The following is a 140227-nucleotide window of genomic DNA, read 5'->3' on the forward strand; positions in this document are numbered from 1 at the left end:
TGTTCCATTAATTTTGTTCTCATATAGATATTTTTTTTTATATTAGGAATCGACTTCGTTTGCTCACTCAGTTCCTAGAGCATCTTGTGAGCGAGGGAAGCCAAGATGTTCATGTTCACAATGCTCTGGGGAAAATTATCATTGATAGCAACAACAATCCAGAGCACTTCCTTACCACCAACCCCTATTATGATTCCCGTGTTGTGGGTAAATATTGTGAGAAACGTGATCCTACCCTGGCTGTTGTGGCATACCGGCGAGGACAATGTGATGAAGAGCTTATCAACGTCACAAATAAAAATTCTTTGTTCAAACTGCAAGCAAGGTTTGTGTTTTTTCTTTTTTTTTTGTCTTACTAGGTGCAGTTGGTGCTTTAAGGCTTATTGACTCATACTTTGGTTGCAGATATGTGGTTGAAAGGATGGATGCTGATCTTTGGGAGAAAGTTCTTAACCCTGAAAATGTCTATAGAAGACAGCTCATTGATCAAGTTGTATCTACTGCTTTGCCCGAAAGCAAGAGCCCTGAACAAGTTTCTGCAGCTGTTAAGGCTTTCATGACAGCTGATCTGCCTCACGAATTAATTGAGCTCCTTGAAAAGATTGTGCTTCAGAACTCCGCATTCAGTGGGAATTTTAATCTGCAAAACCTGCTCATTTTGACAGCCATCAAAGCAGATCCATCTAGAGTTATGGATTACATTAATAGACTTGATAACTTTGATGGACCTGCAGTTGGGGAAGTGGCTGTGGAAGCCCAGCTGTACGAGGAAGCATTTGCAATTTTCAAGAAGTTTAATTTGAATGTTCAGGCGGTCAATGTCTTATTGGATAATATCCAAAACATTGAACGGGCTGTGGAGTTTGCATTCCGTGTTGAAGAAGATGCTGTTTGGAGCCAGGTAGCCAAGGCTCAACTCAGGGAGGGCCTGGTGAGCGATGCCATTGAGTCTTTCATTAGAGCAGATGATATGACTCAATTCTTGGATGTAATTCGTGCTGCTGAGGATGCAAATGTTTACCATGACTTGGTGAGATACCTTCTGATGGTTAGGCAGAAGGCAAAAGAGCCCAAGGTGGACAGTGAGCTCATCTATGCATATGCAAAGATCGATAGGCTGAGTGAAATTGAGGAATTCATTCTCATGCCTAACGTAGCTAATCTCCAAAATGTCGGTGATCGCTTATATGATGAAGCCCTGTATGAGGCTGCCAAAATTATATTTGCTTTTATATCTAACTGGGCCAAGTTGGCTAGCACTCTTGTGAAACTGAGACAGTTCCAAGGTGCCGTTGATGCAGCAAGGAAAGCTAACAGCTCAAAAACATGGAAGGAAGTTTGCTTTGCTTGTGTTGATGCAGAGGAATTCCGCTTAGCTCAAATATGTGGTCTCAACATTATTATACAGGTTATTGTTGCATTCTATATACTTCCTATGAAATTTGAAGGTCTAATTTTAATGCGCTTCAGTTGTAAGTCTGAAATTTGGGCCCTTGCTGGGTACAAAGATAACATTTGCTTTAGTGCTCGGCAAGATGCTATATACACCCACACATTTATATATCAAGCAAATCAGCATGTTCTATATTGATAACTTATATATTTTTTCAACTCTCAACTCTATTTGCTGCTTAATAGGTGGATGACTTGGAAGAGGTCAGCGAGTATTACCAGAATAGGGGATGCTTTAATGAGCTAATCTCCCTTATGGAGAGCGGTTTAGGTTTAGAACGAGCACATATGGGCATCTTCACTGAGTTGGGAGTTCTGTATGCTAGATACCGTCCTGAGAAGCTTATGGAGCATATTAAGTTGTTCTCAACCCGTCTCAATATTCCAAAGCTTATACGAGCCTGTGATGAACAACAGCATTGGCAGGAACTAACCTATCTGTATATCCAATATGATGAGTTTGATAACGCTGCAACCACTATAATGAATCATTCCCCAGAGGCATGGGATCACATGCAGTTCAAGGATGTTGCAGTTAAAGTTGCTAATGTGGAGCTATACTATAAGGCTGTGCACTTCTACTTGCAAGAACATCCAGACCTTATTAATGATCTTCTCAATGTGCTTGCACTTCGTGTGGACCATACACGTGTTGTTGACATTATGCGAAAGGTATTACTTCTTGAGGTTTATGATCTTGTTGGAGTCTAAGTTATGACTCTCTTTGCTTGGCTCTAACTCTCGAGTTCTTTTTTTCATGTTATATCAGGCGGGTCACCTGCATCTTGTGAAGCCATACATGATTGCAGTTCAGAGTAACAATGTGGCTGCCGTGAATGAAGCTTTGAACGGGATATATGTTGAGGAGGAAGACTACGAGAGATTGCGTGAATCAATTGATTTGCATGATAACTTTGATCAAATTGGCCTTGCGCAGAAGGTGAGATGCAATGATTTTCCCTTGATGTTCTCTGTTAACTAGTCCAATTTTGCAGGTCTCATTGTTATGTGTTTGAGCAGATTGAGAAACACGAGCTTCTTGAAATGAGACGTGTTGCTGCATATATATACAAGAAAGCAGGCAGGTGGAAGCAGTCCATTGCATTGTCAAAGAAAGACAACCTTTACAAAGATGCCATGGAGACAGCTTCACAATCTGGTGACCGTGAACTTGCGGAAGAGTTGCTTGTTTACTTCATTGAAAAGGTACATAGCTTGTTCTAAAACATGTTTTCTCTTTTACTGTTTGCAATTTAGATTGTTTTTTTGGTTGGGTACACAACCTTTACAAAGATGGCATGGAGACAGCCAATTTCATGAGAACATTCTTACTCATAGTCGGGTCTGTTTGCAATGTTAGTTGTTGGGTTGGGATGTCTGTTACAGCTCCTGCACAGGTAGTCCTGGAGGATATATTTATGTTTCCATGTGAAGGATGCCAAACAATCCTTTTACTTGTGAAAAAAAAAAGATGTCAAACAATCAACTTCCCTGATTTGGAAAATGGCTCTCTCTCTCTCTCTCTCAAAATTTCAGCTTTTACTTGTAGCATTTGGGCATGTTATTTTTTACAGCTATTGAGTGAGTTTGTGGATAATCTATGTTTTTTTATGATTTTATCTTTTATATGGATGTGCTTGTGCAGGGAAAGAAGGAATGCTTTGCTTCATGCCTGTTTGTTTGTTACGATTTGATCCGACCAGACATTGCTCTTGAACTTGCCTGGATGAACAATATGATCGACTTTGCTTTCCCCTATCTGCTGCAGGTGATTTACAATATCATATATACTCCCTATTCCATTCTCTTTTACCGGTGTAAGCTTAGGTTTAGGTGCATAGCATGTCATGCCAAATATTAGTTTGAGCTCGTGCTTGGCATATGGATCTCTGATTTGATTTTGATCATTTTTATGCTGCCAGCTACCTTGCTTGTGAGATTTTTTAGTGTTATATGGTGTACATAATTGTGTTCAATATTTAGGTAGAAAGAGGGTCAAGGTTTGGGAAGAGGGGCGCTCAGGAAGTGGACTGGGGGGTGAAGTTTGGAAAATTATTGTGCTTGCAAGATGCCCTTTTCTGTTTGATGTTTATTTTTTTGGGGGGTGGGGTTGGTTGTAGAAACATGGCCCTCCTATTTGGAATATTTCTTACAAATAATCACACTTTTTCTTTGGTTTTGTAGTTCATTCGAGAATACACAGGCAAAGTTGATGAACTTGTTAAGGACAAAATTGAGGCTCAAAATGAGGTCAAGGCTAAAGAGAGGGAAGAGAAGGATGTAATTGCGCAGCAGGTAATCATTTCAAGACTGCTAGTCTGTTGATTTTTCAAAATTATGGTTCTCGTCTAGGGCTTTCTGAGAGTATTTTTATCCTCACTGCCTGTGTGGACTTCTTACATTTTCTGGGTCTATATATCTTAGTCATATATTTCCCCAATCAAAATTTTAACCACCGTGTTGTTAGTTTTCCATTAATTTTGTTTTCTGTTCTTTTCTTTTTGGTTTATGAATAATTTAAGCATTGATTAATGTGATGCAGAACATGTATGCTCAGTTGCTGCCTCTAGCTTTGCCTGCACCTCCAATGCCAGGTATGGGAAGTGCACCAGGAATGGGAGGTTTTGTTCCACCACCACATATGGGTGGAATGGGGATGCCTCCTATGCCACCCTTTGGCATGCCTCCAATGAGCAGCTTCTGATATGCGGGCAATCTAGACCATCGGGGCGAGGACAATCTAGCGATATGCTTGTGCTATTCTGTGGAGTTTTGGTATCTCATTTTTTTTCTCCGTTTCAGTGGAGGTGTAGTTGAAATAATATATTTTTTCCGGTGTATAAGGTTTGTGAATATTTGTGTAATATTCTTTTGGTAGCAGAGGCATTTTCTGTATTTTACTGCATAGTCTGCTGTCTTTCATTGGGATTATCGCAAGTTTGGTTGCGATGAAGGATGGATTTGGGGAATTGGTATCTGAAATGGAATTGAAATGATGACACTCCCTGTGTGGGAAGTTGAATTAAGAATCGAAACAGCTAATATGCGAGCACTCGATGTTGCTGTGTCTACCCCACTGATCTTATCGACGACACTCGTAAAGCCTTTACGTTCATCATGGCTCGGTACATTTCTGATATATACATGACTTGAAACCACAACTTCGGGTTTTACGAATTTCGTAAATTCATAATTTATTTGGATAATATTGAATTTGGTAACGATTTTTTTTTCAAAAAAAAAAAAATTGTTTGCATGTTCAACTATGGTTAAATATCGATTGATGTTGTATTATCTGTAATTGTTAATAAGAAATGATTTGTACAAGTTTCAAATAGACAAGTTTCATGCAAGCATTTGTAAAAAAATAAACCCTCCATTAAAAAAGTGAACAAAACTATTAGTGGGACTCATTGTGCAGTTTCTCCGCCAATTTGGCTTATCTCATTATTTGGTAGATTGGTTCTCTCCAAGAACTTGTCCAAACATATTATATAGATCGATAACTCCCGTTTCATATTTTGAGTTACCAACCAGTTGCCGCGCAAGCTAGAAATTAAGCAGCATCTTTTTAACACGCCTGTGCTAGAATTGCCCCCATTAAAAGAGTTATACATTCTTATAGCTTGTATGTTGGTTGTTGTCCAACTTGTCCTCCATTTGGCATTGAAACTGACTTAGCTGGTTGTCGTATATCCAACCGTCTGGCTATGGACCCATAATGTTTAAACCATTGGAGCCATAAATTAGTTGCAAGATTAAGGCTTGTTCACATATAATGTGTATAATATCATCTCCATCAATATTGTACAAAGTATTACAATAATCTCTAATCAAATTGAAAAGGTTCCAATAACTATATTGCTATTGTAATAGTATGAAATAAGAGTCATATACTTGATGTCATCTGTAGCTAGATTCACGTGTTCTCGTGACAGGCATACAGAAATTTTGTAATGTTAGATTTTATTACTTAAATAAAATATATTTGGGTATTTTAAATAAATATACTTATTTCCTTATATATATATATATATAATATTGTGCATGGGAGAACGTCAAATAAAGTGTAACCAAATAGTTTATATTGGATCCTCCTCTTTTGAATGAGAAGATTTGCCCCCGCGTGGGCAATGGCCACTATGAGGCTTACAATGAGTATATGCACTTCTTAATTAAAAGTGACAAAAGAAATATGGTCTTGAAGACCAAAAGCCAATGACTTATATATGCCTGTTCTTGCACACAAACAACGACATATGCAAACGCAGGCAATTGTTCTTGCGATAGGGGCTGCGGCAAAACTGTGCTTTCATTGCCAAGTGGTCACTAGAGAAGGTCCAAAACCGAAAGAATTATAATTTCGTCCCATAAAAAGAAAGCAACGATTCTGTCTGTGTCGGACAAGCGAGTCACTCTCGGCCTGTCTGAATTTAGTGATAAGTTGAGATAGTTTATGAATAGTAAAATAAAATATTATTATTATTTTGAAATTTAAAAATATTAAATTATTTATTATATTTTATGTAAAAATTTAAAAAAATTATAACGATGAGATGAGATGAATTGATCGAGTTTCTACTTTCCTAAGCCGAAATATAAGTTGGGTGGATCCATTTTATCCCGGACCCGGAACCGACCCGGCATCTATAAAACCAATGCAAGAAAAGCAATGCCTCTCGTCTCTAGGCTGGCACATCTTAACACGTCTCTTCCTTTCTGACGCTGATTTTTTTTTTTTTACTTGTTTTAAATTTTGTTATTTCATCTCTCACATGCTTTCCTAGTGGCTTGTTTATGCCATCTCCGCTCCTCTTTACACTGTTGCAGTCACCTTCACCTTCCACTCGTTAATCCGAAATTCGCAGCTTGGATTTCTCCCGTCTCGCTGTAGATCTCTCCCTCTCCTTCCTACGGAGGGTTACAGGGTTTTGTCGCTGCTTCAGATCTTGCAGCGATTCGAATCCACTGTGAGCTTGGATCTGCTTATCCATCGGTGATCTGATTACATCCACAGCTGAGCCACCATGGCGGCCGCCAACGCTCCGATCACCATGAAAGAGGCCTTAACTGTCAGTTCTCTCCCTCTCTTTTTCACTACAGTTGCAATGATTGCTCTTATAGCTTTGCGAAGAGTTTGAAACGATAGCTGTCTTTTGAGCTGAAACAGCATTGATGGCATAATTACGGTGGTTTAGACGTTTAGTTATTATTATTTTTTGTTCAATTTCGATTCTACGTCAAATACTGTGCTATGACTTCCGCGATTCACTAATCTCACAGTGCTTTTAATGTCTGGTTTGCATCATATTTTCGATGGATTTGAAATTTCTGATTTCTACTCAGATCTGTAATTATTCCATCACTTTCTCGAAGTTGATTCATAATTTGTCTCATAGGACAACTTATTAAAAAAAAAAAATTGTCTCATCGGATATAATTTCACTATCTATTTTCTGACTGCATTTTTTTTGTGACAAGTTAAGTTCGTTATAATCAAGCATACATGGAGTATACATCAGATTTATTTAATTAGATAAATTAGATGAAGAAAATCGTGCAAGGTAAAACTAGAATAACATAAGTGAGCTTCCATCCAATGGTAGAGTGAATTGAAAACGAAATCCTTGAGGCCTCTCTAATGCGTTGTGCTGTCTTCAAAGCTTCGGTCATTTTTTCTTCTCCTTAATACACAGCATCATACAGATCGGGATCATTTTCAATAAGGCCTCACTATGATGACTAACAAACTGTCCTTGCCGGAGCATTAACCAATCTGCTACCCTTCTAGCACCATCCATTCTGGCTCAAAAAAATACAAAACAACTTGTCATAAAGTGCTAGCAACATCACAATGGAGTAAAGATGATCTGCAAATTCCCAATTCCTCTTACACTTACAACACCATTCTATCACCAGAACATGTCTCTTCCTTAAAGTATCTATGGCAAAGATATGATGTGATCTGATTTGTATATATCCATTCATTAAGTTGGAATTAATCTATAAACTGAGTTACCAAGCGTGGACTTGTGAGATATGACATGGTTGCAGTTACCTAGATCTGTGTGATGTTATCTGATTAGTATATATGTGATCTAATCTGATATGATTTCATGAGCAGTAAATACAACCAGAGTTCTGAACTGTTATGATTTGATGTGATTGCAGTTACCCAGCATTGGGATTAATCCGCAATTCATTACATTTACTCATGTTACTATGGAGTCCGATAAGTATATATGTGTGCGGGAAACAGCGCCACAGAATAGTGTTGTTATTATTGATATGAGTATGCCGATGCAGCCTTTGAGGAGGCCTATCACTGCAGACTCAGCCCTTATGAATCCTAATTCTAGAATCCTTGCTTTGAAAGGTAGGATTTGGTTATCAGTTAGCTATTCGCTTTATGGATATAGAATTGTGTGTGGAATTGGTACTATGATTGGACTACTATTTGTTGCTTCTTATGTCATGCAATCTTAGATCTTGGGAAATTTTGTCATTTATTGTTATATACTTTCTCCTTAACATGCAACTAGTTTAACGTCAAGCATGAGAGCTCAAGGATCTATTTTGACCTAAACATTGTGGTTGAATATGTTTATGTATGCAACTAGTTAAACCAGTGTGTTCATGCCTAGTTTTTTTTTTTTTATTGGCACCGGATGTCCAGGAACAGTGTCCCAACTAATCCCGGGGTGCACAGACTCTCGGCAAGGAGTTTCCTGCAAGTGCACCTCGGGTAATTCAAGGGGAAAATCCCCAGTCTGATGGCCCCTAGAGATTGTTCACATCCAAGGGGATTTGAACCTTAGACCTGTGGGAAGCATACCCCCAATCCCAAGGCCTTTACAACTTGAGCCATCCCCTAGGGGCTTGTTCATGTCCAGTGTTACTACTTGTTTTTCTATCTTTCCTCAACTGCACAAGTATCTTAGCATTCGAGGTTAAGCAAGAATTTAACTTTTGGCATGCACATTGTGGCATGTCCTAATTTAGCTGCATTTTATCTGTTACTTTAAAAACTAATATATGCATATTTATATTTTAGGTTTATGCACACTCCTATTATTCTCTGCACTCACATTGTTTTATCTGTGATATTTCTGTTAAGCCCAACTCCAAGGAACCAATCAGGATCATTTGCAAATATTTAACATTGAGATGAAAGCAAAAATGAAATCTTTTCAAATGCCTGAGCAGGTGAGAATTTTAATACGGTAGCTTCTCTGCTATAGTTTATGAGATATCTTTTTTATTTTTTTTTGTTCTGCGGGTTTATTTTGATACTTGAGATTGAAATCATTCCTGAATCAAGTCCCCATGCTTCCTGTATAGATCGTGTTTTGGAAGTGGATTACAGTAAAGATGCTGGGCCTGGTGACTCAGACCTCAGTGTATCATTGGTCCATTGAAGGTAAAATCCTTTTATTTAACCTATTTCAGTATACTTATCAGAAAACCTATTTCAGTGTCATGCTGCAATAATCTCAGGTTCTAAAGTTCTTGTTTCGGGGATATCTTCATATTTACCTTCTTGTTTTGTTCTAATTGTTCACTGTTATATGTTCCTCACTGCATATCTGATGTAGGTGATTCTGAGCCAGTAAAGATGTTTGATCGAACAGCTAATATGGCAAACAACCAGATAATAAACTATCGATGTGACTCTTCTGAAAAGTGGTTGGTTTTGATTGGAATTGCTCCTGGTTCTCCCGAGGTATGTTTCTGTTTTTCTGTTCATGCCCATTCAAAGTTCCTCGCCTCGTATCAATGAGATCTAGCTAAGATGACACTTCCTTGAACATGGTGTAGGTTGAGATTGTGGGTTTAAAATTCACTAAATGAATGTCTAATTTTGCAATAAAAAATTACTCAAGATTAGGATGTGCCCCTTCCGCTCGTAATAAAATTTTGATATCTTTACTCGGTAAAAAAAACTTGCCAATAAAAAGAGTTGGCTACATCAATGCTCTTTTGTATAAAGTACCTGATACCATCCAACATTGAATGAAGTATAGAGTGCTGATGTTTACGAGTAAAAACTCGTTATGGTGAAAGTGAGAATATGCGTGGTAGAACTACATTTAATGGAATTCAATAAGCTCCAAGCTCACTGCATCGATCTAGCTAAGTTTGCCTGAATGATATCCTAAATTTGGTTGGATGCTTTGCAGTCCATGATTAAACTGCCTGCCTGAATTTATGGTATTTTTTTCCGTGATAAGTTTTATCAACTGTCTTGGTATTCTTGTTTTGACTTCCTCATCTGATTTTGATTATAGAGGCCACAATTGGTTAAAGGGAATATGCAACTTTTCTCCGTTGATCAGCAGCGCAGTCAAGCTCTTGAAGCACATGCTGCATCATTTGCGCAATTTAAGGTGTGAGGGTTTCCCTTTCCTAATCCTATTTTCACATTTTCACATTTTTTTAAGGTAACAAAATTCATTAAATGAGTGCAAAAGATAGACAGTTTTATTGATGTCGATAAACTTATATGTTTTTACAGCTCCCAGGAAATGAGAATCCTTCTATTCTTATTTCCTTTGCCACAAAGACCCTCAATGCTGGACAGATTACATCAAAGTTGCATGTTATTGAGCTCGGTGCCCAGCCAGGTGAACTTGCTATTTCTATAACTGAATTTTATGAATAAAAACCACATCTTCCAAATAGAACCAAAATTCTACGAATATATTATCTTTGATTACCTATCAAAAAAAAAAAAAAAACTGAATTTTTATATGGGATGTAGTTAGTTTTAACTTCCTCATTCCAAACTCCATATCCATACCTAAGGCTTTCCCATTCCAGAAAATCTCTCGTTCTTTTAATATAAATATACATTCAGTTATGGATTAGGTGTTCTGGAATGGTAGCTGGAAGGAGGTATCTTGGTTGTAAAATTTATTGTAAATTGCCTAATTTACTTATAAAAAAAATTGTCTAACTTCTGATGGATTGGGTCTATACATGTTTTTTTTTTATAAGTAATAATCTTTATTGATGTGAATGAAATTAGGCAATGCCCAAGTACACAGGAAATATACTAAGAGAGGCACCTAATTACATGTTGCCTAGATGAAAAGATCAATTGTAAATTTTTCCCAGACAAATTTTTCTTTTGATAAGTAATTTTGCCCAAAAAACTTATAAAAAAAGAAACAAAAAAGTCCAGGACAGGTGTGGGTGTGTTGCAAATTGCCGAGAGCATTGGCATTGGACTAGCCAAATGCCAATGCATCTTCATACTTTGGCTAGGCATGAGTAAAATCCTCTACATTGGACTAGCCAAACCAGTGAAACAACTGAAGTTCAATATATGAGCTACAGTAAATTAAGCTCCCTAGTCATCTTTGGCTAGACACTATTCACTCACCAAAGTAATATTTTAATCATTTCCAACAACCATTATATTTTAATCTTATATCAGGTGCACAGGTTTTGAAGTTTTTGACCCATCATACATTATATACATAAGTGTTACCTTGCATGCCCTTTCTGTTTTGTAACATCTTACATCCATTTCAAAAATATATATGTTATTTTAATGTCTATATTATCTAATTATTTTAAATTCTATATTATCCATTTCAATTTTGATAAATAGTCTGTTATTTTCTACCTTATTCTATTTCATTTTTCAACAGTATGTAATATATTTTGCTTGGCTTTTGTGGCATCTGGTGGTTGAATCCAGTTTGAAGAAATATATGAAGTGTATTTGCAAAATATTACAAATAAATTTTTTTTGTAAAATATTATATTATTATTTTGACTTTACTAGTCCAATGTGGATTCACCTAGCCAAAGGTTAATGCTATAGTCAAAACTTGAAGTTCTAGCCAAAATTTAGACTTGGCAATGGCTAGGCCATTAATGGAGATGAGGAGAAAAATTATGGAAAATCACACTGGTTTAACATGGTTGTACTTTCAAACTATTGTTTGGATGCTTTGTATAAGTTGGGCTTGCTGTATGTAGTTCAATTTTTTTATTCTATGTTTGGGCTTGTCAAGATTGTATTGGAATTTATAAGAAGGAACTTGAGATTTATAAACATATCTGGTATCAAGTGGGAATCCTGGAGGCAAACTGTATTAATTTATAGAAATTTTAGGGATCCTTGAAGGCAGACTATTAGTTCACAGAAGTTGTAGCTATCATTGATATATTATCACATGTTTATATAGGTAAAAAGATTATCACATTTTCTACATCTGCAATTTTTTTTCATCCTTAATAACTATATAAATTTGCATTTTTTATGGTAGGGAAGCCTTCTTTTACAAAGAAACAAGCAGATCTCTTCTTCCCCCCAGATTTTGCCGATGACTTTCCAGTTGCAATGCAGGTATCAAAGTCACTACTTTTTGGTACTTGTTCCAGTAAACTGCTGCAAAATTAATGGTCATGAATTTTTTAATTCACAGATATCCCACAAATACAGTTTGATCTATGTGATCACCAAGCTTGGGCTATTATTTGTTTATGACTTGGAGACTGCTACTGCGGTTTATAGAAATAGAATTAGTCCAGATCCAATATTTTTAACAGCTGAAGCTTCGTCGGTGGGAGGTTTTTATGCTATCAATAGGCGTGGACAGGTGTTGTTGGCTACTGTAAATGATCAAACAATTGTGCCATTTGTTAGTGGCCAGGTATATTCACTGGCTTGCATTTTTGTTTGTTTTATTTATGGATAATTATTATTGTGTCTGCAAATGATATCAGTTTACATTTGCAGTTGAACAATTTGGAGCTTGCTGTCAATCTTGCCAAAAGAGGGAATCTTCCTGGAGCTGAGCAGCTTGTAAGCTGATTCTTTTTCCATCTTATAAGCTGATTCTTTTTCCATCTTATAATACTGATTCTGTTAGTTCAGAAAATTTGGGCAGATAACAATTAGAATCGATGTCAAAACTTAATAGTTATTTAAGGTAGTGATGCTAGCAAACATGCTGCAGTTTGTGATTTGCTAATGCTTTGAAATATTGGCTTTTTTAATGATCAAGGCACCCTCTTTATGCATGTTTCTCATAAAAGACTCTTTTAGTGAGAATTATGGAACAGTTTCAAGTACTTTGTAGATTTTGTAAGCATACTAGAGCTGCCTAGCCTAATAGTGGAGATAGTTGTGATTCATTTATGATGTTGGCCCCCCATTCTGTTAAAATTAACAGTGTGGCATGATTACTTCCCAAGAATAAAAAAAAAAAAAATGGGGTTTTGGGCTGTGGGAGTTGAGTTTAGCGAACCCCCATGCTCGGGAATTGTGTACCCCTCTCTTATTCACTGTGGAAATGGGAATATGGACATTTATTATTGCTGTTGCAGTTTAGACCCTGGGGTCTCCCAATGATAGATAAATGATGTTTTTGTTGCATATATGGATTGGTAAATATGTTTTTTTAATTAAATGTTTTTATTCTTTAATTTTTTTTTTATATGTAAAAATTTTATTCATCAAATGCAATAGGCGAAGCCCATGTACACAGGATGTATACAAAAGAAACACCTAAATACATTCTAATACTAGGAAAACGAGGACAAAAACTCATGGACAGCCCCTCCATTAAGTACTTTTATTTATGCAACAAAAACATTGTGGGCTTAGCATTTGAATTGCTGATTATCTGAATATATGCTTAGCGTTTGAATTATTTATTACTGTGTGCCTTTTTGTGATACCAAAAATCCGGGGGTGCTTCGTTTTGGGTCTCAGGTTGTCCAACGTTTCCAAGAACTATTTGCCCAAACGAAGTACAAAGAGGCTGCAGAACTTGCCGCTGAGTCTCCACAAGGAATCCTTCGTACGCCTGACACAGTTGCCAAATTCCAGGTTTTACATTTTGATTTTCCAATCAAACACATTTCATTTGTTGCTAATATTTCATAGCTTAAGAGCTTTGTTTTATGTTTCCTTCCTGAATGGAACATTTCCTGAAAGAGCCTTGGCATGTAAAGTTGGCATCTTGCTCTGTTTCAGAGTGTTCCTGTCCAAGCTGGGCAAACGCCACCTTTGTTGCAGTATTTTGGGACACTTTTGACAAAAGGAAAGCTCAATGCTTTTGAGTCGTTGGAATTATCACGCCTTGTTGTGAACCAGAACAAAAAGAATCTTTTGGAGAATTGGTTGGCGGAGGATAAGCTGGAATGCAGTGAGGAGCTAGGGGATCTTGTGAAGGTTTGATGTGCAATTTTAGATTCAAATATAGAAACACACTTCTGAAAAGAAATTACTGGTTACTGGTTTACCTTATCCCTATGCTGCCATGTTAGAAATTATGTTTTTTTTTTTTTTCCTGGTTGTGTTCATACTATTTATTCTGTTTCATTGTAGACTGTGGATAATGATCTTGCACTGAAAATATATATTAAAGCTAGAGCAACTCCAAAAGTCGTTGCTGCTTTTGCTGAACGGAGGGAGTTTGACAAAATTTTGATATACTCAAAACAGGTGAAGACATTCTTTTTTTTAAGTAATTGTTGCTATTGCTAATGATTGCATTATTATTATCTTCTTCGTTTTTTGTCAACTTATTTTGTGGTATGATTATATCATTGTTTCTTTTTTGCTTTAGGTTGGGTACAGTCCAGATTATCTATTTCTTCTGCAGACAATTCTTCGTTCAGATCCTCAGGTATTGCACTATTTCTCTCTGTGTTTGTATGTTTTGTTGTTTTAGTACTTGAAGGTTGAAGCTTTAGCAAATCAGAAATCCTATTGGAGCAAAAACTTTTCCTTCTTACCTATGTTTTCCATTCACCTTTTTCTGAATAACTTTGTGTTGGAAGTATAAAATCTTAAAACCATTTTTAATCAACATAATTTTAGCCCAGGACGGAGTTTATTTTCTGGAACTATAGAGCTAATACTTACTTTTGACATGTAGGGAGCTGTTAGTTTTGCATTAAGTCCAGGACGGAGTTTTTCTTTCTGGAACTATAGAGCTAATACTTACTTTTGGAATGTAGGGAGCTGTTAATTTTGCGTTAATGATGTCTCAAATGGAGGGAGGTTGTCCAGTTGATTACAATACCATTACAGATCTATTTCTTCAGGTTTGTTGGCTCTAATGGTGCTTGAGTAGATATATTGATTTGATAATAAGGATGTGTGATATTCCATTGTTATTGCTTTAATGTTGTTTTTAATCACTGACAGGCTTCATATGTGTAAATTAATTTTCATTTTTGCTTTCAATTCTGTGGTTTTAACAGAGGAACCTGATTCGTGAGGCAACGGCTTTCCTATTAGATGTTTTGAAGCCAAATCTTCCTGAACATAGTTTCCTTCAAACAAAGGTTCTCTTGATTCGCAACATTGTTTTTAAAGCTATCTTACTTTGGTTTGGATAACTGCTGCTGTTTTTTTTTTTGTATATGTCCTGTATACTTGGGCTCTTTTTGTCTCCCTTTTGATCAATAAAATTTGTTTACCGATCAAAAAAAAACTGCTGCTGTTTTCAGCCTGTAACACTATCTTTTATATAGGTCCTGGAAATCAATCTGGTAACTTTTCCAAATGTTGCTGACGCTATATTAGCTAATGGAATGTTCAGCCATTATGACCGTCCTCGAATTGCCCAACTTTGTGAAAAAGCTGGTCTTTATGTTCGAGCTCTGCAAGTAATCTCCTCTTGCAGTTCTTCTTGTTCATTAATTTCTCTTTTTTTTTCTGTACATTCATTACTCACATTATTCCATGTTAAACATTTCACTTGTGATGCAGCATTACACAGAATTGCCAGATATTAAGCGTGTCATTGTGAACACACATGCAATTGAGCCACAGGTTCCTGTACTCCAATGCTTTTATCTTTAGGATATGATGGAGTTTTTAAACTTCCTACTAACCATGCTGTTCTTTACAGTCACTTGTGGAGTTTTTTGGCACTCTGTCCCGTGAATGGGCTTTGGAGTGTATGAAGGACCTTTTGTTGGTCAATCTAAGAGGAAATCTTCAGATAATTGTGCAGGTAAACATCAATGTAGTGTGTTATGTGAAACTTATCTGAATGAGCTATTAAATGAAGCTTACTTATGCACTTATTAAAAAATGAAACTCCTGTATACTCGCCTGTGCAGGTTGCCAAGGAATATTGTGAACAGTTGGGTGTTGATGCATGCATAAAGATTTTTGAGCAATTTAAGTCATATGAAGGATTGTACTTTTTCCTTGGCTCATATTTGAGCTCTAGGTAAGCTACTTAATTGACAAAAAAAATTAATTTTTGTTTGGTGGGTCATGGAACATCCATTTTACTATTTTCTGATTCCTTCCAACGTATGGAACAGTGAGGACCCTGACATTCACTTCAAGTACATTGAAGCAGCTGCTAAAACTGGACAAATCAAAGAGGTTGAGCGTGTGACCAGAGAGTCGAATTTCTACGACCCTGAGAAAACAAAGAACTTTTTAATGGAAGCAAAGCTTCCAGATGCGCGGCCCCTAATTAATGTCTGTGACCGTTTTGGATTTGTTCCAGATCTCACACACTATCTGTACTCCAACAACATGCTTCGTTACATCGAAGGTTATGTTCAAAAGGTATGAGGTTTTTCAAGTGTTTTTTTATTTTATTTTATAGGTAATCAAGAAGTTTTATTCATAAGGAGAGAAGGCATAGCCCAATTTCAATGTTATTTTAGCACTTTGAACATTTGCAAATGTCTTTTCTGTTGTACGAATTTTACTCATTTCTTGTACTTGCGACATTCTGTGTTCCTTTGGAAAGGTGAACCCAGGGAATGCTCCTTTAGTAGTGGGGCAGCTGCTAGATGATGAGTGTCCTGAAGATTTTATCAAAGGCTTGATTCTTTCTGTCCGTTCTTTGCTTCCGGTGGAGCCCCTTGTGGAGGAATGTGAGAAGAGGTGAAGTCCCAACTCTATTTTCATCTCTTTGTGTTCCTTTTTCCACCATTAATTTTGTTCTCATATAGATATATATTTTTATATTAGGAATCGACTTCGTTTGCTCACTCAGTTCCTAGAGCATCTTGTGAGCGAGGGAAGCCAAGATGTTCATGTTCACAATGCTCTGGGGAAAATTATCATTGATAGCAACAACAATCCAGAGCACTTCCTTACCACCAACCCCTATTATGATTCCCGTGTTGTGGGTAAATATTGTGAGAAACGTGATCCTACCCTGGCTGTTGTGGCATACCGGCGAGGACAATGTGATGAAGAGCTTATCAATGTCACAAATAAAAATTCTTTGTTCAAACTGCAAGCAAGGTTTGTGTATTTTTTTTTTTTTTGTCTTACTAGGTGCAGTTGGTGCTTGAAGGCTTATTGACTCATACTTTGGTTGCAGATATGTGGTTGAAAGGATGGATGCTGATCTTTGGGAGAAAGTTCTTAACCCTGAAAATGTCTATAGAAGACAGCTCATTGATCAAGTTGTATCTACTGCTTTGCCCGAAAGCAAGAGCCCTGAACAAGTTTCTGCAGCTGTTAAGGCTTTCATGACAGCCGATCTGCCTCATGAATTAATTGAGCTCCTTGAAAAGATTGTGCTTCAGAACTCCGCATTCAGTGGGAACTTTAATCTGCAAAACCTGCTCATTTTGACAGCCATCAAAGCAGATCCATCTAGAGTTATGGATTACATTAATAGACTGGATAACTTTGATGGACCTGCAGTTGGGGAAGTGGCTGTGGAAGCCCAGCTTTACGAGGAAGCATTTGCAATTTTCAAGAAGTTTAATTTGAATGTTCAGGCAGTCAATGTCTTATTGGATAATATCCAAAACATTGAACGGGCAGTCGAGTTTGCATTCCGCGTAGAAGAAGATGCTGTTTGGAGCCAGGTAGCCAAGGCTCAACTCAGGGAGGGCCTGGTGAGCGATGCCATTGAGTCTTTCATTCGAGCAGATGATATGACTCAATTCTTGGATGTAATTCGAGCTGCGGAGGATGCAAATGTTTACCATGACTTGGTGAGATACCTTCTGATGGTTAGGCAGAAGGCAAAAGAGCCCAAGGTGGACAGTGAGCTCATCTATGCATATGCAAAGATCGATAGGCTGAGTGAAATTGAGGAATTCATTCTCATGCCTAACGTAGCTAATCTCCAAAATGTCGGTGATCGCTTATATGATGAAGCCCTGTATGAGGCTGCCAAAATTATATTTGCTTTTATATCTAACTGGGCCAAGTTGGCTAGCACTCTTGTGAAACTTAGACAGTTCCAAGGTGCCGTTGATGCGGCAAGGAAGGCTAACAGCTCAAAAACATGGAAGGAAGTTTGCTTTGCTTGTGTTGATGCGGAGGAATTCCGCTTAGCTCAAATATGTGGTCTCAACATTATTATACAGGTGATTGTTGCATTCTATATACTTCCTATGAAATTTGAAGGTCTAATTTTAATGAGCTTCAGTTATAAGTCTGAAATTCGGGCCCTTGCAGGGTTCAAGGATAACATTTGCTTTAGTGCTCGACAAAATGCTATATACACCCACACATTTATATATCAAGCAAATCTGCATGTTATGTATTGATAAAATACATATTTTTTCAACTCTCAACTCTATTTGCTGCGTGATGAATCTTAATAGGTGGATGACTTGGAAGAGGTCAGCGAGTATTACCAGAATAGAGGATGCTTTAATGAGCTAATCTCCCTTATGGAGAGCGGTTTAGGTTTAGAACGAGCACATATGGGCATCTTCACTGAGTTGGGAGTTCTGTATGCTAGATACCGTCCTGAGAAGCTTATGGAGCATATTAAGTTGTTCTCAACCCGTCTCAATATTCCAAAGCTTATACGAGCCTGTGATGAACAACAGCATTGGCAGGAACTTACCTATCTGTATATCCAATATGATGAGTTTGATAACGCTGCAACCACTATAATGAATCATTCCCCAGAGGCATGGGATCACATGCAGTTCAAGGATGTTGCAGTTAAAGTTGCTAATGTGGAGCTATACTATAAGGCTGTGCACTTCTACTTGCAAGAACATCCAGACCTTATTAATGATCTTCTCAATGTGCTTGCACTTCGTGTGGACCATACACGCGTTGTTGACATTATGCGAAAGGTATTACTTGAGGTTTATGCTCTTGTTGGAATCTAAATTATGACTCTTTGCTTGGCTCTAACTCTTGAGTTCTTTTTTTCATGTTATATCAGGCGGGTCAGCTGCATCTTGTGAAGCCATACATGATTGCAGTTCAGAGTAACAATGTGGCTGCCGTGAATGAGGCTTTGAACGGGATATATGTTGAGGAGGAAGACTACGAGAGATTGCGTGAATCAATTGATTTGCACGATAACTTTGATCAAATTGGCCTTGCGCAGAAGGTGAGATGCAATGATTTTACCTTGATGTTTTTTTTTTTTTTTTTGATAAGTAATAACTTTATTAAGCACAATGTAATAGGCAAAGCCCGAGTACACAGGAAGTATACACAAGAAACACCTAATACATTCTAGAACTTAGAAAAACGAAGACAAGAACGCGTTTACAGCCCCACCCTTCAGCCCCACCCTTGATGTTCTCTGTTAACTAGTCCAATTTCACTGGTCTCATTGTTATGTGTTTGAGCAGATTGAGAAACACGAGCTTCTTGAAATGAGACGTGTTGCTGCATATATATACAAGAAAGCAGGCAGGTGGAAGCAGTCCATTGCATTGTCAAAGAAAGACAACCTTTACAAAGATGCCATGGAGACAGCCTCACAATCTGGTGACCGTGAACTTGCGGAAGAGTTGCTTGTTTACTTCATTGAAAAGGTACACAGCTAGATCCAAACAATTTAGATAGTTTTTTTGGTTGGGTACACACTTCTATAGACACTAATTATATCATGAGAACATTCTCGCTCATAGTCAGGTTAGTTTGCAATGTTAGTTGGGTTGGGATGTCTGTTCTTCCTCCTCCTTCGGTAGTCCTGGAGTATATATGTCTGCTTCTATGAACAATCTACTTCCCTGATTTGGAAAAACGCTCTCTCTGTTCCCCTCTCTCTGTCAAATTTATTGCTTTTACCTGTAGTCTTCAAGCTTGCTATTTTTGACACCTAGTGAGCGAGGGTGTTGATATTCTTTTTTATAAGGGCGTAGATAATGTGTTTTTAATTTTATATTTTTATATCAATGTGCTTGTGCAGGGAAAGAAAGAATGCTTTGCTTCATGCCTCTTTGTTTGTTATGATTTGATCCGGCCAGACATTGCTCTTGAACTTGCCTGGATGAATAAGATGATCGACTTTGCTTTCCCCTATCTGTTGCAGGTGATTTACTTACTCCTATTCCATTATCTTTTTCCTGTGTAAGTTTAGGTCTAGGAGCTTAGCATGTTGTGCCAAATATTACTTTTGAGCTCTTCTTGCCACGTGGATCTAGGATTGGTTTTTCTGGATTCCCACATGTCACAGGTTCGATTTCCCCTGGGGTCAAACTGCGATTTAAGTGGAGGCCATGGCAGTGGGTTGTTGTGGTAGTCTCCCCAGGGATTTAGGTTCCATGGGTGAGTCAATCCTAAGGGCTTTGCCGTGGGGCTGTTCCCCCATCATAAAAGGAAAAAAAAAATGTTTCTTAACCAGATCATGCTTCTGTTGATTGAATCTTTTGATTATTTTTATGGTGCCAGCTACCTTGCTAGTAAAAGATTTTGTGTTATATGAGTACATAATTGTGTTCAATATGCAGGGAGTAAGAACGGAAAGTTTTGAAAAGCCCCGCCCTGGGAAGTGTGTGTGTGGGGGGGGTTGGCGCAGGGTGTTGTAGAAACATTTCCCTCCTATTTGGAATCTTTTTTACAAATAATCTCACATTTTTCTTTGCCTTTGTAGTTTATTCGAGAATACACGGGCAAAGTTGATGAACTTGTGAAGGACAAAATTGAGGCTCAGAATGAGGTTAAGGCTAAAGAGAAGGAAGATAAGGATGTAATTGCGCAGCAGGTAATCATTTTAAGACTGCTAGTCTGTTGATTTTTGAAAATTTTGGTCATCGTCTAGGGCTTTCTGAGAGTATTTTTATCCTCATTGCCTGTGTGATGGGACTTTTTATATTCTCTGGGTTTATATATCTTAGTCACATATTTCCCCAATCAAAATTTTAACCACTGTGTTGTTAGTTTTCCATTCATTTTTTTCTGTTCTTTTATTTGCAACTGATGAATAATTTAAGCATTGATTAATGGGATGCAGAACATGTATGCTCAGTTGCTGCCTCTAGCTTTGCCTGCACCTCCAATGCCAGGTATGGGAAGTGCACCAGGAATGGGAGGTTTTGCTCCACCACCACCTATGGGTGGAATGGGGATGCCTCCTATGCCACCCTTTGGCATGCCTCCAATGAGCAGCTTCTGATATGCAGGCAACAAGTTCAAGCAGCTGATGTTGAGAACATAGGGGCGAGGACAATCTAGCAACATGCCTGTGCTATTCTGTGGAGTTTTGGTAACTCCTTTTTTTTTCTGTTGCAGTGGAGGTGTAGTTCGAATAATTTTTTTTTTTTCGGTGTATAAGGTTTGTGGATATCTGTGTAATATTCTTTTTGTAGTAGAGGCATTTTTTGGCTGCTGATAGAGGGCAAGCCGCTGATATTCTGTATTTTACTATTTTTGTTATGGTCTAGGAATCGTTCATTTATAATACGATAAAAACCCTATTGGTCATCAGCTATTATTTAGATATATATTATGGCGTGCTTTGATTTTTTTTAAACGGATGTATATTCGATTTGGTGTCCTTAATTTCTTTCTTCAAGCATCTGTATTCTTGGCGGCTGTAATATCTTCTCTGGGCAGTCTGTTGCGTGGGTATCATTATTCAGCCACTCACCTTTGTCACGCACCAACGTGACTGACTAGTGAAGATGGCAGTATCTCTGTATCCAGTCATTTGTCTTCAACTCAACGGTAAATCTGTCCTACTGATTTCTCTCGTTTAAAAGGCGAACTTCTTTTTTCTTCTTTTTTGGTTTTCTACGCTTTTCTGAATTAACTTCATTTTATCTGTTCAGTTGCCGACATCGATTGCATTTTTTAAGCTTATTAACTAGGTATGTATGTTTTAAAATAATCTCAGTTGTGAATCGAAGTGGGTATTGGATGGTGGAAGAAGACAATGGTTGGTACTTGCTTTATTCTTGAGTTATTTCAGCCTAAATCAGAACCCTCAAGGCGAATTTGTAAGTTTCTTTAAAGCAAGCCCAGATTACAAATCTTTGATTTTATGATTCTTGAGTCGCAGAAGGGTTAGCTCGGTTTGGATTGACAGGATTTTCAACTTATTTCATCTCATCATTATAATTTTTATAAAATATAATAAATAATTATCTTTTTTAAATTTTAAAATAATAATAATATTAAAAAATATATTTTATTTGACTTTTATCTCAATTTACTATCCAAACCTAACTTAAAAGTTTTTGTTTTCTCTTTTATTAATGAAAGAATTGGGTCCTAGATTCAATTTCGGTTACTTTTATAGAAGTGAAACCAAATGTGTTAGATCGTTGTCGGTGGTCAACATTTCCTGCTTTGCGTGCTGTTCTAACTTCAGAAAAGTTAAGTCGCCAAATAAAAGTTGAGAGTATCCTAAACTCACTGCTTGGAATTCTTATTTCAAGTGGTCCGGCATGCATATCCATGATAGAAGAGAAACTTATAGCTTGCTCTTGTAATGGTCTCCATAAAATGACTTTAGCTTACATTTTCATCGTGGTGGATCCATATCTCAGTGCCAATCTGTGCGCTAAAATGCCACCTTACCTCGACGGATTGATTTTCCATGGGATGTTTCAATGCCCTTAATTAACTCATGGGGATATGATACCATGCTATGCCACACTTTGGTGATGCCAAAATCAGCTCTTTGCTTAGGTTTGTTTAAACATATATCAACTAATAATATTCCATGATCTCAGCTTGTTTATTGTGTGGTTTCTACAAGGACCCTTCGTAATGTTCATGTCTTTTTGGTTCTTCTACATTGCCAACTTGTCCAACGTCAGTCATTCTAATGTTGCAGTTGAATTCATCATGCACACCTTTTGTTTTCTCTTTTTTCTTTTAGCAACTCGTTGCACGCATAGATTTGACACATTTTAATCGTGGATTTTATGTCCATACAAATCTTTCCACTTTGCTAACGCAATGATGGGACTCAAAAAGCGTGCACTCAAATATTCTCGATATTTAAAAGTATAAAAAAAAAAAAGATATAAAATCAAAGACGTCGCACAATTTTATAAGATAAAAATTTAAAATGATATATACAAATTTTAAATGCATAAATTTTATGCAAATTTTTTATAAAAAAGTGAATCTCATTGTAAAAAAATATGAAAAATTGATCACTCTTTCTTGATGGAATCCATATTTTTATAAAAAATTTATACAAAATTTATATATTTGAAACTTGTATCTAGTATTACTTTAACAAAATGGTCAGTAGTTGAAAACATATTGTAATAAACTTGTCATCTTTCTAGTGAGTTACAATGTATTGAAGCCCTACGTCTTGACGCGAGGGGAGTTGGAGTTGAGTTTCTTATATTAGAATTGAACCTGATCTTTAGACAAACCAAATTGCTATCCTGGACAAATCAAATTGCTCAACCTGTATCGATCGTAGCTTGAGTTAGTATCGTGTTTTATGTAATTTTTTATATTAATTATTTCAGTAAAAATAAAAATTTATTTGAAATGTATCGATAAAATTCAAAATAAAGAATGATATTTTTCTATATATATACATGGAAAATATAAATCGATAATGGGAAAAGGAGGGGAAAAAAAAAAAAAGTACCGGATACAAAATTGAAGGACATGCATGTTCCACCAACCGAAACAGCTGGGAATTGTAGTGTGCGATAGTGCTAAAGTAAATCCTGGTGGGTTACAAAATTGATGGTCCTTCACAACTGCCACTGCTGGCAGGTCAATCAATGGATCCGCATATTTTGATAGGCTTCATGCATCTATACTAGTTCCGTGCTACCACTGCATTTTTCTTCTAATTTCAGCAAAGCATGGGTGTTATTACTTTTGTCGGCCGGGTGGGTGTTGATACTGAGTTAACTCTGATCAACTACTGTTTGTAAGATTTATCACAAAAGTTTTCCTATTGAAATGACACGAAAAAAAAACCAATCATGTTTTCATTTGACCAACTCATATTTTAAATTAAAGGGTACTACAGATCTACTACTGGGATCAGAAAATAATTAAATACTCAAGGGGCCGGGACTGAATCGACTCACACCAATCACAATCAAGTAAGAAGAGATATCGCACATTATTGGCGCAAGAAACAGTAGCTATAGAATGTCATAAAAAGCAGGCCTGGAGGTCGAGTTGAAGACATCATCAGATAAATGAGGCTAAATTTGTTTGTTGGCCATGGAGAATTGCTGTTATTCTGATGGGGCAAACTGGGTTCAGTGTCATTATGCTGCTCTAAACGGCGAGTACTTTCCCTATCCAGTTCCATGGCCACTGGCCGTACCAGTACCACCTCGTGAGGTCATGTCAACCTCTACCAGATCATTCCAATTCCATGGGTTTCCTCCCCTTGAAGGTGTTGCAGAAGATGGAGGAGGTACTGCCACTGCCACTGCTTCCAAGAGCCACAGCCAAGCAGAGAAGCGGCGCAGGGACAGGATAAATGCGCAACTCTCAATTCTCAGGAAACTAATTCCCAAGTCTGATAAGGTAAAAAAAGAGACAACTCGCTCTCAATCACTCACTCTCGCTGAAATTTTATTATATTACTAGTAATTAGTGAACTTTCGAATTGAGGCATGGATATTTACAACATAGTATATACTCTTCCTCAACTTCTTGAACAATGATCAATGAGCCAAACAAATCATAGATTTATTCGATCGCTGAAATAGTACGTCTGCAATTAATAATTGCAGCATGTCATGACACGTTGATCAGATAATTTATAAGCTTAATGATAGTAAGGTTAAATATGAATATGTTAATTTGTTTCTTTTAGTACTTATAAAATGTTAATTAATTGGTGACTTAGTATCTTAACGTACGGTCGATGGCACTTCTCCATCGATCATCTGATCTGAGGCCAGAGAGGCGCCATATAAGTAGTCGACGTAGGCGTACTGATCAGTTTTACGGAGATTCATGGGATTATCTATCATAAAAGATATTTTACCATTTGCGAAGAAAAATATTTAATAATTTGGTGATTCTATAAATACATAAACCCTATATATGCATAATTGGCAATTGCAAGCAAATTTTCAGAATCTGAAGTAAACCAATATACACATATCTGTATGATATGCAGATGGACAAGGCAGCTCTATTGGGAAGTGTGATTGACCACGTGAAGGATCTTAAGCGAAGAGCAATGGAAGTCAGCAAAGCCTGCTCACTTCCTACAGAAGTAGACGAGGTAATCATTGACTATGATCATGGTCAAGATGTAAACATGATCAGCAACGTTGACAAACGTGAGGAAAATATCCTCATAAGGGTTTCTTTTTGTTGCGATGATCGACCGGAGCTGTTTTCTGAGCTCATCCAAGTCCTTAAAGGTTTAAGACTGACGGTAGTTAAAGCTGATATAGCCAGTGTGGGTGGCAGAATTAAAAGCGTTTTGGTGCTTTGCACCAAGGCGCTGGAAAGTGATCAAGTGGGTGTTTGCCTCATGAGCACTTTGAAACAGTCCCTTAAATTAGTTCTAAGTAAAATTGCTTCATCATCATCTATGGCAACAAATTGTCGCATTAGAAGCAAAAGGCAGAGGTTCTTCTTGCCTTCACCTTATTCACAATAATCTTGCTGAACGAGCATTAACTTTTTGGGTCATCTTAGAGATCATGCACTACTCTATCTACTGGTATATATCTTTTTTCAACCTTTTTCCTCATCGAGACATTCATAATTTGTCTACCCACTGTCAGAGAACAGTACGTACACTTGAAATGTTGATGGCACGCTCAAAAGGCTCATGCACGAACTATATATATATATATATATATGATCATGTGGTTTGCCTACCATATACAGAAGTGGAGTTCATTGTAAGACCACTCTCTCTCTCTCTCTCTCTCAAAAAAAAAAAAAAAGAAAAGAAAAGGAAAAAGAGCCTCGCTCTATGTTGGCCGATCACATCTGTCGTACGTAGGAATTAAGCAGCAGCACGATGATCTGAGTCTTGAAGCCACTACAGCACTGCTCATGACTAGTTTCCTTTTTTTCTTCTTTTTTTTTTCTTTCCTTTAAGCTACTAATTATATATAAGAAGTTTTATCTGCTATAAGAGTGGCGGCATTATTCGTTTGATAACATAAACGATTATTATCTGATAATTATTGTGCAATATGTCCTATGAGAGAGAGAGAGAGAGAGAGATCCAAATGCCGGGCCAAATTTCCTTTGTATAGGGCCTAAAACACATTGTACGATCTTAATTGGGCATTTCATTATCAAAGTCGAAGCCACCGTTGGGCCGAGTGAACTGATCAACTGTGCGATTGTGACCCTCATGTGTCGGTGCGATTCAGCCGACAATTTCCGAAACTCAACGGCAACATTCGATCGTAGAAAGCGTACAAAAATCGACATACATCCATATATATATATATATATATATAAATGCGTGGTGTGTTTTTTTAACAGCTTTTCATATATAGGAGTCTCTCCACAGATCAGTAACATTATGTTATTTGCGATTGTGACCTAGACACTCAAAGAGTATCAATGCCTGCTTATTTTCGCACCATTAAATTAAAAGAAGAAACAACAAAACTCGGAATGCACCCTATCCATGATCTCCAAGGATACGGCATACCCGTTACAACGACACTGTTACAGTATCTCGTTGTGATTATATCTTCTCTCCCACTAAAAATCCTGTGTCTCTCTGAATGCCTAATTGAAACGGATAGCCGTTACACGTTATGTCGCCTCCTTAATTCCTCGAACCCAATTTGCAACCCTCTTTATATTTAACTTATTTAAAAAAAAAAAATTAAAATATATATAAATAAATATATTAAACAAAACCTAGCTATAACTAGAAGCAGATCTAGTTTGGGAGCTGTACTCCGAATCGTTGAATTCATGTAAACCCAAGGCTTTTATAATTCTTGAGATAGTCCGTTATTCCATTCAGTTAGAAAAAGGGGAAGTTATAACTCCCACCATATACTCTCATTGATTCGACCACTTCAATAAAAAGAAAGAAAAACTCTAACAGGACGACCTCATGTTTTCGAATCCAAGAAATAACAGAATCCGAACTCGCATGCAACTGCAACCAGAGTTTAAGTTGTTATGTCAAGTGGCGGTTTTACGGTTCACACCAACAACCCCTCTAAGCTATCACCAAAAGTACCATTTAATAACAATTGGAACCCCACGCGAAATCCTCCCCAACCCAAACTTTATTTACAGATTCTGAATATCATGAAAATGACGAGTCTGCAGAAGATCGGTGGTGACCACCGACTAAAGGGTTCTTGGAGTCCACAAGAGGACGCCACTCTCATCAGCCTGGTTGAGAATCACGGCCCTCGCAACTGGTCCCTCATAAGCCAGGGCATTCCGGGTCGCTCCGGCAAGTCTTGCAGGTTAAGGTGGTGCAATCAGCTCAGCCCCGAGGTGCAGCACCGCCCTTTTACGCCGGCTGAAGACGCCATCATATACACGGCCCACTCCATCCACGGTAACAGGTGGGCTACCATAGCCCGCCTTTTGCCAGGACGGACGGACAACGCGATCAAGAACCACTGGAACTCCACGCTGCGACGTCGTCGTGACTCTTCGTCCGAATCGAACTCGGGGGCGAAACGCCTCGGAGGCCCGGATGCAGCGATCTCTCCAACTGCTTCCGTGGAGTGGGACTCGGGCGTTAGTAAGCGACAGTGCTTGAGTGCACCGCCGGAACATACTGGTCCCGATGAGGAAGAGGATTTGGCGGGGCTCGAAGATACTTCCCTGACGTTGTCGCTATCGTTAACGGCAGGTAAGAAGATGAAGGAGAAAGAGGAGGAAGTGGTGAAGGTCGAAGAGGTGGCACGTATTGTAAGGAACGAGGAGGAGGAAGAGGGGACGTGTTTGGTGACGATCATGCAGAGGATGGTAGCGGCGGAGGTAAGGAGTTACATAGATCATTTACGGGCTGAGAATGGGCTTGGACCTCCGTGTCTTCCGGCCCAAAAGGACCCATACGAAATTAGCAAATCCTAGTTTTCGAGTGTAGTCTAGTTCTTCTATTTAGTCATGAAAAATCATATTCCATTTTAGTCATGAAAATTGCTTGATGTGGTACATCATAATTAAGCTGTTGTTAGATCTACATTATAAATCAAATTAAGTTATTTTCTATTCTTTATTTTATAATTCTTTTGTAGACCTTACTTCTCCTTAGTTTAGATAAGTCTTTGAAACATAAAAGTAGGAAACGACAAGTTAAACGTGAAATCGATCAGAATGAATCGTTGATTAGACTTCCGCTAAATATTTCTCCATTGTTTGGTTGAGTTCTGACGAAATTGTTTCATTTGACGGTTGGGCAATTTTTGCTGGTTTTGATTTCTTTTAAACAGCTTAGCGGTCAAGTGCTCGACGTAATTGCTTCAAGCAGTTCTTTTGGCTGCTTGTGACATCCTCATGAAACGCATACTACATTTAGATAAACATAACTTCTAAAACCAGCAAAAATTGAATTCCTGGGATTAAATTGATCACTCCCACTATATTTCAGAGGAAGAAATATATCCGCTCGATTTTGAAAGATCTAGAAAATATCACTGGTCTACTCCGTTTGATAGATGATGAGATGAGTTGAAAAAATTTATGAATAGTAATGAAATTTATGAGCTGAAATTTGTGAAGAAAAAATTTATGAATAGTAATGAAATTTATGAGCTGAAATTTGTGAACAGTAACGAGATGAATCAAAACCGGCTGTAAAAGTTCGCACAACAGAAAGGCTACGTCAGAAAGAAAACCCCGTCAAGTATCATGACAAGAAGTTCAGGTTGCAATTACAGTTCTTATGAGTAAAACCAAAAAACTAAACGAATTGTTTTCTTTTTTCCTGTTCTACACCTTTGCATCAGAGATTCTAAAACCCAAAATAACATAGATCTGAGAATAAAGAGGCCCGGCTGTTGATCCATAGAAAACATTTAAATAGTAGCACATCACACCGCACTAAAACAACGCCATCTACATTCTTCAAAGTCTATTATTATATCCCCACCCCACCCTGTATGACCCCCCGCGACCTCGGTAAACCTTTTGGGTGGGAAGCAAAACACAAACACAAACTCGAAACTCAACCCGATGGAAACCCAATATTGGTATCAGTCGCAAAACGAATGGGGAAGATGGTGACTCATCAGCAATGGGCACTATTAGTACAAGAAACCTCATAATGACATGCATCAAGTTCTCAGAACCACAAGTAATCAAACCTTATAAAGGAATAGCTTCAAAATGGCGTAAAACAGGATTCGTGGCCCATATTCTCAGCTAATGTTTGCTCTAACTCCTTAAATAAACTCGGAACTAATGGAACACTAAAATCAAAACAGCTACCGTGCACTTTCAAACTTTGTTTAGTCCTAAGATTACCACCGACAAAGCACACTCAGTTATAAGCATTCCCATTTGCTAAAAAATAACGAACAAATCAAATCCAACACTACTTACCGTAACCATAGCATTAAGAAGAAACCAAAATCCCATTCAACAGCACAAAACTCCAACCTTTCAGATATTAAATCCAAACGTAAAAATGGAAAACACTACGACTCTCTAATCAGAAACCGATTAGACACAAAACAACGTCGATTTATTGGTAAGAGAACTACTTGGATCTCTGCCTCATCTTTCGGCGCTTCCTCTTCAACCTCCTCATGCGCTTCTTCTTCCACTGTAAAACAAAAGAGCAAACCCCAGTACGAGATTAGGAAAATTAAAAAACGTCCATTTCTAAGTTTTTAGATCGAGCAAATAGTAGGGTCCAACAAATATCGTATGGCAATAAGACTGCGATCAAATCTTACCTTGGCCCTCATGGTGATTCCGTGTCTAAGTTCCTTCTCACCCTCGCTTTCGAAACCCTAGTAGTCCGGAGTAGGCTGCGCAGAGAACGATTTGGAGGCTTTGCGAGAATTTATAGCAATTGAAGAAGAAACCCTAATGTATACATTGTATAGTCAGTGAGATTCAGGTTGATAACATTGGGTTGAGTAGGCCCATAGGTTTCCTGAACTATTGGGCTTCATAATCGACAATATATACTATGGCCCAATATTGAGCTAGCACTTTGAGACTGTTTGGGTTCGGAACTCGAGATACTCTTCTTGCTGTAAGAGCATTCCCATCCGGATGCCTAAAACACTATTATTCTTAAATTATAAGAAAAATTATAGGAAAAAGTTCAAAAACTTCCTCCCATCCCATTCCCTATTTTAGGATTTTGATTTAGGAAATGAACAGTAGTTCCCTATTCATCCCCTAAATCATTTTTTATTAATATTTTATTCAAATAAATAAAATAAATTCTTTTTTCAATCAACTACATTTTCTCTTATACTCATATTTATTATACTTTTAAATAATATTTTTAAAAATAATTTAAATAATTACTAAAATATAAAAATAATAATTTTAAAAATATTATTAAACCCTTAAAAAAATAATTTAAATTTTTATTTAAAATATTCATTATAATAATAGTTCAAAACATAAGAAAAAATATTAAGTAGTGAAGTTTGAAAATGGAAGTGAGAGAAAAAAGTAATAAAAAAATAATAGAAGAATATTATTTTAATAGAATAGAGAAAGGATAGGGAATGGAATGTAGAAGGTTTTTTAAAAATGAGTAAAATTTAGAATAAAATTATAGGGAGTATCCTTTTTAACTAAAATTTAGAAAAAAATTTAAGAAATCGGATGGGAATACTCTAAGAAAAGTGCGGCATAGACCTCTATGATTCGGTAAAGAAAAATATTAATAACGCAAAAGAGTCTCACAAAAATATTTCACGAAGGATAATACTATTCTTCTTATTTAATTCTATCGCTCCATTCTACTGTTTTAAGTTTTTAATTTTTTTATTTAATAATTAAGAAATTATTTTTAAATAATATTATGATTTTTTATTTTTTAAAAAAATATTAAAAAATATTAAAAAATAAAGGTATAAAAAAGCAAAAAATAAAATAAAATCTCCCAGCCACCGCTGGGAGCAGTGACTCTAGCGGGATCCTTTCACGAACTAACGTATAAGTGCCAGTGCCAGTGTCAGGTGGGATTTTTTTTAATGTTTTATTTCACTTTCCCGGCTCCAGAATACCCCCACTTACCTGTATTTATTTTTATTTTTATTTTTTATTTCACTTCGTGGCCCCAGTTCCCCCTCTCCCAACTTTCATTCTTCCATTCTTTTTCTTACTCTCCCCTCACGCCCAATCTCCCTCCCCCCACTTCACCATCCCAGAGCGAGCCCACAAGACAGAAACCCATTCGCCAGTTCCTCCGCGCCTCATTCCCGTCGAGTTACCAACAACCCTCTACCACCAAGTAAGAGGCGGCCTTGCCCCCAACCCTTGCATGGGGAGAGAGTTAGGCCTCGGGTCTGCCTCCTGTGGGCGAGGTGTCCTCGTCTAAATGTTGAGGGCCAGATTGGCCCCCAAGGTCATTTGCCCACCACCCACGATGACATTAGTGAGTTGTAAGAGAGAGAGCTTTTAAAGAGAGAGAGAAGAATAGAGAAAGACTACGAGGGAGTCGGGACTAATGTTTTGAATACCATACTGGATGGCATACCAGTCAAGGTACTGGAACGAAATATTTCTATACCGGTACCGTTTCGTATACCATTTCGAAATAGTCGATATATAAATAAATTATATATATAATTATATTTTAAAATAATAGTTTCTATATGAATAAATTATATATAAATACATACATATATATAAATTATAAATAGTCTAGTCTAAATTAAGGGTCAAAAAATAAATTTGTAGTTTAAAAAAATGAAAAAAAAAAAAATGAAGGTCGAAATATCAGCCGGTACAGGCCGAAACGGCCGGTACCAGCCGGTATGGTCGGTATTTAAGCCGGTATGAAATACAAGTAGTATCTGTACCGACCCAGTGGCCAGTACGGTAAATATCGACCGTACCGATCGATACGAAACGATTTTTAAAACTTTAGTCGGGACATCGTTGTATTTAAAACAAAACATTTGATAAAACGATGAGACGACATTATTTTATTAAAAAATATTTTTAATATAGATATATATATATATATATATATATTTATTTCGGTTGGGTGGACCGGAGATTTCATAAGCGGGCTTGGGCCCGACCCAACCGAGCCCATCCCCCGGCTACCAAAACCGTGTGGGGCTCTGCCTGCACTTGGTGGAGGCGAGACTAGGGGCGGACGGGCACTTGCCTGTGGCCCACCCCTAATTAGTAGCATGTTCTTGAAGCATTCTTGCCAATATCAATTTAAGGAAACCCATCTTTATATATCCGAATGGTTGTCAGCTACTTAACGTAATCATTTATTACCTTGTGCGAGCTAGTCATGGGTCTTTGATTTTCTCAGGCTGACTACGTACACAAACCGCACGAGATCCGCACTATCTATTTCGGGGACACTTGGATCAGAAGGATATATGACAGATGTTTGACCATATATAAATATTATTAATAGAAAGAATAATATTAGAGAGAAATTACTATATTAATATATATTTTATATTTATTGTAAGATTGTTTCTAATTAATTATTTTTAATAATTATTTAAAAAAATATATTATCTAAATAATACCAAATCATATATATATATATATAAAAGAATATTTTTAATAGTATCTTCAATCAATATTTATTCTAATAGAAGATGTCCTGCTGTACTATGTACCGAAAGCCTGAACTACTCCGAATAGTCTCTGCCGCTAGTCGGCTTCGTGTTCAGCGATATTCCCGAAGGCGTCATTCTTAAAAAGATTCGAAAAGTCGAATATTATCGACTTTAATGATTTCACTTCCACGAGAATAATATCGTCAATCCCATAAAATAAAATAAAAAAAGAATAATATCGTAGTGGGATTCTTTTTCTTTTTTCTAATATGTTTAATTATTCCTTCTAAATTCTTAGGATTATTCTCATCTCATGTAAATCGCTCCGATTAGTAATAATCGCCATAAGAACTACTCTTCCTGGAAATAACAAAAATATATATATATCGTCCATAAGAAGAAGTTAAGAACCTCTCTTCAAGCCTGAATTATTCTCTATATACAAAGCTTAATTAAGAAACCGGACTTCATATTACTAAATCCTACTCGTCACAAAATTATTTGAGGAAATGGATCGAACAGATGGCAGTCAAAAACCAACAAATTCATCTTTCGCAGTAGCTCCCGAAACAGGCTGTGCCTCGTTTTACTGCCAAATTATGACATATCAGCTGACCCGAAGACCGTCTTCCTGCTTTCTTTTACCGCTTCCTTCTTTCTTAAAACTGTAGTCCACAGATTTTCGAAAAAGAAAAAAAAAAAAACAACAACAACAACAACGGTAGTCCACAGGAAAGTTGAAAAACCAGACAAAGTGCAACAAAGAAAGATTTTGAGATGAAAAATACAATGATACAATGAACAAAAAAACACACCAATCCTTGACAACGTTTTGCTAGCTCTGACTTCGAATAATAATACCACAGAGCAAATACTCCTTTTTAAGCGCTAGTTTTAAAGGCTACTTTGTTCATGGGAGGTAATTCGTTTGTGGAACGGCCGATTCAAGCTGAGCGTCCACTCCAAGAGAAGCTCTACACAGTGGGCAACTCGAATGACCACTCAACCACCTATCGACGCACTCTGAATGATAACAATGTCGGCAAGGTGGCAAAACCTTAACCTTCTCGCCATCTTCGAACACACCGAGGCATATACAACACTCGGCTTGTACCATCGACTTCTGATCTTCCAATGACCGGAGCGGGATTATGGGCAAGCTTTTAATGGTGGACGGGTCGAGCCCCCGAGGCGCCGGCTGCGGTACAGGAGGGTTGGGAAGGGGGAGGTGGCGGTACAGGTAGACCCAGCGGGCGTAGAGGAAAAGGAGAGTGAAGAGGAGTAGAACGGAGAAGAGGATGACGATGAGGAAGAGGGTGCGGCCGCGGACTTCGAAGCCGCGGTCGTCGAACTCGTTGAAGTGCCATTGGAACATTGGCTGAGAGTCCTGCGATACCGAAGCCATTGCGAACCGCGGAAAGCCGAAACGGGCATGGGTTAGAAGTAGTGGAGGCGATCAAGACGTGGCGGATGAGGAAAGGCACAACTGATTCAGTGGCCGCGGTTGCATCGTGAAGAGCTGCATGGACTGGTTGTTGGCGTGTGGGGATGGCAGATTCACTTGATGAATAGTCAAGAGCTTTGTACGGTTGTGGATGTAGATTGTTTTTTTAAAGACACCGTAACCTGCCAACCAGGTTACCAGTGTACGACACCTTACAGAGCGTGTGGTCTCAAACCCAACTCCCAAGGCATTTCAGCGCAATCTCGACTAATGTGTCATGTCGTGTTCCTTTAATTTTAAGGAGAAAAGAAAATTGCGGTTATAATTATGTCATTCTCATTTATATCTTAAAAATATCTTTAAAATGAAAATATCGATAAAATATTTTAATTGAATTAGATTTTTATATAATTTCCTAAACTTTGAATTTTGATAATGATCCTTCCGAGCTATCAAATAATTAAAATACACTTAACTTTCCTCCTTAAAATAAATTAGAGTTACATGAAAAATACTAGTCTTCTGGCTGGGCTCTCGTTTGGCTTTTTTTAAAAAAATTTATTATTTAAAAATATATTTTTTAATGATATTATAAATATTTAAAAATATATATATATAAAAAAATTATATAAAATACTAACAGCTTCCAGCGGTGGTTGTTAGTATATAGTAGCCACCCTACTTATATATAGTAGCAGAACGAAGCCATAAAGATAGCCTGCTGATACGGTTGCTGTCAACAAAGCAAAACAAGATCAGATTTCTGACCAAATGTAACTAGCATTAATATTTCGACGTCCTGGGCTTCTATAATTGGTGCAGCTTGCGTCTGTCTCTTTGTTCTGCAGGTAACAGTTTATAAGAAATATAATAAGTTATTCGTTTCTTATTTTTCTTCTATACTACCCGTTTCAATTAATTATTTAAGAAACTTATGTTCAGACAATTACATAAATTCTTTGACTTATGCTATTTATAAAATTAATTTGTGATCAGACAATAATAATTTGTGCAAACGAAAATTGATACTCAAGAGAGTATATATATATATATAAATATATAGGCATTTCTTAATTAATAAGTACTAAAAAATAAACAGAAACCGAGTAAAAGAAAATAAATTGCATGTCGACAGACGCCATCAATTGTGTAAATTCATCAATTATGCAGAATTACCAATAATTTTAAGGAATTTTAAATATACATCAATAGAGAGTTACCAAAAAGATAAAACGAAAGGAAAATTAAAAAAAAAAAAAACTACTGCAAATAATATGCCTCTAATGCCATTTTCCCGACAAAATTGAAATCTTCGACTTTCAGTTAACCTGTTACCTGTGAAGTAAATTAGGCAAAGAACCCTGGTCTTGCAGTACTCCTTGCTTTGTTGTGTTAGCTTAAAAACGTGGCTGATTCTGCGCTTGCATGCAAATCCCACGTAAGATCAACAACCTTTTGGCCATTATTTCTTTTGAGTGGCCGGCCTAGCACCTAGTAATGATCTTGATCTTACCAACCCCTTCAATCAAGAGTAGTACTAGACATCAGTCCCTCTTCATTATACATGAGCTAGGACGAAGCACAGGGAGGGAAAGAATGAAGGGGGAGCAGCTGATTCGAATTTCAGATGGGAGGGGGGAGCACAGAAGAAATTAGGGGAAAGGGGGAAATTGTGATTTATGGCTTGGGGGGGGGGGGGGTCGGTCAAGACTCAAATACCTAGTATTGATGTATACAGTGAATTAATAATTTCGCAAATAAAATAAAAACCCTAGCTAGCTCAATTTAATTCGCAATTGCTTGCCGTGTTATACAACCAAACACAATAAACTTTGGAAATTAATTACCAAACAAAATCCCTTAGAAAGATCACAACTTAATTAGACCCAATAAAATTACTGAGCATGCAAATGGTGTGGAAATTAGCTTTTCATGATATGCAATGCATCATTGGATAGTGGTTCTGAAAGGCATATGTAATATGCTCATCACCACCCTAAGAAAAATCTACGAAAGGATACATATATAACTGAAACTACAACATATTTCATTTATTATGATAGGCAAAATTATTACAAAAAATAAAAATACCGTCACAAAAACTTTTTGGTGACAAAGGCATCACATAAAGTATTTTGTGATGGTTTATTGTACAACCATCACTAAATTTTTTTTTCTTGAATGTTGGAAATTTGCCATGAGATGTAACGTTTGAATGTGAAGAGATTTTGTGACAGTCGAGTTCCGTTGCAGAAAATATATTCAAACGTATCAAATAACGTTCGAACGTTTATCCGACCGATTAACATTCAAACGATAAATACTTAACGTTCGATACTTTTCATTCGCACGTTTGACTTTGACTTTTAGGTTCGAGTGTACACATGTTCGAACATTTGTGATGTGACGTTTAAATTTTTTATGCCAGATAAGAATAGAAAATTATTCTGAATGCTAGTTAAATAACGGAAGCTAGAGATTGAGATTGAGAAAATTCGCAAGTAATGATAAAATCAAAAATTAAGGTTTTACTATAAAAAAGATAATCCCTTCTGAAGCCCACAAACCTGGCTTAAGTAGCTAACGGAAAATGGCAAATATGTAATTAATGCCAAACAAAAGAATACGGAATAAGATAATTATGACTAAGATCTAGTTTAAGAATCTAGAATTAAATCGTTATTAAAGATAAACATCACCACAAAAGGGAATTAATAAAAAAATGAAAGAATTAACTAAAATTGACACTTCGGAGGTAAAAATGCCTGATTTTGGAGTAAAAAATGAGCCCATCAGGCGAAGCATGGTGATCACGAGATGCGAGCCAAAAGGAGCTTTCCGTATTGGGATCATGTGCGCGATTTTGACACATGTGACCAAAGTTATAGTTAAAATATATAAGTTTTTTCAAGAAACAACTAACAAGGCTGGTGGTACATCATAAATACAACAATGTAATCATGGCTACCAACATCTAGGCTGGTGTAGATCATCATCTTGGTTTAAGAGATGCAATTGCAAAGGTTGCGCTTGTAATGGAGGTGGAGGAACAGTTGAGGGAATAGAAAAATAATCTAGCGCATGTGTTCAAACTTGACTTTATTACTTCTATAGCCAAGATACCAAGGACAAAGATAGGAGCATTTTATGGGTTTTGTACATATACAAAAGAAAAGAACAACAAATGGATAAGAAATTAAAATACTAAAAACATAAGTCCAAAATCCAAGCAAAAACAGAGTACTATCCACTCAAAATCCCAGGAAAAACATAGCACTATCCAACCCAATTAAAATCAATTCACTAGTCATACAAATTGCACCAAGTTATTCTATCTTCAACCAACTTTGGAATCTCTTCGAATAGTAAAAATAGAATGTGGTGAGTTCATTATGTGATAGAAGCTCAATACCATCACCAATTCTAAGTGAATAGAAATTTTTTTATGCTCCATAGAAGCTCAATACACATTAACTCAGTAACAACAAATGGATAAGAAAGTGTTTATCATTGCAAACATAAGCCCAAAATCCAAGCAAAAACGGAGCACTATCCACCCAACTAAAATCAATTGAATAATGCTAGCCTTTTAGTTCAAACTTTTATTATAGAAATATAAAAGAGAAAAGAACATGAAGTAGGAATAAAGTCTTTTATAAGTGCACTCAATAGTGACAGTTTGCAATGCAAATAGCAGGCCATAACAATTATCAAGAAATGGCAGGTTCGTGCTTCAAAGCTAGCAGGCCCTAACAATCTCTTCAGACATCGTCCCCATCCCTTTCAAAGTGGTTCACTTAAAAGATACAATCAAACAAGTTAGTGTACAAAGAAACTATAGAGATTTAAACCCTAAAATAAAAATAAACAAAGAAAAAGTTTTAATATGGTAGCAGCATCACCAAGATCACCATAAGCCCAAAATAAAAGCAAGAACAGAGCATTAAAAACCCAAAATCCAAGCAAACATACCATTATCCACCCAATACACATCAACTTAGTAACAACAAATGAATAAGAAATTTAATAACTGCAAACATAAGCTCAATACATATGTCACTAAAGCAAAAATAAGAAAAAATATTATGTATTGGCAATTTGTATGACTAAAAATATGTCACTAAAGCAACAAATATGAAGTCGGTGAGTCCAGGTAATAGAAGTCCAATACACAGAGATAACTACCTAGAAACTGTCGGTGAGTCCAGCCAAGCTCAATACATAGAGACATGGTCACGGCTACCTACTAGAGATGAAGATTTTTTTTTTTCAAAAGCCCCTATAACTTTTAACTTTTGCTTCCGGCGGGGAGTGACTCTTGAGGGTGGGACGGAGCGATATGGAGGCTTCAAATTGCCTCAAATCGTGGTGAGGATGAAATATTGTGTGGAGTCAAAAATGGTGGTTTGAAAATATTGAGGATGAAAAACTCGTCGGAGATACAGCCGATAATGGTGGTCGGTGCCGTGAGGTAGGGGAGTAGCTGGCTGCGTGATGTAGGGTTCAGATACACTTGCAGAACTAAGTTGAACACAAGAATTGTGTTTTCTTTTATTTTTTGTCTAAACGTGACAACGTGGCATGGGCACGCCAAGCGGTCAATTAGAGCAGATATCTTCAGGCGATAGCATTATTCTAAAATCATTTGAAGTTATCATATACTGGGCGTGCGTGTGGTGGCCAGCTAGCCAGTCAACCAGTGCCTTGGAACTCACAAAGGTAGCCAGGCATTAAGTACAGGTTGGAGCGAATTTGCTAAGGAGTAATGTTATCGTCACAATCATTCTCTTACTATCTTTTTATATGATATTAGATGATTAAAAATTATTTATTATATTTTAATTATAAATTTATTATTTAATATTACATCATGAAATAATAAAAAAATAATAAAAAAATAGATGATAAATAGATTTACTCTTTACCAAGAACTGATCGGATGATATATGATTTGATTCTTTAAATTTAAAACTTGCATATGAAATCTTAATTCTTTGTATTAAAAAAAAAAGAAATTGGAGAGAATTTTTGATACATGCATCGATGCTCCCTCATGCAGTATTAGGTGAGTTTTTGTTGTTTTTATTTGTCATCCATTTTATAATGAGTAATGCTACATACAGTCGTAGAGTGCGCAAGCGTTATACAGTCGTTTTAAAAAAAAGTATGGTCTATTATTAAAAAATTAATTTTCTTTTCATATTGATCCCATATTTATTCATTTTTTTAAAAATAATTATGCGATACTTGCATATTCATGATTATAACTATCATTTCTCTTTTATAATATTACACGCAATTAATATTGGTAGGGATTGTAAGGTTGGAGGCGGAGCTAGCTGTTCCAGTTAATTAGTTTGTTAATTAATTGATCCCCTATGTCCAAATCATTGAACAATTGTAATTTAGGATTAATCACGATCCTGAATCAGCAATATTATCAAAACATTAATATATGCTAATTAAGATATATATATATCATATGATCATGATCAGCCATTAGGTAATTGCTATGAATCACGAACCAAGATCGATCTGTGATTCTGTCATGCATATAAAAGGTAAAAACCAACTCAAAATAACGATCGAGGAAGAAAAAGATCCATAATTAAGTACTTAATTGTGTCGCCCAAAGAAAGAAAAAACTAAAACAGATGGTCATTCATATACATTGTGGGCACAGCAAGCTTGCTGTGACCCGACCACATATATATAGCACATGATTTCCATATCTATAGCTAGCACATTGAATTAACCAAAAAGAGAGAGAGGCCTGGCCCTGTTTTAATGATCACATCAAGTCAGAGTACAACAAGTTCACCATGCCTGGCATGCCATTTCTATTAATATAGTTTTATTTTCTTTGATACTTGCACTTATCTAGCCTTGGCTAGCTGTAATTAGTTTGGATTTTTCTTACTTTTATCAGTGTCTGGTAATAGAAAGAGTTAAAAAAAAAAGATAACGTGCTTCGTTGTTCCATGTATAAAGATATGATGGCTTGTGATTCAATGAATGCGTACTGGCTCAGAACTATAGATCTTTGTGGTTCGATCCAATAGTAATGGGCCGTAAAATAGATCAGCACATAATAAATAATGTGTGGATTTATTCAGCTCGATATGGGCTCTGCCGATGGGCCCCAACAAAAAAAAAAAACTGTCCCCCTGTCTTGCAAGTATATTGTACATATATTCAGGACCTTAGGCATATATGGGCCATGATTACCCAGATCAGTGTTGTTCCCACTTCCCAGGCAGCCCGTAGCACACACTACTCATCTAACATTATCTTCTCGAGATAAAAAAAATATGGAAAAAATTACATGTATGCAATGCAATGGAACTGGTACTTCAAAGAGTCGACCAGACTTGGGAATCAGTTATTTATTTATTTATTTATTAGTCAAAGTAATCCCAAAAGTCAATGCATAAAATAACAATCCAGTAGTCCTCACGAGTATGGACTCCTGACCAAATCAATGTACTTGTCGACGGCACTCGTGGGGACTGCTACCATCACCTTCACAAGGTCCCTCTGATCAACGACAGGCAAAATCAGGCAATACCTATCACAGCAAATGGGTCCTACGTGATTTGGCCTTCCCATCCCAAAGTCAACCTTGTCTAACCCTAGCCTTGACCATTGTGACACAATGAGTACGCCTACCGAGTCAGGACTTGCCATAGACTCAGTCACCGATTCCGCCACACTTCTTACGTACTCGGTGTCCACTCGATCTTTGGCGTTTTTAACCAACGCTGAGGCGTAGCCTAAACCCTTTTCAACCAGATCTTTAACGCTGGTTTGCGCACAACCTAGCACAAACGCGTTGCCGTAGTATCCACTGGGTAGACTCGGCTTGACTCTATCACGAAAGTTGACGCTGAACAGGATCTTCAAAATTTGGTTTGAAGGTAAGTTCAGTGCTCTCGCCCAGCTCCTCCAGACGTGCGCTGAAAGAACCTCGAATGAAGTGTAGGATGACTCCATGGGTCGACTCGAGGAAGTTATAGCGAGATTCTTGAGCTCGTTGAGAGACCTTTTATTGAAAGTGATTGAAGTGGGTGCAAGCCTTTCGTTGGAGAAGCGAGTCAGGAACCCACAGAGGTCAGGGGCACGGTTGAACTCGTGGTGAGTCATCGAGTTATCGCATGGAGGCCTTACGAGTAGTGGGTCGAGAAGGTGGCGTTCCCAGACAGGCATAGGTTTTAGTTCGGCAAGTCCGCGTTTCCCAGAAGCCAACTCAGCGAGCGAGTTGAGAAACTCGGCACTTCCAATTCCATCGCAGAGACAATGGTTGATTCCAACACCCAACGCCGCTGCTCCGTCCCTCAGCCACGTCAGCTGGACAACAAGAGGTGGAGCCCCTTTGAGAACATCCGCTACATGGAGGGACAATAGCTTCCTCTGCTGGTTGACATACTTAGGAGCTCTTTCAAAGTCGATAATTGTGTGACTATCAGAGATGGCCTCAATGAATAACGCACCCTGGGCTCGGCACACCACCTCGAGGCTCGAACCATCGCGCTTAGCCCTGACTCTTCCGGCTAAAGGATAGTATGGCACCAAGGCTTTTGCTAGCGCAGCCTTAAGACGAGCCGTGGTCACAACATGGTCCAAACCAGGGCCAGCCCTGTAGACCAATAGATACTCGATGGTGAAGCGAAGGAAGAGCTGGGAATCAATAGATGAGAGCGTTAGGACACAAGCTGGAGTTGGCTCACACGGGGTAACGATGGCGGCCTCTTTGACATGCACAGAGCTGCTTCCCATTTGGTGGTTTATAAGTTTGATGCTGAAACTCTGCGGGTTTGTTTCGAGCCTTCTCCGAAGTGAGCTAATATTTGTGTACGTGTGTGTGTGCGTGGATGGATTTGGGGTCTCTTATTAAGGCAAGCATTTTCTTCCCAAGCAAACATGTACAGGACAATAAAAAAAGGGGAAGTCGCACAATCAACCAAATATAATTGTGAAAGACGGAAGACCCCATGTTTATCTTTTCTTTGTCTAAATGTGAAAGATTTGAGCCAAGATTCTCCGAGCATTGCTTTATGGAAACAATGAATATCAAAACAAAATATTAACAGCTTGGCAATGCTTTCTGTCTGTTCTGGGGAGTGATAGACATCACTTTCTCTCTCTAAAATTTCTCTCTCTCTCAATCTCTCTAACAAGTGTCTATCTTTAACTTCCAATTTGCGTGGTGCTCTTCGTGCGTAATATTTTTTTAAGAAGTTCATGGACGTGCTCGCTGATGCCTGTCTACTTCATGATGATCTGTTCATGGCCGTGGTATCTTTTGCAAAAAGAGTGATAAATGAAACACTGGTGATGAGAACAAGCATTTTGGTGAGGGGTTAGTGACTCGGAGGCAATTAATTCTGGATTATTTTATGCAATTTCTTGATTTTTATTTTGGTTTATTTTCTTTGGAACCAATTTTAGTAACATACACACGAGCTTGGTGTATATATGGATGATACCGTGTGATGATTAGGCTGTACTTAACCGGGTGCCTGATCATCAAAGTTCCAGGCCTTGTTTAAGGGTGGACGACCCATATCTGCCTAGCCTACCTAATAAATAGTTTCCTATAATAATTGGAACTATTTAAATTAGAAAAAAAAATGGGGCTGATCTTGATCAAATGGATTTCTTTTAATCTTTTGATAAACTGTGTTTTGCAAGCTAAATGGCGTGGCATGCAGTAGTTTCTTAATTTGTCGTATTCACAATATATCTTTTGGCCCAACCTCCGTCCATCCTTAAAGTTCAATACACGTCTACACGATTTCCTTAATTATATATGAGTATCAAGGCATGATACAGAGCTCAGAGTATATAATTGGGACTCACTCATGTCAAGTCTTACATATATATATATCATCATCGAATATCATGCATATCCATATATATCGGCCTTATATTATACTTCATATTGAAGAAGGGCAGGCATCAACCATATAGATAGCTAGCTAGAGAGTGCCAGTTTCATGTCCGGACCGACGGTGGACCCGCCCGCCCGGCCATTTTGTATCAATTTAACGGTGACTAATTAGGTCGCATTAAAGCATCCCCACCACAAAATTAAAAGCTTTATTAGCTTTGCCTCATACGTGGATTGCACTTAATTCTGAGATTCGGCATTCGATCTAAAGCTAGCGCTTACAAACTGTCCATTGGTTTCAAGAATTAGACTACAATTAACAATTTATTTTTTCTGGTTTTTTTTTTTACCCCCACTTTTATTAGTTTCTCTAACGTAAGGGCAAGAATGTCATTTTGAATTAGCTATGGTTTTATTCCCTGTTCATCAACGAGACTACAAGAATATGCATGCATACCATTCGATATAAAGCAAATCCAAAGATACTGGCTACTAATTATTTTAAACGGATACCTTTCTAGTCCATAGATAAATACTCTTTTGTTTAATTGAGGTGACGTATATAAGAATACCATCCAGACATGTTGACTTGGTATAAATTTATTATATCTCGTTAATTATGTTGATCAGTACTGTCACTTCCAAACCCTTCTATTAATTTATTATTATTTTTTCCCCAGTTTCTCCTTTAATTCTAATTAATCGAATGCATGCATGCATTTGCTTGCAAGTCGACGGACTATATTAAATATGTTTAATTTCTTTCGTTATTATATATGGGGTAAAAAAAGATAATTGTTACAGACACAAAAAAGTTATATAAAAATAAACATACAAATTGACGTGCATTCTCGTGATCTGTTAGACTTACTTTACATTAAAAATAATTTTACAATTTGACATATTATATCAACCCACCTTAATTTGTGAATTTTCTTTTGTATAATTTCTTTGTGACTAAAATATTTTTCTAAAAAAAAAATCGATTTAAAGAAGCCACAACGCTTAGAATACCGTAGGTATATATGGTTTTGGATTTTGCTACTAAATGATTTAAGTATGTTCCAAGGATGTATGACTTCATGTTACTTTTGTCGTTTTTCGAGGATCGTATTGTTGTGAAGGTCATATTATAAAATCGTATCTTAATTTATATATTAATTTGGCAGGCACAGGGTTTTTTAATGCGGAGGGAGTTTGAAATGCTAACCTAAAGGATGGCACCGTCAAGCATCGAGTTGCCCTTTATTCCTCATGCAGATATGGATCGTTTCCTCTTTCACAAAAAGGGTTCGTGAAATCGTATGATTCGGGCCATATAGTATTTAATGATGGGACTTCATTTTTTGTGTGGAATATGCTTGAATTTATTCTTAGGATCTGCTTTATACCGATGGACTTGATGATCTAGATCGATGGTTGGAAGTTTTTTCCCCTCTTTAATGATCAATTTCTCATTAAATTAATATAGAAACTCAAAGGGGTTTGAATCTCTATCAAAACCGGCCGGTTACAATGAAATACAGGCCGTAAAAATATTTAAAAAAAAAAAATTGACAACGGAATAAAAAGTTTTGTTTTGAATGATATTCTTTTCATGTCAATTAGATGAGTAAAGAACCATCATAAAAGATAAATTTTTATGCAGTTCTTTTCTATTGCTCAAAAGTTCGTGGGCTCCTTATCTTTTTTTCCCTATTTTTTTTTTTTTTGTACTGAAAAAAACAGAAATTGTGATACTGTGATTGAGAATCACATCCAACAGTGTCAAAATACATAGAAAAAAAACTATAAAGAAAGATATAAAAAGAAGAAGAAGATAAAGAGCCGACAAGGTTATGAGCAATAAGGAAATAAAACAGCGGGGCACGTACAAGACGAGTGGAGTAAAAACGGTGCCTAAGACTAGAGGCGCATGATAGTAGAGGGAGAGAGAGTTGTGGGGGTGGGGGACTTTGTCATCCTTGGAGCACCGACAAACGGTGGTGAGAGAACCTAACACGGAAGTTAGGGAACCGAACAAGTTGGTGGAGGAGAAAAAAGCAAGTTGGAAGATGTGCAATCTTTTGTTATCTCCCTTGATCCTCCCCTCCTTTTATAGATCTCTTTTATTTTTTAGACAAGCAGCCATTGTGAAGGAACCCATCACGTCTTTTCACAAAAAGCAAAAAAAAAAAAATATATAAAAAAAAAAAAATCTCAGACAGGATATATGTATTTACAAGGACTCAGATTTTGAGTATCTTATGAGGACGTAATTTGTGACACGGAATATTAGTTCTGACCAACTTTGAGGATAAGGGTAAAGGGGCACAGTACCATGTTTGTGTACATACATTTATAAGACTGATCAAAAAGTGGCTTTTATCATATATCTATTTATATATATATATGGTCATGATAGAGTTCAACATTTACTCTTTTAACTTCACCGAAAACGGGTGGGTGTATGGGCCATAGCCATACCGTCCCGATTGAGTATCTATCATATCCATGATTCCCCACGCCCTTGGTTTTGAGGTTCATCTGTTTCCGCTACAACCCCAGTTCAAAGTAGTGGGGCCTCCTGATTTCCCAAAATTTTTCTTTCAGGGTTATTTATGTCCATGCTGTCGTATTTCTTTTACAACTTGGGTCTGAGTTTCACTTTCAAAAGCGGCTCTCTCTATCATGAAAGAAACCGAGGCCCATTCACATTGCGAAGTCTATTTCCATGATTTTCATTAAGCGTGTGGCTCCTTGGAAGTCTATTTCCATGATGCTAGCTGGCTCTACGAAATTCTCTCTCAAATTTGAGTTGGCCCTCCTGACATGTATACATATATATAGCCGATGAAAAAAGCAATGGGCTCGTTTTGCACTGGCCAGCCCTTTTAGTACAAGTTGTTGAGATCCTTTCTATAAGAATTTTTCGACAATGTGCAGCATATGCCATGCCTAATGGGCTTGATCCAAAACAGCCCAATCCGCAGAAAGAAGCTATTTCTTCCTTGCTTAAACCCTCCTTTGTCCTTTCACTCTTGTATTCTCCGTCCCAAGACTCCCAACCCGCTGTAAACCCTAAGGATTAATGTCGCTTTTCCATAAGCTTCCACACAAACCTCATAATCTCCTTTCTATCATTCTCCTCGGCACCCGGTCTTTTACTACTCAAAACCCTAATGCTAACTCATTCCCCCTTGAGCCGACCTCTGCCTACTATGACGAACTGGTCCTCGCCGCAGGCCGTTCCAGAGACTTCGAAGAGCTCCGCCACCTCCTCAACAAGCGCATAAGGGACGGTTGCTTCAACACCTCCAAAACGTTCAAGTTCATCTCCAATAACGACGCCTCCCTGTCCATACTCGACGACCTTTCTCAGACCCTGGCTCGCCTCGACAAAGGGTTACCCCGGCAAAGTGCGCACAATTCGCTCATCTTGCGACTATGCAAATTGGGTCGAGTCGAAGAGTCCCTGCGCCTGGTCGACACGATGGCGCGCGGGGAATACGGTTTAAATGCGTCTAGTTTTCACCCCATCCTGAACGTGCTCACGAGGAAAAAAGAAATGGAGGCCGCATGGGGCGTGATGAGCCTGATGAGAAAGTATCAGATCCCGCCGGATCTGACGAGCTATAATTACTTTCTGATGGCGTACTGTTTCTCCGGAGATTTGACTGCGGCGGCCGAAGTGCTAACAAAAATGGTGGGGGAGGGGTTGAGAGCGGATACGCGTACGTACGACGCGCTATTGTTAGGCGCGTGTAAGGTGGGGAAGGTGGAAGGTGCTCTGGCGTTGCTGCGGAGGATGGTTGACGACGGAGTACCGATGCTATTGTCGACGCACATGTACGTTATAAATGCGCTGTTGCGGATGGGCTATTACGAGCAAGCGATAGAGTATGCGAGGTGTTTTGCTGGGAAGGACACGTGGCTGGACGACCACATGTTCGGGTGTTTGGCTAACAAGCTCATAGAGTCGAGTAGGTTCGATGAAGCGAAGTTGATACTGGAGGAAATGAACAAAAGGGGCTTGAAGATGGGCGATAAACTGAGGGACTTTTACCGTCTCAATGTTAAAGATAAAGAAGATACATAATTTCGAGCCGTCTGACGTCTGAGGCCGTGGATTGATTTTACAAAAGATGATGATTAGAACCATTTTGTGCCGAAGAAATGTATAAAGAAAGCCAATGCTGAAACAGAATTGTCTATCAATATACTATTTTTTTACCTTTTGCATATTCTATTTGAAATTTGATCTCATATTGACTTGTCCATCTATTTATCTATAACGAACTGTGCTACCACGAAATGGTACACTCTTCCTGCACTACTGAGAAGCCCATCGTCCAAAAGAAGGTGAACGAAAGGAAACAAAGAAAAACAGATGGAAAAAAAAAATTAGTAAATTAGAATCTAATTTTCTTCTTTAAGAGGAAAAAAAAAAAAAGGAAACAAAGAAAAATTTTAGTATCCCCACCATAATTTAACAAAAATAATAATAAAACATGTGTAGATGTAAAATTTGATATATTCACCTCCAAAATAAATATCTGCATCTTGAGGACCAGTCGCCAAGGTAGAACAAAAGGTCTTATTTAATAAATTCAAATAGCTCTGAATCATGCTGTAGCATGTCTCACTTGCAGAAATGTATTTGGAAGCAATTTTCTTGGAGCCTCAGTCAAATCTCTCCCTGACAAATTTTTTACAGAAAGTCCAAGAATTTCCATCAATTGCGGGAAGAAACTTTCAAACACTATTGCAGGAAGCAATGGAACTGCTTGCAGAAAGAAAGGAATCTATCACATGCTCTCTGTCGAGGAGAAAGAAAGGAAGGAACAAAAAGGAGGGTGATCTCTGGCGGAGAAACAAAGGAAAGCAAAGGATTCAATTTAACTGAAAGTAAAATCACAAACCAAATTCATTCCCGGTTAGCTTAAATGTAGCATGCAACCATAACAAACCAAGCCAGCTGCTGGTATACATAACACAAATGCTCCCAAACCAATAGCATAGGTTGCTAACAAATCATTAGTACAGTTAATGTATCATGCGGCCTTAACAACAAATGTTCCAACGTCAATATCTGTAGAGATTTGAGGTAGGCGATGGTTCGGGATGCAACATTTTCCAACTGTTTCTGAGGATGTGCAGAGGGATACCAGCGACGGAGGAGGTGGCTTTGCGTGAGGAGAAATCGATGGAAGAATTGGTTTTTTGGTTGAGACGATGGCTAGGATGCAAAGAGATGGACACCCAACCGTGAGAATGGTGGAAAGGATGGAGAGAGAAACAAAAGAGAAAATATATGAAGTTCTAAGTATTGAATGGGAGGAAGAAAAGTCTTGAGAAAAATTTGAACTTTCGGGGTGTATAAAAAAAATAATATTAAGAAAAAAGAATGCCCAACCACTGTATCATTACATATTTACTGAGTCACTGTTCTTAAGAGCCAAAAATCAAAGATATGTCTACTTCAATGCAGGCTGATTTTGATCGACATTAGGCAGATTTTGATTTTACAGTACTTTTGCCTACACCACTGTACATATAGCTGAGGACTGGCTACAATTTTAATACTGATTTTGAAGATATATAGATATCGACTGGTGAACTCAAATATTTACATACTTTTTGTCTTCCCTTATGGATTTTGGACAATGTTCAAATTACTATATGAACGACAGATTGGTCATGATTCACACCCATCCATCCGGCGTCCGTGCCGGCCACGAATCTGAAATTTATTTGAGTGTCGGAAGAAAGAAACTTTTGGAGTGGGGTCTTTTTGGTGGTACATGTGCAAAACAGAGGAGAAAAAAAAAAAAAAACTATTTTCGCATATATAATAAAGTCGTTCCGTCCAACTGCAATACGGGAGCTGACGTCAGCGCCGGTCACAATGCACGGCCAATTTCACTTTGCCTCCAAATCCGAAGCTTCACATCCTTCCATTCCCTCCCAACCCACCAATACCTCCGGCGTACTTAGCACCGAGTCCACGACCTTCTTTAATCCTGTTTCCACGCCGGCCCGACCACATATATGGACCGCCCGAGTCCGCATCCCCCCACTATCCGAACCCACATCGGTTCTGGCGGCGGTGGCGGACGGGAGGACTGTTGGAGCGAAGGCGCTACCGAGACACTAATCGAGGCCTGGGGAGACCGTTATGTCCAGCTCAACCGCGGTAATCTCCGTCAGAAGGACTGGAAGGAAGTCGCCGACTCTGTCAACGGGCGTCAAAACGGCTTAAAGCCCCGCAAGACGGACATCCAGTGCAAGAACCGGATCGACACATTGAAGAAGAAGTACAAGCTGGAGAAAGCTAAACCCTCTCCGTCCAAATGGCCCTTCTTTTACCGCCTCGAGTCGCTTATAGGCACTAACGCCGTCACCAAGAAGCCCACCACCGTTGGTTTCACAGCCAAGTCCTCCAAACCTAAACCCAACCCTAACCCTAGCCCCGTGGTTTTCTCTGGTGTTGTGTCCTCGGACAGTTCGCTTGGCGATGGTGATGATGACGACCACGAGGATGAAGACGACGAAGATGATGTAGGGTTTGATGGAAGAGTGGCGAGGAAGCATCGGATGGAGAGCGTAGACTTATCCGATGGGGCGGCGTGCAGGGAATTGGCGAGAGCTATATTGAAGTTTGGGGAGATCTACGAGAGGATTGAGAGCTCGAAGCACAAGCAGATGATGGAGCTGGAGAGGCAGAGGATGGAGTTTACTAAGGACCTTGAGTTTCAGAGGATGAATATGTTCATGGATGCCCAGTTGGAGATTGAAAAAATGAAGCGCCCTAAGTACGCGCAGGGTTCAGGTGACATTCTCAAAGATCTAAATTTTCTATCTTTATTGTTTGATGATTCAAATTTTCTTGGTGTTTAATTTGGAAAATAATTAGTTGAATTGATTGTATTTTGATTATATTTTTGTGGGCAAATTGTAATATGGAAATCCGCAGTTCAAATTGGAACAGGTCATCGCAAGTTCACATATTGTGGGTAATTTTATATTCTGATCGTATTTCGTAGGGATATTGGAATTTGAAATGCCAATTTTCTTATATGATATTGTTTTTAGCCATTTTTTGGTTTTGTTAGTGGGAATTATGAAGCGAAGTAATTAAAAAGGATAGTATGAGCAGGAACGGCTTTCGATTGTCCCTGTACTAATTTCAGAGTATGGTGGTGTTAAATTGTTAATCTCATTGATTTAATGTTATTATGCTCAAAAGCTATAAGTAGTTTAGGTTGCACGACTTAATTTCGTTAAGATGGTTGAATGGTTTTGTACCATTGATCGTAAGAAGCTCTCAGGCCATGACAAGCATTTTCTTGCTTGTTCTGCATCAGCGTTTTTGGGAGCAAGCTACTGTCCGCTAATGTTCCATATCAGGTGGATGCTCATTTGCAAAAAGATACTTACTATTTTTTTAACAAGATCAAAGGATTTTCCTTTTAATTTTTCTTGTTTGATGAGTTCCTTTTTTCTTAAATTTATGGGTTTGCATCATCAAGAAAGGGGTAAATATGCAGAAGTTGGATTTATGGGTTTGATTTCATTCATCTCTCAAGAGTCGGGAGGGGCTGTTGTTCTCATGACCAGTAACTTCTGGGCCAATTAGTTTAATCTCCATTGTGGAATCATGCAAAGTTATCATGAATAGACTGTTGTTTTTATGTTATGTTATTCTAGAACGTCTCCACTTTACAGTGATGGATCATCTGTTTTTGATATTTCCATCCATTAGTTTGTGACGTGTGTGATTGACTGATTTTTTTTTTTTAATAGGTTTTTCAAAAATGATTACTGAGTTTATTTTGAGTATGACGGCATTATCCTTATTAAAGTCTAGTACTAAGATTCGCACTTGGCCTTGAATATAGTTAAGCTGCTCAAATTTGATCAGGCTGGACTGCGCAACCAAATCTAATGTTGTCCTTGTTAGGGTTATATTGTTAGTTGCAGGTGGTATGCCAGGGCTCAGGTTGGCAGTTAAGCCCATTGACCTGGATAGCTGCTCTAGTAATTAGAAGCCATAAGCACATAGGGGTGTGAAGATGGATGGATGGATGTATGCTTTATATTTGTACTGTTTGTGGTTCCATGATTTAGAAATTTGTTATGCTGGGTGCTCTTTATATTATTAATATATATATATATATAAGCACAATTTTAGACAGTTGATTGATATGTAAGAACAGGGAACTCCAATTAATTACAATTTACTGCATGTTATTTGGCTCTAATTGTTTAAATTTGCATGTGCAGCTTAAGGCCATGCCTTTAATGTCTTTCGAAGTGCACGAGGCTTGTAAAATTGGGATTGTCTCCCTATGAGTCTAACCAGGTTCTTTTGTTAATTTGCATGCCTTTTAACAGGGAAGAAGCTATAAACTGAGATTGCAGGAGTGCTTTTTCACTTTGCACAGGGAACTGCAGCTCGGTGATTTCTTTTGAAATCCACTTTTGAACTCTTCTGTTTACAGTATGCGTTGTCATATCACTGCGTCGTCATATCACTTGCAGTTTCAACTTCAAAGCACATGAAGACGGTGTGGCATTGTTGTCATCGCTGTGATCATTGTACATGAGTTGTAGTGTTGTCTTAAATTTTTTGTGCTTATGATGTATTTTGTAATCCCTGCATGTTTATGACCTGGTTTTATTCATGGATCTGAAAGTTTTTTATGGTGAACTGACTAGTTTGTGATGCTTGTTTCTCACATGAAGGAAATTGATGTCGCTTCAACTTGCACGGGTCTTAAAATTATGTTGTCGGACTTTTGCACATTATTGAGTAAAAGGATGAACAAGACAATACCTTACGAGTCACTACTCATTTGGCCTTTTGTTTCCTTGAAGTTCTAGGATAATTATATATTTAAAATCTCTAAAAAAAAAAAAACAACGGAAAATCCAAAATGAGTTTCGATAGATTTTATGAACCAACAGGAGGGATGTTGAAATAGAAACCAAGAAAGCTGTAATTTGGTGAACTATGAACGGGTGAACAATCGATTACCAATCAGATGTTGAGAACGATTCTGAGCTTGTTAAAATATTTTTTTTGATGATGTATCCTGTATTCACTTTCATGCCTGAAGATGGAAACAGGGTTATCATTTTTGTTTTTCTTTTTTCTCGTTGATGTAAAGGAGAGGAATCGATTTCTATTACGTTTTTCTAACTTTTGTAACCATTACCATATTTGAGATGCATGTAGTGTACAGAGTCACTTTGGATTCGCATTGCAACGAATAATGCCAATGGCACGTTGTGGGGTTAGTGAAATCATAACACTGCTCTCTGTTGCATGGAAACAGTGGGCACCGACTCTCACAGATTCCTACTTTTTGCTGCGTGCGAGTGCAACCGTGCAAGGCTAAAATATTCTTGACTTTTATTGAATTTGTTCTTTGGGATATATTGCTCGCGGACCGGTAGTTGAGATTGCTCAAGCTACTCTGCGTTCCATTAATTGCACTCTGGTCGGCGGATCGGATGATTTGGATTGTGATTCAGATTGCCTTGTTTATAAAGGATCGAAAAGGTAACAAAGTTAGTACAGATACTAATCCATTTCAAAGAAAATCAAGCAATGCTTTGCAGCAGCTGAATTGCACGAGATCACTCTGGCTAATCAAGATTTGTATCAATTTCTGCTTCCATATGCTCGGAGTTTCTTTAATTGGCATAGGATATTTACTTGATCTTCCCGTTAAGAACATATATGTGAAGGCAAGATTTCCATGAGAGAGAGAGAGAGATCAAAGATCATAATACATAAGGGCTGTGGCTAAAATCATTGACCGGTCCATATTGGGTCAAATCAGAGGAATTCTGGCTGAAACTATAATTCGGGTCATTGCAAGCAGGAACATCAGGGTAAGGAGGCATGATAACGTGATCATCCCAGACAAGAGAAGAAGAACAAGATGAGGCTGATGATGATGAAGAAGCAGCATAGCGAGCAAGACAGGCTCTAGCAATGGCGAGGTCATGCTGGAGCTCAACCATCTTTCTTTGCAACAAAGTTATGGCACCAATGCAACCATAAACCGGGTCCCGAAGCCTTGCCTCGGCCTCATACGCCAGTGAATTCACGGTGTCCTCGCGTTGCTCCTCCGGCACTTCGGTGAGGATCTTGCTCACATTGCTTGCTCCAAATACCTTGTGAACATTGGCAAATTTGGAAGGCTCATCGGAGCAAAAGTAGGGTGCAAATATACATTTGGGAGTGCATCTTCTTTTCAACAATTTGCAAGCTGCACAAGAAGAAGATGAACGGGGCTCGTGACCCTTCATGCTTTCCCCCACATCTACTTCTTGTGCCCAATGTCCAATTCTCCTCTCAACTAACTCGTATTTATAGCCTCGTGCTTACCATAATTGTCTGTGTTTTCATGTTTTAATTAAAGTAGCTCGGTTGCTAACAGCAGCAACTAAGTCGCGCGTTCATCCAAACCAGGCCTACATCTACATGGCCCATTTTCTGTGAAGTTGATAAAAGAGCAATAAAATAATATTTGAACTTTGGGAGTGGAAAGGGCTCAAATAATTGAACATGGGGACAGCCTAATATGTATTGAGTAAGCTGTGGTAGACATGATAGTTCATCAGGAAAGATGAGATGCTTCATTTGACTGAATAAAGGAGAAATTTCACAAAAAAAGAGTGTACTACTCCTCAAGAAAGTTTGATTTATCCACAACATGGCAAAATACAAGTGCAAGTTAGGAATCTACAATAGATAGTGGAGCCAAAGAGAAAAAAAAGCTAATAGGCCATGCGTGTTTGTGCTTTTTCTATGATTTATTTTCCCTTTTTTTTTGGTGGTAGCAAAGTGAAAACATCACATTTTTTTTTTTTTTTTTGTAATATTGCATGCTCATGTGATTGATTGTATATATATTTTCTTCGGTTCACAATTTTAAGTTTCTTACAAGATTTTTTTTTATTTATTTAAAAAAAAAATGAATTGAAGAGGATCAACAGACGTACGAGGTGTCGGTCTCTATATAAGAATTTAATCTGTAATTTTGTTTATTTGTTTCTTAATCTTAAGATATATATATATATAAGTATGTAATTTTTTTTAAGATTTTGCATATTATCTACGTTGGCATGGCATAACTAGAGGCTAGAGCCCGATACAAATCGACCAACAAAAGAATACGAAAACATATATATATATATATATATATGATTAATTTGGTCAAGTTGTAAAAAGTTCAATTTCGAAGTGGATGGATACATTATACAGTGGGCAAATGAAAAAGAAGTATTTTTAATATTTAAAGATTTATAAAAGTAGGATGACGTCATGTTCGTTTGATAAGTTAAATCAGAAGGAAAAAAAAAAAAAAGTTTTAGGTGCTATTTTACTCAAATTATGAGGGAAATTTGATAAAGTGACTTTAGAGGGTGAGTCGTTAGTGGCAGCTGCTTCAACCATCATGAACCCACCCCTCCCGCATTTGACACAAGTTTGGCGCATTTAAGTTCTAATTTGGATAGTGAGGTATATTTTGAGAATAATTTATTATTATTTATTATTTAATATTCTATCATTATTTTTTTATTACTATTCACATCATATCTCACTATTCAAACACAACCTAACACCCATGCATTCTCAAGACACTTTTTCTCGTACATCGTTTTCAAACACAACATTTGATTCCAAATTTCATCGCATTTTATTACCATTGCCAACCATATATAAGCTAGCGCTAAGAGAAAAGGCATATATATATATATATATATATACACACAGAGATCAGGGGAAAAGGCCATAATTCAGTTTTATTTTTTTTTGTTTTTGTTTTTATTTTTTCACTGGTCGGGAAAAAAAAGGAAGGAAATTGTCACTTCAAACAATTTGTGGTAGAGAGTGGAAAAAGGGAGAAAGATGAGATAATGGTCCTCCATAGTCCATCCAAGAATCAGCCCACTTGTTAAATGCCCATCGTTTTCCCAAAAGACACTTTCTCAAAAATGGAAGTCTCCGATTTTAATTCACTCACGCGCCATTCATTGCAAGACCAAACTCAAACCTCCCGATGGAATTAGATCAACGGATGCTGTGTCATACGCGGGGGTACCATAGCTTGATCTGTATTTAATTAATTATATATATGATCATGTGTTTGATAATTTTGTCTGGGGAGGGGGAGGGGGAGGGGGAGGGGTGGCGTTAGAATGATGTGGTGTTAGTAACTGTAGCTTGACTTTGGCGGTGGGTGCTTATGCGTTGCTTCCACAACACCCACTAGGCACTAACTACCATTTATTTCTTTGCCACTTCTTGTCTCGATGATAAAGCTATGTATGTAACACATTTGAGAGAGAGAGAGAGAGAGAGAGAGAGAGAGATGGCATGGCAGGCCGAATGAAATGGGTCTGCTTCATCATATGTTTTAACCATTTTCCATTTATCCATAGGGTAGGGTTTATTAAAGATAGAGGATTCTGCATTCCGTGGAGAAACGACGTCCTTTATTTAATCACAAGTTTCATTGAATGAACACTGAACACAGAGAGAGAGATAGATAGAGAGAGAGAGAGAAGTGAATTTGCAGAAACGTCTTCAAAGTTCAGTTGTCACTAACTTTGGAACTCGCCACACGAAGGGTCAGAGATTAAACAAAAAAAGGGGGGGCATTAAAAAGAGAGAGAGAACATGTGTTTGCTGGAAAGGGGTGAGGCAGGTAATATGAAAAAGAAAGGAGTTATGTTTGGTTCATGAAACGTGGTTTTCAACATGTTGTACTTGTACTAGTTTTCAGGAGTAAAGAGACACTGATGTAAAACAATGCATGTGGAAAAGGTCCTCTTACCCTAACCCCTCTTCTCGACTTGTCTTTTTCATCCATAAAACATATATCATTTCTGTGGTCGAGCCCCCCCCTCCTTCAGTCCTCGTCTTCCCTTCCCCCCCACTAAATAAAAAAAAAAGTGTATCTGGGACTGTAGCGTAACTCCATTTTTGCATATACTACCAACTTTTTCTGATCTGATTTACTTTGCCTTTAAGTATCTTCCTACCCCTCCCCCGGCCCCCCACGGCCACCCAACCCCTTTAGGTGAATCGAGCTTTGTAAGTCAGGGTGGTTGGACATGGATCAAACCGCATAAAAAGTCTATTTGTGGCCCATGTCTAGCCCCCAATAGTTGGGCTGGTATCACTCAAATCCACAATGAATTAAGCGGAGCCCCTTGATTGTGTACCCATTCAGCCTATGAGATATGGGTTTTATCACCTTCCGATCTTAACCCATATTATTATTATTTTATCTTTCAATCGTTATACTTTCTTTCTTAAACTCTCCGATATCTTCACATATCCTTTTTAGTAGATCTCTAAAAGACTAAAATAAAAACAATGAAACTACAATAATAATAAGAAAATTTGAGCTGACTTCAAAATTGTCGTCTTATTCCGCATAAGTCAAACAGCCAGTTCCAATTCAGATTTCAGCAGGTTGCCCAGTCGCATATGGGGTGCTTCTCTTATATATGTAAATTTAAGAGAAAATGAGTAACGTTTTATTAGGTTTTGTTCTGCTCTTAAAAAATTACAACGGAAGAGAAAAGAGAGAGAGAGAGAGAGAGAGAGAGAGAGAGAGAGAGAAATTAAATATGACTTGCAAGTCTTAACCCTTACGCAATACAACCCAATTATCAAATGTCCAGCATCAAAGTTTATTTTATACAATAAATTATCAAATGTATGTCAAAAATACTGCTATTTCTAACTATTTTTATCGTCGCAAAAAGTGTGAAATTTCATCACAAAAGTTAAAAAGTGATGTAATACGATACCATCTTTTAAATTATTCGTATCTTCTGATATTTATTTTCTTAGCATTCCAACCTCGGGGCTCCAAGCTCACCGATCAAATGTGTTGTAATATATAAGGTTTAATGTAGCAAACATTCCAAGTTGCAGGTCAAAAATTCCATACTTGAGGTCCCATTGTCCCAAGTAATTATAATTTCATCCCTCCCTAATAAAACAAATGCAATAAACTACAGAACAGAACACCCAACCTTCAAGTTTGACAAGGTCAAAATATAAATTCGGCGGGGAATAAAACTAACCCAACGAGGCCGGACAGTCCTCCAACTGGCAGCAACCCAGAAGCCCTCCCCTATTCCTATTATTAATGTTTCAAATGTTAAACATGGGTACAAATAGAAAACGTCAAGAGTTCGTGCAACTAATTTAATATTTCTTTCGAAACTACGTAGTAATTTAATAGATTATTTCTCGGGAGGTTGCCCTAAGGTAAGCTAAATACAAACAGAAACTAACGTTGATGATAACAATGAACAGAAATCTAGCACCACAGTAGGGAGATACCATGGATGCAGATCTTTCTCCACTAATGGCACCCTCAGGCCTCTTGCCTGCTGTGTCTTTGCTAGAATCATTGCTCCACATATGCAATGAAGTTACTTGCATGGAAAAGCTTCCTTCTGTACAGATTAGGAACGCTTCGACCATGATTCGAAGGATAACGATTCTTTCTTCTTTGTTTGAAGAGATTCTTGAAATAAATAGACCACTTCCACCATCTGCAATCCTTTGTCTCGCCGAGATTTTCTCTGTGTTTCGAAGGGTGAAGTTTTTGATCCTAGGATGCAAGGATGGCAGCTGTCTGTGGGGCCTTATACAGACTCAGTTCGTTTCAAATCAATTTCATGTTCTGGTGAAGGAGATGGGGAGGGCACTCGACATTCTACCTCTAAGCTTACTTAATATCACGGCGGACACTAGAGAGCAAGTTGAGCTGCTTCACAAGCAGGCAAAGCGGGTAGATTTATTCATTGACCCTCGAGAACTTCAAAGAAGACAAGAGCTTCTGCAAATAATGGCCAATGAAAAGAAGAACAACAACAATCGTTTCGTTGACTTTGGAAAAGTCAAAGAGACTTTGAGCTGTCTTGGTTTGAGAAATCCATTCGAATATGAAGAAGAAATTTTAAAGCTAGAGGTTGAAGCCCAGAAGCAGGCAGGAACGGGTGGACTAATAGCCAGATCCAACATAGACAATCTCATATCCCTTGTTTCATATTCGAAGTCGAACATTTTCGATGACGAAGAAAGTGAGAAAGCCAAACAACACCATACATCCATTGGTAGGAATTATGATACTTGTTCGTCTTCTCAATCTGTTGTTCCTAATATTCCTGATGAATTTCGTTGCCCGATATCACTAGACTTGATGAGAGACCCAGTGATTATAGCATCTGGGCATACTTATGACCGAAATTCAATTGCCCAGTGGATCAATTCGGGGCATTATACCTGCCCAAAAAGCGGGCAGAGGCTACTGCACATGGCCCTCGTACCTAATTATGCACTGAAGAGTCTAATGTATCAATGGTGCCAGGAGAACAATGTCCCATCAGATGAAGATAAGGCATCATCTTTCTTAGACTCGGACAGTAAGAACAGCAAAGGAAAACTGTGTGATAATGCTGTCGATCACCTTTCTGCTGCAAAAGCGGGTGTGGATGCTGTCAAAATAACGGCCGAGTTTCTAGTGGGGAAACTAGCAACTGGTTCGGTAGAAATCCAGAGGCAGGCAGCGTATGAGCTGCGTTTACTTGCAAAAACAGGCATGAATAATCGCGGTATAATTGCTGAGGCAGGAGCCATTCCATTTCTGGTGACATTACTAAGTTCCTATGATCCTAGAATCCAAGAAAATGCCGTCACTGCCCTACTTAACCTTTCCATCTACGATAACAATAAGATACTAATAATGGCAGCTGGAGCAATCGACAGCATAATAGGTGTTTTAGAGTCGGGGAAAACAATGGAGGCAAGAGAAAATGCCGCGGCATCTATCTTCAGCCTGTCGATGATAGATGATTTCAAGGGGACGATTGGTGCCCGTCCTAGAGCCATTCCGGCCTTAGTCGGGCTCTTGAAAGAGGGCAGTACAGCCGGGAAAAAAGACGCTGCAACAGCACTCTTTAACCTCGCAGTCTATAATCCTAACAAGGCCAGTGTTGTGGTTGCTGGCGCGGTTCCTGTGCTCGTTGACTTGCTGATGGATGACAAGGCAGGCGTAACTGATGATGCCTTATCAGTGCTCTCTCTCCTTTTGGGTTGCTCTGAAGGGTTGGAGGAGATCAGGAAGAGTAGAGTTCTGGTGCCTCTCCTTATTGAACTTCTCCGATTTGGGTCTCCAAAAGGAAAGGAGAATTCAATAGCTCTTCTACTGGGCCTATGCAAAGATGGAGGAGAGGAGGTTGGAAGGCGTCTTCTACTTAACCCACGAAGCATTCCTTCCCTTCAGAGTTTGGCTGCTGATGGGTCCCTGAGAACTCGAAGAAAGGCCGATGCACTGCTTAGATTACTCAATAGGTGTTGCTCTCAGTCTCCCAATTCAGTTTAATAACAAAGTGTAAAGATATTACCGACAGGGTCATGTACATTTGTGGGTATCATAGAAAGTGTGTGTTTTATTTGGTAAGGTTTTCACTTTGATACTGTAATTGAATCTCAACGACTACATCTCATAGATGTTTTCGTCTTTTTTTTTTAAAACGTATCAGGCTGAATTGCTCTAGAACAAACCAAGTTACAGTTTTTACGTCCAAACCAAAAATTCATGACCAAAAGTGCCCGCACCTGTTCCGCAGAGTTCTAAATTGGTACTCAAGAGGATTCGACTTTGGGAATTTAATTTTATCTTCGGGGGAGCAGCCTCTCCGGGGGCAAGGATGCCCCCCGACCACCTTTTTTGTGAATGTGATTTCCTCCTCAAAAAGTACGGAACGCGTCCTCGAGAGCAACCGTATAGGACTCCATCCACAAATGCGGACCAATCGCTTAAGTTGAGAGACAGAAGAAAGGAGAAACAGAATAACAAAGGAAGGAGGTTTCTCAAGAAGCAGAGAGAAAGTTGTTTTATCTGGAAGATTCTATTTTCATTCATCTGAAATTTGTATACATCAATCAAGCTCTTTTGCACTCGAGCTAAAGACCAAAGTCATTTACTAACCATCTGGCAGTTCGCACAACAGTTCTTGTAACTGAAGTAACTAACTTCTTTCTTTTAAAGCAAATCGTTCTTTTCTTTCTTACAGATACCAAGCTCATATTGGCTAGTACTCCCACCAAGCAATTTCCAAGTTTATGTATGAAGTACACAAGGCTGGTTTCATCACTATAGCTGATCTCGTGACAGTGGTCAATCGTTTTGAACCCTTGAAGAAAAATATCTGCATCCCACCTCTCCACTAATTTGGATTCTAAAACAAAACTAATTGCAATTGGTTAAATTTAATGATCTGAATCAAAAGGATAATTTCGGAGTACATATTCCAGAACTACGTGGATGAAGACACAAATATAACTTCCATTGCTTGAACTCATGTTTTTTACATTACTGACATGAGTAGCTCCAACAAGAAAAATTAATTAATTTTTTGTTTCCTTTTACAGAGTTACGAGAGCAGCAGCCGGAAAACTACGGATTTCTTAGGACTCTAATGCTATACCACTACAAGAAATATGACAGTGGGGATAATGGCTTAACTTCTGTTCAGCCAATCAAATCCGAACTGGTTGATATTATGAGGGTGCAATCTAAGACCATCTGTGAATCAAGATTCACCTGATGTTGGTAATTAAAGTACCGGTTAGTAATTTATAACTCTACCAATTCCAGCTTAATGTGCGAGCCTTTTATCTTGTAGTTCCAGAACCAACTTCCACTATCCATAATGCTCGGTTCAATAGGGTCCAGCTGGACAGATAAACCTGAGTGTCAAGGAAAACCAGAAATGAATTGATAATGTGTTAATCAGCATCTCAACGAAAGGATTTGTGTATCTATATTTGGGATTTCAGATCTATGTTCTTCAGATATTCACATTCCCTATTAGAGGGGTTGAGGCTGACAGTGAAAAGGAATATAATTTGTAAGAAGCTCTGGTTGGACACAAAAATCTTGAAATTAAAATACAAAGGGCTTGTGCTACAGCAAGTTTAAGAAATCTACAAACCTGGTCTTCCTGGTTCAATCTTCATTTTGTAGCCATTTGGAACTTCAAATACATGATTTCCCTGCATCCAAAGCAAAAGCAAAGAATCTTCCAATGTAATTAATCTTAGTGATTTGACGTAGAACCAGTTACTAGCTTCAGAAATGGGTGCAACTAGAAAAACTTCAACTGAACACAAATCATCTAAGAAAATAATTAGCAATGTCCTGTTCAACCGAATTATTAACTTTCTTGCCACAATATTATGTTCAAGACCTGGTCCTTGTAGTGTAAAACATTGGTATTTTGTATGGTGCGAGATGTCGTCCATAATATTTGAAGAATTTATATATCCTACCATGAAGATCTCTACAAATCACACATAAAGCTAACCTCTAAGACAACATCAGTCGCCTCAAATTCAGCATTTCCATACAGTATGACCTTAAATGTCTCGAGCCGCTGCACATCATGCTTCCAGTATTCATTGTTTCCCGAATTCCAGTCGATCCCCTTATTTAGTACCTTTACATTCTGTAATTTACATCTTCCACACCTAGCCATTGAACATGCTCATAATTGGGTAGCTATTATTCTTTTGAAAATAAATGGATAAATAAAAGAATGCAGACATCATGCTACCTCTGCCCATACTGTAGGATAGGTTCATCACTTTCATCAATCCTCATTGAGCCCATAACATGTTCAGCCACAATGATCAGACTTCCGTCAAGCTGAGGTAGAGAAACTAAGGTCAGCTCAAAAAATGATAATCCAGAATTATTCAATTTATTATTTAGTTGAATATAAGAACCTGAACATTTCTCCACAAAAACTCTGCAACCTCTATTTGTAGCTCAGAGCCCTTGGATATGGAACCTCCATGAAACTGAGACAGTGAAGAGTTCGAAATCATATTTAATCATCTTTGTTGCTCCAGCTGTTGGTGCTTTATTCATACTTAGTTACCAATAGAATGCAGAATAAGCTCTCAATTATTACAGCATGCACAGAAAAGAAGCATATTTCACATAGATGGTGAACTTTATATTTACTACAAGAAATGAATGAATGCCACAAACAACCAGCCACGAAGTTTCTACTGGGTTCATATTGCCATACACATTCTAGTTAACATTTTACACATATTTTCAGTTTCTTCGCAAAGAATGGGGCGGAGAGAGAGAGAGAGAGAGAGAGAGAGAGAGAGAGAGATCTGATCCATCAACACAACAGCGAGTGTCATAAGCTTACTTTTTGTCTTGTGACCTCCCAAAGTGGCCCAAGAGCAGGGTGCAGGAGGAGGAGAAAGGGTGGTCCAGAATCAACATATACATCATTACCTTTAATCTGCAACATGGTAAAAAAGAAAACAGACAATTTTAACGGACCAATAAAATGAAATTCACCAACAAGATCAAGGTAGTGAATATGAAGCAAATAATTCATAGTGGCAGAGTTGATGCAATGACACTCCACTCAAAAAAATAGACAAAAAAGCTTCACTTATTGATCCAGAAGATTCATGAGAATTTACCTCAGGAAGCCTAATATCACAGTTGGAAAGAAGGTTGCAGGCATTTCGTAGTATATCCAAAAGTGAACCATCTGGAGTCTGCATGCAAATTAAATGTTTTTCTTTTTGTAAGTGCAAAATTAGAATAAACACATTCAACACTGCAACAACTCCTCAGGTTCAATTACTAGTCTATGCCATCAATGGCAAGGATTAAGCTTTGGTTTTGGTAAAAAAACATCTAAAGAACTTTTAAAGTATGGGTGGAAGTTCACCATACTGTGAAAACATGGCAATTTTTCATGATAAGAAAAGTATGACCTGGTGTAAAGACTTGTCTGCATGTTTTCTTTTCCTCTTAGCAGATGATGTAACCCGTCTTCGTTCATTATACACAATAAACGTATCCAGATTATCTGCCGATAATGTAGTCAAGATGGTAATTTATAGGCACATAGGATATTAAAAATAGAAAGGAAATGATAAGTCACAAATTTCAAACATGAAATTAACAATGATTTACCTTCCAATCTGTCATAACAACGGGATGAACTTGTACTGAAAAAGCTGTCAGCAATATTTTGCATTGTGCATTCCAGCCTGCCACCAGAGACACTACCACATCAAAAGTAAAATGGGGTTAGCCCCCGGTGTAATCTCTTTCATTTTAATAAGTGCACTTAGTGTAATATCAGTCATAACAAACACAATGGGCCATATTATAATTGCATAGAAAGCAAAATATTCTGGAAAGATGTCACAGACGATAATAGCTGACTCTTCAACGAGATATATGGTAAGAAATATTGAAAACTGACAAGTTTATCGACATCAACTGACAAGTAATGCAGAAGATAAAAGCATGAGATCAAGGTATAATACAACGCCAAATACAGCATAAACCAGTTAATTTTCTCCAATTACAAACCTTGAACCAAGAATGTACTTCTCCAATCCTAACCAGCCCACGATTTTGCTTCTTTTCACTTCATGTTAGCATTTTGAACATGATTCCAGATTCCCTTCATCCTTCGAATTTCAGAATATGCAAGTTTACGTTTCAAAATATGCATTGTTTTACTATGCTATCCAAGACCAATGTTTAGACACCTATAGTACTTCACTTCCAAATATGACAGCCATCATACATGGCTGCCACAGACTTGGATTTGAACATCAATCTGCATTGAGATTCATATCTACCGAAAGTAGGTGTTAAGCATAAGATATAGAGAGGCATTTACACAAAGATGGCATAGCTTTATAAACACTAAAAGTTCTCCATCTTCACAAAACTGTCTATATGATGGTTATCATACCATGGTATTAAACGGTAATGTAAAGGTAATTTCCCTCAACCATAATTTGGACATTTGCCATTTGGCTAGATATATTCCAGGATGCACATTTAAGAAATATGCCGAACACCAGTACTCAGAGATATATAAACAATAACAAGATTTTAGACCAAAAGTATACCTCTGCTGTTTTCCAAAATGATCGACATATACAACTGGCTTTTTTATATTCAGCACCATGCCTGGTAAACTATTTTCATTTTCACTCGATCCGACCAACTCCGCAGAATGTAAATCCACGTATAAGATGTTTGTATTGGCAGGAAATCTTGCCTGCAAACTTGAATATGGAGAACATGGTTGATATTAAATACACGGCGAGAGTCCTTTGCTAAAACATATGCTACCATACCCACCCTCCCCCCCAAAAACAAGAAGTGGTGGAAGAGTTGAATGGCCAAAGAATCTATAATTTCATGATTCAAACTGATAAACAACTCCAAAATAAATGTATCTTAATTGATGCCAAATAAAATAAGATGCCTGACAAGATCGGGCAAGTCCAAATCAGCATCAACATATTAGTAAGAATGTGCACTTTCATGACAGCTTATTTCCCCTCAATTGAACAGCACATTAGATTTTTTAGAAAGGAAGGAACAGACAGTGTCATTTGATGGATAAGTATAAAGTATAAGCTGATATGGAAAAAATTATATAAACAACATACAAAGTATCTTGAGCCATAATGTTCAATTAGAGCAAAGTACACCAAAGACAATGAATTCTAAACCCTCAAAAATAAATAAATGTTTACCTTTCAGGAGAAAGAGGTCCATTTGTTATTCCAAATTTGTCAAACTCTGTGTACTCGATGCATGACAAACCATAGGTCCACCTCCCATCAAGATTTTTCTTCTCAATTAGGACATTAATTCCTTCTGTAGCTCCCAATTGCCGCTCACATGAAGCGAACCCCAGTTTCTGTAACAATGTTATGAATATAAGCAAAAGCACGAGAAGGCTTGGTCTGCATTCATTTTACCAATGCAGTGGTCTCCACAAAATCAACAAAACACGTCCATATGAAGAGGGAAATACACAACATCATAGTTTATTATTGTATTCTAAAAATACAAGTTTCTGAACATAAAAATTTAGGACTGTTTAGTTACTTTCCTCTCTTCAGTCCCTAACACAATGCGATGCTAAACAATATGGCATGGTCACATGCAATTATGCCAGACATGTTCTAGAATATCATTCAACTGAACGATTTTTAATCGATTTTTTTTTTTTATAAGTGAAGTATTATTAAAAAAAATGCAGAAAAATTATAACATACATGAAAAAAAATGAACAAAAAAGAAAGTATTACATGCAATTATGCCAGACATGTTCTAGAGTATTACTCAACTGAACCATTTTTAATCGAAAATGCAAAAAAATTATAACATACATGAAAAATCATGAACAAAACAGAAATTATTTAGATTAACTACAGGCGTAAACAAATGGGCATATGCAAAATTTGGTTCATTCAGGGTAAATGCTGATTGCAAGACTTGAGTCAATATTTGTCCATAAAAATGTGTCAGAATGTGTACGGCATGAGTAAGCAATTGTTTCAACTGAATTAAAAAAGTTGTAAGTGGACTTATCACATAAACTAAGTGAATTTGACATGCAAGATAAGCCCCACAGCCTCACACTACTGAGAAGACCAAAAGGTTGCACCTAGCTATCATTTAGTTAAGAGGCACCAAAGAGAATGATATGATTGTCTGAAAAAATAGAAGCCTACCTTTCCATGGTGCAAACCAATTCCCGCCAATGCCAAAAGTGTCAAATCTGTAGCAGCGACCACGTTACTGCAAGGTCACCAGAAGATATGTAACGTCCAGAGTCTGGCTTTCCCAATTTTAAAAGTTTGCAACTGTGAATAATACTGGACTTTAATATATTAATCATAGTATTTATGGTTGACCTGACTTGTCGGACAGTAGCAGCTTTTCTTCCATGTTCATAAAACCACTTGAAGATGCCTTTGTCATAAGCAAGCTTCCATAATACACCATGACCACCAGGTTTGCACACAGGAGTGAATGGTTTGGCAACCAACCATTGCCCATCCTCCGCACCAACAGTAGGAACAAGTGGCTGGCAATTCACATTATATATTTGAATGAACAATAGTATTCATCATTCAAACAGCAGAATATATTGGAGAAGCACATGGAAGAAGATATCATCATGGTTTCAAACATAAAACCTGTTCAAAAAGTTTAAAGCTTGATCGGCCTCTTCCAAACCATCCAAGTCTTTCACAAAGAGAAGTTATGCGTTCATGGTTGTTCTTGGCAGAACTTGTCATCATTGCAACTGGGGTGATGCATTGTTTTCCATACAACTTGAAGTATAAGAACTCTCTAGCCTTGCATTTGAAACAAACAAAAATAAGGTGTACATAATTTCTTCATCCAAAATTAATAATTTCAGTAATAGCTCATTCCTCTCTTCTTCTTCGTCTTTTTTTTGGGTCAAGAATCATATGCATAAACAAATGTTTTGAGGCTTGGCAAACAGAGATCTTATACCTGAAGATCTCTTATAAGACCTTCCAATAAAGTCCTCCCACAATAAGGAAGCATTGCAGCAGGAAGACATTCACCTGTGTCAGGATCAACCAAGCCAAGCCTGTCTGCAGAGCCTCCCAAGGGATAAATTTCACCTAGGTCTGACAAACCCTAAAAAGGATAAGATCTTATAGTTCAAGACAATCTGAGACACATCTCTTGTATTAAGTAAGCAATGCTCTTTGAATGGAAAGTACTAACCTCAATTCCCCATATAGCTGCTTGCGATGCATATTCCGTACTCTGAGAAAGGTCAAGTCCACTAGGAGCATAAATTTCCAAGAATTGGCAATCCTTTGACTCAGTTCTGGTCTGGGACCAGTTTGTAGCCTGCCTTTTACATGATCGGGCTAGAAGTTCCAGCACTGTGATCTGATATCTGCGGCACGTGCTCAATTGATCAATTGAAAAAAAGTTATCAAAATATTGACTATTTTATTTACTTAAATTAAAGGGGCAAAAATTGGCATTTCTTCTGTTACTAGTTGTCTTTGAGTAATTTCCTGAAATGCAGGGTTATGGTGTCAAAGACATCTAGTTAAATCAGAAATTCGGACCCTTTTCATGCGACTTCAATCATTATTCATGGAAAGAAACAGGGCATCAAATCGGAAACTGCAGAAAAGTTATTCATTCGCTCTAAACACAATCATCTTAGAAAGCTTAAAGTTTGCCCAACACACACATATCCATTTGTATATTCGCCGTAAAACAGTACAGCTGGCCCAACTCCGCATTCACAAAAACACAACAAATTCTTAAACCAGTAGTAATATTATCAACAACAGCCATTGCTTTCCCTTGCTTCTGTATGACTTACCAATTACCTAAAAACTAAGTACGTTCAATTCCAAAACTCAAAACACACACAAGAAGGGACGAGGCAAAAAAGTTCTAGGAAAAAGTAAACAAATGACAAATGAAAAAAAAAAAGAGGAAGAATAAGAGAACTCACCCAATAATTCCTCCAATGCAATCATAGAACTGTTCAATCTCCCCGAGAGTCTTCAGGAGCTTCTTAATTCCTTCAATTTCTTCATAATTCAAAGCGAAACTAATATTTTTGCCCACACCGCCATTACCACCAACCCTGTCCACGTCTACTTTTTCAATCATCTCCACAAGCGCATAAAGCGCGCTCTTCAACGAGCTCCGTGCCAACTCCGACTCGCTCTGGACCGGTTGAGACTCGAAACTGAGGACGTGCTCCTGCCCTGCCGCGACCAAGCACTTCACCAGAAACAACTCGTAAGAGTCCAAATTCAGTGACGCCAAAACAGTAGAGAACCCGTCGTTCTGGTTCGTACCGAAGAATTGTTTGACTGTGGCGTCTTTGTCAACCACCGAGTGCTTGTCGTTGAGGTTCGTCGAGTCGGAGAGCCTGGACCGGAGGATATTTAGGCGAGTGATTTCATGGGAGAAATCGAAGTCGGGAGCTGGAGGCGCGTACTCAACCGGGGCGGTGGTGACACGCGGGATATGACAGGGCCATGACGACGGTGAAGACGGCAAAGAAGAAAAAGGGAAGAGGGGTTTAGGGAGGTGGAGGGAGTGGTAATAGTTGGAGTTGAAGGAAAGGCGAGAATTAGGAGAAGATTTGGAGTTGAAGGAGAAGAGGAAGAGCTGGTTGCGCAGCGTAATGGGAGTTAAGTTCAGCGCCATTCTTCATTCACGAGAGAGAGAGAGAGAGAGGGAGGAATTTCGAGAGATGAAGTGAGTGCACCGAGTGTGATAAGACGGAGATACCGGAAGGCGGAAGCATATACTCCGCTATATCCCTCACACGCGCACAGGGACGAGAGAGGGAGAGGGAGAGAGAGAGGGAGAGGATCTATAAATTGTCTGGTTGTGTGTCCATCAATCCTAAAAAAAGATAAAACCCGATCATCTCGGACTCTCCGCCCTGGAGATTGGTGGGTTTTTATGTCGCAATATTTTCTTTATTTATACAAAACGTGTGGTTAAGGTTTTCGAAATAACCCGTCTACTGGGATGGGCTGGGCTGATTTTAGGTTTCCGATTGCGGGTCTAACTTTTTTTCATAATCCGGACCCAGCTAGCCCTTTTCCGGCAGTAATTTTGGGGTACAGAATATCAATAATTTGTTGTCTTCTTTTTGTAATCAGTCTGGCCATGGAAATTGATCGTTTTTGCGAAGATGAAAAGGAGATTGGTAACCTCTACCTGTTCGTTTGATAGGATTATGAAATTCGTGAAAATCTAGTTACAAAGCTTTTAATTTGTATTAATTTGAGATGGTTAATTCATATTAATGTTGTTTTACTACATGAATCTCTTCTTCTTTTTTACTATATTAATCTCATAACAATAAGTTAGAAATTAATTTATAATGAAGTATGGCAGCTTATAGAATGATTTCGCAATTGAAGAATTTAATGCTTTGAAATAAAAAAAGCTATGATGAGAATTCTAGAATTTCACACGGTTTGAAATTCTTCAACATCACCTTATTCTCATCCAATATCTTTGGTAGTAAAGAGTAATCATTAATGTAAAGTTCCAAGTTCGGTTCAAAAAGCAAATTCTAATTTTTTTTCCCTATAATCAGTTGATTTATTTTGAGCTCAAACATTTTTTTTATATAAATAAATTTATTGATACGAATGAAATAGGCATAGCCTATGTATACAAAAGAACTGTGCTCAAACATAAATATATATAGATATAGATATAAGTGCAAGCCCCTGATGCTGTGGACCTGTGGTAACTGCAGCGTGAAATTAATATGAAGGGTAATGTAGAAACCTAAGCGATAACAATTTCCACAAGAAGAGAAGCAACAAACGTTAGGCCTAAATGATGGGAACTGTAACTACGAAAGTGCATATTTTAAAACTCGTCATGATATTGACAAACATACAAGAAACGGTGAGATTAAGGGCAGGTTTGGGAGATGGGATGAGAATTTTATGTTTTGTTTTGAAGTTTAAAATATTATATTTTAATATTATTATTGTTTTGGGATTTGAAAAATGTATATTGAGATTTGAAAAAGTTGAATTGTTTATTATATTTTGTATGGAGATTTGAAAAAGGTATAATGATGAGATGAGATGAGATAAAAATTTTGTGTTTTGTTTTGTGTCCCAAACCTGCCCTAAATGTTCAACGGGAGACCATTCCGCTGTTTTGTCAACCGCCCTGTTATGGGGCAACCAAATCTATGCCAACACCTGAAACTTTATTTTCCTCAATTTCAGAAATACCATGCTTTCTGGACTTCAAGTCTAGATTTCAAAGTACAAATAACATTCCCAGTCCAAACTGAGAGTTGTCAAACAATAAAAAAATTTTAGGAAAAAACTTTTTTTTGGGTACCTGAAATCTCATCCTTCTATGCGTCACCTCAATCTTCCTGGAAGAACTTCCAGATTCTACGATGGAGCAGAGAAGCTAAACCGAAAGCCAGTCTTGCCACGGTCATGATCATGTTGCTTGACTATGTAATAGAAGTTGCCCTGACAAAAACAGCAAGCCATGTTAGTTTAGAAACCCGAGAAAGTAGTCTTGCTAAACTGAGCAGCAAAATAGAAGAGCAGGAACCTATGCAATCACATCCCGGTTACAATGAAATAATACCTGTTTCCAGGAGGAACAAAAAATTTGCTGAAACAACCAATATCACAGAGACAGCAGAGTTGAGGGAGTTTTAAGGGGAAACTTCAAGTTTTTTTTTCTCTCCACCCATCTTTATCTTTATTTCTTAACATTCATAAACACAGACAGATAGTTGAGTGAGTTCTACAGAGAACTTAAAGGAGAGGGAGCGTGCTGCGTGCCACACACCCACATAAATCAGGTCACTTTTACAAAATCTTTTTTTTTTTTTTTATAAGTGAGGTCACTTTTACAAAATCAACATAATCAAATGCTAGAAACTTCCCTAACTAAATCTGCTTTTAGAAATTCAGCCTAATCACTTCATACATCCAAAGAGAAGTGTCCTGTTAAAAGTTTGAGAATAAGCTAAATATTTTGCATCTCAACTTTGTTTCCTGCTTAGAGATGACAAGTCAATTCATCACAAATTTGCTTACAGCACACGATCTAGTAGGGTGAATATTGCATCCAGGCAGTACCATGGGTGCAAATCAGAAATCTTATTTTTCTTTTTTCTTTAAGTAGGTGAAAATCAGAAATCTAAGAGAAGTGTCCAGAACACTCAGCACATCATATATGAATTTCCTTCCTCAATAATATCACACAGCCCATATTATTACTTGATTGCTTTCTTTTAAGATAAGAAAATCAGGACAGAGAGCTGACCTCTAGGCGGAAAAGTTTTGTGGGGACAACAATCCCAACTCCTACAGAGCTTCGGAATGACTCTAGGAACTTACGGAAAGAGAAATTCCAAAACTCATTCTCTGTCAGTTTAGCAAGGTTTCCAGCACCAGCAAAAATGTGCCCATGGATTCCTCGGTCTCTTAACCACTTAATTGGAAGATCAAAAGAAAGGTCTGCAAAAGCAGTAACAGCAAGGTCTCCTCCAAGAAAATCCCTTCCAGGAAAATCAGAATTCTCATCATTAGGTTTATCTTTAATTTGCCTTCGCGGCTCTGTAGGTCCCAATCCCCTTGTCTTAAATCCCCACACAGTTGTTGGGCCTCCTAAAGTGCAAATTGGAGAGAAATCACCCCCTAGGAAGAATCTTTCAGGCAAGGGCGATGGCTTGTCCAAAAATCCACGGCCCCATGGAAATATAACACCACCGGAGATCCCAAAGTTGAGTGCAGCATGATAAAAGCCAAAGGGTACAGCATAACGAAGATCTAACTCCTGTTAAAGAGGGGAAAAAAAATCCGAGAGAAATTATACAGAGGGTATATTGGACCTGACTAGATGAAGTTATATCAACTTCAAATCTAATATCCAGAAAAGCTACCAAAATAATAAATCAATAAACTGGAAGCATATATCATATCGGGGTAGATATGATGAACCAAAAATCAATGATTAACTTGAATATCCTCTGAGCAGGTGACCAGCTTCAAGATGGTATAAAGTTTGTGAAAAGTCGGAGTCTTAAACCAATAGTCAGTAATTACATAGTCATTTTTATATCATAACAGAACACCCATGCATACAAACAGCTCTTTTCATTAGCGAAAAAGAATAGCAATCTCATTCTACAAGAATTTATTCCCAATTCAATCTATATCTGTAACGTCTCAAGAGAGGCCCAAGTCTAGGCCTATACTCCAAATGACTAGTCAATGATACAATTGGAGCCCCATCGAGCCCATTATAAAGAGCAATAACTTTTCATTCGCAAGCAATGTAGGATCTCATACACCACCTACCCTTATCACTTAGTATGGGGTGTCACAATATTTTCCCTTAAATTCCCAACGTCCTCATTGGGCCTGTCCGTCATAAATGACATGGCTCAAGTCCCACATTTCTGGTTGGATAGGCTCTAATATCATTTGTAATGTTCCAATGGAGGCCCATACAACATCTAGGCCAATACTCTAAAAGGACTAGTTAACGATATAATTATAACTCCATTGAAGCCATTATAAAGAACAATAACTTCTCATTCTCAAGCAATGTGAGATCTCATACACCACCTACCCTTAGCACTCAGTATGGGGCATCACAATAGCCAATCATCTGAAATTATGGTCCATCACATTTGTGCATTCCCCCACACACACACTTCATTCCATCTACTCTTCACGTAATCATGGATTTATATTGAAAGGGAAATCAGGCTCCCCAAACTCATAAAACTGGAAAGTCCCAATGCAATAGTAATTCCCATTTGGCAGGCTATGTTTACTTGGATTATAAGTACCTACTACTTAAACTGATTGCATTGACGTACGTGTAAACTATGGAGAAAAAAAGTGCATATATATTAATCAGACAGACTCAAAACGGGTCATTATGCTTTATATGAAAATTAAACACATAAGCTAATAAATGTTTTTTTAAATAAACTTGGAAAATTAGAAGGAAAACCAAAAGCAAAAACACAAGATCAGCAATAAACCTGACGCAAAAACCGCAAGCTCCTGTGATCTGGTGCAAGGCCACCTACTTGAGTGGTAGAAACAAAAGCATATCCTTTAATAGGCCTCACAGATGAATTCCTCCTGTCAATCTTAAATGTGTACTTTAAAGATGAAAGCAAACTATGTCCAAGCTGCCTCCTTACCGACCTGGATGACATTTTTGATGGATCCGTTAAGGTACGCCATCCAAGGTTGTATACTAAGTCATGGTGCCTGGTGGAAAGCAATCCAAGAGAAAGGCCCAACAGTCGTTCTTTATAAGAAGAGAACTCTTGCCAATCTTGGGATAGCAGGGATACTCGTACCAGCACAGGAGTTAACAATCCTTTGAATCTGGGCAAAAACACACCAGCACTGACCTCTGATGTTTGGTTAGGACCATATGCCACTGACCCATCCCAAACATCCCCATGACCGAACCAGTTTTTATACTTGAGAGAACCTTCAACGGTCCAAGATCTAGCCTGCAAAAGCATTGTAAAAGTTCAAAAATGATATGACATGTAGCATCCTCATACATTCATGTACACTAATATCATTGGCCTGGTTGGACAATTCAACACCATTACTATGCTATTAATGCCTCCATAAACAATCAGAAGTGCTAATGAATATATGTAAGTTTTTGAAATGCAAATGCAATTGTGTCATCGGTATGTCTATATAGATAACCAACTTAACAAACACGTGCATCTTTCCCGATGATAACATAACCATGCTATGAAAGCCTCCATAAACAATCAGAAGTCCAAATAAATATATGTAAGTTTTTGAAATGCGAATGCAATTGTGTCATCGGTATGTCTATATAGATAACCAACTAACAACACATGTGCATCTTTCCCAAAAAACATTTAAATCTCTAGACTAGACAGACGTGCGTACGTACGTGCATACATACATACATTTGCTTGTGTGGACAGGTAGATGTGTGCGTGTGCAAAATGTAAATTTATTTTCCAACTTCCTCCAGAATTTCAGCAACCAGCACATCGCGAACTCATTCATCAGAAAATGAAAACCCTAACCTTAATAAAAACATCAAAACGCAGAAAAATATACCGTACCGTGGTCTTCATGTAAGCGCCGCACTCCCCAGAGAGAGGGTTGTTGGTCTCGACGACCTCTACAATGACGTTGGCGGTCCCGGGAAGTTCCGGCGGGCCCGAATCGAGCGTGACCCTAACGGAATCGAAAATATCGAACTGCTGAAGCCTCGCATTGGCAATCCCGGCCGCCTCGAGCAGCCCTTGCAGCGTGGTGGCACTCTTCAAGCCCTCCAGCTCGGCCTCGATAAGCCACTCCTTGGTCTTGGTGTTGCCCTTGATCAACACGTCGTGGACTCGGAGATTGACCTTCTCGGTCTGCATTCGGCGGAAGAGGTCGTCCATTTTAGATTTATGGGCGCGTAGTTGGGCCTCTCGGGATAGGGGCTTCGATGGCGGTTCTTGCTCCTCTACTTCATCTTCGTCCTCTTCTTCGTCGTCGTCCACGACGTCGTTTTCATCTTCCTTGGCATCTGAAGGGTCTAGGTGTTCATCTTGGTCGGGGTTAGGGTTCGGCAGGGTTCGTGCTTGTTTTTCCTCGACAGAGTTTTCCATTCCGCGCGATTAGAGAGAGACGGCGAGAGAGTTGGGAGCGGCGGCGGTGAATTGCGTCGAATAGTGGTGACAGCTGCGGGGTAGTGCCATTGATATTAGGATTTAACGGCGGTCTGTAATTGGATTGATTTTTGAGTACTGCTGCGTCTACCGAGAGGTGTAGCCCGAAAATCTACCGAAATGTAAAAAAGGATTTTTTTAGTTTTTATTTTTTTAGTTTTATATATTTTTTTAATTATCATAAATATTTTTAAAAAATAAAAAATTTATAATATTATTAAAAAGTAATTCTTTAATCACTAAATAAATATATATATATATATATATTTGGGACATTTTTTATATCTCGAACTCAGAAAGTTTAGCATTTTTGTTGATTTTTTTCTCTCTCTCTCGAATTTTTAAGTTTTTAACTGTACTTCAAGTGTTTTTTTTTTAATACAAATGTTATTTTTCATTCAGACTTTTTTTTTGTTTGCTAATATAGATAAAATGAGATAGTTGAAATGATTTTAAATGAATTAAATAAAATATTATGATAATATTATTTTTTAATATTATTATTATTTTAAATTTTGATAAAGTTAAATTATTTATTATATTTTATATACAAATTTAAAAAATTATAATGATATAATGAAATGAAATTGTTTCCGTATACATTTGTATTTCAAGCAATATTTTGTTAAGATAATTGATATAAAATCAGTTCAACTTTTTATTGACTTGTATTATTAAAAAATATGAAGTTTAATATTGTTGAATAAAACGTAGAAATGATAGAAATGCGAAGACATCAACTAGGAAAGAAATTATATTCTTCTTCTTAGATTTTATTATTTACATTTATATATATATATATGTGATATATTAAGTTATTCACGTACCTTAAGTAGTATCACATGTCAATATCTAATAACCACTTAAAATGTGTTATATATGATTAAAGATGACAAACCATATGATAAAAATAATAATACAATCAAAGAGATTATAAAACATACAATAAATAATAATGTTGCGTGACATAATTGTTCCGTCTAAAGATAGACAAAAATGTAGATGAAAAAAAAAAGGATTTTTGATTGAAAATAGATTATAATACGAGTGTCAAGTTCAATAGATGAAAATTGTTGGATTTTAAAAAGCCAAAGCTTAAGCCATCGGATTATTTATTTTCCTCTCTCGTTATACTTTTTAATTGTTTCAATTTAAAATATAGTTATGTAAAAAATTATTAAAAGAATTGTATGTCAGTCATTACTATTTTTGAAATAGAATTAGATCATCGTTTCATATAATTCAATATATAGAATCCCACATTTAGACATAATTGATATTTTTTCTATACCATACATTTGTTTTTATATTTTATATTTTATTATTATTTTTAATAAAAGAATGATGAATAGAAAATTATAGGGTTTTTTTATGTATATAGATTTCCTTCCACCTTATAAAGTATAAAGGAGTTATTAAAGAGTTGGTATAACTCAACTTTTATTGGTATTGGTTTATCTATATAAATGCAAATACATATTTACATAATTAGGCCATTAAATTGACTATATTAAATTATGTATATGTAAATATTTTTATAGTAATGAACGGTATTAATACATATTTGCAAATGTGTTGTTCACTCTATAAATATTATTTTATTAATTTATTATCTCTCCTCCCATTCTCTTTCACAGATCTTATGTAGTTGATGCTAATTATAAAATATATAAAAATTAATTAATTTGAGGGAAAAAGGAAAAAATTAATAATAACAAATAATAAAATTTTATTATTACTTTCACTCAAAAATACATAATTTAATGTGATAATTTTTCTTAAATAACAAAGTTAATACATGTGATTTTGCATTTCCATATAGTTATACCAATGCTTTAAAATTATAATAGACTTACCATTCTACTACTCTTTTTAATGGTTAAGAAAATGATTATTAATAAAATTATATATATTTTAAATTTTTTCTTAATGATTAGAGATATTAAAAAAAAATTAAAAGAAAATAAAAAAACAAATATACTAAGAGTAATAAAGTGATAGTAAAAGGATTGCGCTTGTTTTTGCATATGAGATTAATTAAAATTAAAGTTAAAAAGTTAAATAAAATATTATTAGAATATTATTTTTTAATATTATTTTTATTTTTAAAATTTTTAAAATTTGAATTTTTTATTTTATTTTATATAAAAATATAAAATAATTATAATAATTAAATCAAATGAAATGAGATAAAATAAGTTGAGATTGTTTTAAGAAAAACACTATAAACACAAATCAATCACACAAAGAGATCCCACACAGTGTGCCACGTCTCTCCCTATTTTTTTTTGTCTCTTTCTTTCTCCTCTCCCCTGTACCGCCACCCTTGCCCTATCCCTGTGCCTCTCTCCGTGCAGGGTGGGCAGATAAAAACACCAACAATCCAAGCGGCACTGCCAGCGTAGAGCTCACGGTAGCTCGCATTGCACGTTGGTGGCTGGAGACCACATTTCGCACACTGTGTGCATAGTTGACTATGTGCTGCTAGGTGTCTGGGGGATCTGAGCCGATGACTTGTCATTTGGCTGTTTGTGGTGGTTGACAGAATGTTAATGTACTACATCAGTGTATAAAATCCTTTTATAAAATTCTTTTGTATCTTAAGCATCCATCTTGTTTTAGATTGTGTTTGGATGTTGAAGTGAGTTGAGTTGAGATGATAAAATATTGTTAGAATATTATTTTTTAATATTATTATTATTTTGAGATTTGAAAAAGTTGAATTATTTATTATATTTTGTATTGAAATTTAAAAAAATTGTAATGATGAGTTCTTAATATAATCAATCTTTAACCCCCCAAAACCTTTACGTACCCGACCGCAAATTCAAATTGGTATTTTGGCTCCAGGCGAGCCCACCACCACCGCTACCCATAGGCTCTGTCTCTCTCCAACTCTGTCCCAAAACCATGGCCAACAACACCACCCCCGACCTCTTCTCCTCCTTGATCTCAGACATCAAAACATACTCTGGCAAAGATCCTCTTCTCCCTTGGATCCGGTATAGCCCCATTTCTCTCTCTGTGCTTTTGCCTTCGCTTCATTGGCTTGGGTCTCTCCTTTTTTTTTTTTTTATTGTTTGGATTTTGTGTATTTGCCTCTAGAGGGATCCGAAAGATGAAAGACTCGCTGCCTTCTCAACTTCTCAAGGAGAAGCTCCCCAGGTTTTTGCAGAAGTGCGCGCAGACTTTCGAGTCCGATCGGCGTTACAGAAATGACTTGCGGTACCTCCGCGTCTGGTTACAGTTGGTAACTGATAAAACCCATATCTATTTTGATTATTTTGTTGAGGACTTTGGTTCTAGGTCCTTTAATTTCTGTTTATTTATGCAACCGTTGTTTGATTCCGGCGAAAAATAGAAGACTGTTAATATCAAGTTTGGAATCTTATGCTTTTGAAGTACTTTTTTAGGTACCCAACTTTAGTTATCTGTTTAAATATGCTTTGTGAGTAGATGGATTTTGTGGACGATCCGAGAGCGCTTCTGAGGACCATGGAGGCGAACCACATTGGGACAAAGCGGTCCTTGTTCTACCAGGCATATGCTCTATACTTCGAGAAGATCAAGAAATTTGAGGAGGCGGAGAAAATGTACCATTTGGGTGTGCAGAAGTAAGTTTTCTTCTACATTTTGATTTTTCAACTTTTTTGGGTGTTCAAACATCTGAAAGGGAAATCAAATCCTTTCCGCATTTGTTCATCGCATTTGAATGAATTTTTTTTTTCCCGAGTACAAAGGGTAGGAGGAGGCAGTTAGCCTCCCTACCTAGACGTGACCACAGTAACACCTTTCCGTCAAGAACAAAACCTTTCTGTCAATAACAAAACAATAAAGACTTAGACGGCGGGAAGCTACAGACGCTCCCTTAAGTCGAGTTTGAGCAATAACTTAACTCTAGCCGCATTAGGGAATTCAACGAATATTTAGGCAGCTTATACCAGTAGTGTAAGGCAAATACATATTCGGATTCAAACCAGGACCTATTACACGTGAAACCACATGGGAATAATTTAAGGACTATTGAGCCTCCATCCTTAGTGGTATTAAAATGAGTATTAATTCTTTTGTAATGTGGCTGGCATCAAATTAGTGAGTGCTCTGGACTTTGAAACAGCAATACGTAACCTAAGTGTTCTAGTTTTAGATACTATGCGTAGATGCTTGCTCCAAAGGCCCTGGTGTCCTTGCTTTGCTCAATGCTCTATATTCAATAAGTTTGAATTTTAACCATGTTTAGGGTTCTAATCGTTTATATGTAATTTGTTTTTTTGGAATATTGCCCATGTGTGTTGGACTACTGGAAAAACCTTCAGAAGCGTAATGTAAGTATGGGAGACTATGAATGCCAGCTTGCAACAGAGAGGCTTTTCAATCAATCTCTAAAGTACAGGACACGTCCACGGATAAATCTGTTTTGGAGAGCTAATATCTTGAACTTATTATAACAATGTTTCAATGTCGAGTGGGTCCTTGCGCTAATATCTTGTTAATATAAAGACTTTTCCTCGTATTGACTAATTCTCATGCTGCTAGAACGGTTGAACCTTAGCGCCCCAAAATCATGGAATAAAAACTTGGTGAATAAACCATTTAATGAATATATTTATATTATTTGGTGAAAGCTTGGGAAATAGTTGTATTCACGTTTAAATTGACCGTCGAGCAGCTTTGCAGAGCCTGTTGATGAATTGCAGAAATCATATGAGCAGTTCCTTCACCGTATGGAGAGATACAAGAACAAGAGGACCCTGGTAGTGCTTTTATATATAGCCTTTGTATATGGGCTGTGTTAAATATTAGTGAGGGTCCTTGGTTTTCTAACTATGAGCAGATGTCTTGCAGCGCCAAGAAGGAAAAGCTGCCAAAGGACTGGTATCTGCCAGTAGCATTTATCCAAATGGAAGTAAAACTGAAGAAAACAATGAAAATATATGCAGAGTTGAGGATATGTTTACAAGAAGCCGGCATGACAGAGCTTTACCTGTAACACTCCCTGATGATCATCAACCTCATAAGACGATTTTAGAGGAAAGTCCTCTGAGGCTGAAGCCATTAATGGAACCTAATTATACTAGGGTTTCAGAAAATTCTTGTAACGTTAGAACAGATCAAGATCTGTCTGCGAAGAAGGAATTTGTTGGAACGATTGCACCTGGAGGTATCTCTAAGCATCAAGTAATTACTGAAAGAGAGTCTGAGGAACTGAAGTTCGTAGACACAGTCATTGTTGGAAAGTCTGAAGCTGAAGATGCTTGCCATCATGGGCTGGTAGATCCTACAATAAATATGAAGGAGGCCATGCGTGCCATTAATAGCATGTTTCGAGAACCTATAGAGGCAGTTCCAGTTGGTTGGAGATCACGCACAAGCCAAACAAAGGAAGAAGGTACTTGCCAGTCTGATCAGGAGTCACTAAAAATCTATGTTGATGATGAAGAAGGTAGTGAAGTTGGAGAGAAAAATGAGGAAAAGGATAACATTGAGCAGCGTGAAGTTCTAAATAAGACAGAAGGGTCCATCTCTTCTGCTTCGTGTGGAAATGCTTTTGTGTTTCCTAGTCCAAATGATTTTGCATCAGAAGGTTCTGACGATCAGAATGTAGAGAGCTCGACTCAGTCAAAGTTTAGAGAGGACACAGTTGTTTGTAGGTTTGTTGGGTCAACTATTTTAGATGAGCCAGAAGTTGAAAATGTTTGCCACCATGGGTTAGTAGACCCCACAATCAACTTGAAGGAAGCTATGGAGGACATAAATAACATGTTTGGGAAACCTATGGATTTTGTACGGAGCAAGAGATCGAAAAGGCAGGACAAAGCCCCAGAGCATGAAAGAGATTTTGGTGGGTTTTCAATACTTGTCGATGACGACCTAGAAGACCAGGAAGTTCAGCTGCAGCCAAACTTGGCCAGAACATCAAGAGAGCGTGATCTGTTTGAGCCAACTGTGTTTACAAAGGAGGCCATGGATGACATAAATAAGATGTTTGGAATGCCGTTGAACTTTTAAGATGTTTGGAATGCCTTTGAACTTTCAGAAATGTTGGATTTGTTATGGATGAAAAAGAAATTCAGTGAGCCATGTTGTTTATCATATTTTTACGTGAGTTTTTTTTGTTTTCAGTGAATTTAGACTATTTTATCTACGAATGCGTGTGCTCATTCCATAGATACGAGTTGGTTAATTGAGTTGGGAGCCCGGCTATACATCAGCCGGCACTCTCCACACAAAGTGATTATTTTTTTTTTTTAACTCAACACACTGAGTGTGTTGAGGATTAAATCAACAGTAGGCTGATGTAAGTAATTTCTCATTGAGCTGGTGCTTCGGTGACAATAATTGTGCTGTTCCAGTGTGTGATCTGGCACGGCGTATTGTTGATAGCATTACGATGCCTTTTAGGCCAATGTATTTAGCGGTCGAATGATGGGTTAAAAAGCGAACCAAAAGAGAGAATGCAACATTTACTGGCTGTATCCCAGAAGAATTTTGAACTGCATCACAATATTTTATTCATGGAACAGAACAAGTGCCTTCTATTTCTCATATCAATACCCGTTAACTTCGAATTAAAAAAAAAAAAAAAAAGCAAAAAGGAAAAATCAATCGAGTTCAACTAAAAGTGTCAATCCCAATATAGAAAGGAAAGAAAATATGAAACATTAAGACGAGGATTAATCAATTGGCCAACGACAATTGGGTTGGAGTAGATATGATTAGAAGTGAGTGGGGAGAGGGCAATGATCTGGACGGAATGCCAAGGGGCCTGCAGCGTAGATGACAGCCTCGTAGTTGCTTCCAAACAATTTCTTGGTCTCGTAACGAAGTGGGGAGCCATAGAGTCCGTAGTTAACATTGGTAAGGAGGTTGCAGTTTTGAAGAGGAGAGGAGACAGGCTTAACATGGCAAGCTTGGAGGGGATGCTCCAATAGACATTGGCTCATTGTGAAGCCTTCGAGTTGCGCGTAGAAGTAACCGTTCCCATCTGTTTCGAACACCTTGTAATAGCTGACTTGATCCTTGTGGTTCTTGCAAATGACGCTGACTTTGGCAGCAGGGATTGGCTTAGCCCCAGACAGAGACCATGTTCCAGCCTGCTCGCAGCTCTGGCAGTACACTACGCCTTCGACCACCACATCGGTTTTCTTCGCTGGTTCAGCAGCCATGAGGGTAGCGAAGGCCGACTGGAGGAACAAGAGTGATGAGACGAGGATCAAGAGCTGATTGCTTGCCATTTTTCTTCCCAGTGATCAGGGCTTGGAGAGTCTAGCAGGAAACTGAATGCTTTGGGGCCAATGGGATGGATGTTAATAGGGTAGGATTTATATTATGTCGACTGTCAAGTATGAGAGATGACTTGGGGGCGATTCTTGCATTGCTTTTTTGAAGGACGTGCGAACTACTAAATAAGCTGCATGTTAACGACTGGCATTGCTTAAAGAAGAGGTATAAACGTGAAGGCCACCACGCTTCATTATTATTATTATTTTTTTAAATAAGGACATCTATACCTTTTGCTGCTGTTTTTTTTTTTTTTAATGGATAAAGAGAGGAGGGCCTCAAAATTGTCTGACAAATTAAGACATAGTTTGTACAGTGGATTGATATGATTTGATTAGAAATAAAAGTTAAAAATTGAATAAAATATTATTATTATTTTAGAATTTGAAAAAGTTGAATTATTTATTATATTATGTAGAAATTTAGAAAAATTGTAATGACGATATGAGATGAGATGAGATGAAACATAAAATTGTATTTAGATGTTGAACTGAGTTGAGTTCTTTATAAATAGTAATGAGTTGAAATGATAAAATAAGTTTTATGAGATTCACTTAAGACGAGTTTAGATATGTTTTGATGTTAAAATGAGTTTAGATATATTTATAAGAATTTGAAAAAGGTTGTAGATCTCGCGAATAAAGAGGTGTTGAATTGAAAAAGGTTGTGGGTTCCATGCGTAAAGAAGTCTTGAGTTGAGATGAGTTTAATGATTTGAGAGTTGTGTTTGGATGTTAGATTCAGTTTAAAATTAGATTGAACTGAGTTGATCTCAGTACAGTCCAACAACCAAACAGAGTCTTAGAGCTCGTTTACATAGTGAGATGAGATGAGATGAGATAGTTTTAGATAAGTGGAATAAAATATTGTTAAAATATTATTTTTTAATACTATTATTGTTTTAAAATTTAAAAAAATTGAATTGTTTATTATATTTTGTATGAGAATTTAAAAAAATTATAATGATGAGATAAGATGAGATGAGATAAGATGAGATGGGTTGAGAGTATTTTTATATCCAAATAGGGTCTTATTGTGTATCCAAACGGGACCTAAATCTCACAATATAAACCGTGGAGTGTATCATTTATGATTTTATTCCTACTATTTGCATCCGATCTATGACTGAAAAAGAATGACTCGATTTATATGAGCGTTTCCCGGACAGACTTGAATCATGTTTTTATAATGGGCCGCCGGTTGTACGAAGCACGGTAATAGAGTTGGTACTATTCTGATTCTCAGCACGTGAAATTATTTACATTAGTTTACTGTTAATTGCATCCTCAATACATTTAGCGTGTTGAGTTAAAAAAAAAAAAAAACAAAATGGACAACCACGGTGTGTGGAGAGTGCCGGCTGATATATAGCCGGCCTCAGGGATATTTAATATCAAAGCCGTGCGAAGAAAGCGGAAGAGGCCAATAGATAGGGGTGTAGATAGGGTCAAGGGGATTGCAAAACGTTGATTGAGCATGGCAACTGTTACTTAAAAAAAAAAAAAAAAAAAAGACGATATGCCTTAGCTTGACTCAGGCATGCTTATGCTATTGTGTGCTTCCATATAAGTTTCACGGCCAAAGTTAAAATGATAACGCTAGATTTGCCTAGATGAGTTATATACAGGTAATTTCTATTACTCTGGGAGAAATAAAAGCCATATCAACATGCAGGCATTTCTTTAGCGACTCACCAACTGTAGAAAATTCCTGGTTTTCAAGTTGTACACTTCAGCTTCCATCTGCAGACGTAATCTCAAGCTCTGCCCACCACAGAGGAGAAAGTTTTGGGTTTGCTCCTTCAGGCGTTATTCCAGTTATGGCTCTCAATCTTGCACTGATTTCTCTCATTGCTGGTCTCTGTTTAGGGTCAGGGTGGACGCAAGATTTTACCACTTCACCCATTAGCTCCAGTTGCTCCTCATGAAAGGCTGTCAAAGTTGGGTCGACAATTTCTCTGAGCGGTTGCCCCCCTCTCAAATAATCAGATGCCCAGTCTTCAAGTGAACCATTGTCCACGGAATAAGGGAGCCTACCGGTAACGATTTCAAACAATATGACACCAAAGCTGTAAACATTACTTTCTGGATCTACTGATGGTGTATATAAATTCTTTAATCCAGCTGATTCTATCTCAGCTGCAACTATCTCATTCCAGAAACTGAACTCTGATATTTTGGCCGAATAATCCTCAGTGAGACTGACAGCTGATGAGTTCAGGTTGTGGTGGGCTATAGGTGGGTTCAGTTGGTGCATATGCTCAAGGCAGTAAGCCATTCCCATTGCAATTCTCAGTCGCATTCCCCAGTTCAAGTGTTCAGCCTCTTTTACTGCAGGACCCATGAAAAATATATTATCTTAACAACAATGTTAGGAGATGAAAGACAAAAACACCTCTGAATAGTTTCACCAAACTCAGCAAATGATATTAAATATTAATACACATAAATTCTTCAAGGAGAGTATATAATCTATCAATGTCTGATTATGTTTCAACCTCAAACCACTTATAAAAAAAATGTTTCAACCTCAAACCCCTTTACTCGAACATAAATTTCCAAAATCTTAATGATTTGCAACCTCAGCCATTCATTTAATGGCCAGGGCCAAAGAGAAAACTAATGAACAGTCTTCTTAACATTTCATGTTTCAAGTTATAGAAAGAAGAATAATTTTCAGAACTTGTTTGAGAGGTTGCCACATCAATGAAACAAAATGATTAATTTGCAATCTGCAGCAGAACTTTTTTCCACATGAGATACAGATAACTTGTGTATGAGTTCGTGACAGTATTTGAAAACAAAGCCAAAGGCACTCTACCTCAAAGTTCAATATATAAAATAAGTCTCTTGCGATTTTTTGTAAGAGGAGGTTCACATAAACTATGACAACAAATAAATTTTACGGCCAAAGTCATTTTGGGACAAATCTGATGGTCACAGTGATATCATTATGGAGATCCTAGATATCGGAAGTTAATGATACAGACATATTGGTAAAAAAAATTGATATCGGAAGTTAATGATATAGACATATTGGTAAAAAAAATTTGTTATGACTCGGCCAGTGAGGCTGTAACAAATCCTACTTTAATATTATAATTGGCTCCAAGTGTCCGGAATTTAAAAGTGAGTTTGAAACCTTGCAACGACTATATTCCTTTTTTTTTTGTTTTTTGGCCAACCTCACCTAGTACTTCTTCTCAAAACATTAACTGTCACTTGAAAACAGCTCAGGAAAAGTGAAAGCAAAAATGAAAGCAAATGAAAGCAAGATACTCACTGTGTAGATGCTCAAACAGTGTTCCATTTGGAGCATATTCGAATACCATCATTCTGGTGAAAGGCTCATCTTCCTGACAGTATCCAAGAAGGCTGACAAAATTCTTGTGGTTGACTTTTGATAATGTGTCAATCTGAAACCATAACCACAGAAACAATTAGAGACTCTTGGGCGGTTGACCACATAAAAGCCACACCTGGTCCAGGGCCATATGTCTGTCAATCCAATGCAATTTGTTTGTGAAATACCTTCCACCGAAACTGTGCTTCTAAGCTGTTTGACCAATCCTTGGCAGATGTCGCTCCAACAGCGGCCACAGCTATTTCGACTCCACTAGACAGTGTCCCTTTGTAAACTGTACCAATTGGCGAAGAACCAATCACATTACTGAAATCTTCACAAGCTGCTTCAAGATCTGATCTCTTGAGCTTTGGAACACCTGAAATGCAAATGCCCAATCATATATCAGATCACCTCAATCATCCAGGTCAGATTTTGATCATTTGAATCGACTGGTTGTCACCTATGACTGGTTTTCTTTTTCTTTTTTAAAACTTGTAACTCATACTCATATAAGGCTACTGCTCTAAAACTAGCCATGAAAGGTCATGTTGACAATACAAATATCATGGCAAACCAAATCAAATAAAGATGTCAAAAACTATTTTCTTTTCTTTATTTTCCACCTGGAGAGAGAAGAATTACCAGTTACAAATGCTTTCTGAAGCTGTCCGCTTAATCCCGTGGCCCAAGGTCTGACAGTAGCTACCTTATTGCTTTTACAGAGATATACACCAATGGCTGAAATTAGAATGGTACCCCCTATTGCTCCGACCAATATTGCAGCTAGATGATTCCTTCCTTTATCCGATGATGTGGGGCTTCCTGCAGGGGAAGGCACTGAAGAAGGTTGGGAAGGTGGAGAAGTCATTTGAGTAGGGGAATCCATTTTTGCCTTTGGCCCAGATGATGGTGACAGTGAAGGGGATGGTGATGGTGGTGCTGAAGAAATAATAACTTTTATTGGAGGTGGTGAAGCTATGATTTCGATATTTTGTGATTCATCAACCATGTTTTTCAGCAGTCTCCTGTGAAACATGTCTTCAGTTTGGGCAACGTTCCTGGCAAAGATAAAAAGCATACTTTAAATGATATAAGCATAAAGAAAGTTCCAGAACCATGTTTAAAATCCCTCAAAGTCTCAAAATCATCATATGAATGAAATTGAAATAACAGAGGTACTGTGGCAAAAGGGGGTAATTGACTGTTACCACTATCAATAACTGCAATTTACATTTTTAAACTTATGAACACAGGAATGTATCCAAACATTTTACATTCAAGTTTTTTTCTGGTTCAGCTCTGGCATTATGGCAATTCCACGTGACTACCATCAAAAGGTTACTTAAAAAACCATTACCAGGCACACCTGTAAACATATAGGGGGATTTCCCATGGTGTACCAGGTTGAGGTACAGTATTTGACCCACACAAAAAGAGCTTCAAATTATTATGCTGGCATACCAAGCAACGGATCTTTTGTGGCAAGATGATCCTTCAGCTGCATTAGAAAGCTGATTTTCATCTGCTTGAGATTCAGAAAGCGTCAGAAGTCCATCAGGAGGTAAGTCGCCAAGATGCTCATTGTTGTCCACAAGACTGGCAAAGCAGGCAGGAAAGAAATTTAGGATATGGACAGGAAAAATATTAGAGGAAAGATGACCCTAATGATAATTGAAAAGTTTAATTTTAAACCTACAGGGTTGTGAGTGCAACATTACAGCCAAATTCAGGTGGGAGTGTTCCACTGAAGTTATTGTATCCCAAATCCAACATCTCCAACTCCTTCAGCTCCCCGATCCCTTCAGGAATGATTCCGCTAAAAGAATTATTGCGCAAAATACTGCAGGGAGAATGCAAAAGTAATTTTGATTCAAAGAAGAAAATGAAATATTAACTCAAGAACAACAGGAAGTAGAACTTATAAAGCTTACATAGACTTCATTTGGACTAGCTTTGCCAGTTCAGGTGCCAGTGTTCCTCTAAGACAAAGATCTTTCAAGTTCCTGCACATCCAATAAATATAACCATTTGGGAATGATTTGAGGAGAGGAAAAATAGCCTAATTAATGGCTTAAATTTAAACAAAAACTATAAAGTTTTCTACGACCCTCCATCTATTTAAAATTTGTGATGAAAAGGGTAAATAAGTCGAAGCTCTAGATTCTTTTCTGACCTATAAACAACACTAAGAAACAGAACCAAATCTTCACAAGGCAATTCCTTGCTATCAGTCCATAAAAAATGAAGTTCTAACGTGAAACTTTTACCACTCATCAAAAAGCGTTCTAAGAGAGGAATTTTCTCTTAAACCTCCAATCCTCGCTAATACAACTGCTTTGGAGACCATCTTTCCCCTTTTTAATAAAGAAAGAAAATCTATATGTTGATCCGTAACTTTAAGCATTGTATTCTATTAACTTAAGTTCCCTAAAAAAAAGTCTCAGAAGTTTTGATTTTCTCAGCGACTAAAAAGAAGATAGAATAACAAAATTCCTTCCGAAAACAATACTCACAAGGCCACAACTTTTCCATCTGAGCACTCAACCCCAAACCACGAACACGGATCGACCTCTCCATCTTCCTCTTTCCAATCCAACAACGCGCCAAATGGATCACTCAACACTCCCTCTCTAAACCTCAGCAGAGCCAAACCTGCGAGAAAAAAAAAATCGTTTTCCTTCAATTTCCGAAAAGAAATTGAACCACAAAAATCCAGATCGGAGAGACTCAAAATCTCGTACCTTCATCGTTGAGACAGCAACTCAAGTGGAAATTCTGACACAAGAAGCAGACCACCACGACACCTAACAATTGGCCCAGGTTCCAGTTCCCGTCCATTCTTAACCTCATCCCAGCCACGAACACGAACTTTCCAAACGCCTCTTTTGGACGAGCCTGATTATAAACCGAGCTCACAACTTGTTGAAGAAACCGAAACCGGAAACATTAAAAGTGGAAAAAAAGAAATATGCAATTGGAATGGATAGAGAGATCAAAGCCAAAACTATGTTCGCGTAGTTGGACCCTCTAATGTTTGAAAACGCATACACTGGAAGTGTAATTTGGTTATCTGAATTGCCTTTCCATTTGACAAAAATCTTTAATCTTTATTTATCTAATTTAAAATAGTGTTTTCTTTCTGAAATGAATGTTTACTGGTGACGGATCAGAATGGACTGGGTCCAACTTCTAAGAACCAAAGCTGACGGAAGAGGCAGGGCCGCCTCTCTGAAGGTGACAACAATTCTGCGTGGTGGGGTCGAGCTCTATAAGGACGCGTTTGGCTCTGTCGGTTGCTTCTCCTTCTCTATAGATTATCGACTGCCGGCGACTGAATTTTTTAAAACTGACAACCGACAATCAGTCTTTCCCTTTCTTCTTCTCTCTTTTAGCTACCATCCATTTGGATATATCTATTTTCTTTTTGCAATTAAAAATAAAATTGTATCCTTTAATTCAGAAAATAAAAGTCTCCTCTGTATATATGCATGCCAAGACGTAGACCGAGTAAAACACCTTCGGAATTTCTGAATTGGAAAGTTGAGGAGCTGAGCTTCCTCGAAGTTTACATTACCCAGAATCATTTAATTTTTCTTTTTCTAAAGCAAGGATACAACGCAGAACTTAAAATAACTTTATTTTTGGCTGAATTGTTCAATGGGGACTTCTCTTCACCACTATGATAGAAAACTCTAATTTATTTATAAATTTTCCCCCTGAGAAATTGAAAATTCCAAATTAAACATTCTGGCAGACTCGCTAGTTTCTAGTCTTTTACGGGAGGAATGCATTGCATGGTACAATTGATAGGTTATTTGACTAAAGAATTAATTGATCAATGAAATGAAAGAGTTTTAGATTGTTAATACACAGACGAAATAGAATGTGTTGTTGCTCTTTTATTTGAGTTAGAGTTCCCACACGTACCTCCGATATTCTCCAAACAACAGTATCGAATGATAGCCTGCCACGTAGACTCCACATTAACTTAATGATGGACTGCACTGCACTGCAGAGGAAAGAGCCAAAATTTTGGTGATTCACTCCGTCCTCCTTTCGTCTTCTGCAATGTGAGTTTACTTGTTACTCTTTTATGAGAACCACCCAAAGATTGATAAATATTCAACAAGTGTTTGTGCTGTTTTTATTGGCATACTATGTGATCTGTAGAATTGAAGAAAGAGGTCCATGAATAAAAAGGAATGGGCAGCAGTGCAATGGTTCGAACGGTCCGGTCTGGAACTCCTCCACTGGGATTGGAAGTTGTAGGGCATGCCGCAGCGTGCATTTGGAAATTTCGAAGTGAGAAAATAATAAACGGATGTCAACGGTCCTTGGTTTTTAATTTTGCTATGGTGCGATATGGTGCATAAACTTTCTATGTGCTTAGGTGATATGTCAACTCATTATTAGCTTTCTTTAAAATCACATTGTTGGATATACCGTTCTAAAAAAGAACTCTTTGAGTTAATTATGATTAGGGGTGCTATCCGTATGGTGTGGGGAGGGTTTTTAACCCTGCCCCCCGCTCAACCCAGTAATTCTCTGGATCTATAATTTTTTTTAGACCCAAATTATAATAGAATATAATTATAAATTTCATTCAAAAAATATAAACTCATTAGAGTTATATTTTGGATTGTCTTGGTCTCGTGGGCCAACCTTTATATAGGAGGTCAAGGTAATAAAATAATCATTATCAAGTAATGTGAGACTTAATGGTAAGTCTCATACTACTTAAGAATGACTATTTTATTGCCTTGATCTCCTATATAAAAGTTAGCCTCGGAGGCCAAGACAATCCATTAACTTGAATTCAAGTTTTTAACAAATAAAAAATAATATTTTTTTATCAATTTGAAAGGGTGCGAAGCGGGGTGCAGGGAGGGGGCTCTACTGCGGTCAGCCCACCCCCTACCCTCGCTAGTGGTCCTTCATGCGGGAGCGGGGTGGACCGGGGCGGGATAGCAGGGGGCGAGCCCCCTGCTCACTCCTAATTACGATTATATTAGGAGTTTATTAGGTATCCTATTTTAATAAAAAAGTCGGTACTATTTATTGATCATTGATGACATGCAAGATGCCACGACTTCTCTATCAAATGCTGTCAACAATTTATTTCATATTACAAATTTGTTTTTTGCTATATATATATATATATTTGTATAATAGATCAACCTCAAGCTTATCTAATCACCCATCATTCCTGATTATCATATTATTTTTCTTCCAATGGGCCCCGAATGATCTAAGGTCTTGTGGAATAATTCTAATCATCTAGACACTACTGATATTATTATTATTATTATTTGTGATAATGGAACCAATCCGACCCAATCCACCTTTTATAGCCCACGTATTTTCCATATGCAAGCCACAAATGTTCCTTCTGTTTCTCTGGTCGCGTAATAAAATTTACCTCTTTTTTTTATTTCTAGATGGTTTGAATAAATCATTATTCAAGAATTTTAGGGCGCTTAGAACAACGACCGGATTTGTAACGATTGGTATCAAAATAGATATTATGTGATGTATTTGAATCACAAAAAATGTGAAGAGAAAAGTAATTATTATTGGATTAGTGTTAATTAAAAAGGTCGTTGACTCGTTACACATATATCTGTTTTTATTTTAAGAGTTTTAAAATTATGATTAGGCGGTCCCAAGAAAAAAAAAATTAGGTCGGGCATAAAAACTCAACGTAATCAATATATATCAATATCGATGCGTGGTTTGATACGCGAACTAGCTTGACTTAGCCTTCTAATTTTTATTTTTGGGTAGAATTCGATTAATATGATGTTTTGAGTGATAATTTCAATAACATAAAATGCCACGAGTCCTGGATTTCATGAGAAAGGGTTCCAATCTTATCACCTTTATTTATTTATTAGAAAGGTCGTTTACCACTCACCAACCACAAGTCTACTGAATACCAAACAAAATAGGGATAGTTGTAGTTGGTAGACTAGACTTTTGCCTCTTAATTATGTAAGCATACTGAATGTTCAAACAAATCACAAATCATATATATATATATAGTGCACAATATAGGTGGGAGGGTGCGGCCGTGCAGTTTAATTTATTCACACAAGTTCTTTCTTTTAGCCATTCAATTGATGTTTATATTAATCCAAATAGTTCTAATTCAATGTGATTGCTACCTTTCTGAAGTTTCCAAGACCAAATAAATGTATGACCGAAGTGCTCTTTAACTCACCTGATTGTTTCTTTGCACCCAATAACGTAATATGAACGCGCGATAAGGCATTTCGACCTAAATCAGCCAAAATACATGGGATTCATGCTCTATATATTATTTGCCGATTGATAATCTTAGTATAAATAGGTAAATACCTGCAGACGACCATTTCGCTAGCAGTCCTGGCAATAAATAATTAAATAATCAGTGAGAAAATAAAGAAGTAAACCTGCCTGCATGAGCATTAGAGAGTTGGGAGTTGGACCACTGCTTTGTTAAATCCAAGTCTATACTACGGACCTAAGTTTTTGTTGCTGAGCACTCTATCCCCCAAAAAGAAAGGGGGCAAAAAATAAAACCTACCGGTATAACTCAGGGATTTCACGTGGGATAGTTCTGACTTTAGACTAGGTCGAGTCATGAGTAGATGGATAAGTTTTTGTTGCTGAAAATATATGTCATATCTATAGTAGCATTCACACATCAACAAGAAAAAAAGATGTGAATTTGGATCCTGCCATAGTAATATTAGAGCAAACAGGAAAATTCTCCCCACCTCAATTGCTATCTATTTTTCTTTCTTGTATAAAGTAATAGTAAATACTACAAAACGAGTAAGATTGTATAACTGTAGATGATCAGCTCTGATCATAATTTAGTTTCTCCAACTGTTTGACGCCAGAAACCCTTCTTACCAACAAGAAACTGATCGTCATAGAGCGTTAGTGACCAATTCAGCGATTGCAAGATTGGACTAAGCTTCTTAATCATTTCCATGGTGTCCTGAATCAAAACATACCCACCTGGTCTCAATATGCGATCCATCTCAATGACTACATCTACAGCATCGCATCTGACAAAATCACAAACGGGTCACCATTAGTATAGCAAAATCGAAATATTTTTTCAGTGAAACATAGATGTATTTTAAGCCAAAAAGAGAGGCAATACATGTGCTTCTATTTCCATTCATAAAAATTTCCTTTATCAGTCTTGAGTCAGCTCGTTAAAATGGAATTTTACCTTTGTGAATGATCTCTGAAGAGAAAGCTGGAGTGCACTAGATCATATGTTCGGGGATAGGTATTAAAAGACTCGCACCAGTCATGATAGATTCCAATCAACCCTCTATCAAATATGACGGATAGAGTATCTGGCACATTGATGGGGATGACATTCATTACCCAGGCAGGTAGATCAATAAGGGCTGCAGCAAAACTGAAGTAAGCAAAAAACTCGAATTCAGTTTGGAGAATAGATGAAGGGTGGGCATTTAGTTTGCTATTGTTGAAACCTTAAAATGACACATTAGAAAAAGCCCCATAAATGCAGAAGCATGGACTCCACGCAACAAAGAAGTACAGACAAATATCAGCCCCGAATTTGAATGTTCACCATTAAATGGAGAGCCAAAAATTGATGGTTAACTAAAAAAACAGAGAAATGAAGAAAAATGGAAGTAACATAGTGCTAACTCAGTATACTTTACCCTCCATAACGAGCATTCATATCCATCACATTCCTTACACTCGACCAGTTAATGGCAAGGTCTTTCAAATAAACATCAGATACAAGTGCAGACCAACGTTTTGTGTCTTCATAAAACATTTCTTCAGCACCGGATTCATTTGTTAGGCTTGGGGGCTTACTGCTAAGCCTCTCAGGCCAGGGCATGGGCCAGCTCATCAAATTACCCATACCATCAACTGGAAGCAGAGAAACACAACTACTGAGAGGTACATACCTACCAAGGAAATATACACAAAGATTAGCACATACAGTTCAGTATTCTGATCAGAAAATTATTTTTCTTAATTCAACCTATGGGACATCTTTGTTGCACTGCACTAACATTTTGTGTGGTATAGGAATCATAAATTGATGCACAGATTTTCAACTGCCAAATTCTCTGCAATAAGCATGTTACGTGTGCCGCTACCACTAGCACTAATAATAGCAGCAGCAGCAGATGCGGTATTAGTTCGATGGAGAGATGATATGTTTTAGAAAGATACCATGAACTGTTTTTCCAATCTTTCTGTTCACATAAGGGTAGATTATTTTCTTTGCGTTTTTTGTAGCAGGAAGGTGAGACAGGCTTCTGGTATATTACAAGACCAATTCCAGATGAATCAACAGTCTTAGCCACAACTTTCCAGCACATCGATTTTGTCAGAGCCGTCACAGCTGCAAGAAACATTAGACGACAATTCCCAACTTGATCAACTAGACACCTTTTCAAGCTTTTCAGGATCTCATATTACTTGAGTGACACATTTGAGAGAGTGAGGTCAGATCACATACCCTTCCATATATTCTGATCTCTTTCATCGTCACGGTAAACTGGCGTGGCAGACCAAACAAAAAAACCACCAGGCCTAATAATTCTGTTGAGCTCTAATAATGGTTTCCCACCTAAAATTTACAACAAAAAGAAAGAAAATAATCAATGAATAAAATATAGAACTTCAAACTTAATGGTGAAAAGCGGTTACAAAAAGTACCATCTGCATCCCAGTGAACCCTGCAGCGTGCACAATGAATCAAATCATATGCGTTGTCTGGAAACGTCAGCCTTTGTGTTCCAATGACAGAAAGAGTAGCTGGAATTCCTCGTTCAAGAGCAAACTGTATCTGAGCTTCATGCTCATCCTTTGGAGCAAATGACATGGTAATAACATTTCTATCCAGCAAATATCCACCAAAGCTAGCAACACCACAACCGACATCTAATATAACCCTGACTTGACTTCCCCATTTAATAGCTGGTAATGTCTGGTAACACAAGGGAAAAAAATAATCATCACATAGTTATAAACATAAAATAAAATCCATTGATGCCAAACACAACATATTCATTTTTCAGACTTCACGAAGAGAAAGACAAAAACTAAGGATCCACCCTCCAAAACTCAGCCAATTTTCCTTGTATGGAAAGAATTCTGGCAATATCATATAAGAACCACTCACACAGTGTGTCTACAGCTTCGCTAGTTCCACATCGAATTAGAAATAAATATAGACCACTATAGCACTTACGGTTTAAAGGCAGGTAAAACTGTAAAATGGTATACCTTTTCTATAAATTCAATGTAATTAGTGACTCCTTCCTTGAATTGAGTGCCACCTCCAGGAAAAACAAGATAATCACCAGATTTGCGCACCCAGTTTTGGTCTTTCTTGTACTCAACAAGCTTCGGGTGAGGAACATTATCATACCAAATCTGGAAAAAAAAAACAAAAAAACAAAATATCTTGATTAGTAAAATAACAAAAGAAGTATGTAATCAATCATCATGTTGATACATAAAATTTCAGCTAAACCAGATTTCCATTGAAGGACCAAGATGTTTTCTTTAGGAACTTAAATTTTACAATCAATTGTTCAGAAGCCCAAATCAATACAGTAGGAGAGATGATTTAGTAAAACCGGCCTGCTATTATATCACAAATCCAAACTCCAAACAGAGTACCAAGTAAGTAACATACATTAAACATGTAATGAAGCATTCAAACTGGTGGCTGACACCCAAAATTCGGTTTTCTTTGAAAGTTATCCCTCAAAACCTTTGTAATTACGCAGCGTCACTCTGAAAATGAATGTATATCTCCCAGAATGTTGAAATAAGACGCAGTCGTATTCGTGTTTTCCAAATTTGCAGCGTGAATCGGCACTAGTTTTTGAAATGGAAAATTAGATTTAATCTATAACGATCCGAAAGTAACTGGAAAAAGAGCTAAAGAGGGAAAAAGAAACGAGTAGCAGATGTCAGAAAGTGAAATCTGGTTTCCGGAATTAAAACTCATGGGTGACCCATATATGGCATGTGTGTAATAAAGCAAATCTTACCAAAGAATTAATCTCACCATGTCCCTGCTCTTGGGCCACGGAAGCGGGATCCTGTAACCAGTGGGAAGAGGTACCAAGCAGCGGGGGGTAGGGTCGGGGCAATGCCGCTCCCTGTGCTCCATATGCCTTCTGGACTTCAAAGCCTTGATCGCCTTGAAGTTATCCAAACAAGGGATATAGTCGAAGGCAACGGAACCTTTACAAAGCGTCCAACGAAACACGGATGTGTCGTTTTGAGAGGGGAGAATGGGAAGAGAGGGAGTTGTAGGGTAAGAGGGATGTGGGGAGGTAAGGGAGGAGTAGTAGAGGAAGAGCGGGTAAGGAGTGGTATTGGTGAAGAGAAGGATTGAGAAGCAGATAAGGAGGACTGAGAGGGTTACTATGAATGGGTACTTTCTTTCTTTGATTAAGCTCGGCACTGTGAATGCTATGGCCATATTCAGGAGAGAGAGAGAGAGAGAGGGAGAGGGAGAGGGAGAGAGAGAGAGAGCTATAGAACAAAGGAGCTGATCAAGAATCAAGTAAGATCTGAATCAACAGAGAGAGAGAGAGAGAGAGAGGCGGTAATCGTACGACGGAATTATAAATGTCGGTATCTGGGGTGATTAAACATTATTAAAAGATTAGTTCTATTTATAATAAAAAATCTACGCAACCTCTTACTATTTACATAATTTTTATATATTATAATTTTTTTAAATTTTATTATTTTTTTCTTTTATAAAAAATTTAATATATGAATAAGAAATAAAAAAATTAAATTAGTTTAAAAAAAATAAATTAAAAAAAATAAATTAAAATTAAAAAAAAAGATAGTGTGTGGAGGATGGGAGGTTATGTAGCATTCTTCTATTTGTAATCGTTAATGTCTAAACGTTATGTAATTATTTTTAGAAAGAATATAATTTATTATTAAAAAATTAATTTTTTATATAAATTTAATATTTTATTTTTTTAAAATAATTATGTAAAAATTATATAATAATACACGATTATAAATATATTTCTTTTTATTAAGTAAAAATAATAAATTAAAAATAAGTGCACAAATATAATATAATATAATTAAAAATTTAATTTATTTTTAAATAAGTTTTATATTTATTTATTTTTTAAAATAATTATATAATAATTATACACTTCAACTATCATTTCTCTAAATTAAAACAGGAAGTTGACTTTTTAAAATATCAGCGAGTGCCAAGATCTAATGCGTACCAAAGAAGGTTCGATTTTCGATTTTCAGACTTCAGAAAATCCCAAGAGCCGAAGTATTTTTGGCTTGGCTAAACAACTTGAGACCGTACTAGCTAGTGTATTTTGGGTTGGCTGTGTTTGGGCTAAGAGCAGATCAGCCCGAGTAGCTCAAGCCCTGCATGGAGCATGCCATCTTTAATGAAATTTGTAAAGCTATAAGATCACATTCATTCTCTTTGCTCATCGAACCGAATCATATAATCTTAAAAAGATAATGTGAGTCTTACAATATTTTTGGGTAAAATTGTAAATCTCATATAAGCATCTAACATTTGTGCCTATTTTAGATCATCAAACAATTAAAGAGAATCTTATAGGTCCATGAGTGGGGAATGCCCAATTCAGCATCTTAGCAAAACCCATGTTAGGTTTGTACTAAGAGCAGTCCTCAGCTCCAATATAGTCATTCTGGAAATGGCATTGTACAGCCAAGTAGCATCCATGATTCCTTCATTCAACAAAGGCATGCCGATCAGGCACTGACCACCTGACCTCTTCTATTTTCTTTTTTTTATGTTCTTCATTACCTTTTTTAATTGAAGGGTGTAAAATATCCCATTTACACAAATTAAATTACAACAAAAACCATATACTTTGCGCATTTGACTCTCTAAACGAAAAGATGAATCAGCCGGCCATGCGCAGGGGAAGAGAGAATTGTCCACAAAAGCACGAACAATTTCGGTTTGGAATAATGTGGTATAATGTTTCCCACTTGAGAAACTGCTCAATCACTTGGTAAATTGGCAAAACACGTCAATAATGCAGATTTTGGGAATTGGTTGGTTGGTTGTATACATACAACCCATAAACAGAGCTAGATTAAAAGAAATCACAAAAACAAAAATTAGCTGGCCCCTACACCGTCTCAGTCTGTTATGCCAGTACCAGCATTCTCCACGTCAACTTCTCCCATTCCCGTGTCTTCCTCTTCTTCGCTATCCTCATCACCACTAATCTCTTCATTATCCTGCCGTAGCTTAGCCATGTGCTCAGCAAGTAGTTTATCATCTCGTTCACTCACCTGTATTAGTGCAGCATATCAGATCCAGAATGAAAGATGACAGTTGCTAATGCCAAGTCAAGATTAATTTTGACAAAAATGTTGCCATGTTGGTGTTTGAAAATACACCAAGTTCTGAGGTTCTCCCTTTAGAAGTTGTCAACTGAATTCAGAGTTCACTGGATATCAAACAAACTGCAAAATCAACATTAAAGTTAAAATGACACTAACCGCTCTGGCTGCCTCCTTCACTGCAAGTTTGCCCTTCTGCTTTTCTATTGCTTCAGTGCAAGCTATAATGGCTCTGTTGAGAACTGCTATTCCTTGCTCCTGGCCAATCCAGAAAATAAGTCAAATTTCATTAAAAATGTAGTTAGCAACTCACTAGTAAACTAGTGGAAAGATAATAATGTATATTACAGTTGGAGAGAGTAATAGAGAGAGGAGATTGGGAGGTGTATACGAGAGCCACTGCATTTTTTTTTTTTTTTTGGGAGGTGGGGGAGAACATTTTTTGCCATGTCACTTTGTATCCCAGTAGTAGAGGACTTTGTAGCCCAAGCATTTCTCAAATAGAATTGAATGATTCAAAATGAACGAACCAAGTAACCAATGGAAAGATGATAACTTCAGTTGTTTGGCTGAGTTCCATTGTTAGACAAAGTTCACACGGAGTCACATTGTATTGAATTAGCTGATTAGTTTAAATAACAGGCAGATTTCGTCTCTATGTGCATATAATTTTTTGTAAGTATATTATCAATCAAACACCCATGTGAGGGTATGCACAAACCTTGTCGAGAGTTTGAGTGGTAAGAACATAAAGTGGAGGAGCAACCAGTTTAATTTTCACAGGACAGTCATCATTGCCAGCAGCCTCAGCTTGTCGCATGGCATCCTGCGAAGTCAAAAATTAAAACATTGTAAACACAATAGCACCTCGCAACTGAAGCATACTTTAAAACAATAAATCTAAAGCCTTTAAAAATAACCACTCATCAAGAGCAAACTTAAGTAAGACCTTGATGTGAATAACACCATCAAACTGAAAGCATTTCATTTCAATGTCAGCCCGAATCTTCAAAGGTTGTGGGGTCATTCTTCTCCTAATATTTTTTATCAGTGCTTCTTTCACTTCCTCTGACATAGCAGGAACTACCTTAGTCACCTGTAAAATGAAAAGAAAAGAGGCTTTAGTCATGAACAAGAAGAAGGTGCAATAACACATAACACAGACAAAATTTACCTCCTGTCCATCAGGGCTAATTTCTTTGACTTCCCGGGTTAGAGAATTCAGAACAGAATCAGGATCAGTCACCATTATTTTGAATGCCTGAACATGAAACAGTTAGCTTCCCAACAGCAAATTCAGAAGATAAACGATCACCTCCAAAAATTAGTGAACATTCTCACCTCAAAAGCATGACCGTATTTCCGGTATAGAGGCCAGCCAACATGGATATACAGATCCTGAAACAAGTGAGTTCCATTCAGTAATAACCATGAAAAGAATGAGAACAGTATGTAAGCACCACCATCAGTAAAAAAAAAATCGTTATAAATGCAATATGGAACGGACTTGAGTACCAAACCAGGAAAAAGATCTCTAAGGCTTTGTGGATTTCTGTCCAATATTATGTATGTAAGCTCTAGCATGAATTATCCAATATTACAAGTTTGATATATCATGCTTGAGTTACCAGTGTCGAATGAGAACAATATCTAAGCACCGATGAATTATGAAAAAATTAAAATCCCAATGCTTAAAAATCCATACTGCAGAACTTATATGCATAATGGCAGGTTCACTACAATGGGTTCAACTGGCAATTAAATCCCCATATTTGATTCTGTATGGAAATGCATCCTTGGAAACAATTGCAAGTTGCCAAAAGAGAACTGCCTAAGATTACCACTAGAATGATTTTTTTTTATATATGTATTACCGCAAAAATGGTTCCAATTACTTCTATTGATAAATAGAATGATGATTCCAATTACTACTAAGTGCCAACTCCCCACGCACTATTGATGCCCTACTTTATACATTTTGCAACCTACCAATTATGAAAGCAAACAATGACACTTTTTGGTCCGGTAGAAAACAGTGGAAAGATAACCAAAATGCTTGCAGGAAGAGGAGTAGCAATTTCCTTGCACTCCATCCGAACATTGAATCTAGCTTCATAATTATAACAACATGTTACACAGCCACACTTGCAATTACTCAGCCTTGCTCTTAATTAGACGGGCCTCAAAGGCCGGTATGCTCCCCCCAACCCTCCCGGGAAAAAAAGAAAAAAAAAATCCTTAAATCAATGGAGAATCCCTTTCCCCAATTATTGCTGGTATAAACAACTAGGCCTAATACAAGTGTCGTGCTTAATTGAGGTATTCTGGCACTTCTGTGCAGTTTTCTCACACCCCAACTGTCAACAAGGAGAACCCAAGCAAAAAGAAAATATCAAAATTCAAAGAAGACATAATCCATCTGTAAATTTCTAAAAAGATACTGGCAACTACTATGTTCCTTTGAAAAGTGAACCTGGCGGCTCTCGGATTAATTAACCTGACATTTATCAATAAAATACAAGTCCTATAAGACATCTTTGTAAAGATGAGTTTTTTATTCTCAAAACCAAACAGATAAGCAACAGATACGAAGCTGAGATTCTTCCCTTTTTCCTCTGTTCTCACAGCACCCAAAGAGTGCACAAAATTCAATTTCTAGAAACAGAAACCCAAGTAACATATTGCTACACCATTGAAATTAGTCGGGAAAGGAAAAAATAAAAATAAAATAAAATTCAACGGATCAAACCAAATTAATCAGCATCTTTATTGTAAGTTTTCCATTCTGTTAAACCAAAGTTAATACTCCCCCTCAAATTTTCAACAAGCATAACAACACAAAACTCCAAAATCACAAGCCTAGTGTGCAAAATCAAGCTTGCAAGCTCTCCTCAAGAACCTATACATTCTCCTCCTGAACATCAGAATCTTTCAGTATTTTGAAGAACCCAAGAACACTAAAACCCCATCTAACCTCGCCCAGTAAACTAGTACCTGAATATTTCACAAAACCCTCACAACACGAAACCTCAAAATCATAAGCCTAAAGGCCATTCTGTTTAACCCTGAAATTCAGAAATATTCGGGAAAAAAACACTAAAAACCTACCAAGCACAATCAAACGTACTGAGAAAGTTACAAATTCACTGAAAAACCAAAACAAAAGGGGGAAAGAAACGTAAAACCCTAGTAGTCAAAATTCTCAGCGAGCAAATCTCGGAATGAGATTTATTAAATTATTATAGAGACACCTCCAAATCGATGGACATAGTCTCGGCGACGTGACGCATGATCGAGTGGACGAGCTTGCTCTTGTTGTACCTCTCCTCGCATGCCTGGATATCCTCCTCGGAAACCCTCCTCTTACTAAGGTCGATGTAGCCCTTCTCCTTGTCGACCCGGAGCACCATCACGGGCTCGATTCGACCCACCTTAATGAGACTACTCACACTACGAATCCGACGGCGGGAGAGCTCGGAGAACAGGATCATGCCCTCGATGTTATTGTACTCGAGCAAGGAGACGTAAGCACCCATATCGGCGATATTCTTGACCTGAATCATCACCGCCATGTCTACCTCTGGATATTTGGCTTCGTACATTCTGCACTCGAAGTTCGGGGTGTGCGATGCCATCGCAAAGTGCTGAATCAGTGAAATGAAGTCGACAGAGTATTCAAGGGTTTATGTCTCTCTTTTTTTTTTCTCTTCTGAAATATAGAGAGAGGGCGAGGATCGGTGCTTACTGATTAGGGTCCGTCCACGCATAAATAGATATATACTAACATTCTCATCCGCCTCGGTAAAATGTTTTGTTAATTTTTTTGCATTTTTACAAGAAATTCATTGTATTAAAACTATTTCTATAAATATTAATTTTAAAGATATTACCACAAAGTTTATTTATCGAGTAATAATATATACAATGCTTTGAATTGCTTTTTATAATTACACAAAATGAAGAGTGTTTACGTAATAAGAAATGATTAAATTCAAATAAAATTGAGGAGGTGTTTGGAATCTTGGATTCTCATCTCATCTCATTATTACAATTTCTTTAAATTTCTACATAAAATATAATAAATAATTCAACTTTTTCAAATTTCAAAATAATTTTTCCTAATTTCTATATTAAATATAATAAATATTTTAATTTTTATTCTACTATTTACAAACTATCTCTGAATCCAAACCTCTCCAATCATTTTTACAAAATGACACTATCATATCAATTTATAAATTAGTATTGATTAATAAAAATGAATCAGAATGCTCTAATCAAAAGGTTTATTTGTTTTGCCAAAGGCCTTGGTCTAGTTGGCATAATTTCTAATTTTCAAAATAGAAATTTAAAGTTCGAAACCTCCCTCTTAAAAAAAAAAAAAAAAAAGGAGATTTATTTATTTTATTGGTTTATTTATTATTTTTAAATTGGTTTTTTTTGCTTTTATATTTCTTGCATATAAAAGTAAAGGGATTTTATAGAAACCATATGCTGTTATCAGGGTATAAAATTAGTTCATGAGGTATTTTTTTAAAAGTTAAATAATCTATAGTTTTAAAATTGATCAAATTGGTCTACTCGTCAATGCTTTAAATTTTGTTTAGGTGGTCGTTCCGTTGTACCATTTTAGATTGAAGATTTTTAAAATGAATATACATGGAAAGCATTAGAAAAATAGAGATAATGGTGTCAAAACATAATATTAAAAAAGTAAAAAAAAAAATGGAGTTGAGACAAAAAAGAAATAAAGATTCTAGAAATTATTAAAAATAATGACATTAAAAAAAAGAGAACGTGGAGATATATTTAAAGTTACAAAAAAAAATTATATAAATTCTTTTTAGATTTTAAAATTACATTAATGCTATTTAGATTTAAAATTTGTAAAAATGCCCCCCAAACTCAATAAAATTATTATTAAAATAGTCTAGAACGAAATTTAGTCAAGAATTGATTGAAGTGGACTAGAATTTGGGACGAAATGTAATAAAGATATATAATATATCGAGTAATACATCAAAACGAAAAATTCCAACCGTTCCAAATAGAATGTAACGGAACGGAATTCAAAAGTATTCTACTCATAATAAAATTTAGAATTCCTTTCAAAGGTGCACGTCAACACCAATGAATGATCCACACGTGTCACTTACAAGGCTATGTATGCATCATGCATATAAAGATTCTAAGGTATCAACTAACAAAAAGATATCTAAAAATCCATAATTCAAAAAAATTAAAACTAAGAAATTAAAACAAAAAAATAAATCTCAAACAAAAAAAAAAGAGAGAGAGAAAAGTTAAAATACATGAATATCAAAAAAAATATTAAACAAACAAAATAATAATAATTGTAATAGAGTTTTCCCACGACTGACCATACAACAAGCCTATAAGGGATTACTAAAGAAGTAAGTTAGAGAGTTCGGTCGAGCTCAACCAAGCTCGACCGAACTCTCCCCTAAAAGGAGTCAATGGGCCTCCCCTAAAAAAATATTACTAATGACCATCCCCTAAAAGGAGTCAATGGGCCTCTGCAGAGTATTCGGCCCATGAGCAAAACTCACCTGCGAAGCAACTCGGGCTTGGGGAAAGCAGACGGTAGAGGCAAATGAGACTCACCGTCCTGACACCTCTTCGATGATACCTTACCCTCGGCAACCTGCGCAGATAGGTGGGCAGAAAATATGGAGAACCATTGATCTCTTGATAGCATATATGGAAGGGCTTAATAATGAACGTCTTTAAGGTAAAGTGAGTCAGTGAGCCACGCCGCATTAATGCCACCATTCCCCAGACTTTATGCCGTATTAATTATGTCGGCCCCAAAAGGCACGCCACATTAAATGATTATAATTAAGTGAACAGTTGAATGGATATGGGCTCCCCGAAGTTAAGTACGAGTTGTCCCCACTCAGAAACCTAGTATAAAAGCCAACCCCAGGTATGAAGAATTATCTTTGATTTCTCAAACCTCACGCACAAACTACTAAGGAGATATATTGACTTTAGTATTAGAGACTTCACGGCCTCCACCAAGGCCTCCCACTCTCAGTGTTTTCTTAAGTGTACAAGTGAAGTTGCTGAAATCCGGCCCAAAGGAGTATGAAACACGACGTTAACAATCATAATAAATAATATCTTCAATTTAACCTATTTACGTATATGAATAATGATATATATAAGCTTAAAATATATGATTGTACACGAAACCAGAAAACTGATTGGGACCAGCCGTCGGAGCTCAGAACTGGCCGAAACAGATAGTGAACCGGTCGGCCGGCGGTGGAAATATAACAAAACTGACGTGGGCTGGTTCGGTCTCGGTTTGAACCAGGAAAAAATTGATGAATCGGCCGACGTCACGTCAACAACCCCTTTTGTTTTATATATATCACATTCTAAAACGACGTCGTTTCACTTAAATAAATGAAACATCATCATTTTGCTTCTTGAGTTTTTAAAAAAAAAAAACTAAAGAGGAACAACGCCGTTTGACATAATCCAAACAACGCCGTTTCATCCTAGGGCTTATTCAAAACGGCTGCCCTATTCTTCTCTTCTCATTCGAGCCCTAAGCCCTCATCTCATCCTCGATCTCCAGCTTCAGCCTTTCGCAGCCCTACTCTCCAGCAGCTGCGGCATCGGCAGTGGCAACGATAGCGGCCTAGCCTCCAAGACGTCCATGTCCCTTTGGCAAACAATGCATCCCACTCCCACGAACGCACTAGTCTTTTCACTCCAATTTTTTGTTAGCTCTGATTTTTAGTTAATAGTTTCGCTCCAGAGGGAAGTGGCATCATGATTTGTATTTTGTAGTATCCTATTTTATCTAGTGTTATTTCTATTTTTATTTTTCTTGATTATGTTGTGGAATGGCTGTTTCGAGATTGCTGGATATTTTTGAATTTGGTGATGTGATTGCAAGAACTGATTTCTAACAAATCGCCAAACTGACCGGCAATCGAAACAATCGGTTTTATCCCTTACACGGTTGATTTTCGACCGATTTTTTTCTCCAAAATTGATGTTTCGGTCAGTTTCAATTTTTGCACAAAACTAAACCGAGAGTCGGTTTTTCACCTTTATTCAAATGTATAAATTTCTTGCATGTCTTTTATAAAAAAAATGGATCATACTATAAAAAAATGCAAAAAAATCATTTTTTTAGAGTTTACTTTTTTACAAAAGACTTACACAAAACTTGAATATTTAGAGATTGCCCCTAGCATTATATATAGAGAAAAACTTCAAACTCATGTGGTGTAAAGTTTGATTTTAAACCATTCAATCAAAAATTGACACGTAAGCAATTTATGTTATTTACAATAGAACTGAGTTGGGCAAATGATATCTCCTAAGAAACTCTCTCCTCTCTCGGTGGTTCTTTCTATTTCTCCTAAGGATGGTACTAGTGGGCTGCCCAATGTTTACTGTTGGGCGTACTGCTGAGCGGTAAATTTGAGGAGCTCTACTAACATTTTCCTTCTCCTAAAACCCATCTCTCTCCCCTCAATTTCTCTCTCTCTCATCAATATGATTATGGGTATACGATAGCCTGCGTCTCCGTTTGGTTTGGTCCCTAAATTCAACCAAAGCATCTTCCAAATAGCCGCTCGAGAAATCATACTCTAGAGGTGAGGAGAATGGTGCAACATTTCCATCCATGACAACATAAAATAGTTGTACTCACAACTAGAAAGTTATGTTGTATTTATGTAAGAATTTGGGTAATCCAAGAAAAATTAAGGCAAAGATAATGGAGGAAAGAAAAGTGGGTACCTAAAAAATCAGATTCAGGCTTCGTTTGGTTACTAAACCTCTCTCAACTCATCTCAACTCATCTCAACTCATCATTACAACTTTTTAAAATTCCAACATAAAATATAATAAATAATTCAACTTTTTCAAATATCAAAATAATAATAATATTAAAAAATAATATTCTAACAATATTTTATCATCTCAACTCAACTTAACTCAACTCACTTCAACATCCAAACACAACCTCAGAAAGTCCTAGGAGTGAGAGCTTCGCGAGAAAGTCCAATAGTAATAAAAAAATTAATAAAAAAATATTTAATAATAATAAATAGTACTATAAAATAAATAATAAATAATAAATAATAATAAAATATTTTAAAAATATCTGAGATATTCTTAAAAAAAAGGTAGCTGTATACCGTTGGGAGCTATTGTTGAGACTCTGTTAGGATTCGTTTGGAATCTAAATTCATCTCAACTCATCATTATAATTTTTTTAAATTTCAACACAAAATATAATAAATAATTTAACTTTTTCAAATCTCAAAATAATAATAATAATATTCTAATCATATTTTATCATCTCAACTCAACTCAAGTTAGTTTAATATCCAAACGTACCCTTAGTGTATTTCATGTTTTTTTTTCTTTATATGTATTTTTTTAACAATTTTAAATATATATTTTAAAAAAATTATAATATTATTTAAAATATTTTCTTAATTATTAAATAAAAAATATTTAAAAATCAACGGGAGAGAGAGAGAGAGGAAGGGAGGGAGGGGGGAGAAAGAGAGATACCTTGCGAAGAGAGGGGGAGAAGGAGAGAGAGAGAGAGCGACTGAGTGAGGATGTTGCCATAGAATTTTTTATTTTTTATTTTTTTCAGTAATAGATTCTACTATATTTATTTTAGGTTGCATGTGTAAGTTTTTTTTATTGAAGGGTGTAAATGTTCTATATTCATCGCATCCGATCTGGAGGGCCTTTTTTTTTTTAATATATATATATTTTTTTTTTCATACAGAACCCTCCTACTTATTATCTCTATATTACACACTAACTCGTATAATTTTTCGTTATAGTATATGATATAGAAATGATGAATAAAATTTGTATACAGCATATTCTCACACATATACAATATATATTAGGGAAGATAATATATGACACGATCCATTAATCTATACGACGACGATACGATAATAGTGAGTTTGAGTTTAGTCTTAACGGGTTTGGATCAAAACGGATTGACCCGTTAAGATACGATTACTTAACGGATTGATAACGTTATGACCCGTTAAGAAAGTTAAAGTTATAATTATATCCTAATACCTAAAAGTAAAATTGTTGGAATTTTAATTTCAATATTTTTATTGTTTGATTTGTAATTTTAGACTTATAGTTAGTTTTATATATATATATATATATTTTTAGATATTGTGATTTTAACATTTATATAAAATTATGTTAAATTTAATAAGGTCAAATAGATTAATTTTGGGTCTGTTTAATCCATTTACATAAAAAGGTTGAAATGAGTTGGGTCGTGTCATATTAATATATTTTGTAGTATTCATTAACGAGTCAAAACGGATCGTGTCGTATCAAATGATCATATTAATGAGTCATATTAAGATTTGAGATTTTGACACAATAAATTTAATGGGTCGTGTACAGGTTGACTCAAATAGTATAATATATATCTTGACACGACATGAATACGCAACAATTCGACAACCTTAATATATATCTCTACGTTACATATCCCTATATTCTCACACATATAGTCTGGTATAGAAATACACGTTCGGTAACGGTACTACTCCGTCGGTTGTCCTTTCAAGTTTCAAAGCGTAACCAACAAGGAGGAATCATGCATTATTACGTAACAAAAGCAAAAGCTAAAAGAAAAAGGAGGAAAATAAAGCAACCAAAACCAAAAATAATTAAGGACAATTAATTATAAGAAACCTCTTAGAAGATCACTACTTCATGTACACCCGTCTGGAATTATATATATATATATATATATATATATATATGATCAGTCAATCCCCGCAGGGCACACCCGACTCAGCAGCATATATCATATGGCAAGCTTTCCACAGGAATCGGCAGCAGGAGTAGTACTGGAGGCGTTAAACCTCGCGAACATGATCATCATTATATCATCGGCCCGAAACGCCACGACACACCGAACGAACTGCGAGCAACTGTCGGAGCACGTGAGGCTGATAGGGAACTTTTTGGAGAAGCTAAAATCGACAGACCTGATGAAGTTGCCAGCAACCAAGGAGCCGCTGGATGGTTTGGAGGAGGCACTGAGGAAAGCACTCCGGTTGGTGGAGAGCTGCAGAGACAAAAGCTGTCTGTACATGCTTGCCATGGGGTGGAACGTAGTGTATCAATTCCGCCAAGTCCAGGACGAGATCGATCACTTTCTTCGTCACGTGCCCTTGATTTCCTTGGTCCACGAGTTTCGGATGCAGGTACACCGTACACATCCGTCTAACTTGAATATTTTCCTAATTTGATGTGATGCCATTGATTTTTATGTTTAGTGCATTATAATTTACAATTAGACATGTAGATCATGCATATGTTTTCTGTATTTAAATGACAAAAGCTATCACTCTACACCATAATGATCATCATGACTTGCGTAAATTATGTAATTAGCAACTAACTAATTCAAAAAATGAACCCAGAATTTAAAAAAAGGACTGCAGGCGATTGAAGAGGATAAAAGAGAATACACCCTCGAAAAAGAGGATGTGGAGGCCCAAAATGTTATACTCAAACCGGATCGGACAATGAAAGACGCAGACATATTGGAAAAGTCCCTATCTCGTAGGTATCCTAAACTAGATTTTCATGAAGCACTCCAAGAGGAGAAAGACAAATTAAACATTGAATTGTTGCTCTCACGAACAAATAATGACACCGATCAATGTTGGGTGATTGAGCATCTTATTGATGTGACGGAAAATGTTGTCAACGTGCTCCCCGGTAAGAAGATCAAGAAACTTCTTGTCAATGAACCAACTTATGTGATATCAGGGTAAGCAAGAATTAAACACAGGCGATCAGTATTGATCCTTTCAAAATTTCTATGGTAGTATTTTCATTAACCAAGTTTTCAAAGTGGGTTTACGAAAGTATGCCACGTACAGGTACATATCCAATGCAAAATCCACCTATGAGGACCCTGATTTAAAGCCAGAAGATCAAAATCAATCCGAGTGGCAGGCTGATCTCTTCGCTTGTAGCAGGGATCCTTGTTTAAGTTAGTATAGAAAATACTAATACTTATAATGTGGGTTTGAATTTCTAGCAGAACAGATTGTTACGAAATGATATTTATATATATAAATCTTATTTTAACAGGCTTGAAGACCTGCGTCTATCCCTGTGGAACATTTTCATGGATAGCTAACAAGGTGTCACAAGGGAAAATATGTGAGCGCATAGCATGCATGCATGTCAATTCATGGTATTGGAATCATCTTTCACGAACGTGCTAGTTGTTAACATGAAATTGTACATGTTTGCATTTTGAGATCGATACAGCCCGCGAGCGCGCTATCAATGATCTAATGGCATACTCCCTCTTCTGCGGTTGTTGCTGCTACACTTGCTGCATGAGAAAGAAACTACGTGAACATTTTAACATAGAGGTATTTCCTTAGTAATCAAAGAAGAGCTTTTAGTATGAAGGTGAGTCGTGACAAAACCTTAGCTTATAAATTTATCTAGTTCCTGTTTCGCAGGCAGGCGTGTGTGATGATTTCTTAACTCATCTAATGTGTTGCTGCTGCGCGCTGGTTCAAGAGTGGCGTGAGCTTGAAATTAGAGGCTTTGATGGTAGGTGCAGTACTACATCTTCTAGCTGGAACTTTCTTGCTTATAGTGCGTGTGCCCTTTGCTTTTCATCAATTTAGAAGCTCGGGCCAAAAAGAAGCTCCTTGAATTAAGCAGTGTTTAGATCCAGAAGCTAGAAGAGATTAATTTGAACCAAAAAAAAAAAAAAAAGTACTAAAGTCATAAAGAGATTCTACAAAAATAAATCTATAAACTAACATTACTTCATAAGATAGGTTAGATCCACTTTACAACAAAAGTAAATTTACAATCTAACATACTACATCAAGGTATATCAGTTTGTGAGTTTACTTTTGTGAAATCTCTGTGTCTAAAGAATTTATCAAAAAAGAAAAAACTTGCTTAAAATTGCTAGCTACATATATAGCTTCAAGCAACCTACTAAACTTGCTAGTCAAGTCATTCTAAAGAGGGCTTATATTTTAACAGCTAATTCAAACTTGTGCAGGATGCCAAGGAAGAAAGATGATTCCTCCTCCGTACCAATTTATGAAGCCGTGAATCGCATTTATGATGGTATCTGTACATTCTACTTGTGTGCCAGTTGCTGGAATAGATAAATACAGAAACATTCATAGAGTACGAGATATGTGGACGATCTAGGTAAAGGTAATCTAAAAGCTGTGCGAGGACTCATCCAAGCTAATGTGAACATGAAACGGCAGAATATAAATGGGACCTCTAGAACTAATACAATAACAATTTTCACTATATGACTATGCCCATATATCTCAAGTTGCTTTTTACTTGAAAAGTGACTGCCATGCAACATTCGGTTCGCCATCACAATTTACAATGACCCATATATATCTCTGCATCTCCCGGCAGTAAACCATCTAAAACTCTCTTCAGATGTCACGAGTGCTTCAGAAAATTATAAATTATAGGGTCAGTAAAATTGATAAATCTCATTAACATTCGTTGCTCTCCTCTGAGAACAAACACTTGTGCTAAAACTAAAAGAGGACACCCACTTCCAAAGGTACTTAAATGAAGCGAAGCCAGGACTCGAGGAATCTGTAATGTTGTGTTTAGAGTAGTGGCGTTCAGAGTAAAGCCACTACACAATCTGAAAACAAATTATACAACATCACTCTCCTTACCTCCAATACTCCAAAATTAAAACTTCTGGGTAGAACTAGAAAACTCAAGTCACGATAAATATTTTCAGCATTAGCAGTGGAAGCCATCCATTATCGTACTCTGTTAGCTAGGAAGAGCTGGCTAAGGCCAAAAATAAAGTTTATGAAGGCAGTGCCAACAACAAAAGAGTATTTCATACTTCCTTCCTTCTTGAAGAGTTACTACAAATCATCTTTGTGAGACCATTTATCATCATTTCCCAGAAAGAGCCAACGGAACAGCATTGCTAACCTACTGGTTAAAGAAGGGTTCTGCTTCGCTTTTGTCAGCTTCACACTGCAGACTGTATGATAATCACTCTTAAGATGAGGAGCAACTATTCCTTCCTGAATAAAGGCACAAAATTAAATTAGTTCTACAGTCAACATAATGATAAAGGATAATGGTAAAGGAATATCTCCCAACGCATTAGAGTTGGATTATATTAGTACCTTAAAAACCTTGAACGGACAGATATCAGAACCATCACAACCCTATTCAATGAGACGAAACATAATATTAGCAAACAAAATCAACAGACATCAGAAAGGCATACATGGACTTGCAACAATAAGTGGATGTGCTACAGCTTGATAGCAGCGGACATAACAAATTGGGCAGATGAAAGATGACAGGGTAATTATGCATTCAGTAAATTAACATTAAAATTAATACTTTTTGTAGTCTTGTCATCATAAATATAAAATATGAATATAAAACCCATATATCAGAAGCCATGACTACAAATTGGAAGGAAGTGGGGAGGGGAATGAAACAAGAAATACTCACCGGCATTGGAATGGGGTCTTCATTGTGCAGTACTTGCACTAAGTACTTGCTTGAAGAGTTAGCTGGACAGCTGTACAGAACCAGCATGTTATTCCCACCAAAAGGTGCTACAATGCTGCCCCTCCAATTTCTCTCTTGGGGTGGCTTTGGAGGGAGTTCCAAGGGTTGCTCCCTCTGTATTTGTTGAAATCCTGTAATAATAAAGATAAACCTGCTGAGAAGAAACCGATAGCAGAACCCATCCACAAGCACATAGGTTATGCTTAAAATGCTTCACACGCAGACACAAAAAGATCCACATGCCCACATGTGCACGCAAATACATCATAAGAGAAATCCAGAATGTTAAGCACGCACCAGATCCGTCGTGAAAAAGTCCAAGCAGACATGTGAATGGAACCACGGTTTCTGCATGTGCGAACCGAAGTCTTGCCTTCTCATAACTTCCATGAGCAAGGTTTTCTAGGGCAGACAGAAGCAGCAAAATAATAAAGCCCAGTGAGAAGTATGAAAGCTTTTGACAACCTTAATAAGGTCAAGCAACCACTTTTGAAAAATGAAAATCTTGCAGTAAACATATAAAAGGATTCATCAACACATGAAAGACATATCACAGTATATCATCAATACCAAGTAAAGATGCTTGGTAGATCTGAGTCTGACCTACATTTCATATGCCTTTCATTTGGTTGCAAGTGACCTCATTACTAAGTATCTAATTGAGGCATAAATAAAGAAAGAAAAATAACTACAATGACAACATACTATCAGGGGAATGGGAAGTAACATTGATGGTGCAACACCAAGGGACAAAAAAAAAAAAAAGTGTTGGTAGATGCCTATGACACTATATTTTGGCACTCACGCCAGGCCTAGTGTGCTTATCTAGAGCTTCCCCACTTTGAGGTACCATGAGAAAACTAACCAATTTCTACAAGTGAACAATTAACCAATCATGGAATGTGAAGCCAAAGAAGGGAATGTAATGCACTATGAACACTTTTTTTGATAGGTGCTGCAATGCAATATGAACACTGGTGTGAAATAAGAAAATCTATGTTACCTTCTTGGGCCTTGATAGCTTGTTCCATGGATTGCAAAACATCTTCAAGTAGTGGCACTCCCATGTGATAGTTCAATGAATTACCATAACCCTTCAGTATAAACACCTCCAAGTCATCTGCCCACTCCAGCAAAGAAACCTACACAGCCATAAATTTTGCACAACAATAAGCAAATGCAGAAGATACAAGATGATTTCCTAACTTATATTAGTGAACAAAAATATACTTTACCATAAAGGATCTCAACTATTACAGGGGAGGAAAATATTCATTTTTCTACAATATCAAATCACCATCTTTTCAACTCAAGAACAAAGATATCAATTACCAATAAATAACAAACCATTTATCACAAATGCACTTTGAAGTGGTATAGTAGCTGGAGATGTTGCAGATCAACATTTATTTTCTCATACAGGTAGTAGTAGAGCAGAAATCAACAAGGCTATCAGGAAACCAATCACACAGAAACTAGAATAATATATTTAATAACACGAGCAATCTCATGTACCTCAGATGGGCTGAAGAGACTACAAGCTTGATCAGTAATGTCCAACAATGATGCTTCCTAGAAAATTGAAAAACCAGTGTTATAATTGCAACAAAGAAAAATTGCAACTAAGAGACAATTCCATACTCATGCAATAACCAGGATTAGGCTGGTCACAAAAACTGAAAGAGAGGAAAACGTTGATCACCTGTTTACACAGAAACCAGAGAGAAGAAGTATCCTGCCTTGTAAAATTTAGTCCGTAGCGACTTACTAATGCAGAGGTGATTTCATCTAAGATAGGTTCCTTAAGCTTATCAACAGCAGGCTCCTGCCTTTTCCTGAAGTCCTGCACCAGCACATGCAAATTGACACATGATTGCAATGAGATTTATGATTAAACATCTATTACAGAAAAAATATGAAGACATACCTTGAACTTGTCAAGGCCTTCTTCATAAATCTATTAATGAATTTTTGTTGATAGCTACAGTGCTTAAAAAATTATCGAGACATGCTCAAGATCACACAAAGAAAAAGACCACGTACTGTTCAAATCTGTGGTAATTGGTTCTAAGACATAGGGCATGGTCAAGCCCATAACCAAACGAATGCTAATTTCTTTTCTCCAGTGGGTAAGGGTGTTATGATGGCACGTCTAGGTAGAGAATATCAACTTCTGGTCTTCCCCACCTTAGTTGTTTTATCAAAAAAATAAGGAATGCCAATTTCTTCCAAAGAGAAAACTTTAGGCGACACATTTTTTAAATGAGTTGGGAAAAAGATCTCTCAATATGGGTACACGCAATATATTTAAGGTTTCCTCAAGGAGAAAAAGATCTCTCTATATGGGTACACGCAATATATTTAAGGTTTCCTCAAGGACAAGAAGAGGCGACATGGATAAAGGCAGTAAATAAAAGTTTCTTTCACCAAAAGGAAGAGTATGCTGTCCGTAACAAAAAAAAACACTAAAATAAGAGTTGCACACAAGAATTCTCCTACTATAACACAAGCTGACATGGTTTTGAATTCAAACATATAGGAAGGCCTAATCCCTTTAATGACTCATAGGCAGTTCTCTCTACATCAGATTAAGTATGAACAGTTGTAATGTATTCTATAATATGCATTTTTAATACTAAATATCATGCTTTGTTGTTGAATATGTTTAGGTGGGTCTATGAAATCCAATACTGCATAAATACCTTGTAGTTTTCACAAGTATCATAAAACCTTAGCAATATATCACTTGCACGACTTTCACTAGTAACAGCAAATGCTCGATGACGTCCTGGTCCAAGACTGCCTTTCCCACTGAGGAGTCCCATTCCAAATGCCACAGCACTAGCGGATGCCCGAGGAACCTATGTCGTCAGAACACAGAGATACATAATTTTAAAGGTTCAGAAGGGAAGAAAAGAGAAGAGTCCCAGACCATAATCACAGCCAAAATGATGCAACCAACCTTGATCATTTTAGCACCTCAGCACCAAAAGAAACTAATTGGTATTAAATCATGACACTCAAAAGTCCCATAAGCAGAACTCCAAAATGATAAATGAGAATAAGGCAGCAGATAGAATAACTTGCTATCAGTTCTAGAATCTGAGCATAGCAAAAGCTTGAGGAAACATTTGAAATAATGCACTTTAACATGATTGAAAGAAAAAAAACTAAAAGAATGGCTCACTTGAGTTGCCCTTATTGCATATACATCCGGGTGGTATTCCTCATTAAACACATCTGGAAAATTTTCTCTAATCCTGATTCCAAGATCATACAGTTCAATCTCTCCTTTGCTAATTAATTCTCCACCTTTCATCTTTCCTTTCCAAGGAGATTTCCATTCTCTTAACCATGATGGAACCTTTTGCAAAGACAACATCTGTTCTTCTGCATCCCTTGTAAGTACTTTTAGACGAGCTTCCAAATTGTCCAACTCTCTTATCCGTTTCTTAGTAGGGGAACGAGTTCCATGCCTTGCCTGACAATAAAAGCTGCATTAGGGATGTTTTTGGGTCTGTAAACACATAAATGAACTTTGACTGGGCCCCTAATCGTTTGAGGCACTGCAATAAAAGGTTTGTCCCAGTAAAATAACACAATAACACGTGAAACTTTCTTAAGGTCACCTGATATTAAAATGTTGAGAAAACTTAATTATATTCTATAGTGAGTTGATCCAAGCTGCACTACTGCACTCACACGGAGGTCTCCGTGAGGAGCTTTCTCTCTCTCTCTCTCTCTCTCTCTCTCAAATGTTGTGTTCAGAATTTTAAGTTTCGATTTCTTCACCTCCCCCTCTTGGTCCTCCCCTTAAAGGTAGCATCAGAGGAGCCTGAACTCCACCCTTCTCCACTTTCCCCTAACATTCTCCAATAAGTACAGAACATTCAAGTTTGACATCATATCTAACGACATGATCTATGAAACAAGACGCACAAACAATAAAATAAATGAAAAAAAAGTATTGGCAATCTAAAACCTGTGAAGTAAAATTACCACAAGATTTAAGTGGATGGGAATACATCCATCAGGAACATTGGAAGGCGAAAAGTAATTGTTGGTGGGTTTCACGAAACCATATCTGCATGAAAAATCAATTAACATAGTTTATTAATCAGGCGACTCTGCCAAATTAGATGTTATTCTCTTCCACCAACAAGCACACGCACGGCACACACATAAGGACAATACTGAGAAGCCATTCATTGATATGCCAACACAGCAAATGAGGCCACTTTTCTGTGCCTCTGATCACAAGACAGCATTCAAAACTCGAGACTATTCTCATTTTCTATTCAGGCTTGTTTTCTTCATTTTATACACTAGTCGTAGATACCAGAACAAGAAAAGATATAAAAACAAGAATTCTACTTCCGATCCTTTTCCTCAAATTTCTCGGCATCCGAACAGAATAATAAGGTCAAAAGATCGGTTCCAGGCTAGACACCACTACGTATGAAAACTGAAAGAGTGGTATACGCGCACATTAAGGCGGATTCTACAAGAACCGAAAAAGAAATCTAAAAAAGCTAAAACACGAAGATTAATTAATGTATAATATATTTTATTTGGGATTAACATATGAACTAGTGGAGGCGAGGAAAGGGGGACGGGACCTGGTCACGGTAGAAAGATGTTTTCGAACATCGAAAGCTTCTTCGGCATTTGAATCAGCTAATTGAGACAAAAGAAGGAGGAGAAGCAAAAAGAGAGCCCTCTCCATTCTGTCTCTATCTGCAATATCTATGTCCCTCGCTCTTGATAAAAAAGAATAAACAGGAAGGAAGCCAGGGGAAATTAAAGTATTTCTGCCTTGCCACTGACAGTGCACCCGACGGCTTAGTTCTCCGTCGGTGAAACAAAAAGCAAAATTCTCATTAAAAAAAATAAAATAAAATAAAAATAAATCTAATAATAAGCGATTATATGTATTAATACGTTTATTTATTATTTATTTAATATAATTGATAAAAATAGATTTTATTAAAAATAATATTAATTAAATTTAAAATATAAAAATAATAATATCAAGAAAAAAGTAAAGAAGACATATTCCTCTCAACTATTCTCCTTGTATTTTCAGGCTCAAACTAATGGGCCTCTGGTGATCCAAAAACAAATGAAACTGGGCTCTTGTTGGTAGTAGCCCCAAAGCTTTCCTAATCTGCTTGACATCCTTGTATTTTGAGGCCTAAACTAATGGGCCTTCTGTGATCCAAAAATAGAAATGAAACTGGGCTCTTGGTTTTTGGGACTCTGCACTCCGGTCTTCGTTACCTAGCGGTTTTCACTTCTCCGGGCAGTAGAGCAGGCAACCAAGGCTCGTCCACTTCCTCGGTGATCTCCAGCCAGGGTCACAAAGCCAAAAATGGTTCGTTCTCCGTTCTTAACCATCTGTTCTCTTAAATTGAAGTCAATGTTATTAGGTCTGTTCCATGAAATTTAAATGGATCGTTCAATATACGATATGGCATCTAATGCTTATCTCTACAATCTTGAATGTGATCAATACAAAAATCAAACAAAAATCTGTAGCATATTTGATTATTCATCTCGTTAATACTATATTAAACTCGTTTGTTTAAAAATAAAAAGTGGAATGACGAGAAGTTTAGTATTAGTATATATTTGTACTCTTCTTTGGGTGGGAAGGCGGGGTATCCAATTTCCGTAAGGTCTTGATAAATTATGCAGAAGTGATCAATCATACAAAGAAAACCTAGGTGGAGATATCTGCACTAGTGCTGGACTTAATTTTCTCAATCATGTACTTATAATTTGGGTATATTGGGTGCTATTTTCCTTTTTGAATCGAAGTAAAAAAATTTCTTTTCTCTTCACACGCACTTATCAACATATATATATATACTAGCAGTGAATTTACGTGCGATGCACGTTTGCCCTGTATTAGATTATTCTAAAATATAAACATCTAGTGTAGAAGAAGAGAATTTAATGATAAGGTCTATGAATATAATATAACTAATTGTTTAAACAAACTATAATTGTTTAAGGTCTCTAATAATAGATTTAAACAAACTATACGTTTAAGCAAGTCTGAAAAGTGAATATTACATAATTGTTTCTTTCGTTACTGAAAGTAAAGTCAGAAACGACTAAATATAGTTATTCTTTTGTTACTGAAAGTAAAGTTTCCGGGTTATGGATTCAAAGTGGTGTGTTTTCCTCATTCACAGCATTTATAGAGAGAACATTGAAGTTTTTGTGACGTTGTTTTTGGAGTTGATTTAAATCTGCACCCAATTGTATGATCCATTTTTTGGTTGAACATAATTTTGCAATATTTTGGATATACGGTAAATGTTCTTATATGGTGAATAAATATAATGTAAAAGATATTTTTAATAACTTCCTATTTGAATATCTAAGATTAAATATTTTTAAAATATAAATTGGAATATGAATAAGTTGGTTACCTCTCCTGTATGTTCCATTAGTTCGATTGCTGTGCAACCTAGAGCTTCTTCTGCAATTTTACCGAACATGACAGCCCCCAATCGTCCATTACCATCGTCAACGTCGATGTAAGCTCGACAGCTATATAAACAAACTATATTTTTTAGTCTGAATGATTAAGCAATAATTTGAATATAACATAAAATTGATTAAAGAAACATTTACGACGTAAAATATGAATATAAGATATATACCGTGGTTGTGCATTACTCATGTATTTGCAATGATAACATTGAAATTTTTCATTTTGTTCATATCCAGTCCCCTTCTTACACCCAATGCAGGACATGTAGAAGAATATTTGATGGAGATCAACCACACAAATAGTTGCTTTAATCCAAAATCTTGCTTTCTGCATTAATTTTGGAACATATATATATTTTAATGGTTGTAAATAGTATGTAACCTTAAGATAAGGTTGTATTTATTTTGAAAATGCATGTGTAAAATTTTTAAAAGGTAATATATATAAAGAAAAAAAAAGTTTAAGAAGACCGTAGAAATGTACCGTCATTGGTTGTAATGATTTAAGAAAACCAGTAAGATCATCAAGCTTAATTATGTCTTTCATGTCAACATTTGATACTGATGCTGATGTTGATGCCGTTGTGTGATGTAGATTTTTTTCAACGATTTCTTCAAGCAGTGCATGGTTTAGCATCGTCCTAAATATTTTTAGAATAATTTAAAATGAATGAGAGAAATCATGGAGGAAAAGATATAGTAGGTACAGATTATATATATATATATATATATATATAATAAAGTAAGAAAGAATTACCATTGACATAATGAAGTTGCAGCAGGGATGACGGGATTTAAGGTAAATACACTTGTTGGTTGAGATGAAAGAGAAAGACCTATATTATAAAGAAAAGAAATTTGTTAGTAGATAATAACATTCTATTTTTAATAAATGCTGATGTTATAAGTTGTGTAATATACCATTGTATGAACCGACTTTTATACGTGTTGCGAGTAGAGTTGGCTTAGCTTCAATAATATCAGAGATTGTTCGGCATTCACCATCCACAAATCGACTCCACATAGTTAACCATATGGGCATTAGGCTATAAAATTTAGGAGAAAGTATTTAAAAGTGTAGCATAATGAAATAGTATTGAAAACAAGTTAATTAAAGAATTTATTAATATCACATATATAGTTGAGAAATATTTTTTACCTCTGGTCGATAACATATATTTCTTGAATTTTTGTTGGCCCATGTATTGAGGTAATTTCTCTAGGAGGTTTCATGTATATTGCGATCGCCAGAATAGCTGTCCAATTATGTTAAAAAAAAATTTTGTGAAAACTGAATAAGAGTATCAAGATGTACGTTAAATATATTGACGTGATATTTACCTATTTCAGTTCCAGTGTCTTTGTAGTCATGCAGATTGGTGAATGAGATAATATCATATTCTGGTGGTTGTAATTTCACTTCATCATCTGGAATGTTTTCGATGATTGTTCTTGAATTTAAGATCCACTGGTATTCATGCGCTTCAATTCTATGCCTGGGATCTAAAGGCTTAACATAAGCATTACTGATGTAGTAAGACCGGAAGATGTGTAACATGTCATTACGTAGGTCTATATCTTTGCCAAAAATTATTGCTTGTAATCGGTTGCCCTGCATAATATTGTATAAATGAATAGTTATTTGCATTCAATTGATTGTAAAATAGTATTTATTAAATATATATAAGATTTAATTTGAGAATATAGTTAGAATGAATCTATGTTGTAAGGGGAAAACATATTTATTTTGGATATATCATGTGAAAGAATATAATATAAATATTAAGTATATTCTTGCAAGTATGATAATGATGTCAATGTGTTACCTCATGGTCTATCAATGTCAGATTTTGATATTTTGTCGGTGAATGTTGTGCAGTACGTTTGGGAGATTTGTCTGACATAATCATCTTGATGCTCCAATTTCTTGTACTTGGAGTAATGTCTTTGATTGATGTATAGATAGTTCGCATGTTGAAGCCTACTTATGAATGAAGAGAAAAAAATATTAGTCTAAACAATTGAATTTAGATAAAATAATTTTAATAAAAGAAAAATAAGAAGTTGTGAAAATTACATAATTGAAAAACAAATTGTATTCAATTGAGAGGTATATATTGAAATTCGATTACTTACAGAAGTTTATGATGGATATGCTAGTGTTAGTAATTCTTTATAAACAATATTATTTGTTTCAGCTTCTTCACAATCTTGAGTTGATACTGGTCTTATAAGAACTTTTACTGAAGCAGAAGTCTTGACTCTTGACAATGCTACATAAAGTTGGCCATGACAAAATACAGGTTGAGGCAAGTATATACCAACAAAATCTAATGTCTGTCCTTGTGCTTTATTTATTGTCATCGCAAAACTTAATCTGATAGGAAACTAATAATTATTTAATCGGAAACTACATCTCTATTATTTACAAACTTTATTATTAATATTCATAAAATTTTTATTTCATTTTGTTCTTGAAGCATCTTTTAAAATACAAGTTTATGCACAATATTATTTTTATTGAATGTGTACTCTATTTTATCAAATTCTTTAATTAAATTTTTTATTTTTAAAAATTTCAACATTTTAATAATTGATTACGTATAATTATATGGGTAAAACTGTAAATATTGATTTAAGTATTTACATATAGAACTAAATTTGTTGGTAAAATTTTATGAGCAATTTTATAGCAATTTTGTAAATTTTTATTTTTTTTTATAAACATGCATATATAACTAATAAGATATAACATTTAATTATGTCGGAATGTTAGTTTATAAGTTCACAACTTTAAGAAATTGATATTGCTTGATGATAAAAATGAACTCAAAGAGCAAAAGAATGTCAAATTTTATAAAATTAAATTTATTTTTAATTAAATTATATGATTATATTGATTGATTCAATTAATTTTATTATATATTATGCAATAAGAATGAATTCTGAAGTTTTTAATTCAGATATAAATAGCAAAAGGAAAAAAAATTGCTTAGTAGTAAAATAATAGTAAAAGAGGTATAATTACAGAATTATAATTTAAAAATATTTTAATTTTATAATATTTTTTATTCAACTATTATGTCTCATTTTTTAAAATCCAATAATTATTTAATCCAAAACTACATTTCTATTATTTATAAACTTTCTTATTAATATTCACAAAATTTTTATTTTATTTTATTTTTCAAGCATCTTTTAGAGTATAAGTTTATATACAATATTATTTTTAATGAGTATGTACTCTATTTTATCAAATTCTTTAATTCAAATTTCAATTTTTAAAATTTTCAATATTTCAATAATTGATTACGTATAATTATATAGGTAAAACTGTAAATATTGATGTAATTTTTCAAATGGAGAATGTATTTTGATTGAAAATTTCAACATTTTAATAATTGATTACGTATAATTATATAAGTAAAACTGTAAATATTGATGTAAGTATTTACATATAGAACTAAATTTGTTGGTAAAATTTTTTGAGCAATTTTATAGCAATTTTGTAAAATTTTTTTTTTTGATAAATATGCATATATAACTAATAAGATATAACATCTAATTATGTCGGAATGTTAGTTTATAAGTTCACAACTTTAAGAAATATATATTGCTTGATGATAAAAATGAACTCAAAGAGCAAAAGAATGTTAAATTTTATAAAATTAAATTTATTTTTAATTAAATTATATGATTATATTGATCGATTCAATTAATTTTATTCTATATTATGCAATAAGAATAAATTCTGAGGTTTTTAATTCAAATATAAATAACAAAAGGAAAAAAAAATTACTTAGTAGTAAAATAGTAGTAAAAGAGGTTTAATTACAGAATTATAATTTTATAATATTTTTTATTCAACTGTTATGTTTTATTTTTTAAAATCCAATAATTATTTAATCCAAAACTACATTTCTATTATTCACAAACTTTCTTATTAATATTCACAAAATTTTTATTTCATTTTATTTTTCAAGCATCTTTTAGAGTATAAGTTTATATATAATATTATTTTTAATGATTATGTACTCTATTTTATCAAATTATTTAATTCAAATTTCAATTTTTAAAATTTTCAATATTTCAATAAATGATTACGTATAATTATATAACTAAACTGTAAATATTGATGTAGTTTTTTAAATGGTAAATGTATTTTGTTTATTTTGGAATTATAAAAGAAACAAACTTATAGTTTAGATTTAATTAAGACAGGTGGAACTAATTAAATAAAATATTGTTAGTGAATGTTTTAAGCAATTTTATTTCATTAAATAAAATATAGTATTATTTTTATATGATTTATCTTAAAATATGTTTGGATGTAAATGTGAGATGAGATCGTTTTTTTTTTTGGAAAGATAAATGTAGTAGATTTTCTTTTATATAGAAGCTGCTATATTTGTAAAAGACTCTAAATAATTTACAGTGCAAGATTTCAGGAAAAGTCTTCTTAAAATGTAGTATTATTTTTAAATTAATTCGAAATTATAATTTAAAACAGCTCAAAGTTCATGCAAAATAATTATTGAATAAATGACATTAAATAAATGACTTAAAAGATGTTAAAATCAGAGAAGCAAAAAAGATTATTTGAGTTATTAATTCACAGTATGAAACTAAAAAGTTAAAGGATTCATACTTTCGACACTTTTATATGTAGCTAGTTGTTGGGATATCTTGTTTCCACTTTCAACTTCACGGAGCTCAACTTATGTAAAAAATTCAATAATGTAATATTCTAGTAAAGATAAAAGCAAAGTTGTAAAAAAAAAAAAAAGAATTTACTAATATTTAATATTTTTTCAGATGAGGAATTGTAAATTACAGGAACATATATATTTTTTTTGAGTAATTTTGTAGGAAAAAAACTTTTTTTCCTAATTTTTCTCTCTCTTGTAGCCGATTCTCCCGCACGGCCAGTTCTCCTCCATCGCAGCCCGGCGCCGTCGAGCCCCGGCCATGATCACTGCCACCACCGGTGTGTTCCCCTCACGCCGACGAGCAGCCCTGCCACCTCCATCGTTCCCCACGAGCGCATCCATGGTTCTCCCCCCCGGAAAGAGAACCGAAATGAGTTTCTCCCATTTATGTGATCTCGCGCCGCCGTGCGCGGCCACCGAAGCTCACGACCACCATCGAGGAGTCCCCCTCAAGGCCGCGACCAACCCAGCCACCGTTGAAGTCCCCCACGCGCAGCCCTCCCTCTCCCCTACGGAAATGGAACCGAAATGGGTTTGACCCATTTGTGCCATCTTACGCCGCCGTACGTGGCCGCCGAAGCTCACGACCACCACCAAGGAGTCCCCCTCAAGGCGGCGACCAACCCAGCCACCGTGGAAGTCCCCCAAGCGCAGCCCTCCCTCTCCCCCATGGAAAGTGAACCGAAATGGGTTTCACCCATTTGTTTCACCGAATCTGCGGCCGTAGGCAGCCACCCAGGAAACAGAAAAAAAAAAAAAAAAAAAAAAAAAAAAAAAAAAAAAAAAAAACAAGATGCAGAAGCTAGAGATGAGTTTGTAAATCTGAAGAGAATTGCGTACCAACGGCGAGAAGAAATCTGAAGAGCACGGGAAATTTTTTTTCTTCCTTGAGTTGAGTTTGTAAATTGTTCTGTCAATGTGAATCTGGAAAAGCAAGAGACGTTGAAATCCATCTCTTGTATGTAAATGTCAGATATTTTATGTGTCGCACGACGAAATGCTAACTGAACGGAGAAGAGTAAAATTCGAACTGAGAATAAAGGAATTTCATAAAGGCAACAAGAAAAAGCAACGATAAGAAAAGAGAGTGCTGGATGGCACTATTCACTACTGTTGATCTTATACACGCTTTTAAGTATTAGGAAGATAGGAAGATATTTAACACTTAAGTCCTGAAAACATCATGCTTGTTGGACAGCAAAATTCCACCTGAATCTGAAGCAACGGGTAATTTCTCCAACCTATCAGTGAGAGTTCTCTCAGTCTTTCCACTCCAGTGCTTAGAAACATAGACCCAGAACTTGAAACATTCTTTATGTGGCAGTTGGGGTCTTGAACTTTTCCCAAACCTTCCAAAGCTGGCAGTAATCATCAACAGAGGGATTGTTTTTATCATTGAAAGCCTTTGAGAAAAAAAAGAGTAGCTTCTGATCATAGTATTTTTCCAAAAATATTGTCCGATTGAGGGGGGTCGTCGCTGGTGAGGGAGTTCGGGGTGATGAGAAGACATCAACTGAGGGGTGAGGGAGTGGGAGAAGCATTTTGTCGGATGAGGGCAATCCTAGGTGAACCGTGACGTGGGCGACCAAACCAGTTTATCACATCAGGTGTGTGGTGTGTGTTGTTTTAGACCGGAGGATGAATAGATTTGTTGTTAATTTGTACTTGCTTGGTTAAGACATTTTCAACAGAAGATGTTAAATATGCATCGATTTTTTTTTTTTTTAAATCATCACCATGAAGGGAGATTTTTTTTTTTTTTTTTTATCGGTCATGATCATGAAAGGAGACTTAACGCATTTAGCTGGATAACCCATATGACTTTGCCTGCTGCTTATAATTTTGCTCTTATCTTCATCGTGCGTTTCTTGGTATAGTTATACTTTGGATAGTTTGGTTTTCTGTACTTTATGCTTATGGCTTTAACAGGCAAGAGGATTGAAGAAGCATTTGAAGAGGCTCAATGCCCCAAAGCATTGGATGCTCGATAAACTTGGTGGCGCATTTGTGAGTTAAATTTGGGTGCTTGTTTTCCCTCCATAATGATGCTTTTCATGGTACAACCGTTTAGATATGTTCTAAGTTTTTTATGCATTTTATTTCTCTGTTTAGGCTCCCAAGCCTTTGTCTGGACCTCACACATCCAGGGAATGCCTTCCATTAATTCTTATCTTGCAAAACAGGTTGAAAAAAAGGCTCTCACATACTGTGAGGTCATCGCCATTTTGACGCAATGCCATGTTTTGGTTGATGGGAAGGTCAGGACTGATAAAACATATCCTGCAGGTTTCATGGGTACAAGCATCAAACTGGCTTTACTTGGGTTGTTTATGAAACTTGTCTGTGCATTCATATTAGTGTGAAGTAAAGCCATCTCTTTGTATTTTTTTTTATCACTGTAAATGAGAGATTTAAGGCGGACAATAGGATAAGTTGTTAGGATCAGTGTGTGATGTGGTATAGGCAGTGTGGTTTGCTTCCTTTCCATTTTAGTTGTGGAGTATTATTGGACCTAATATGTATTTCTTTGATTTTATTGGTGGGGATGCATAATTTCTTAAAAGTTAAAAGTATGCCTGTCTTTGACAGATATTGTATCAATCCCCAAAACAAACGAGAACTTCCGTCTCCTTTATGACACCAAGTGTTGGTTTGTCTCCACTCAATCTGGGATGAAGAGGCCAAGGTAATGCTATTCAGTGGTATCAAATATGTCTTTAGTTAAATCTCAATTGCAAGGATATGATTTAAATCTTCAGAGTGAGCGGATATGATGTAATGACACACTTTTGCATGAGGAATCCTTTAATTGCTTTATTCTGATATTGAAGTGAATTAGAGTTAGATAAATTTAATCTTATTATTTTTCCCGCTATTTTGTCAAGTTGTATATAAAGGCACACATGTAATACTTTCAGCTTATAATAAAGAATATACAAGAATATTTTCTCTCTTTTCTATTCTTTACATGGTATCAGAAGTATTTTCTTTCCACACCCTACGAACATGAGTACTTCGTTTGTTTTCTCTGATTCTCCTCCTGTCTCTGAAGATCCCTCCAGCCCTTTCTTCCTTCATCATGGTGATAGTCCCGGCTCCTTACTGGTTACACAAGTTCTCAATGGTGAGAATTATCATACCTGGCGCAGCTCCATGTTGATGGCCTTGACAACGAAAAACAAAATCGGATTTGTTGATGGTTCTATCTCGAAGCCTTCCAATTCTTCTTCTCTGTTTCCTTCTTGGATCAAATGTAATAATATGGTTCTATTTTGGCTCCTCAACTCTTTTTCCAAAAAGATCGCAGCTAGTGTGATTTATGAAGACTCTGCGATGGCGATGTGGTCTGATCTCAAGGATCGATTCTCTCAAGCCAACGGACCTCGAATTTTCCAGCTACAAAAAGCAATTGCTTCTCTCACTCAAGATCATCTTACGGTTAGTGCCTATTTCACTCAAATGAAAGGACTATGGGATGAGCTAGTCAATTACAGGCCACTGCCGTCATGTTCTTGTGGCGCATTACGTTCCCATGCCTCTTTGTTCTCACTGTGGAATACGAGGACACACTGTTGATAAATGCTTTAAGCTCCATGGATATCCACCAGGATATCGACCTCAAGCTCGGTCCTCGGTTCCTTCTGCTCATCAAGTTACTTCTACTGATTCTTTGCCTCTTTCACATTCACAGTGTCAGCAGCTTTTGGCTCTCCTTAATTTAGGGTCCCCTACTCCTACTCCTCAAGCAGCGAATGTAATTTCATCTTCCTCTTTTGATCATCTATCAGGTAAATCAGCTTCCAGCCATTCTGTTTTTTCCAGTACTCACAAAAATTCTCTCAATCTTTCTGGTCATGACTGGATAATTGATACTGGCACGACAGATCATATGATCCACTCAATATCTTTGTTTAGTTCTTCTCAACCTGTGCAGCATATTGTTGTCAAACTTCCTAATGGAGCTTCTGCTCATGTCAGTCACATAGGTTCTATTTTCTTGTCACCAACTCTCATCTTGCATGATGTCCTTTGCGTTCCTTCATTTACTTTCAATCTTTTATCTGTTAGCAAGTTAACTAGTTCATCTTGCTGTCTCATTTTTCTTCATAATGCATGCTTTATTCAGGACCTCATACATTAGAGGACGATTGGGAGGGGACAAGCTAGAGGAGGATTATACATGCTGCAACTTCATCAACCAGTTCATGGCTTTAATTCTAAAGATGTCTCTTCTGTTCCTTCTAGTTTTTTTGTTTCTAGAACAATTAATGATGCTTCTGTTGATATTTGGCATCAAAGGTTGGGTCACACATCCTTTTCTCGTATGAAGCTTTTGCCTATTTTTTCTTCCATTGTTTCCAATAATAATTTCAGACATTGTAATGTTTGCCCTCTTGCTAAACATAAGAGGTTGTCTTTTCTTGTTAGTGAACATACTTCTTCAATACCTTTTGAACTTGTTCATGTTGATATTTGGGGACCTTTCTCTCCTCCATCAATAGAAGGTTTTCGCTTCTTTTTAACCATAGTAGATGATTACTCCCGTAGCATTTGGATTTATTTACTTAAATCTAAATCTGATACTCAAACTCATTTACAATATTTCATTGCTATGGTACTTACAAAAAAAACAATATTTCATTGCTATGGTTGAAACACAATTTGTTTCCAATATCAAAATCATTCGTTCTGATAATGGAAATGAATTTGCTATGAATCATTTTTTCTCTAGCAAAGGCATTATCCATCAATTGTCTTGTGTAGCCTCAACAAAATTCAGTTGTCGAAAGAAAGCATCAGCACATTTTAAATGTAGCTCGTGCTCTTCTTTTTCAATCCAATATCCATTTGCTTTTCTGGAGTGATTGTATACTTACTGCAGTATACCTTATTAATAGAACTCATTCTCCTATTATTTCTAATAAAACTCCTTATGACTTACTCTTCAGCAAGTTACCATCATAGACACATTTGAAAGTCTTTGGTTCTCTCTGTTATGCATCTACTTTAACACATAACAGATCCAAGTTTGCTCCAAGAGCTCGTCGTTGCATCTTTCTTGGATATCCTCTTGCTTCTATGGGTTACAAGCTATATGACATTGATAATCATTCCATCTTTGTTTCTCGTGATGTTCTTTTTCATGAGGAAATATTTCCTTTCAAATCCATGTCACAAAGTCTTGGTCATATTTCAGCTTTTAATTCTTCATCTGTTGTTCTTCCTAATCCTCTTCTTAATCATTCTGACTATGTTCCCTCTACTGTTGTTACTTCATCATCTGATCAATCTGTTCTAGATCCCATTCCATCCATAACACTTCTATCTACTTCATGTCGAAGATCATCTAGAACACATAAGCCACCTGGTTACTTGCAGAACTACCATTGTTATTTAGCCTCTTCTACTACTTGTCCTTCTCCAATCTCTTCTCCTTTAACTGGTCCTGAATTAGGTAAGCAATATTCTATCTCTTCATTTATTTCTTATTCTCAATTATCTTTATCTTACTAAGCATATGCTTTAGCCATTTCTTCAATTTTTGAGCCAAAATTCTATCATCAAGCTGTGAAATTTCCTCATTGGAGAACTTCTATGGAAGAAGAAATTTCTGCTTTACAACAGAATAATACTTGGACCTTAACCACTCTACCACCCAACAAACATCCAATTGGATGCAAATGGGTGTATAAGGTCAAACATAAATATGATGGAACCCTTGAAAGATATAAAACTAGGTTGGTAGCTAAAGGTTTCACTCAACAAGAAGGGATCAGCCTCTTTGATACTTTTTCACCAGTTGCAAAAATGGTTATAGTCAAATGTTTGTTAGCCATTGCTGCCATCAAAGGTTGGCATCTAATTCAATTAGATGTCAACAATGCATTTTTGCATGGTGAGTTGAAAGAGGAAGTTTATGTCTTTACCTCCTGGTTTTGGTGAAAAAGAGGATACTAGAGTGTGTCGACTCAATAAATTTTTGTATGGTTTAAAGCAAGCATCACAACAGTGGTTTGCTAAGTTTTCTTCCACACTCATTGGACATGGCTTTGTACAATCAAAAGCAAATTATTCCTTTTTCACTCGATCTCAAGGCTCATCTTTTATCGCCTTATTGGTTTATGTCAACGACATTTTGATAGCAAGTAATGACACTGCAACAGTTCACACTCTCAAAGTATTTATTGATCAACAGTTCAAATTAAAAAATCTTGGATCTTTAAAATTTTTTTTGGGATTTGAGGTTGCTCGTAGCTCCAAAGGTATATCCCTTTCTCAAAGGAAAAATACTTTGGAAATACTTTCTGACACTGGTTACTTGGGATGTAAACCAGTAAAGACTCCCATGGAACAAAATGTTAAACTATCTCGGACTAATGGTGTTCCTCTTGATGATGCTAAAGTTTATCGAAGATTGGTAGGTCGATTATTGTATCTCACCATAACAAGACCTGATATTACTTTTGCTGTTCATATTCTTAGCCAATTTATGGACTCACCTCGGCAGCCTCATCTACATGCTGCATATCGAGTATTGTAGTATTTGAAGTCAGCTCCAGCCCAAGGCCTTTTCTTTCCTGCAACTTCATCTCTCAACTTGAGTGCCTTCACAGATTCTGATTGGGCTAGCTGCCAAGATACCAGACAATCTCTCAATTGTTTTTGTATTTTTCTTGGTAACTCACTTGTGTCATGGAAGTCCAAGAAGCAGGCTGTTGTTTCTAGACCCTCTGCTGAAGAAGAGTACCGTGCGATGGCCATTACAGTTTGTGAATTAGTTTGGCTTTCATCCTTGTTGTCTGATCTTCAAGCCCCTCCATATGTTGTTTCCTTATACTGTGACAGCAAATATGCAATTCATATTGCTTTGAATCCTGTTTTTCACAAACAAACAAAGCACATCTAGATTGATTGCCACTTCGTTCGTGACAAGATACAAGATGGTTTTCTTCGTACTTTTCATGTTTCTTCCAAGAACCAACTTGCTGACTGTTTCACAAAAGCTTTAGGTTTACCTTTGTTTTCTGTTATGATGTTCAAACTGAGTCTTATTGACATTCATGCTCCAGCTTGAGGAGGGTGTATTAGAGTTTGATAAATTTAATCTTATTATTTTTCCCGCTATTTTGTCAAGTTGTATATAAAGGCACACATGTAATACTTTTAGCTTATAATAAAGAATATACAAGAATATTTTCTCTCTTTTCTATTCTTTACAAAGTGTTTACTTTTGCAATTTAAGCTTTGCAAAGTCCGCTCTGTGCAGTTTGGGCAAAAAGGTATCCCATAACTAGACACCTACGATGGACGAACCATCCGCTACCCAGACCCTCATAATAAGGCTAATGACACAATCAAGCTAGACCTGGAGAGCAACAAGATCACCGTGTTCATCAAGTTTTGATGTTGGGCATGTAGTCATGGTGACAGGTGGAAGAAACAAGGGGGCGTGTTCGAGTCATCAAGAACAGGGCGAAGCATAAAGGGAGCTTTGAGACTGTCCATATTCAGGATGCATTTGTCAATTTGTTTAGGACTTATAGAGGTTTAGTTTAAAGTGAAGTTTTGACAATAACCAAAATATTAGACAGAATATAGAAAGATATGTAAAATATTGACTGTTATAAGCCAAGATAAAACTTTTAAAAAATTCATTTTCGTAGTTGATAGTACCGATAGATACTTCGGATTAAGGGGAGCCCCAACCCAGGAATAAGTACCAAAAAGACCCCATAAATTGGTACAAACTGTCAGAATACTAAATTGCCTATATTTCATGAGAAAAGTTTGGGACCAGATAGGTGTAAAACAACTTTTTGCACCAACCAATAATAATGTGCCACGTAGACATTCCAGGAAAACACAACAAGAACCCAATCCCCTCTTTTCCTTCGAATCGCTCTCCCTCCCTCCAAATTCTTCTCCATCATCTGCACTCAAGTTTTCTCAGAGAAAAAACCCTCCCCACAACGACAAACAAAACAAAAGGATCGAATGCTGCAGTGATATCCACTAATCAGTGCTGAAGATGCTACTGCTGCTAATGCATCAGCTCCAAAAGCGTAAGCACAAATGCTCCTGTCACTCAAATAATACGAATGAATTTATTCCATTTTCCTATCATAAAATTGTTAAATTATTTTATTTTAAAATCAAAATTTCCGTGTAGTCTTCTCTTTCAGGTCGGAACTCTTGATCTCAAGAAAGTGAAAGACAAGATTTTGGTATGTCTCCGTAGGAAAATTGGAAGAGCTGTAAAGGGGTATCATGCTCCTGCCGTAGGTGCCGTGGGAATGATATTGGCTAATGATGATAGCAATGGCAATGGGAATGGAGTTTCATTTTTTGGTGCCATTTAGTCTTCTCCATTTTTTTGTAGTTCTCTGTGTTCCATTTTTTTGACAAGAGAGAAGAAAGAAAAGAGTAGATCAAGTGGAGGCAGGTTCTTCTTGTGTTTTTCTAAAATGCTTATTGATTGGTGCGAAAAGTTATTTTACATCCATCCGATCCGAAGCTTTCCTCATATTTCATTCCAAAGGGTAAAACAAATAAGAAAAACACCATACACAGAAAATATCTACCGAAATTCTTTTATTTATTTATTATTTATTTTATTTTTACTTAATAATTAAGAAAACATTTTTTAAATAAATATGTAATTTTTTTATTTTTAAAAAATATTTAAATAGTTTAAAAAAATAGTGAAAGAAAAGATAAAAAAAAATATTTTAAGTGTTCGGCAAAAGATTTTGGTAAAAATCTTATGTGGACGACGTCCAAAAAATAAATAGGTTGGTTGATCATAAAAGCATTGAAGGAAAGAGTGTTAGTCACCGTGGGGTCGTGAAATTCAAGAAAGATGTCTAAAATAAGTCCACGTGCATTCGCCAAATTGTAACCAGTGTCCAGACCCAGCATTCTTAATTATACAACTAACAAACAACATTAAAATACATCGATAGAATACTCCCCATAACACTAAAAACCTGAAAGAAACAAAACAGAGTCACCATCAAGCAGCAATTGCATCTACTTCCCCTCTTCATGAAGCAACATCTGATCAAAGTGCCAGACTCCTGAAAATCCACGAACCAACCAGTTTAGAAGCAGAAGAGTTTACGGGTAAGATTTAAGTCATAAGAGGGTGGGTGAAAAGGAGTTGGAAATAAGTGAAAAATGAAGTGGACTTGGGGATCCCTACCATGTCCTTTGCCAACTCTTCTCAACTGAGCAACATATTCCGACATTTTCTTGATGGCTTCCACCTATCGTCAGGCCAAAAATAAAAATAAAAATAAAACAACGGTCGATTCCCATAGTCTTCTGAAGAAACAAATTTCAAACAGAAAAAGGAAGAGTATTTTGTTTACCTGCTCACTTAAAAACTCGCTGTCAACAAAATCCGCCAACTGCACGTCATTGTTCCGCTCAGCCACCTATTAATCAAAGTTATGAGCACGAATACAAATTGCGTTCAAATTGTCTTAAACAAAATAAAACGAAGTAACTAAATAACTCGAACAAAGTGCAGGACAGATGTACTACAGTGTGTAAATTGAGGAGCTTTTCATTTGTAAGCTTCTCCAAAGCCAATGCAAGCTCCATGGCTGAATCAAGAGAATAGACAGCATTAGTTCTCGTTTAAAAAAAAAAAAACCCGATTTTCGTAAAGATTTAAAACCATTAGATGCATGTACACAACTTCGCTGTCACGTAAACAAACAAAAGCAACAAATCAGTTCAGAACTTGGTGGAGATTGAATAATGTCACATATTGCCTAGAAGATTCCATGGTGTTAATTCATCAAGTCCACTATATCAAAACTCCATCCCTTTCTCACAAGCATATTCTCTATAGGGTGCTGCGACTCAAATGAGTACCACAATTTCATTCAAGAAAACATCTATCGTACAAATAGCATGTAGCACTAACTTCACATTTAATTGTAGAATTCACATGGATTAGAAAAATCTAAGTTTGGTTGAGTTCTTAAAACAAAAAAGAGGGATCAATGAAACATTGAGACTTACCATATAACGCATCTCCCTTCTCTTGATGATCGTATTCAGAAGGTGGCATTACTATAGACTGCAGTTTCACTCTTCCACCTCGTTTGTTCTGAGCATTTTTAAAAACAAACAAAAACCGCAAGTCGGATTTAACCAGAAAGGAAACCAAAACGAAATCAAAGAATGCAAAGTATCAATAGGAACATAAGCTTTAAGTGCTATGTGCCAAGCACCTGATATTCCATAAATTTCTCCGCATGTTCCCTTTCTTCTTCACTCGATTCCTCGAAAAACCTATTCAAAACAAAAACGTATAAGCCAGATAACAAATATAAGGAATAGAAAAATACAAACAAGAGTGTTTAAGAGCAAAGAAAGAAACGAGAAAAATTACTTGGCAAGACCCTTCAGCGCAATGTTGTCCCTATCGAAGTAAGCGAACATGGCATGGTAAACATAGGAGACATTGTATTCCACACTGTCATTACAACAAACAAAAAGATAACAAATCACAAATAGAAAGAACCACAATCGCAATAGACGAAACCAACCCGTGAATTCACAAACTTAACACGATTAAACCTTTTTTTTTTTAAAGAAAGAAAAAGCATACTTTATCTGCTCATTAACAGCGGCCTCGCTCTCGTCTAAGTACTTCTGGCGAGCGAGGGAGACTTGTGGGGCGGTGGGGACGAGGTCGAGCTCCTTCTTGACCTCTTCGAAGGGCTCGAAAACGACACCGGTGAGGGACCGGTTGTTCGCACCCTTTGAAGCCGTACAGAAGGAAAAGGCACTTTCTTTCTTGACTGGAGAAAAGCGGAGGCTTGAAACCAAAGAAGCGGAAGAGTCGAGAGGGGAAAATAGAGACTCGCCACGAGGAGGCTTGAAAAGAGGAAAAACAGGGGTAGACCTGAGCATCATGGTGTTTCAGGAACAGAGAGGATCACAGATTGAAGAGTAGAGGAAGGAATATCTGTTTCAAGAATAAGAGGAAATGGGAGAAAATGTGAGAGGCGGCGAGGAGAGGAGTGGCGAGGAAAGATCGGCATGGGGGTACTTTATTTATATCAACAGCTGAAGATGGGTGTGGGCTAGTGACACATGGACGGATGAGAGTGATAGATGGAAGTGGGCGCGTGGCCGGCTCGTGGTCCTTATCCGGAATCCCAAGGAAATATCTGGAATTTTGTGTCGGCAAATTGCTGCCAAAATTTTCTTACTTTTGCTGTTATCTTCCCCTTAATAATGAGTTTAGTGGGAGAGTAGTCTTATCTTCCCTTTTTAATGAGTTTAGTGGGAGATCTTGTAGTCTTGTACAGCCTTTTTACCTTTTCCAAGGATTAAAATACGAGAGAGAGCATGCATGAACAGAGCAAAAATGCTTGAATATAAACCTAGATTTTGAAGTGAGACCTCTGTTTCTGGAGAAACCACTGACCCAGTGCTGTCCTTTCATTCCTATTAAAACCCATTAATTACCCCTCTTATGGGCGGGAGATAATCCAATCTGAAAGTGGCACGCAGTTTAATTACGAGAGCTGTTATGGGGAGTTTTGCAGAGCTTGTGGATGAAGAAAGAAAGACAACTGCTACCGAGTACCCAACTGTACATTGGATCTTTTTAAATGGGGTTGAAAGTTTATACGAAAAGTTTTTGAAGTTAACTTCATTGTAATAAATGAGAAATTTCTAAAAGTTAAGAAGGTCTAAACTGCTGATCGAACCGATCGGAGGCGATGCTCATGTCAAGGGGCATTTGATTTGTTGTTATAGAGTTTTTAATTTTTCTATTAAGGTTTAGAGTCAAGATGGCAGGGCCACCAGTTTGAGTTCAAGCCCACCCAGTCTACCGATTCGGCAGAGCTTTATCCATGGCCCAAAAGGATTACTTGACAGAATATGTGATTGCTGTAATCTTTCTACTGGGCCGAGGCTCACACAGAAATCAGAATAGAAATTAAGAACCTTCCAAGAAAAAAAAAAAAAAGTTCATTTCAGTTGGTTTAAGCTTTAAACACATGATTTTAATTTTTCCTATTATAAAGAAAACGTGCAAAACACCTGGCGAGGACCACGATGACAATTTCGCCGAATATATATATATATATATAGCATGTAGTACCCACACCCAACTAACAATGGAAACAAAAGCAATTGGATCTTATTAGGCAACAACGATGAATGACCCTTTTTTTCCCCGGCGACGAATCTTCATCGACACGATGCTCATTTAGGGCTTGTTTGGATTCACAAGTTATCTCAGCTCATTTCAACTCATCTCAACTCATCTCACTACTATTCATTACTATTCAGCAACTTTAACTCACAAATCTCACTACTATTCACAACTCATCTCATTACTATTCACAATCAATCTCAACTCATCTCAGCTCATTTCAAGTTATCTCAAGTCATCTTCGAATCCAAACATCTCCTTAATGTACGCCTTGAAGAACGTAACTCATGTTTTTCCGTCTAAAGTGGTGAAGATGTCTGTTTTTTTCCATAGTTTATTTATCTCTGATAGATTCATAGAAACCAAAACAATTAACAAGTTTCTTCCCCGGCCTAGTTTTAATTATGATCGATCTCATGGCCTAGCTAGTTCGTAGATCCCTAGGCTTCCAAAACATATATATGCATGTCATCATGTACTGTACGTGTGTATATATATATATATATATATATATAATATGTATATGGTGAGAAATTAAAGGCCAATATTGCTCGGGGCACTCATTCCCCCATGACGTTGCTTGTTGGGCAACCTACACTAATCGAATTAATTGGTCAATTGGTTATATATTAACGTGTATATATATATATATATATATATATATGTAGCAATCAAATTAATGGGATATTTAATCAAAGAAGTAAATGTCTCGATCCACGTGAGGGATCCATATATATATATATATATATATATATATATATGGAGGAAAGGAGTGCCCCAATAATGTCACAGCTAGCCCAACATCAATATATATATATATATATATATATATATATCTATCTATATATATAAAGCGTCTATGAGACGGAAAACTTTATTTTAACGTTTTTTCCCAGTTAAAGTTAACGCCAAGTTAACACCGTATCATCGTCTCCCATCACGAACCATTGAGATTTCCAAAACTTTAGTCTCGGATTTGCATCATCGGGTTTTGCAGTCTCTCTCTCAAGCTCGCACACACACACTAGCTGTGTTTCTGCTTTCTTGCTTTGAACTCAAGCACAAAGAAGAAAATGAAAACTTGGAATCTCAAAATCAAACAACTCAAGCAATCTCAACACAAATAAATGATCAATATATCTTTTAACAAGCTTGGAATCTGTCTACGGTGAAGCCACAAATCTCAATAAAAACTCGTATAAATTATCTGGAAATGGACTTGGTTCAATGTCATTTCCCCAACAAAGCCAGTACCACAGCTTTGGAGGAAAAATGTTAGATTCACAGAACCAAAAAAAATCAGAGAACGAAAATCAGAGAACCAATTGTCGCATTCACAGAGATCGGGTTATGCTAAATTAAAAGAACCAAAAAAAAAAAAATAATACCTAGAGATCGGCAAAACTGCTCCACCACCGCACCACGTAGAGAACCACGAACACACCGAGACAAACCACATTAAAATAAAGAAATGAAACCAAAAATAAAAAATAAATAATGGCTAGAGATCTGCAAAACTGCTCCACCAACGCACCACAACTTGGATGTCTCTCTCTCTATCCACTAACGTGATTAGAATAATGGAAGATTTGCTAGCTGGGTTCACGCACAAGAAGAAGAAGCAGCAGCAGCGGACGGAATTGCTAGCTAGGTTTGAAACCAAAGAAGAAGAAGAAGCAGCAGCAGCGGATGGAATTGCTAGCTAGGTTTGAAATCGAAGAAGAAATGGACGGCGCGCAGGAGAAAAAGAAATAAAGCCCTTAGGGCTATGGCCAAAACGGTGCCGTTTAGAGAGAAAGGGGGGACTGGGCTGAAGGCTACGGGCTTGGCTTCAAATCCGAATGGGTTGGGCCCAAAAGAGAATAAAACATACTAAAACAAGCCCAATTTGAAAAAGAAGGGTCCAATAAAAAAAATACATTAAAATAAAAAAATAAATTTCACAACTTAGTAATCCTAAGTATCATAATTTTATAAACAGAATCACAATAGTGAAATATTCTCAATGAGATTATACAGTTATCCAGCAAAATATATAGGAAAATAAGGAAAATAAATCTCATTTGGCCCAAAACACGCCATTAAATACCATCGTCTTGATGATGCAAACTCAATCATTTTGTTAAAGTATTGATCGTAGTAGTTAATTTGTTTGTTAAAATTCATTTATAATATTCTATTAATTATATTACTTGTATAAAAGTTGAAGCAATGTCTTCTAAGTTATATATGCCATCAACTATTTTTACAAATTTTATAAAAAAATATATTATTTTTGTAAAATAACTATTTGATCTAACTAAGTAAACGTGCTTTGCACGTTGCTTTGACCTAGTATATATATATAGTTATAACTTGTTATAGATCGTGTTGTATATGAATAATGAAAAGCAATTAATGCGCGCAAGAGACTGGCAGACAAATTTCGATACTGGATATGAAAAAGACGGATTATAGTTGGATAAATTTTGATAGATTTGGGAATATGTGGCGGTGCGTGAAGGAAACACGCTTGTCTATTTTCAGTCACAAATGTCAGATTTGAAAAATTTGATAGTAGCGAGTCCGGTGATCTGGCGCGTATGACGAAAAGAGTTGTCGGAAGGGGTGGCACTTGAGGATCACTCACGGTGATTTTTGCAAAACTGTCATTTTTCTCCAAACGATTTGTGATTTAGGAGTTTGCTTGTGCTGCGCATGTCTCTTGGGAGTTGTTGAAAATTGTAGATCTATTTTTTTCGACTTTGAAGGAAGTACAATAAAACTAAACAAAAAGAACTATTTTAATAGACAAGGTTGGTAGATTGAGGAAGGAGTAGATGGAGAGGGAGGAGGAGGAGGAGGAGGTCGGGGCCGAGGCTGAGGCCTCCTCTTCTTCTAGTGAAAATTGAATCTGAAACTCTTAATTTTTTAAGAGATTGAGAGGGAGAAGGAGAGACGGTTGATTTCTTCCATACTAAGCTCTGATCTCTCGAAATGGGATTCATTTTTAACAACCCTACAAATTAACATATGTTGTCCGGACCTCGATCATTAATTTCTTGGTCGGGAGCTCTCTTAATTCGATCGTTTCTGATTATGATCATATATATATATATATATATATATATATATAATTTAATATAAATATTGATGCTGAATTAGTAGGTCGTATATAATTTAATAAAAATATCGATTCGTCAATCCAATGACAACTAATCATATGTGTATATATATATACTACACGACGTAATGTTATATAATATATATATATATAGAGAGAGAGAGAGAGAGAGGGGGAGGACGGATTATATCATAAGGTTATGGTCATTGGATTATATATATCTACGTACATCATGATCATGTGTATAACAGTGTATAACAGTATTAATGCAACAATTTATTCGATGGTGTACGTAAAAATATGGGGGCATGCCTTAGAGCATTCTCATTGGATTAGTTAAAAGTTAAATCTAATGAGAATTTAGCTATTAGGTGAGTAAATTGCTCACATTGAATTAGCTATATTTGGAATATAGCTACAGTAATATCCAAACTAATTTCTAAATTTGGAACACACTATTCATTCATCAAATTCTTTTTATATTATTTCTTTATCTCTCATTTTAATATTAATTATTTCTCTCTCCATTTTAAATGATAATTGAAAAAATATAATTAGAATACAATTACTAATTAATATATAATATTATGAATAGTAAAATATGATAAAATAAAATAAATTCATAATTAAAAAAATTAAAAAATTTTTAAAATTATTAATTACTCATTACTATATAATGAATAAATGGATAATCCAATTTGGAGATTTGATGTGAATAATCAAAGTTAAATTTATCTTATATTATTTTATTATCATATAATGAAAAAATGGCTATTCCAATGTAAAAATTTATGTGAATGTAATAGCTAAATGTTAAATTCATCTTGCATTTATAAAAAATATACTTTAACTTTAGCTAATCCAATGAGAGTGCTCTTATCAAAGACGATGGTGTGTTTTGCCGTTTAAAACTTCAAAGAAACAAAGACCCGAATTACCAACCTATGTGTATATATATATATATATATATATATATATATATATATATGGCCGGGCTTTGGATTCAGATCAGTAAATTCTGAGGCCGGCACCTTAGATGATGCGTACAAATTAGTACTCTTGATGAGAAATTTAGTTAATTAGTTGCTCGATTCCAATCCATGAAGGTTTTTTCTGTCCTTTTCCCTTAGTTTTATATACATATTAGAAGATGATTTGTCTTTATTGCACGATCAAAGAGCTGCAATCGCTGTTGAAACAGCCACGCACTAATTATACGTACGTGCTAGACGAGAACAGTCCCTGATCTACATGATCATGATGTACGTGTTAATTAAGAATATTATCGTTTATCAATTATATAATATCCCCAAGGACATGGTCGACCATTAATATATATAAACTAGGAGCACCTTAATTTATAGCTAGCTAGCTAGCTACGTTTATTAACAAGTTACCGACCAGAATACTTGTTAACTTCACTATATATATAGTTTCACATGCTAGAGTTGACTCCATTACCTTCCTCTCCCGTTTCAAGTTATCTTCCAACGTCTAAATAATATAGAACAGTGGTTCTTTTTTTAACCAAAAAAAGTACAAAATAGCACTCCCTCCTCCCTCGTGCATACATACATATATATATATATATAGATATACATGATGGGTGTATATATAAATTGTGCTTGTGTAGATCAATAGCATTACTCAATCAATAATAGGCCAAAAGCCAAAAACATGAGAACCATATTTTATTAAGAAACCATGTCATGTCGAAATATGCTCTCTCTTTTGAAAGAGTCATGAATTACAGTACTGCTAGATGAGTCAAAATTAATGTACTGTGGGATCAGGTTGTCGTGGAGAAAATATGATTTCTCATGATCATCTTCGTTTATCTGCTGGGTTGGCATCACTGGTCCTTGCTGCATCTGGCTACATAGTATCTCTGCTTGAGCCACTGCTAGCTGCATTTGAAGCTGAGTGACCTGGTTTTGCAGGTAAGATATCGCTCCAACACACCCATAAACAGGGTCTCTCACTCTTGCGTTTGCCTCGTAAACTAGACTGCTCACAGCGTCCGCTCTCTGTTGAACCGGAAGCTCCTGCTCGACATCATAATTGTCATAAACAAAGTCTAATCATGACCCGAAAGAGATTACTGAAGACTTGGCTTGGTTCTGATCAGAACGAAGAGAAGCTAGAAAGGGTCAAGAAAGATCGATCTAAGAAACTGGTTCCCATTTTTACTTTCTTCCAATTTTCATATATAGCACTTTAGAGACTGAAGGCCAGGAAGCACGTACAAATTACAGAAAGGAGAGAGAGACAGAGACAGAGATCACCTGCAACATTTTGCTAACGTTGCTAGCACCGAAGACCTTGTGAACAATGGCAAACTTGTGGGGGTCATCGGGGGGGAAGTAAGGAGCGAAAACGCAGTCTTTGGCACACCGGCGCCTTAGCAACTTGCAGGAAGCGCATGGGGAATTTCCGCCCATTGTTGTTTCTGAATAGCTGTTGAGGGCTCTAGCTGGTAAAAGAATAAGCCAGAATACAACTTAATTGGAGAGAATGAGATTGGAGTCATGTGAATATTTATACAAAAAAATCTACACAACCTCCTACTATTCACACAATACTATTCATATTTATAATAGCTAAGAACGCGGTGTGAGCCAAGTGTGCCATAGATCAAACACAGTACTAGAGTACTCTTTAATTAATTAAGAACTTTATGTATTTGTTTAATAAAAAAACATGAGTGTATTATTAATAATTCTATTTCAACAGAACAATATCGATCATTGGGTTCTCAAGAAGATTCTTGAGTACCCAATAACTTTATAGATCGGCAAACGGGCACATTACAGCTTTTAGAAGTGAGCGGTATATAATTCCAAAGGACTCTTAAGGGCAGCAAAGTAATTCGTTTAAGAAAAAATATAATTGTAAGCAATTCAGCACACTAATATGCGTATTCATTCAATATGATTGGTCAAAAAGTAGATTTTATTGAAAACATTGCTAATTTGAATTTAAAATATAAAAACAACAATATTAATACGCAGATTGGTATACAAACTTGCTTGTATATAGCAAAACTCATTCTTTAAACATAATGGGCACCTCCTCTTATTGTTACTATCAATACATAGAGAAATGATTTGTATAAGCTCTAAATAGAAAAATTATATATAAGCTCTTGTAAAAAAGTAGATCTCACCTAAAATAAAAATGTAAAAATCTACTTTTTTTTTTTTTTTTTATTATTATTGAAACAAAAACATATCACTTTGTATTCATTGATAAAGATTGTTGACAATACATCTCTTGTCCTTTTCTAAGACTTGAGTAATACAAT

The 140227-nt window shown here is 36.6% G+C and overlaps 20 protein-coding genes and 2 pseudogenes across 24 annotated transcripts in view; 10 read left to right on the forward strand and 12 right to left on the reverse strand.

Moving 5' to 3' along the window:
* Positions 1-4504, forward strand: part of LOC108981330 (clathrin heavy chain 1) — a 14204-nt gene extending 9700 nt beyond the window's left edge. The window contains exons 23-30 of the mRNA XM_035683192.1: positions 47-325; positions 406-1408; positions 1639-2124; positions 2222-2392; positions 2473-2658; positions 3098-3220; positions 3637-3747; positions 3995-4504. Coding sequence (XP_035539085.1) covers positions 47-325; positions 406-1408; positions 1639-2124; positions 2222-2392; positions 2473-2658; positions 3098-3220; positions 3637-3747; positions 3995-4156 — 2521 coding nt within the window. The 3' untranslated portion in view covers positions 4157-4504. The remainder of the gene's footprint in view (positions 1-46; positions 326-405; positions 1409-1638; positions 2125-2221; positions 2393-2472; positions 2659-3097; positions 3221-3636; positions 3748-3994) is intronic.
* A 1669-nt stretch (positions 4505-6173) lies between these two features.
* On the forward strand, positions 6174-21146 carry LOC109010070 (clathrin heavy chain 1). The gene is made up of 30 exons (XM_035683194.1): positions 6174-6524; positions 7624-7828; positions 8570-8658; positions 8794-8872; positions 9048-9175; positions 9741-9839; positions 9968-10076; positions 11733-11812; positions 11892-12119; positions 12206-12271; positions 13184-13300; positions 13448-13645; positions 13802-13918; positions 14043-14102; positions 14437-14523; positions 14683-14766; positions 14956-15090; positions 15194-15256; positions 15336-15440; positions 15550-15662; positions 15760-16012; positions 16200-16336; positions 16424-16702; positions 16782-17784; positions 18025-18510; positions 18603-18773; positions 19021-19206; positions 19584-19706; positions 20268-20378; positions 20628-21146. The coding sequence occupies exons 1-30, from the start codon at positions 6480-6482 to the stop codon at positions 20787-20789; spliced, it is 5118 nt and encodes a 1705-aa protein (XP_035539087.1). The 5' UTR covers positions 6174-6479; the 3' UTR covers positions 20790-21146.
* A 2495-nt stretch (positions 21147-23641) lies between these two features.
* LOC109010071 (transcription factor bHLH51-like) lies at positions 23642-25257 on the forward strand. The gene is made up of 2 exons (XM_018990781.2): positions 23642-24139; positions 24741-25257. Exons 1-2 carry the CDS (start codon positions 23828-23830, stop codon positions 25230-25232), a joined length of 804 nt encoding a protein of 267 aa, XP_018846326.2. The 5' UTR covers positions 23642-23827; the 3' UTR covers positions 25233-25257.
* A 535-nt stretch (positions 25258-25792) lies between these two features.
* On the reverse strand, positions 25793-52995 carry LOC108980013 (LOB domain-containing protein 21-like). Its single transcript, XM_035683200.1, has 2 exons — positions 52384-52995; positions 25793-25809 (listed from the first exon to the last, which is right to left on the reverse strand). The coding sequence occupies exon 1, from the start codon at positions 52932-52934 to the stop codon at positions 52404-52406; it is 531 nt and encodes a 176-aa protein (XP_035539093.1). The 5' UTR covers positions 52935-52995; the 3' UTR covers positions 25793-25809; positions 52384-52403.
* Positions 26565-27695, forward strand: LOC109010073 (transcription factor MYB73-like). Its single transcript, XM_035683198.1, has one exon. It carries the CDS (start codon positions 26735-26737, stop codon positions 27647-27649), a length of 915 nt encoding a protein of 304 aa, XP_035539091.1. The 5' UTR covers positions 26565-26734; the 3' UTR covers positions 27650-27695.
* On the reverse strand, positions 32668-34039 carry LOC108980014 (RING-H2 finger protein ATL66). Its single transcript, XM_018950826.2, has one exon. It carries the CDS (start codon positions 33701-33703, stop codon positions 33209-33211), a length of 495 nt encoding a protein of 164 aa, XP_018806371.2. The 5' UTR covers positions 33704-34039; the 3' UTR covers positions 32668-33208.
* On the reverse strand, positions 39853-41778 carry LOC108980010 (taxadien-5-alpha-ol O-acetyltransferase-like). The gene has a single exon (XM_018950822.2). The coding sequence runs from the start codon at positions 41516-41518 to the stop codon at positions 40196-40198; it is 1323 nt and encodes a 440-aa protein (XP_018806367.2). The 5' UTR covers positions 41519-41778; the 3' UTR covers positions 39853-40195.
* LOC108980015 (pentatricopeptide repeat-containing protein At3g56030, mitochondrial-like) lies at positions 45557-46853 on the forward strand. The gene has a single exon (XM_018950827.2). It carries the CDS (start codon positions 45703-45705, stop codon positions 46708-46710), a length of 1008 nt encoding a protein of 335 aa, XP_018806372.2. The 5' UTR covers positions 45557-45702; the 3' UTR covers positions 46711-46853.
* Positions 48269-51378, forward strand: LOC108980016 (trihelix transcription factor ASIL2-like). Of its 2 annotated transcripts, none has more exons than XM_035683199.1 (2): positions 48269-49443; positions 50898-51001. In XM_035683199.1, the coding sequence occupies exons 1-2, from the start codon at positions 48663-48665 to the stop codon at positions 50900-50902; spliced, it is 786 nt and encodes a 261-aa protein (XP_035539092.1). In that variant the 5' UTR covers positions 48269-48662; the 3' UTR covers positions 50903-51001. The 2 variants fall into 2 exon arrangements, with proteins under 2 accessions (XP_035539092.1, XP_018806373.1); XM_018950828.2 differs by lacking the exon at positions 50898-51001 and adding an exon at positions 51009-51378 and having other exon boundaries at positions 48273-49443.
* A 3918-nt stretch (positions 52996-56913) lies between the features above and the next one.
* Positions 56914-59041, forward strand: LOC108980012 (U-box domain-containing protein 1-like). Its single transcript, XM_018950823.2, has one exon. It carries the CDS (start codon positions 56996-56998, stop codon positions 59039-59041), a length of 2046 nt encoding a protein of 681 aa, XP_018806368.2. The 5' UTR covers positions 56914-56995.
* Positions 59042-59983: 942 nt separating this feature from the next.
* On the reverse strand, positions 59984-68311 carry LOC108984710 (UTP--glucose-1-phosphate uridylyltransferase 3, chloroplastic). 3 transcript variants are annotated; one of them, XM_035683195.1, is made up of 17 exons: positions 67041-68308; positions 66287-66464; positions 66047-66196; positions 65722-65883; positions 65437-65609; positions 65254-65320; positions 64267-64433; positions 63631-63789; positions 62675-62766; positions 62473-62567; positions 62173-62250; positions 61890-61985; positions 61450-61524; positions 61278-61369; positions 61029-61191; positions 60657-60717; positions 59984-60411 (listed from the first exon to the last, which is right to left on the reverse strand). In XM_035683195.1, the coding sequence occupies exons 1-17, from the start codon at positions 67745-67747 to the stop codon at positions 60299-60301; spliced, it is 2628 nt and encodes an 875-aa protein (XP_035539088.1). In that variant the 5' UTR covers positions 67748-68308; the 3' UTR covers positions 59984-60298. The 3 variants fall into 3 exon arrangements, with proteins under 3 accessions (XP_035539088.1, XP_035539090.1, XP_035539089.1); XM_035683197.1 differs by lacking the exon at positions 63631-63789 and having other exon boundaries at positions 67041-68311; XM_035683196.1 differs by lacking the exon at positions 66047-66196.
* Positions 68312-69268: 957 nt separating this feature from the next.
* Positions 69269-73843, reverse strand: LOC108984709 (sorting and assembly machinery component 50 homolog B-like). Its single transcript, XM_018956752.2, has 4 exons — positions 73194-73843; positions 72105-72590; positions 70373-70885; positions 69269-69564 (listed from the first exon to the last, which is right to left on the reverse strand). Exons 1-4 carry the CDS (start codon positions 73725-73727, stop codon positions 69481-69483), a joined length of 1617 nt encoding a protein of 538 aa, XP_018812297.1. The 5' UTR covers positions 73728-73843; the 3' UTR covers positions 69269-69480.
* Positions 73844-76630: 2787 nt separating this feature from the next.
* LOC108984706 (probable inactive serine/threonine-protein kinase bub1) lies at positions 76631-79939 on the forward strand. Its single transcript, XM_018956749.2, has 5 exons — positions 76631-76789; positions 76893-77037; positions 77244-77401; positions 78457-78541; positions 78633-79939. Exons 1-5 carry the CDS (start codon positions 76698-76700, stop codon positions 79794-79796), a joined length of 1644 nt encoding a protein of 547 aa, XP_018812294.1. The 5' UTR covers positions 76631-76697; the 3' UTR covers positions 79797-79939.
* A 530-nt stretch (positions 79940-80469) lies between these two features.
* On the reverse strand, positions 80470-81054 carry LOC108984707 (non-classical arabinogalactan protein 30-like). The gene has a single exon (XM_018956750.2). The coding sequence runs from the start codon at positions 81020-81022 to the stop codon at positions 80504-80506; it is 519 nt and encodes a 172-aa protein (XP_018812295.1). The 5' UTR covers positions 81023-81054; the 3' UTR covers positions 80470-80503.
* A 1537-nt stretch (positions 81055-82591) lies between these two features.
* On the reverse strand, positions 82592-87815 carry LOC108984708 (probable inactive receptor-like protein kinase At3g56050). The gene is made up of 10 exons (XM_018956751.2): positions 87570-87815; positions 87155-87308; positions 86927-87065; positions 86345-86416; positions 86110-86253; positions 85875-86009; positions 85056-85471; positions 84599-84789; positions 84351-84483; positions 82592-83398 (listed from the first exon to the last, which is right to left on the reverse strand). Exons 2-10 carry the CDS (start codon positions 87261-87263, stop codon positions 82800-82802), a joined length of 1938 nt encoding a protein of 645 aa, XP_018812296.2. The 5' UTR covers positions 87264-87308; positions 87570-87815; the 3' UTR covers positions 82592-82799.
* A 3289-nt stretch (positions 87816-91104) lies between these two features.
* On the reverse strand, positions 91105-95027 carry LOC108983889 (probable methyltransferase PMT23). The gene is made up of 8 exons (XM_035683202.1): positions 94483-95027; positions 93690-93839; positions 93120-93390; positions 92920-93030; positions 92631-92802; positions 92105-92359; positions 91639-91833; positions 91105-91468 (listed from the first exon to the last, which is right to left on the reverse strand). Exons 1-8 carry the CDS (start codon positions 94900-94902, stop codon positions 91264-91266), a joined length of 1779 nt encoding a protein of 592 aa, XP_035539095.1. The 5' UTR covers positions 94903-95027; the 3' UTR covers positions 91105-91263.
* Positions 95028-96379: 1352 nt separating this feature from the next.
* LOC108983888 (eukaryotic translation initiation factor 2 subunit alpha homolog) lies at positions 96380-100547 on the reverse strand. Its single transcript, XM_018955674.2, has 7 exons — positions 100049-100547; positions 98139-98195; positions 97972-98058; positions 97747-97893; positions 97519-97623; positions 96957-97055; positions 96380-96746 (listed from the first exon to the last, which is right to left on the reverse strand). The coding sequence occupies exons 1-7, from the start codon at positions 100430-100432 to the stop codon at positions 96591-96593; spliced, it is 1035 nt and encodes a 344-aa protein (XP_018811219.1). The 5' UTR covers positions 100433-100547; the 3' UTR covers positions 96380-96590.
* A 6082-nt stretch (positions 100548-106629) lies between these two features.
* Positions 106630-109160, forward strand: LOC108983887 (protein MID1-COMPLEMENTING ACTIVITY 1-like). Of its 2 annotated transcripts, XM_018955673.2 has the most exons (7): positions 106630-107056; positions 107276-107628; positions 107741-107853; positions 107955-108026; positions 108138-108244; positions 108338-108431; positions 108898-109160. In XM_018955673.2, exons 1-7 carry the CDS (start codon positions 106658-106660, stop codon positions 108948-108950), a joined length of 1191 nt encoding a protein of 396 aa, XP_018811218.1. In that variant the 5' UTR covers positions 106630-106657; the 3' UTR covers positions 108951-109160. The 2 variants fall into 2 exon arrangements, with proteins under 2 accessions (XP_018811218.1, XP_018811217.1); XM_018955672.2 differs by lacking the exon at positions 108898-109160 and having other exon boundaries at positions 108338-108602.
* Positions 109161-109318: 158 nt separating this feature from the next.
* On the reverse strand, positions 109319-115309 carry LOC108983886 (multiple inositol polyphosphate phosphatase 1). Its single transcript, XM_018955671.2, has 11 exons — positions 115040-115309; positions 114420-114504; positions 113608-113901; positions 113123-113281; positions 112123-112263; positions 111936-111992; positions 111424-111562; positions 110718-110822; positions 110361-110551; positions 110024-110065; positions 109319-109918 (listed from the first exon to the last, which is right to left on the reverse strand). The coding sequence occupies exons 1-11, from the start codon at positions 115144-115146 to the stop codon at positions 109754-109756; spliced, it is 1485 nt and encodes a 494-aa protein (XP_018811216.2). The 5' UTR covers positions 115147-115309; the 3' UTR covers positions 109319-109753.
* An 8259-nt stretch (positions 115310-123568) lies between these two features.
* LOC108990948 lies at positions 123569-129993 on the forward strand (annotated as a pseudogene).
* Positions 129994-130483: 490 nt separating this feature from the next.
* Positions 130484-132691, reverse strand: LOC108990950 (annotated as a pseudogene).
* A 5926-nt stretch (positions 132692-138617) lies between these two features.
* Positions 138618-139406, reverse strand: LOC108990949 (LOB domain-containing protein 12-like). Its single transcript, XM_018965075.2, has 2 exons — positions 139209-139406; positions 138618-138968 (listed from the first exon to the last, which is right to left on the reverse strand). The coding sequence occupies exons 1-2, from the start codon at positions 139362-139364 to the stop codon at positions 138618-138620; spliced, it is 507 nt and encodes a 168-aa protein (XP_018820620.1). The 5' UTR covers positions 139365-139406.
* Between the last annotated feature and the right edge of the window lie 821 nt (positions 139407-140227).

The sequence above is a fragment of the Juglans regia genome, chromosome 12 (assembly GCF_001411555.2).
Source record: "Juglans regia cultivar Chandler chromosome 12, Walnut 2.0, whole genome shotgun sequence".
Lineage (NCBI taxonomy): Eukaryota > Viridiplantae > Streptophyta > Magnoliopsida > Fagales > Juglandaceae > Juglans > Juglans regia.

Bases quoted from the DNA above. Each gene is read 5' to 3' on its own strand.
- LOC109010070 (XM_035683194.1), top strand. From the start codon at position 6,480: ATGGCGGCCGCCAACGCTCCGATCACCATGAAAGAGGCCTTAACT. The intron at 7,829-8,569 runs GTAGGATTTGGT...ATTTCTGTTAAG, and splicing joins TAGAATCCTTGCTTTGAAAG to CCCAACTCCAAGGAACCAAT. The intron at 18,511-18,602 runs GTATTACTTGAG...ATGTTATATCAG, and splicing joins TTGTTGACATTATGCGAAAG to GCGGGTCAGCTGCATCTTGT.
- LOC109010071 (XM_018990781.2), top strand. From the start codon at position 23,828: ATGGAGAATTGCTGTTATTCTGATGGGGCAAACTGGGTTCAGTGTCAT. The intron at 24,140-24,740 runs GTAAAAAAAGAG...TATGATATGCAG, and splicing joins TAATTCCCAAGTCTGATAAG to ATGGACAAGGCAGCTCTATT.
- LOC109010073 (XM_035683198.1), top strand. From the start codon at position 26,735: ATGTCAAGTGGCGGTTTTACGGTTCACACCAACAACCCCTCTAAGCTA.
- LOC108980014 (XM_018950826.2), bottom strand. From the start codon at position 33,703: ATGGCTTCGGTATCGCAGGACTCTCAGCCAATGTTCCAATGGCACTTC.
- LOC108980010 (XM_018950822.2), bottom strand. From the start codon at position 41,518: ATGGGAAGCAGCTCTGTGCATGTCAAAGAGGCCGCCATCGTTACCCCG.
- LOC108980015 (XM_018950827.2), top strand. From the start codon at position 45,703: ATGTCGCTTTTCCATAAGCTTCCACACAAACCTCATAATCTCCTTTCT.
- LOC108980016 (XM_018950828.2), top strand. From the start codon at position 48,663: ATGGACCGCCCGAGTCCGCATCCCCCCACTATCCGAACCCACATCGGT.
- LOC108980013 (XM_035683200.1), bottom strand. From the start codon at position 52,934: ATGAAGGGTCACGAGCCCCGTTCATCTTCTTCTTGTGCAGCTTGCAAA.
- LOC108980012 (XM_018950823.2), top strand. From the start codon at position 56,996: ATGGATGCAGATCTTTCTCCACTAATGGCACCCTCAGGCCTCTTGCCT.
- LOC108984710 (XM_035683195.1), bottom strand. From the start codon at position 67,747: ATGGCGCTGAACTTAACTCCCATTACGCTGCGCAACCAGCTCTTCCTC. The intron at 62,568-62,674 runs GTAAATCATTGT...CATTATCGGCAG, and splicing joins TTGTTATGACAGATTGGAAG to ATAATCTGGATACGTTTATT. The intron at 60,412-60,656 runs GTTTGTAGATTT...CTTGACACTCAG, and splicing joins GATTGAACCAGGAAGACCAG to GTTTATCTGTCCAGCTGGAC.
- LOC108984709 (XM_018956752.2), bottom strand. From the start codon at position 73,727: ATGGAAAACTCTGTCGAGGAAAAACAAGCACGAACCCTGCCGAACCCT. The intron at 72,591-73,193 runs GTACGGTATATT...ATGCTTTTGCAG, and splicing joins GCGCTTACATGAAGACCACG to GCTAGATCTTGGACCGTTGA. The intron at 70,886-72,104 runs GTTTATTGCTGA...CCTCTTTAACAG, and splicing joins GCTTGCGGTTTTTGCGTCAG to GAGTTAGATCTTCGTTATGC.
- LOC108984706 (XM_018956749.2), top strand. From the start codon at position 76,698: ATGGCCAACAACACCACCCCCGACCTCTTCTCCTCCTTGATCTCAGAC. The intron at 76,790-76,892 runs GTATAGCCCCAT...ATTTGCCTCTAG, and splicing joins CCTCTTCTCCCTTGGATCCG to AGGGATCCGAAAGATGAAAG. The intron at 77,038-77,243 runs GTAACTGATAAA...CTTTGTGAGTAG, and splicing joins TCCGCGTCTGGTTACAGTTG to ATGGATTTTGTGGACGATCC.
- LOC108984707 (XM_018956750.2), bottom strand. From the start codon at position 81,022: ATGGCAAGCAATCAGCTCTTGATCCTCGTCTCATCACTCTTGTTCCTC.
- LOC108984708 (XM_018956751.2), bottom strand. From the start codon at position 87,263: ATGAGGTTAAGAATGGACGGGAACTGGAACCTGGGCCAATTGTTAGGT. The intron at 86,254-86,344 runs GTAAGCTTTATA...TTCTCCCTGCAG, and splicing joins CTAGTCCAAATGAAGTCTAT to TATTTTGCGCAATAATTCTT. The intron at 84,484-84,598 runs GTATTTCACAAA...TTATGGTTTCAG, and splicing joins AAGCACAGTTTCGGTGGAAG to ATTGACACATTATCAAAAGT.
- LOC108983889 (XM_035683202.1), bottom strand. From the start codon at position 94,902: ATGGCCATAGCATTCACAGTGCCGAGCTTAATCAAAGAAAGAAAGTAC. The intron at 93,031-93,119 runs GTACTTTTTGTA...TGTAAATTTTAG, and splicing joins GGTTCACTGGGATGCAGATG to GTGGGAAACCATTATTAGAG. The intron at 91,469-91,638 runs GTAAAATTCCAT...TGATTTTGTCAG, and splicing joins TTCAGAGATCATTCACAAAG to ATGCGATGCTGTAGATGTAG.
- LOC108983888 (XM_018955674.2), bottom strand. From the start codon at position 100,432: ATGGCATCGCACACCCCGAACTTCGAGTGCAGAATGTACGAAGCCAAA. The intron at 98,196-100,048 runs GTGTCTCTATAA...CACTTGTTTCAG, and splicing joins CTATGTCCATCGATTTGGAG to GATCTGTATATCCATGTTGG. The intron at 96,747-96,956 runs GTTAGTGTCATT...GCACTAATACAG, and splicing joins TGAAGGAGGCAGCCAGAGCG to GTGAGTGAACGAGATGATAA.
- LOC108983887 (XM_018955672.2), top strand. From the start codon at position 106,658: ATGGCAAGCTTTCCACAGGAATCGGCAGCAGGAGTAGTACTGGAGGCG. The intron at 108,027-108,137 runs GTGAGCGCATAG...AGATCGATACAG, and splicing joins GGTGTCACAAGGGAAAATAT to CCCGCGAGCGCGCTATCAAT. The intron at 108,245-108,337 runs GTATTTCCTTAG...CCTGTTTCGCAG, and splicing joins GTGAACATTTTAACATAGAG to GCAGGCGTGTGTGATGATTT.
- LOC108983886 (XM_018955671.2), bottom strand. From the start codon at position 115,146: ATGGAGAGGGCTCTCTTTTTGCTTCTCCTCCTTCTTTTGTCTCAATTA. The intron at 113,902-114,419 runs GTAATTTTACTT...TTTTATTGTCAG, and splicing joins CCATCCACTTAAATCTTGTG to GCAAGGCATGGAACTCGTTC. The intron at 111,563-111,935 runs GTACATGAGATT...ATGGCTGTGTAG, and splicing joins GTCTCTTCAGCCCATCTGAG to GTTTCTTTGCTGGAGTGGGC.
- LOC108990949 (XM_018965075.2), bottom strand. From the start codon at position 139,364: ATGGGCGGAAATTCCCCATGCGCTTCCTGCAAGTTGCTAAGGCGCCGG. The intron at 138,969-139,208 runs GTGATCTCTGTC...GATGTCGAGCAG, and splicing joins ACGTTAGCAAAATGTTGCAG to GAGCTTCCGGTTCAACAGAG.